Source organism: Amblyomma maculatum, chromosome 1, assembly GCF_055883805.1.
Source record: "Amblyomma maculatum isolate TAMU_Amacu chromosome 1, ASM5588380v1, whole genome shotgun sequence".
Classification (NCBI taxonomy): Eukaryota; Metazoa; Arthropoda; class Arachnida; order Ixodida; family Ixodidae; genus Amblyomma; species Amblyomma maculatum.
The window spans coordinates 9,163,040-9,307,218 of NC_139344.1; the positions used below are offsets into that span (position 1 = coordinate 9,163,040).

General features: G+C 44.9%; 4 protein-coding genes and 2 long non-coding RNA genes across 7 annotated transcripts; 3 read left to right on the top strand and 3 right to left on the bottom strand.

The window, feature by feature from the left end:
• Positions 1-3,212: 3,212 nt before the first annotated feature.
• On the bottom strand, positions 3,213-62,450 carry LOC146201614 (uncharacterized). Of its 2 annotated transcripts, XM_084587716.1 has the most exons (5): positions 62,309-62,445; positions 62,118-62,233; positions 48,073-48,342; positions 6,064-6,333; positions 3,214-3,557 (listed from the first exon to the last, which is right to left on the bottom strand). In XM_084587716.1, exons 3-5 carry the CDS (start codon positions 48,271-48,273, stop codon positions 3,372-3,374), a joined length of 657 nt encoding a protein of 218 aa, XP_084443842.1. In that variant the 5' UTR covers positions 48,274-48,342; positions 62,118-62,233; positions 62,309-62,445; the 3' UTR covers positions 3,214-3,371. The 2 variants fall into 2 exon arrangements, with proteins under 2 accessions (XP_084443841.1, XP_084443842.1); XM_084587715.1 differs by lacking the exon at positions 62,118-62,233 and having other exon boundaries at positions 3,213-3,557; positions 62,309-62,450.
• Positions 62,451-68,809: 6,359 nt separating this feature from the next.
• LOC146201615 (uncharacterized) lies at positions 68,810-69,861 on the top strand. Its single transcript, XM_084583266.1, has 3 exons — positions 68,810-69,145; positions 69,226-69,405; positions 69,488-69,861. The coding sequence occupies exons 1-3, from the start codon at positions 68,828-68,830 to the stop codon at positions 69,731-69,733; spliced, it is 744 nt and encodes a 247-aa protein (XP_084439392.1). The 5' UTR covers positions 68,810-68,827; the 3' UTR covers positions 69,734-69,861.
• Positions 69,862-85,486: 15,625 nt separating this feature from the next.
• On the bottom strand, positions 85,487-99,251 carry LOC146201616 (uncharacterized). The gene is made up of 4 exons (XR_014703575.1): positions 99,114-99,251; positions 88,488-88,673; positions 85,740-85,854; positions 85,487-85,671 (listed from the first exon to the last, which is right to left on the bottom strand). It is a non-coding gene; the product is annotated as an uncharacterized LOC146201616 (long non-coding RNA).
• A 14,254-nt stretch (positions 99,252-113,505) lies between these two features.
• Positions 113,506-115,802, top strand: LOC146201617 (uncharacterized). Its single transcript, XR_014703576.1, has 5 exons — positions 113,506-113,627; positions 113,793-113,936; positions 114,083-114,229; positions 114,370-114,503; positions 115,609-115,802. It is a non-coding gene; the product is annotated as an uncharacterized LOC146201617 (long non-coding RNA).
• A 2,224-nt stretch (positions 115,803-118,026) lies between these two features.
• LOC146201618 (uncharacterized) lies at positions 118,027-125,642 on the top strand. The gene is made up of 4 exons (XM_084598722.1): positions 118,027-118,214; positions 118,272-118,327; positions 122,302-122,487; positions 125,304-125,642. Exons 1-4 carry the CDS (start codon positions 118,027-118,029, stop codon positions 125,393-125,395), a joined length of 522 nt encoding a protein of 173 aa, XP_084454848.1. The 3' UTR covers positions 125,396-125,642.
• Positions 125,643-139,678: 14,036 nt separating this feature from the next.
• On the bottom strand, positions 139,679-140,626 carry LOC146201619 (uncharacterized). The gene is made up of 3 exons (XM_084583277.1): positions 140,395-140,626; positions 140,135-140,314; positions 139,679-140,052 (listed from the first exon to the last, which is right to left on the bottom strand). Exons 1-3 carry the CDS (start codon positions 140,593-140,595, stop codon positions 139,807-139,809), a joined length of 627 nt encoding a protein of 208 aa, XP_084439403.1. The 5' UTR covers positions 140,596-140,626; the 3' UTR covers positions 139,679-139,806.
• Between the last annotated feature and the right edge of the window lie 3,553 nt (positions 140,627-144,179).

Sequence of the window (144,179 nt, forward strand, 5' to 3'; positions counted from 1 at the left end):
CTTCTACAGTCTGGCGCAGCTGGCGTGCCCGATGCCGCGGTGCGCATGCGCAGAAGACGCCCTCGAGGGCTGGTACGTTTTCGGGGTTCATTTTCGAGCAGACGACAGGGCACCTACAGGGACCTGGCTGCAGCCTATCAAGGCACTAATTACTGTTGTGATCAAGGCAATGACGTGATGTTTGGTTTGGTTTGGTTTGTGGGGTTTAACGTCCCAAAGCAACTCAGGCTATGAGAGACGCCGTAGTGGAGGACTACGGAAATTTCGACCACCTGGGGTTCTTTAACGTGCACTGACATCGCACAGCACACGGGCTCCTTGCTTTTCGCCTCCATCGAAAAGCTGCCGCCGAGGTCGGGATTCGATCCCGCGTCCTTGGGAACAGTAGTCGAGCGCCGTAACCACTGCGCCACCCGCAATGACGTGATGCGTTTACTGCGAATGTTCAAATGGCACAAGGCATTTACAGCCAGCCGTGGAGACGTCCAGCCCAGCAACGGCCTGAGCCCGCGCCGCCGCCGGCTACAGACGAAACGATGATTGTATACGTGCGTGTTTTACTGAAAACTAATCAAACTTTAAGTATATGTACGATTACAGAGGAGTTAGAGATTACACAGTAATGAGGGTCACTTTCTCGGCTGGCCGCAGTTCCTGTAGAATTGCATAAATTTAGCGAATTCCTATTTGCACGTCGGCAACGTTGGGCCGCGTCGGCTCGCGCTCGCTACGTCGGACTATATTGGGGCCTTGAGTGCCCACATCCATGCACTCTGAATGTTGATAGCTATGCACAAATTTTGCCGCACACACACGGGTACAAAAGTCCTCACAGTGTGCACGCCTTCGCGCCGTGAGCACGTTGCACGTTCTCCCACCGTGCACACATCGCGCGTCTTCGCATCGCACATCCTAATTCGTACATCTTCGTTCGTACATCTTCGTTCGTACATCCTTGTTCGCACATTCTCGTTCGCGCATTCTCGCGCTGTGCGGGTCGATAACCACGCACAGATAACCACGCAGAGCCTCGTACAACATTTTCAGTAGGGTAGTACCAGTCACGCGCCAATATTCCCACCTTGGCACGCAAAGTGAATCTTAAACTGGAGCAAGTTGAGTTCCAAAAGATGGATTCATTTGGTTTTTCATTCACGCTTTCGTAAAATACTGAATTCATCAGCTGAGCAAGCTGATCGCTCGAGATTGTTTAGCGTTATTAAATATTTCTCACTTTTAAACCGTGCTAAGGCGTTTATCGCGGTCAGATGTATACGTTCGATGAGCACATCAGGTGTCCATTCAGTAACATCCTCACAACGGAAAAAACCTCTGAACAACAAACTGACCCTCACTGCTCTCAGTTACTGTTAAGGGGCCTTAGCTCTTATTGAGTGAAAAAAAAAAAGCGAAAATAATTATTCGCAATGCAAAAAGAGCTGTTTTCAAATGATATAGCTTTACCAAGATGGTCCTCTGCTTTATCATCTCCCTATAGATGTTCATAGTATGTTAGTTCCATCACGAAGACAAACTTTTACTAATGCCAAAAAAAAAAGCTTTTTCACATAGATTCGCTTTGTCGAAGTCACGGACGGGAAAATGGATATAAGAACAATGCGTGTCGTTGCAGATATATCGCTTCGCCATCCGTACATACAGGCAAACATTTGTGTGTCTGCCTGTGCGTACTGAGTGAAGAACCGAGTGCCTGGAGAATGCTGTGCACACAACAGCCCAGTCTCCCTTAATTAAACGCAGGCCTACAGCGAACACAGGATACGAGATAATTACCGCCCTATCGGCTGCGGCACTGTCCGCGGGCGGCCCTCTGGCGACTCTATGCCGGACCACGTTATATCGGCAGGGTGTCTATCGAATCTGCACCGCTGCGAACTTTCGTTTAGTTTATTTAACGTCCCAAAGCGACTAAGGCTATGAGACATGTCGTAGTGGAGGGCTTCGAAACTTTTGACCCCCAGCAGTAAGTCATAATCGGGGATTCTCAGGAACCTACATCTGACTTTGGCTGCGGCCATAAAATGTTGATCGATAGGAGCATGAAATCGCTGCTGTGATAGTGCCGCCAAAAATAGACGTTCATTTGCAAACAACTCAGCACATTATAAAGCTTGACTTATCTGGGTTCTTACTTTTTGCAGTGCGTCGTTCAGTGCGGCGAATACTTTTATTTAATCCACGCTGGGGGTCAAGACGAGCATGGAGGTTAGTATGTGCGCTGCGTACGCTGGCCGCATATCCTGTAATACTGGAGGCACTCAAAGCTAATCCCCAAAGTGGAATTGATGCGGTCATTCGAATCAGGAGAGCTGTTAAATTGCAAACTAAATACTTTTTCAACTAGCCGTCGATATGAAAAGTACAGGGCGCAACTGTACAGCGTCAAATATGAAGAAACGTTCGCGCTTACAGTTGCCATTTCGAGAACTATATGACTGGGTTGGACTTCTGTTATTTTTTTCACAATTAAGAATGCAACTTCCGGTATTTTTTTTTTCGAAGAGTATTGGTTGCCTCGTAAGATAAGCTGTTTATTGCCGCAGTCATGTGTGACCAAAGTCATTCGGAGCTCATTATTCGGAGCAGGTTAATTAATAATAGACACTGTTTGTGCTAAGAAGTATGTACGCAGATTGAATTGCGGTCGAGATTAAAAAAATATCGCAAGTGGGCGGATGTCTGATGACAGTCTCCGCTAGCCACTGCCAGATGCGGTCTTTACCTTCGGGCAACCAAGTGCTGGCCGCGACCTTAGCGGTGCCAGGGGAAGGCGCTAGAGAATATTAAAATAAACACAAATACATAATTGAAACTCATTGTCAGATGTTCTCGGAGTTAAAAAAAATATCATGACACGCAGGAAGCCTTTCGTGACGGGAAACAGCATCCATCGTGAACATCGTCTCGCTCGTCGTTTCCGGAACATCGTCTCACTCGTCGAATCTCTACTTTGCCTCCTCTTTCGAGGACGGTTCCCGCTCTTGTTCACTGCACGATGCCGAGGGCTCCTTCTCCGTGTTGCCCAGGCATGCTGTTTCGTCCAGCCTAAAAACCCAGCGCAGTCCTTGGCGTTGAGCGCCGAACCCCGCGGCTTGGTTTGAGCTGTTTTTTCTTGTAGGAGTTCCGCTGACAACGGATAACCGGCTCGGCTGGGATGACGAATGTGCAGCGTACCCGGATGTTTTTTTTTTTTGTTTTTTATTTCAATATATTTATGCACCATTATCATTATCATTATTTAATACCTAATCATCTTTAATCATTATTTCGCATTAGGCTTCTGTGTTATTTTCAGAAATCCGATAAGTCCGCCTGAGCCGGTGACTGGCGCCTACACTGGTGACTGGCGCCTACACCGGTGACTGGCGCCTACACCGGTAACGGGTAGAGTAGGCCGCCTTCGCCCGGCTGTTGTTTTCGGGAGCCCAGATTGGTCCCTCTGTCGGCGTTGGGGTGGTGAAAAGTCGCCTCCGCACGCAGGCCTCATCCTTCCAGACATCGTAGAGGCTCTCCTCGGCAGAAAAGTGGGCCCCATCCTGGAAATAGCCGATGAACACAAACGCAAGCGAAAGTTTACTTTTAAGAACTAGGTTGCCATCTTATCTTTGGGTTGTCGAGTCAGGTCGAGGGAGATAAGCGAGGTACCGCGTTATCTGCGTGTTGATGGCAGTAATGGAACTCGGTCGTCGCAGTAGCCAGATCATGAGACCTTTTCGTGGCGCCCAGTGTCATTGTCCTAAACAAAGTCCATACACCGGGCATAACCGAATAACTATTCAAAGCACGCATTGATAATGAGCTTGTAAGGTATCAAAGTCACACCTGAAATCACAGTACTGTGCATGCTCAACCACCAGTCACATCGTTTCGCACCGCTATTGCTATCCTAGCTAAGTTTATTTTCACTTTTGGTCGGGAGTAAATCCCTATAGCCACCTAACGCATAGCCATGGTGGTGCACTGAAAAGGGCGCTCGACTATTATGCGCAAGGATGCGGAATCGAATTCCGGCCGCAGCGGCTTCTTTTCGATGGAGGCAAAAAGCAAAGTGCCCGTGTGCTGCGAGACCTCAGGGCACGTTAAGGATCCTCGGGTGATCGAAATATCTGGAGCCTTCTACTACGGCGTCTCTCATAGCATGAGTTGCTCTGGGACATTAAACCCGAAAAACCAAAACCAAACTAATAGCCACCTAACCATATCTTGCACGTCTGAGAATAATTACCCTTTCCAGTTGAAACGGAATGTCGCAAACTAAACTCGCAGTTCTATTATCACTTCTGTTTCGATTTAAACCGAAATATCCAATTTCTATTTATGCCAGAAATCGAAGAACAATTGCAAAGTCCATGCCTTATATATCCCTAGTTTCAATCGCTATTAGTGACAGACAACGAAGATTTTATTATGCACATGTTTTAATTGTCGATCGACCTCCGATGTTACAAGTGGCCCGAGAGATACTGCCGCCTTCTTATTTGGTATAAATGTATCCCTGTTTCTCATCCTCTATATGATGAACTCTCCGTTTATTGCTCTCGCACCTCATCAGTTAATTTACTCTTGGGATTAAACCCTCAGTACAGTAGTTGTGTTTTATTATTATTACTGGTGAGCCATGACCTTGACCTTTGACCTACTTGCCACTGCCATCTCAGGATGATCACATGGGCGACCACTAATTACCCGATGGGTTGTTAGATGTGATGATACCATATCCTGTCACAAATTTGGGAAGATCTGCTGACTCGGGCTGCTCCTCTGAAATGGCAGGGTTGACAGAAATCATTATTTCGGGGCCCTTGTATGACGAGTGAGTTACGTTGTTCCTAGGCCATGTCGTCGCGTTCCTACGACCTGGTTAAAGAGGGCACGATCGTCTATGACTAGTAGCTTACGACTGAATGCTAATGTAACAAGATCGTGTGATCACTGTCTATAAAGAGGCTGTTGAGCATCTCTGCCCAAGTTGCAAATCAGTAGCCCCTCACGCCTTATAATTAATCTCGCAATGCTGCTTGACGATACCAGCTTTTGTAGGATACTTGAACAGTACCACTAATTTATTACACGTATCTTCCCAACTTACAGCACTGCAATTCACACCTGTCACGAAACACAGTCAACAGTGCGCTGACTCAGACGCTGCGTGGGGCCGCCTCCCGTCCGTGGCTCCCCATGTGAATCTTGGTGTGCATGAACTCTGCAAATAACTTAATCACTGATCTTTGAATTGTGACGCTGTTGTGTAATGCATAATCCTTATCGTACTGCTGTAAGCAACCATAATATGTGAAAGACCACCAGACATAGATATAAAGCCCTGCTCAATGATACCGCACTAAAGTGTCTGCATGACAAAGGGTAGCATACGTCTGACTCGGAATGCAAAATTCCCGAGTGTTTGATCCCACTTACTCACCCAACTCACATGAGAAGCCTTAGTTGGCTGCCTGTGCCAAATTGGCTGTGTCCCGTGGTTGCGTGACGTTGCCCAACCCTGAAAACCAATCAGTGCCTTGCGCTCTCTACTGCCAGGTACCAGTACCATGGGTTTGATTTCTCACTCACAACGCTCACGCAGAAATTTCGAGAGCACGGCAACTGTAATGCTATCGCGTTAAATCTAAACCGAATATCATGCACGATGTCTTTTGTCGACAGCGGTACAGCTCCTCGTTCAAAAATAATTATTAGAACGTATGCTAATTAGATACAGTCTTTGCGAAAAATGACAAGGCTGCAGGGCTTCTCAGATATTGACTCCGTAACATACCCAAAGAAAACGAGAGGACCCTTAACAGCGAAAACCAAGGGGCCACCTTCTCACACAAGGTGCTTATAAATTAAGGGAAGGTATAAACGCTCCAATACAGCGTATGAAACAAAACCGCGCCGCTTGGTTATTAATAGCACCGACGGCACCTGGCATGTCCTGCCTACGTGGCTAGCACATCGACAAGGCACCTATAGGTTTGTTCGATCGAACATTCCCCTTCAATTACATCGACCTAAAAATGTGTAGTCCAAAAGCGTACGCACCGTGATGGCAAACTTGGACTTTGCTTGCTGCCTGATTAGGCGGCTCATGGGGCTAGAACCTTCCGAGAAGAGTCTGCTGGCTTCCAAGTTGCCACCGGTCTCACTGACTTCAGTACGGCCACGAAAGCCAGGGGCTAATATGGCTGACTGGTCACAGCTTGTCTCACTGGCTAGGAAGCGGCCTGGAACACATGGCGCCATGCTCCAGGCTTCAGAATCGGAGATCAGCTTGAACGCTTTCTCAGGGCCAGCAATGACGACTTCTTTGCACTGCGCAAGGAGAAAAAATAAACCGACCCTACAGTTTTCCCCAACTGCGCCACTTACTGTGCACAAGGAACCCTGACATCCGGATACTCAACCCGCCGCAACAAAGTGAGCTTACAACCAAAAGTTGTTCATCACGCCTCAAAGGACGAAGCTCAAGACCAGCACTGCGGCATGAACTGACGAGGCACTCGGCTGTTGTGCCGGTGGGGTTATCATACAGTATCCCACCGTCAACAGGGTTGTGCCAAGGAGTTGGTTGCGTAGCGCTCATCACCCATTTCGTGAACGAGTGCCGCCAGCTCCCTAGACGGTAGCGATGGATCCGAGTCGGCACTAGTGAAATGAAGAAAAAGCTTTATACACTATTTACAGGCATTGACACAACGAGATCGGCTCTGCGGCAGAAAGTTGCGACGGTTTTCGCACAGCGACGGCCGGGGAGATTACGCCGCGTCCGCTTTCTGGGGCTCAGAGAGGGCGAACTGCTCCCAATGGATTCTAGTGACGAACTAACTATCGGAGTGTAAAGCACAAGCACTTGAGTCTCCGTAAACCAAGAATCCGTTGACACTGAAATGGTCTAATCCGACGGCAGCACTTTCGCAGGACCAATGGGAGAGCTTGCAGCGCTCTTGCCTCAAATATGCCGCGGAGCGGGAAGGGTTCTACTGCATGGGCCACGGCGCCGAGCTGTCTCGTTCCTCTGTTCATGTTGAAACACGCCGCTTCGCTCTCCTTGGCATGGCTCGCGTCCAGTGCACCAGTGCTTTGCAGGACAGCACCCGCATTTTGTGAAGGAGGTGTTCGCCGGAGGAGTTTGGTGCCCGGCTGAATTTCTGGGCGGCTGTTACCACGCCCAACACGGCAGAAGTTGGCAGCTTTTTATAACCCCGATCAATTTCTCGCTGGCATGACACCTCGTAAGTTCAGCGGTTTGCAGCCAAAACGTTTTATTTCGCCTTCATTTTCAGATCGTTGCAGGCAAGAAAAAATTCTTTAAAGGCACTAAGTACTGCTTATGCACGGAAATGCGAAAACATTCTCTCGCGCTACATCTGGCGTAACTTATGCTTGATGATCTCTCTCCGCATGCTCCATCCTCTCCTCCGCTTGAGCTGCGTGCCAAGAGACAGACACGCGCATGTCTAAAGGCGCCTTTGTTTGCGTCATCTGTTTTTAATTATCACGTTTGTTTTTGCGTCATGCATAGTATGCATGTACCATGCAGCGACACAAGTGTGCTCATAATAAAATGTCTGCGCCTTACAACATGTTGTTTCCGAAAGTGCTGAGTAATAATACGCGTGTTTATGACTTGTAGTCGTGACTATGTGGGGCATATTCTGTTCAGTATTTTTTCCGTTGCACACGCATCAGCGTTCAAAGCGGCAGCCACCATCGCTGCTCTCTCCTGTTCCCTTTCTCTTTTTCACCCGACGCATGCCTATCAAAGGCGAGCCTACTTCCAAAATAAACCGAGGTTTTGCTCTCTAGCCTACTTCCATAATAAACTGAGGCTTTGCTCTCTTGCTGACCGGCATGGCTTCTGTTCCTTGGCGCACCGCTGTCAGCCATGGCAACGCTACAGTGGCGACGAGGATTCACGACGCACAAGTCGTGAAAGAAGCCCAGCACCGGACTGCATCGTTGGAAGGCATGGCGCATCTCAAGCTACCAGACTTTTACGAAAGTACAGATTAGTGGGAACCATACCTTATCAACGTTGAAGCGTACTTTGAAGGAAAAGCCGTTGGAGATTCAGCAAAGAAGAGAGCATTGCTTGTGGCAGCATTAAGCATGAACACTGTCCAGATATTGGCAGGGAAAGTAGCTCCGCGCACGCCAATGCATTGACTTATGAAGAAGCAATTGCAACCTTGAACAAGTTTTACGACCCAAAAAGCCCAGCCGGGATGGCGCAGTGGTTTGGGACGTTAAACGCCAGAAAACCAAAACCAAACCAAACGACTCAAAAAGGAACGAAATCACTGAAAGTTAAATTTTGTAACCATTGCCAGGTCGAAGGGAAACCAATTTAGGCATTTCTGGAGGAAATACGGCGGATTGCGGATAAATGCAACTTTAGAAGCAGTCTGTACCGGAGGCTACGGGATCGTATTGTTTGCGGTTTAAGGTCGAGTGCACTACAGAAACAGCTCTTGTCTAAAAGGGACTTGACGCTACAAGAAGCAGAGGCAATAGTAATTGCAGCAGAGGCTGCAGAAACCGATGTAAAAACGATGAACGCCGAGGAGACGCCACTACTCAAAGTAGAGGCATGCGGAAAGACGCTGGATCGTGTTGAACAGAAGCGTTACAACACCGAATCTTGCAATAAATGCGGCAGTGAGAAACACAAATAAAACGCCTCTTCGGGGCCAAGTCTCGGTGTTACCGGTGCAGGCGGCAAGGTCATCTTGCGCGAAAGTGCCGACGTCGTGTGTCACATCCAGACAAGACGTGGGCGGCGAGAGAACTAACACTTTGGCTGTCGCAGAAGGCTCGTCGAACGATGAAACGGAGACGTCGCACATTTGGACACCAGCATCTGAAAGGAATTATTTTCAGAAGCCACCTATTCGCAGAGGTTTCTCGTGGGGGTGCATGGAATTGAGAATGGAGGTAGATAACGGGTCGTCAATTTGCGTCATCCCTCGCGAACTCAAAGAGAAGTATCGCAAGCAGTGGCCAAACCTGAAAACATCAAACGAAGTTTTCCTGCTTCGTAGGCCGCCTCCCTGCCCTAGCAGAACTTCAGTTACGCGTCCGCTACCAAGGGGCGTCCGTTGTGTGCCCTTTAACTGTGCTAGATTGTGCGGGACCGAGCCTCTATGAACGTGACTTGCTTAGTCTACTCAACAACGCAGGAGCTCCAATCTTGCAGATAGCAGCCCAAGACGTCTCGCTGGAAGACTGCAAAAGCAGCTACCGCATCTCTACAGTAGCCAAAGTAGTCAAAACCGTAATAAGATTGGCGGTAGGGAAAACCAGTCAGACGAAGCACCAGTGATGAATCACGAGGTGACGAAAGCATTAGAAACTATGAAATGGGGGAAATCAGCTGTTGATCAGATAACTACAGATTTGTTGTCACCCTGTATACGCAGTGTCTGGTGTCATCGACGGTACCGGAGCCAAGGAAGAATGCAAACATTTTCCTCATTCATAAGAAATGGGACTGACTCTAAGGACGTTAAAAATTACAGACCAATCAGCTTACTGTCTGTTACGTATAAGATATTTACTAAGGTAATCGCTAATACAATCAGGACAACCTGAGTGCAATCAAGCAAAGGATCAAGCAGGTTTTCGGAAACGTCACTCTACTATCGATCATATCCATACCATCAATCAGGTGATAGAAAAGTGTTCGGAATATAATCAGCCCTTATACATAGCATTCATTGATTACGGAAAAGCATTTGACTCAGTTGAAACACTGGCGGTGATGCAGGCATTGCGAAATCAGGGCGTAGACGAACCCTACGTGGAAGTGCTGAAAGATATATATAGTGGCTGCACAGCAACCATAGTTCTGCATAAAGTAACAAAATTCCCATAAAGAAAGGTGTTGGGCAAGGAGACACGATCTCCTCAGTACTATTCAAACCCGTTTTAAAGGAAGTATTCCGAGACTTGGAATGGAAGCAGTTAGCGATAAGGGTAGATGGAGAATACCTCAGTAATCTGCGATTTGCTGATGACATTGCCTTCGGGGGATGAACTACAACTAATGATTGATGACCTAAACAGGAAAAGTAGAATGGTAGGCTTGAAAATCAATATGCAGAAGACGAAGATAATGTTCAACAGCATCGGGAAGAAACAGCAGTTTAAGTTAGGTAGCGAAGCACGGAAACTAGTAGGTTAATATGTCTACTTAGGACAGGTAGTGACCACCGATCCGGATCATGAAAAGGAAATGAGAAGAAGATTGTGATGGAGCGCATTTGGCAAGCACTCGCAGATTATGACTAGCAGCTTACCGGTATCACTCAAGAGGAAAGTATACAACAGTTGCATCTTACCTCTACTCACCTATGGGGCTGAAACGTGGAGGCTAACCAAAAGGGTTCTACTTGAGTTGAGGACAACTCAGAGGGCTATGGAACGAAAAATGGTAGGGGTAACATTAGGAGATAGGAAGCGTGCAGAGTGGGTAAGAGAAATAACTCGAGTTAACATTCTAGTGGAAATTAAGAATCAATGGGCATGGGCAGGACATGTAGTGTGAAGAGAGGACAACCGATGGACGCTTAGGGTAACAAACTGGATTCCAAGGGAAGGAAAGCGTAGCAGGGGGCGGCAGAAAGTTAGGTGGGCGTATGAGGTTAAGAAGTTCGCAAGGGTCAAGTTAGCACAGAACCGGGTTATTTGGAGAAATATGAGAGAGGCCTTCATCCTGCAGTGGGTATAGTCAGGCTGATGATGATGATGACCAGGACATCTTTTCTACCGTTCTAGGCCTCATCAATGGGACCCCCGCTAGTCTTCACCTTAAAGAGGGATTCATTCCCAGATTTAGTAAGGCTATAGGCCCATTCCCAAGGCTTTGCGCGATAAAGTGACACAGGAGTTGGACAGGCTAGTTTCTATAGGCGTGCTGTCGCCACTGAAGCATTCCGAATGGGCAACACCAATTGTAGATGTGCTATAAGAATGGCACGGTCCGAATCTGTGGCGATTTTAAATCCACTTTGAACCCAGCTTGTGCCACCGAGCAACATCCATTGCCCGTTATTGATGACATGTTTGCCCATTTGAGCGATGGTGACTGTTCTGGCACGCTGAACCTGCAAGATGCATAAAACCAAATACCACTTGACGAAGCGGCAAAAAAAGTCTGCATCATTAACACGCACAAAGGGCTTTTCTAATTTAATAGGCTACCGTTCGGAATAGCATCTGCACCGGCAATTTTCCAGAGAAAGATGGATGAGGTGCTGGGAAGCTATCCGGCCGTACAAGCTTTTTAGACGACGTGCTTGTCTCATAAAGAAAAAACGATAACGTTAAGCGATTAAGAAGCGTCCTACAACGCTTCCGAGAACGCAGACTGAAACTTAGATACGATAAGTGCGAACTGCGCTGACCGGCTGTGTCTTATCTGGGGCCCCGAGTTCACCGAGACGGTCTTCACCCGATAGAAAAGAATGTTGAGGCAATTGTAGACGCACCAAGCCCGCGTAATGTTGTGGAACTGCGTGCATTTCTCGGAATGCCGACGTTTCACGCCAAGTTCCTGCCTACCATGTCGACTACTCCTTTCCCGTTATATCAGAGAGTTCCTGCTAGAATGCACGCTAGCGCTGGAAAGAGAAACAGGAATCCGCATTTAATGTGGCTAAACAAAGCCTTACGGCTGCCCAGGTTCTGTTGCCTTTCGATAAGAAAAAGGAATTGAAATTGGAATGTGACGCGTCCCCGATGGGTGTGGGAGCAATCCTGTTCCGCACAGTCGGTAACGTTCATAGGTGAATTGGGTTCCGTTCTAGAACATTAACACGAGCTGAACGGAACTATTCCCAACTAGAACGAGAGGCACTAACACACAATTTTGGTGTAACAAAATTTTGTGACTACCTTCTAGGGCGAGAATTCACACTGGTAACTGACCACCAGCTGCTTCTGGGCCTGCTGAGACCGGATCGTCAGATACCAGCAATGGCCGCCGCACGCATCGAGCGCTAGGCACTCTGTCTCGGGGCCTACGACTACAAGTTACAGTACACTACGGGCAAGCAGATACTCAACTCCGACGCCCTGAGCCGCCTACAACAACGAGCTCCGGAACCGGTCGGGGATGGTGAACCTCCATAATACGTCTTATAACTAGAAAGACAGGACGAAGGTTCCGTGACAACACGTGAGCTCATTGCCTGGACAGCCGCAGACGCAGTTTTGACGGAGGTTAATTGTTACGTTATGAACGGGTGGCCCAGAACCACAAACTCATTACCCCATTTCATACTGCCATTCTTTGACTGGAAGCTGGAATTGTCAGTCGCGCATGAACTAGTGTACTGGGGACATCGTGTGGTAATACCGAAAGAAGCTCGTACAAGAGTGTTGCGTCTTCTGCATGAGACTAATGAGGGATCGTCGGCTATGAAAGCAGTTGCACGTTCTCTGTTTTGGTGGCCAGGATTAGATAAGGACATTGAGGAAATATCAGCTACTTCTCTGAACTGCATCCAGAACCTGCCGATTCGAACGGCCGCTCCGCTAGTTAATTGGCCATCCACCTATGAAAAGTGGTCGCGTATTAACGTGGATTTTGCAGGTCCAATCGCAGGAAAAATTATCCTTGTAGTGGTCGACTCGCATACTATATGGAAGGAAGCCATACCACATGTGCATGCCAACACTGAAACTGCTGTTAGCTGCCTGCTTTCCATTTTTAGTCGATTCGGAGTCCCACGAACGTTAGTCTCTGACAACGGTACGCAATTTACCAGCCAGGAATTTGCTACATTTGCAAAAAAAAAATAATATAGTGCATCTAAGGTGCGCCCCCTGTCACCGTAAGGCGAATGGAGCCGCAGAAAGAGCTTTGAGAACTGTTGTTCAACTACCGCAGAACTCCGCTGAAAAGTGGAAAATCCCCTGCGGAGATGCTTTTGGGTTACCAACTACGATCCCGGCTGGACTCGTGCTTTCCGTCTACGCTTGCAGAGCCACCGCAGGGTCAAGATGCCTGGACCCTACTACCGGAGTAAAATGTTTTCCTGCGGAACTGCGGAAGGGGGACAAGTGGATATCGGGACGGCTACGACAGCATCCGGTTCCAGGATGGCCACGGTGTGAACCCCGATGAGCCTGGCCCGGCGAGATGCAGATCAAGTTCATTTGCAATGCGACTGTACATCGGATGATCACCACCTCAAAAGTCATGTGAGCGAGCAAAACCCCCTAGTTAGCTCGCCAACGACTGCAGATCATACTACTCCTAGGACCTGCATTCCCAGCGACTCAAACTCTCCGAACCAGTTCCCCGGCGTAGCTTCTCCAGGTCAGCCTACGACCGAACCAGCACAGAGAGAGGAAGCCGCAAGCCCCGAACAAGCCCTTAGGCGTTCTACGAGGCAACGCAGACCAGTGCAGCGTTTCCTATTTTACGGAGAAAGTGTGGCATATTCTGGTTCAGCATTTTTTCCGTTGCGCACGCGTCAGCGCTCGGAGCGGAAGCCACTATAGCCGCTCTATCTTCTTCCCTTTCCCTTTCAAACGTGACGCATGCCTATAAAGGGCTAGCCTACTTCGAAAATAAACCGAGGTTTTGCTATCTCGCTGACCGGCGTGGCATCTGTTCCTTGGCGCGCCGCTGGCGGCCATGGCGATACTGCACTATCAAATTGAGGCATGAATATGAGTAATGTTTGAGCAGACACCGCACCTTTTAGTACGTTAGCAAGGAAAGTGCTGAGTGATGCTGCTCTTTTCCTGGCTTGAAGTGGTGTCTTGATTATGAACATGATGTTTTTCTTTCTGGTCGTAGGACGTCATTTCGTCAATCATGACTATGCGTATACTCTAACATGTGCTTTGACATCTTACGGCGGCGTGGTGACGTTATCCGAATTTCGTTGTATGGACGGTCACTCACGTGGACGCCAGCTAATATTGCTCATGGGAGATACTTGTTTTACCCTTAAACAACTCAACGTAAAAAACATGCGACGCGAAATCATCATTTCACCACAAACTACAAACACAGGTACCAGCCTGAGCGGCAGAAAATGACTTCGCATGGCACACAAACACTTTCTGCTAAAGCAACACAAAAAGCCACAGCAAGTTTGAGTAGCTACCAACAGAAAATAATGCATCTTCTTCCTTAAACAGGAGGAAGTACCAAAACCTTCAGCCTTTCTCTATCCCTAACACTCGCCCTATGAGTACAGACGCGCTTTTCCATTGAAAAGCTAGTGAAGGCTAATATTAATATTAATGTAAATTGTCCTCTAATTTAAAATCTCCCTACAGATGTTCATTGTATCTTAGTTCAATCACGAAGACAAACTTTTACTACATGGCACACAAAAACGTGTTTTTTCACATGAATTCGCTTTGTCGAAGTCACGAACGGGAGAATTAATACACGAACCATCCGTGCTGGTGCAAATATATCGCTTCGCCATCAGCACGTACAGACAAACACTTGTGTGGCGACAAAGAACTGAGTGCCTGGAGAATACTGTACACCACTACACCCCGGTCTCCCTTAATTAAACGCGGGCCTATAGCGAACAAAGGGCACGAGAAAATTTCCGAGCTACAGGCTGCAATCGGCTGTGACGTTGTCCACGGGCGGCCCTCTGGCAGCTCTATGCCGGGCCAAGTTATATCAGCAGGGCATCTATAGAATCTGAACTGCTGCGAATTTTCGTTTAGTTTATAGCGTTTAACGTACCGAAGCGACTAATGGCTATGAGACATGTCGGAGGCCATGGGTTCCTGTCCCATGAGCGTAGTGTTGGTTTTGTTCCGCTTTCTATCTGCTTCATTATATTTAATCTAGAATACGATTACAGTATCAATTCAGGTCAACGGCACAAGTTAAAAAAACTAACTCCTATGGTTTGCATGGCTTCGCTGACTGCTAATTTATATGCCTCCTGATAGTACCTACCTGTACCAGCACTTACTGTGGTCAAGTGGCTCAGGCCACATAATTTACAGGGTACGCATAGTGCACAAGCCGAGAGATTTGTTGTGGCCAATCCTGGATTTCTTGAAGTCTAAGGTCTACAACCTTTGAAGTGCAGAGTCGATTAAGACATTTCGCTTGAAAAACGGCCACACACGCGGCCAATTCTTGCGACGTTGTTGAAAACGTAGCAGATGACTAGAGGTAGCAGAGCGAAAACACGACGATGAACACGAAAGTTACCAGGACAGCTTCGCCCTCTTCATAACGCGCAGCATCATCTGCCCATGCAATCATACCAACAAGCTAAAGCACAACTCAAGTGAAAAAATACACAGTGAAAAAATACGCACCCGATAAACTAGTCGTCTCTGTGCGCAAAAAGAGCATTCAAAGTGGCACCGCTCTCACCAACCACACGGCCTTTCCCGTCCTCGACTTTTGCAGTTTACCCCGATTCTGTCACAGCAATACAAATTTTAAGTATCGCTATAAGTTCTACTCGCAGATACACATGCAGTACTGTCATGGACGCCTCCATTTTTGTAATTACCACAAGTATCATACTGAAAAACTAGAAAATAAAATTCAAACCTCTCACCGCCACCAATTGTGTTTTGTTTTGTCTTTACCCGAATAAGTATTCCTTCTACTGAGAGGCGCCTCCCAGCATTTCCATAAACTAAGGGCGGTCGAGTCGATAATACTGGGCACAAAGAGTACGAAGAAAGCCACCGTATCCCTTTGCTGATTTTCCCGATAGAACGTGCACGTAAGGGCGGTGGACGACAAATTCAATGAAAGCACTTGTACGGTAAATCGAATCGGGACGTTGACATAAAGAAATTGTGTCGTTCTCACGAACGCATGAGACGCTAACCTGCAAAGACGAATTGCAGGCCCATCTAAAACTGGTAAGCCCAGAGCTTTCCCCTGTGACTACCTGCGCCAATTCGTGAAACCAACTCAAATAGATCCTGCAGCCGTGGATGGCCAATAGCAAGCATACATGGCAGTATTTGAACAACAGTAATGAAAAAACTAATTTAATTACTTTCACGGTAATTTGTAATGTAATGAATTACTTTTTTGGCTTGGTAGTTTAGTAATGTAATGAATTTCTTTTTGGCAGTGGTTTCGCAGCAAACATAATTCCTTTCGAAATTACTTTCACTTAAATGCACCACTACTCCTTCAATAGACAACAAAGTAGAATGCTGCAAAAGCAGGAACGACATGCGGCAAGCAGAAGCCAGCATAACAGATCGACAAAAGGAGGCAGCATGGAGCAGAACAGTGTGTCTGAGACCTCCTGTGTGGCAGGTTCACTGTGCGGCTATCTCATGCAACATTTCTCTAAGCAGCAGGAAACAAGGCTTCAAGGGAATGCCGAAACACAAATTGTGCAAGAAGAACGGAGTTGAAAACTAGTTGGAAGCGCGGCGAAGAGGCACTCCCTGTTGCGTCGGCTAAGGCACAGTGGTGCCTGGTTGCACTCGTCACCGCGGGGGGAACGAGGGTTGAGGCGGCGTAGACAGGCAGAAGGGTCCACGGCGTGAGCATTACTGAGCGCGAGGTGCCGAGGACTATACCTGGAACTACGGAAGGAATAAATAACCTAGCTTCTCCTACAAATGGTGGAGACAGCTCCGGGCCAGCTCATTTCGCGACCTTTCGACCATGCTTCTACTTTTTCTTTTTTGCGGTTGTCTTATTTTTGTAATGTCAGGTGCCGTAGGAAAGAGGGAAGGAATAGTTCTCTGGGACGGAATTTGGCGGGAAGACGAAAAAACGTGTGTGCTTCAGCACCCACCTCGGCCACCAGATGCCCACACAGATGCATGAAGCAAAAGTGCATGACTCAGGGCTGTCAATAAACGGATTTCAATCAATCATGTCTGGAGAATAAGTTTTGTTTTGTTTACTAGCTTTACTTTCGTTTTTGCATGGATAACAACTAGAAAATAATTTGAAAGTAATTGAATAACTCTGTCGAAGTGATTGTAATGTAACTTCATTACTTGTTAGGAGCAGTAATGAGTAATTTAATTACTCTTCTGAGATTTTCAGCAGAGTAATTAGTAATGTAATTTAAATCCTTTTCAGAAGTACTTTTGCCATGTTCGCAAGGTATTAGCCGCAATTCCGTACGCGTAGATATAGAATGGATATAAAAACCTTATCATTGCGATTCCTCAGCTGCAGAATCCCTTAGGCTTTTGTTACACTAAGTGGTGTACAGGTGCACCAAAACCAAAACGGACCACATTCAACCTACCTGAGTATGGCGCCGAGCTAAAAAGCTCGTATGTTAATAGGGTAAATGCTACCCAAATTTGATCACAGTGACCTTCTAGACTCAAAGTGGAGGCATTAGTGCTGCAGCATAAATCACTTGGCATTGGAAAAGCCAAGACGCGCCACCTATGGGTAGCTCAGCTGTGTCGCTGATAAGGATGATAGTGAAAAGGACAAGGAGGATGCTGTCCAGCCAGCTTGTGGGTTTGTCCTCGTCTTATATCACTGCTTCCGCCAGTCCTGCATGCAATATCGACGTCAAATGTCAGTTATATGGGATTTTATGAGGCATAAGCAACTATGGCTATGATACGCCCAACACAAGTTTAGATTATTTGATATATCAAGTACCTAGACCTATATTCATATTTGATTCAAAACAATTGCTTTTTTTAAGAAGCACAAAAGCAATAAAAAAATCGACAACTTATTGTTCGCCTAAAAGGAATGCTGGATGAAATGCAATGTGTTCTTTGTAAAATGCAGTAAAATACTTTTTCCTGAGCCCTAAAATGAAATGCGAACAGCGGAGTGCGTGCAACAGTATCCAGCTGAGGCAGTCTGCCTATCATCATCAGAGATTGGCTCGTTCTTCCGATTTGCGGCTGCTTTTCTTGCTTGAGAGAGAGAGAGACAGAGATGGTGGTTTCACAACCGGAAGAGGCTGTGACATACGTGGGTGGTGCGAGTGATATTACGGAAGCCAAGTCAAAACGCTGTATGCCTTTTGAGCTAAGAGCGCTCACTTAACCCACGCAGGCTATAGCCGCTAGACAGCGAAAACATGTTGTGTAAGCCATCATCTTTGAAGAGACTAAATGTGGCGCTCCAATTGCACAACGAGAAGACTATTGCTAAATAAATAACAGAAGCAAAACAGTCGCAAAACGGAACAAATTTCCCATCTCAAACGATGGCATTGAGACTGCCTCAGCTGACTTTTTTTTTTCCACGTGGTCCGCTGATCGCATTTCATTTGGTGCCAAAAGTGCTACCTTTTCAGCAAGCACGGAATACCTGACTGCAAGTGTGACAGTCTCTCAATGCAAGATGACATAATACACTTTCAACGTCGAAGGTTGTCGACTGAATACCTTCTAATATCCACGATTGGCCGCAAAGATTTATAGACGTTAGGTAGCCTACAACTTGCAGGGTCTCAGCCATTCATGCAGAGTAGGTTATTGTTACACACGTAGGTTGTGTCCGGACTCCGGAGGCACAGACTTTAATACATATAAAAGAAGTTATTCAAGCTTCATTTGTAGCCCACCTGTCAGGTTGCATGACAAAGTCCCTTCTGCTTGAGTCATCATTCATCTACATGACCCCCGATAGTATGGACCGGAAGAAAATAAAGACGTCCCAAACCCACATGCAATCATTATGCCATAAGCTGCGTGTTTAAAATTGGTCGGCTCGCCCCGCCGTTACCCTCACCGCAAACAACCAAACCATAAGCGCCGGAAACATAATTTGTAAACATTGACGTGGTCAAAGATTGTTTGCACCATAAACTAAAGCTTGACCAGGCACGCCTTCGTGGAACCCACTGACCTGGGAGCCTTCGTGGAAGGTACAAGAGTACCAACGCGACAGTGTTAACGATTTCCATCCGTGGATGCCGTGCGGATCTTGGTGTGTATGCACTCTGAAAAACACTTATCACTAATCCTGTAATTGTGCCCCTATTATCTCACGCATACTCCCTATCGTGCCGCTGTAAGCAACAATGTTATGTGAAAGATAATCGGACATAGATATAAAGCCCTTCTCAAGAGCCTGCATCGCAAAGGGTATATATAGCATGTGTCTGAATCGGTGTGCAAGAACCCCTGAGAGTTCTATATCCCCTCACTGCTTCTGCCAAATGGGCCGTGTCACACTGCCGCGTGACGTCACACAACCCTACGCCCCAATCAAGGCTTAGGCCCTTTCAGGTGCCACCTACCATCGCCATGCTAATGATTTATCGCTCACAACGCTGACCCAGCCCTTAACCGAATCCTCATGCGCCCCACAAACAAATATATCCCTAAAAGCTGGATACACCGGGACGCCTAGGAATAAGTGATTTATAATTTGTGATGCGCCATCAGCACACCCAGAGCTTAGAAAGATAACCGTGGAGCCTGGTCATTTCTGGAAGAAAAAAAAAAGCTCTGTCGTGATCGCAATAATGCAGAATGTGAGAGCACGTGGACAAACTTCGTTCCGCACGATCTAACAAAATCCACCCGTTCTCTCCTCTCTCACAATCATTATCACTCTTATCGTACGCGCGCCATCGGTATCGTACGCTGCCGCTTAGATGGCTCCCCCAGGGAGGCTCTCTAAGCAAAGCATCTGCACCGGTTGTCAAGACGTTCCGTTCACTTGTACAATAATTCGCTCGATCCCCTCGTTTCCTTGTTTGTCTTGCCGTTCGAGCCACCTTTGTGATCAGAGTAGTAGAGTATATTGGCATTTAGTGTTGCGACCAGTTAGCCTATCTAAAGTGAAAATTGACAGCCACGCCTGTGAAGCGCGCCAGAGGAAGCATGGAGGACGAAATGCATGAGTAACACGCCCTTTACCTTATTCCTAAAATCGCCGCCATATGAGCAGCAGTCTTGTGCAGCAATAATCTTTGGCGCCCACGCTCAACGCACGATATTTCTCTGCAAAAGCTATAAAAGTGGCACCCCGCGCATGTTCCGATATGTTAGCGGGATGGGAAAGATAAAAGTGAGGGTAAATAACTAAATCAAGGAACGAGACTGCCCACCTGTGCCTTTAGATGATGTGGAACGCAGGTCTGCCACGGTCTTCCGCATCCTGCAATACTGTGATTGAGACAATACCTCGCAGGTCTTGCATATGCAGCTGATTTATCTACAAGGCCTGTAGTGGTTGGTCTGATCAAACGCAACCCCTTCACTTGCTCGAAAAAATGTATCAATCCAGACGAGTACGCACCTCAATCGCTAGCTTGAGTTTGGCTTCCTCAGCGAACAGGCCGGTCATAGGATTCGCAATGCCCGAGGCGAGGCTCTTGCCTGCTGACTTGAATTAGGCCTCACTGGCTTCAACACCGTCTGGAACACGGCCGGCGTGTTGTTGTTGTTGAAAACTTTTATTGTCCAACAGAGAAGGACCACACCGCCTGGGCCGCTCTGTCTCACCCCCCTGTAAGGGGGAGGGGACTTAGCGGCCCAGCCGCACGGGATGGTCGCATTAGATGCTGGCCGGTTTGGTTTCGCCGGCGGCCTCTGCTGCCAGTTGGACGGCGGTGAGTTGGAGCTCAGGGTCTGAGCTTCGCAATAAGGTTTCCCAGGCTTCCCTACTGCTAATGTTTTGCGCCCTGCCTGGGGAGTAAGCGCACTCCCAAATTATATGGTCGAGGGTTCCTCTCGCCCCACACCTTTTACATTTATCGTCCTCGCAGTCCGATCGGATATGTTTATTTAGTACTGGGTTTGGGTATACTCCAGTCTGCAGGCGTCTCCACGCCATTGCCTGACCTCTATTTAACGCCTTGTTTGGTGGGGGGAAACGCCTCCGGCATTGCCTGTAGTGTTCTGTAATGTCTTGATACGAGATTAATCGCCCTTCTCTATTATGTTCTGCCTGAGCCGAGCCATCCTGTACAGCTCGGAGGTAGAGATCTCGAGCTGCACTGTGGGCCGCCTCGTTACCGCTGACAGATTCGTGCGCCGGGGTCCAGATGATGTTGATCGTCCTATCAATCACTCCTTGCGTTAAAATTTTGGTGGTGAGGGGGTTTACCCTCCCCCTACTGAAATTTTGGATTGCAGTTTTACTGTCGCTAATAATATATCTAGCTTTGGTGCCAACGCAAGCGATCGCTATCGCAGCTTCCTCCGCTATCTCGGTTTCTTTCCCTAGTATGGTAGCCGCCGTGATGAGGGTGCCTCCCCCATCTACCGCCGCTATGGTCATGTATCGACTGCGTCTGTTTCCTGCCGCATCTACGTAGGCAACTTCATTTGGGGGTTTGCTCCGATATATTGTTTCTATCGCTTCCGCCCTTTTCTGTCGCCTTTCTCTATTAAACTCAGGGTGCATGTTTTTGGGTGGGGGAGGGATTCTTAGGTGCGCCCTGATTTTCCTGTCAATGTCAACCCTTTCCTTTTGCCCCCTGTCTGTGGCTATTCCAAGGTTACTTAGCGTAGCTCTTCCCACTCGCGTCGTGCTGAGTCTTTCAAGTTGCGAGGTTTTAACCGCTTCCGTGATTTCTGAAATCGTATTGTGCAGTCCTAGGGCCAGTAGCTGCTCCGTCGATGTACATGTTGGGAGGACTAGGGCCTTTTTAACGCATTTTCTGATGAGCGCGTCTATCTTTCTCCTCTCATCTGCCTTTAGGTTCAGATATGGCGTGGCGTAGCCCACTCTGCTAATGATGAAGGCTTGTACCAATCTCAGGAGGTTTTTTTCCTTGAGGCCGCCTCCGTTACGTGAGACCCTCCTGATGAGGTTTAATGTCTGGGTCGCGTGGTTTTCTAACTTTTTAATGGTGATCGTGTTCCTTCCGTGTGTTTGTAAGTGGAGTCCCAATATTCGTATTGTCTCTACTTTTGGTATCTCCCTTCCTTCCACGTACACCTGTGGGTCAGAGGGAGGTTTATTCCTGAGTGCCTTGTCATTATACACGAAGATTTCTGATTTTTCAGGCGCACATTTAAGTCCTCTGTCCGCCGCGTACTTAGAGATGACATCTGCTGCCGCCTGCAGCGTTTCATTGATCTCTGCGTCGCTCCCTCTGTTGATCCAGAGATTGATGTCGTCCGCGTACAGGCTGTAATTTAAGTTGTAATTCCCAATTTTCCGCAATTCCTTCGGGAGCCCTCTCATGGCCATGTTGAAAAGGGTGGGTGACAGTACCGATCCCTGAGGTGTCCCCCTGTTGCCTAGCCTGATCACCCCAGATTGTATTTCCTGGAAAGTTATAACCGCCGTGCGGTCCGTTAAGAAATTTCTGACATAGCGATAAGTTTTTAGCCCTATTCCTGCCTGCTGGAGCCCTTCCAAGATGGCTTCGTGCTTGACGTTGTCGAAGGCCCTTTTTAGGTCCAGTCCCATAATGACTTTCGCATCTTTGGTTCTGGAATTAATTATGTCTTGCTGCAGCCGCAGCATGACGTCCTGTGTGCTCAGATGGGGCCTGAAGCCATACATCTCGTCTGGCCATTTCTCTTTTTCCTCCATATAATTTGAAATTCTGGTCTGAATGATGTGTTCCATTAACTTTCCTACACATGACGTGAGCGATATAGGCCGGAGATTTTCCAGTTTCGGTTGCTTCCCGGGTTTTGGGATCAGGATCACGGTAGCCTCTTTCCACAGCGGTGGGATCTCCCCTTTTTCCCAGCATTTCTGCATGTAGCTGGTAAGGGCCTCTATCGAGTTGTCATCTAAATTCCTGAGCATCTTATTCGTGACTCCATCTGGCCCTGGAGCTGACTTGGTTTTGAGTTTCGCTATCTCCGCCCTTACTTCAGCTCTCGTGATGGGCGCATCTAACTTCTCATTTGGAATTCCCTGGTAGTCGGGTAGCTCTCTAATTTCGGTGTCCCCTATGTATGTCTCGACGAGTTTCTTCATGAATATGTCATCGTCCTGCTCTTCGCATGCGTGTCTAACCTTAGCCATTTTGACTCGTGCTTGTGTTGCTGCGTTGCTGCGACCCGGTTGCGACATTCCGTTTCCAGCCCAGATGAGAGCAGACGCTGACGTGACCGTCGCCGTCACGCGACGTCAGCTCCTTCGTTTTCGGTTGCCGTAGCAACAGCTACGCGTTCCAAAATGCATATGGCGTCACGCATGTTCGTCGTCTGCCTCGGACTGGAGGAATGGGGTTCATTTGGCGTCGGCGTGCCAGCAACGATGAACGACACGCACACGACGCAAACAGCGTGCATGCAGCTGTTGATGGGTCTCACAAAGTGAGTATGTTATTTAAGCGTGTGCTTTTCGGCTCGAACCGAGTTTTTGTGTAAGCGAGATTTGAGAAATGCCAGTCTAGCTCTTACGCTGACAACATAAATACATGCGGGAATAACCAACTAGTGTGCGTTAGGACCTTTCTAAATCAATAACTCTGGTGGCAAACATTGTCCCGTTTCTGGGCAAGCCGCCGTCAAGGGGTCATCGCTCGATCGAGCGATTCACTAGACAGTCTTAAAGTGTTGTATTATAGTTAAACCGTTTTTCGCGGCGTTGTAATCAAGGCTGCTGGTATATAATGCGGGATGAACATACAATTTCGAGAAATGCACGAAACTTTGAGGCGCAGTTGTTTCAGCCTTTCGTGATGCGACTATGTGTGCAACGGAATACTGCTGCGACACTGGAGCCTCATTTAATTCATATGTGCGATCCAAATTGTGGATCAGCTGCAGTGCATTGTTGCTGAGTGTTCTATGGAGAACGCGGAGCCGTTTACTGCAAGTAATGTCATTTAAAGACAGCGACTGGAAATTACACTGTGCCCTGTATTAATTGTACCGCTGCTTGGTAGTAGCACTGAAGTAACTATGTATAACGCAAAAACATTACTACTATAGCAATTAATTTATTTCACCATATATATGATAGGAACTCCTGAGTAAAAATATTGTATAGAAATCAAAATGGTGCGTTCTAGATAATGACTGCATGTGTTGTGTGCATGTTAATTGGGCTAAATGATCGCTGTTCACTGGGGGACTCATGCTGGTTAGAAGTTTCCGAAACGGTTTCTTGTACGGAAGCCCTCCAATGAATGCATGAATTCATCCTAAATTACAGTGTGCCTTGCTCAGAACAGCTGTTACAGTCCATGGGATGGTAATGGTGTCGGTAACAATTTATCAGCCTGCTCAAGAAAATGGTGTGACACCAATGACAACAGTGACTCATTCTATTTTAGTGCTTTCAGGCATTGTACATCCCCCATTGTTCTGAACCCCAAGGCATGCTGGTAAGCTTGTTGCATAGGGCGCTCAGCTACTATAGGGCAGGGGATCTGGGTTTGATCTTGATATCAGTGCACATGAAAGAACCTCAGTTGGTTGAAATTATTCGAAGCCCTTCACTGCGGCGTGTCCCTCATAGCTTGAGTCGCTATAGGGCAATAATTAAACCCCATAACAAGGCCAGCTTGTTGCCAGCTTTATGGATATCTCACCGGAAGGTCTACTGTGGACACCTTCAGTAGGGACATTCTGCATTCAGAGTACTACACCCAAATAGCAGAGCCTAACTTAAAAACTTCTGAAGAAAATACTCTTGAGAGGCCCCTATCAGAAAAGTAAAGCTTATGTACTGTGGAAATCCTACTATACATCGTCATTTTTCTAGCATGTTGGCACTCATGGGACAAGAATGCGCAGCTGTAGTTACAAGTTGTCAAATATTATATAACGTTGGTATTGTTGCCGTAAAATTTGATCAGGCAGGAAGGCAAGTGCAGCTATACATTGTGCCTCATCACATTTGTATACCAGGTGCCTTTTTGTTATATGGTGTACAGCTCCAGCAGTGCAGGCCAGAGCAAGTGGAAGCACACTGATCGAGTGTTTTATTCAGTCTGGTTTCACCGAAGGGGGCATTTTCGAAAAGGGTGCAAGTTAGAGAATTTGTGGGCCCTGCTATGCCACACTATCAATGTGTGTGGCTGCTCAAGCTAGTGATGAAGCATACTGAACCAAGAGTGCAGGACAAATCACAAAGGTAGGAAGACTGCTATCAACCAAGTGCATATGTTTCTTGAGCATGATTAAATGCATGTGAAACGAGCAAAAACACAAATAAAACAAAATCAAGACCAAGAGCAAAACAGAAACCTGTCTTTTATGTATCAAGCTGGGCAATGTTCTGGTGAAAGAAAGGAATTGAAGGTTTGGTAATGCAAGATGCCCTTTGCATTGTCCTCAACGGCGACCTGTTTGAATAGTGTGATGTACGCTGAGGTACTACTTCAATCCATGGACTTAGAAAATTTCCTCGGTATGCATTATTACATATGAAGGCTGAGGAGGTATCATGCATTAACAAATCTTTGGTTTCTTTGTCGTGCCATGAGATTGATTATCTTTATTCATGATTGGCAAGTGTCTGGTGTCTTACTCTCTGTAGTCATCAGTTTTTTTTCTGAATTTCTTCTTTGATATGCATTTAATGTGCTCACACGGTAAATGGCTTTGGTTCATATCATTTGGCACCAGGTGCATTGCCTCAGATGCTATGGCTAAGCGAGTGACTTCGTTTAGCCTTTGCCTAACATTGACCGGCTGACAAGCAGGAATGTGTGCAGAACCGTTAATATGTCAGGATTGGCTGCGTGTTATTCTCTCGACTTGTTTTATTTCCTTCTGTGTTGTGTGCCCATTGCAATGGTAGCCTTTAGCATGAGCAGGACTTGCGATGCAACATTGCTGATGTTCACAGTGCTTAGCCAGAATTTAAAGCACACAGGAAAGTGAAGGAAGAAAGCTGTCCATCAGCAGTTGAGTGGATGCATCTCATGTCCTTATCGACAATCTGATACTCCTCATCAAGGGCTTGCAAAAAAATTTCATCGAAGTCTTGTGAGCTGCAATATTATTGTAAAGTGGTGTGAAATTATTAAAGGCTTAAATGTAAAAAAAGGCTCACTGGCCCGTATGATGGGATACCCTGGCATATCCAGTTTTGCACATCTTTTGTTGGTGTGCAGTACTAGATTTCATTTTATTAAAGGCCCTAAAAGAGATAGTAAAATTATAAAATACATATCCACAGTTACAGGAAAGCTTTTACGTCTGCTACGAAGTGATGTGAGCAAGTGATTATAGCAGCATTGTCTGGAATGCCGTTCCAGTCTGCATACAGATATTGCACAATGTTGTTGAGGAGCATGTCTGGAACCTTACTTTCCTTAGTTTGCTTGGCTTTTGCTATTTGCTTATAATATAAACTAGATGGAGATAGCACTCAAATATATCTAGACTTCCAGATTTGTTATAAGGTGGAAATCTCTGTGTTTTGCCTTTCTTCTCTCCTTCATCCTAGCCTTTTGCACTACCTCTACCACGATTCCAGACTTGGTTCAAGGACTGGCACTGGATCTTTGTCTGGGTCACTGCAGCTGACGCCTACATGGCCAACCCTCGTGCTGAGATAGTGGTGAAGAAGATGGAACATTAAGGGGCTAGTCCTGACTTGTTCCTGTCGGCTGAAGAAATCTAGTCATAGGGCACTTGTTGTCCAGTGCCAGCTCATGGCAGGTGCTAACACTGAGCTGTTAAGGAGCTGCCAAAGGCTCTTGATACTTGCAGAACACGCCTCGGTAGCCTGCCCAGTAGCTGCATGCTTAGAGGTCAGCTGGTACCAGGTAGCTTACAGTACTGGTGGATTTGGGCATATGGTATGCTGTAACTTTATTCTGAGGCATGCTTTATTTAGAGTTTCAGGCACGCAATGAAGCAGGTGCTCGAGACCTTATTTTATGGGATAATTCTCTGTGGTGTACATATGTCTCGATCAGCAGTTGATTTTGAAAATACTGCTACCAGTTATGTGTCACAAATTCGACCAGTTGTATGCTTGTGAAACATTAGGCTTATATATTTCAATGTTCTGAATGTTGCCTCAGAATAATTAATTGATGATGAATCCTGTATGGTACATACCATGGAGTCATCATCAATTATTACATTATTAGTGCGTATCTGTACTAATAATGTTTTGAATGACTGCACCTCAACCTTGCGAACATAGCCTGAATTGGTGTATCTCTAGGAATCTCTTGTTGTATTTCTAGCTCTAGGAAGAGCTAGAGCAGAGTACCTCCTTTGCTTGTTCTAATTGCTGTTTCCTTTGCATACAGTATATGCATATAACATGAATGGCATATTTGTGAGGGCGTTATGATAATCATGTATAATTAGACAACTTGTCTGACTATCCACACCTGATAATGGACTTTTTTTTGCAACGAATTTAAATCCTTAGAATCACAAACCACTGGTTAAAAATACACTATTTTTGCTAAGCGTCTTTCACAGGTGTCACACATCTTACACATGTATTGCAGTTTCACGGCTTGCTCATCATTCAACCAGAAAGAGTGAAATAAGTCTTGCATATAAGTTATGATTTCGGCGCACACATACCGAATATTGTTTTAGTAAATTTGAGAGCATACCATTTTCTTTATGTCATTTTGTGAACTTTCACTTCTCTGTTCGCTGTGGCAGTTTCTGGCCGTGAATCTACGCGGTGAATCTGGATGAGGCTGTATTATGGGCTTCATGGACGCGAGGCTCTTCCATGTGGTGTATTATAGCTGGAAGTGGCAAAAAGATAACCCGTAGCTCGTGGCAAGAATTTTCGTCACGAGCGCACAGAGGCTCGGCAGCAGTAGCAGACGACCTACTGTAGGGCGCGCCTTCTGCGGTGGGCTTGAGCGCCAATGCCTTCACAGTTTTCGCTGCCGGTATTCATATTTTTAGTTGCTTTTTACTGTAAAGATAATTAGTTGAACTTATTTGTGCTCATTTTATGCTTGAAAAGTTTCAAAAAGGTTGTGTTCAAAACAAGCAAACGTCTTGTCCATAGTGATTATCATCATCAGCTCAACTTTGTGTGTCATGGCGCTGTCCTGTGTGTGTAGCCCCGTGGTCCGTAGCTCGTGCCCACTAAGTGGTTCGACCGCGTACACATCTTCGCCACAGGTTTAATGTAAGGTAAAGTTGCTTCGGAATGTTTTGCGCATCATTAATTGAAAACTAAGGATTGGCATAAGTAAAGTGGTAACGGTGCGCCTTCAAGGAAGCACTCAGGTGAGTTCCAAGCGTTTCAGCCTCGTAGAGATCGCTGCGGTTCAGCTTTGACTAGAATCTACTTGAATATTGTAGCTACTGTAAATGATGAAATACGGTACCGGATAGAACTTTGGTGACATTGTAGGGACTGTAGGGACATTGTGTCAAACAAGCATCACTGTTCCAAGTGAAAAGAAGCACCACCTGATTTCAGCAGCCGTCTGCAGTCTTAATGCATGTACGGTTACTTCCAATATGAAAGAAAATACATTATCAGCATTCAGCAAACGAATGCCTCATATTAAAACAAGCACATTTTCTCGTGTGTTCTTTGTAATCGTGCTCTCTTATTACGGAAATAGCAGACTTTTTTTTTTTTTGTGCCTTATGATGATACCAGTGCATTTGCAGCATTTTGAGATTTGATAATTAAATTTATATAATTCATAAGCATTATATTTCTTGCCAGATGTTCACATTCTTTGCTCTAAATTTGAATATCAAATTATTTACCAAAGAAAACGGCTAGTCCTAGCCCTAACAAGCTTTTCATGTAACTGTGAAATGTGAAGGAGTAGTCTTTTCTATGCAAGCTAGAAGTGCCAATAGTTCGCTCAACGAAATTGATTTGGCCGCAGCCACCGGCATCATTAGAGAGTACAATAGGCACGATCTTTGAAATTTGTGGCTGGGCAGTCATGAAATTATTTAATCTGCAAATCATTCAGTTCAGCTATCAATGTAATGGCAGTTTAGTTAGAGCGTAGCTGTGGCCGTATAACGATTCCACTTGTCCTCGGACAGATGTGGTCCAAAATTGAACGCCTTCCAAGACAAGTTAGAGAACAAGCATGCATGGCTTAGGAGGTGATCCAAAAAATACCACTTAAAGGGCTGTTAGTGTTGACCAATGTTACCTAGTTAGTGCTTTTCCCACTAACTTTAATTTGTTTCAATCCTGTTTATCAGGCAAAAATGTTCCATTGCAGGAGGTGGGGTTTTAGTGATTTGTAAGTCCTGTTGGCTTCTTTATGGGTGGTGTTTGGTGGTCCTACAATTAATGTTTAGAACAGTCGCTGTTTCTTAAAACGATATTCATTTCTGGAGGAAAAGTTCGTTGCAAGAGCGTGGTCACTGCAATGTCAAGGTGGCGAATATTAGTTGTCCATTACGCCTTGAATTGGTTTTTGCGGCATTTCTAATGCAATAGTCTAATCTGCTTTCAAGTTTTTTGTCTGACATTACTAGAACCTGTGAAGTTTGTGCAGAAGTTTAGGAAAGGATGGCTGAAGGACGATCAAGTCTAGGTACTGGAAGTTTCAAATTCAAATTTGTGTAGTTACAGAGTCGCCAGTGCCCGTAATGGAAATAGGTACATGTGAAAAAATTGCTGCCTGTCCAACTGCAATAGATACTTTCATCAGCTGGAACAGCCATGGAAGCTGAGCTTTATTATTGCTTTAGCAATACTGTGCCAGGTTTCAGCCCATCACGTAGTCACGGGAAGGGCCACGTTTGACCTTGAGAGACCCAAGTTGGCAGCTCCTGCCAGCCCCCATATAAAGCACCGCTTTAACCAAGCCGTATGAATGTGCCTTAGTGGCTTATAGGGGTAATGTGAATGCCAGGGTCCTAGCAGGCTGATTCTGACATAACCGTCCCATGTGAAATGAGACACCCAAGTTCGCAGCTCCTGCCAGGACCACGGACACGGACTAAAAAAAAAAAAAGTCTAGAGAAGGAGGTACACTACATGCTGAACCATAAGCGCAGCCATGAAGGTATTGCTAACACAATTCAACCCTGTTTAACCAGAGCTAAACCACAGCCAATTTTTTTTTAGATGAAGTGAACTAGTACAGGGATGCTTCCAACCAAAATCCCTTCTTCGAGCAGGCCGAATTTGCTTTCTCCATGCTGATGCTGCTCTGGTCATATGTGGTCATATTGTTACGGACGACATCAAGGAAGAAGGAGCGGGCAGTGGCGCGGACAGGAGCGCTCGCGCTAGGCCCGGCAACAATTTCATTAAACGTCATCTCACTGTCATCGACCATCTCTCTGTCCTGTGTTCTCCTGTTTTCATCGGCTTGCCACATCGTAACAATATGTTCAGTACCTAAAGATTATGAAATGTAAACAGGGTGAATAGAGACGATGATTCTCATCTTAATTATTCCAGCCGGACTCTGAAGGCGAAGTGTAAACGCTGCTTAAACTGCCAACTGCTCGCAAATCTGCAAAAAATTGCAGAATACCTTATAAAACTACTGCATCAATCGACCACCTTAGAAAGCAAGATTTTCATTGCTAAAAAAATTGGGCACTTAAAGTTCAGTATTTGATCTCTTTAAGACGTGTGGTGCTAGTTAATGCTCAGTGTTGCCCTGCTTTCATGACAGGCCTAACTGCCTTAAATGAATAAATTGCATGCTTCCTGAGCAGAATAGTTAGATATCCTAATTGCTACCTAGTCTTTGCTAGTGCATATAGCTACACGAAATGCCGACTTATGTCTTGGTGCCGTGTGACGAATGTAGGCTAGAGATTCAGTCCCGCAAAGTCATACCAACTGCTTGAAAGAGTTTATTGGTCCTATGGGTGGATTGTAGTCTCACTTTTCAAGGTCATGTTGATTCAATAAATAAGTGTATCACATCGAAATGGGCATCACTTAAAATTTTTGTTGCGACTTCATGTGCAAGCCAGGCTGAATACTCGTTTTCTGATGCACATTCACAGGGTTCCTGCATTACTTTGCCGAAACATATTCTTGACTAGAAGATAACCATTCTACTGGATCTGCTGTATAGACAAATACTGAATGTGCAGAGGTTACATTTAAGAAAAAGCTTCTTAATTGCAAAGACTATTCATTGGTCAGGTTGTTTCATGAAACTACAGATATCCTAGCCACAAAAAGAACTATCCATGGCAAACTATGAAAACTGTAAATGCCTAGAAGCACGATGCTTCATTTAATTTATCGAGGGAAATAAAAAGGAAGTTTGTGAGAAATAATTACTGGAATAAAAATGCAGCTGCTTTGTTTTTTTGTGCTCGTTGCCCAGTCCATTACTTGAAATGGCTTCTACTTTGCTGCATTCAGCTTTCGCACAGCAGGTTATGACAAGTAATTTTTCCTTTAAGTTATGTGCTGTATCCTGTATTTTGTTTCTTTTGAATTCAGTGTCATGTGAAAAGACCTAATGAAGCACTCAACATTTACACTGTTCCAGTATTAATGTTTTGATTGTGTGGCTTCATGCTGGTTTCTTTTTTTTTATCTTCCTGCAGGTCATTCCCTCAGACATGTGTCAGCAGATGGTCATCTTGGTGTCCCGTGCCTGTTTGAGAGTACCGGTTGGGTTCGGTGACTGTGGAGTCTCTTTCCACGGGTAACTGTAGCGAGCGCAAGTGCAGTAAATAACATATCTTAATGCAGTAGCATCAAAGGCCCTGTTATACAGAAAATCTGGTATTGGCATTGTTAGTTAAAAATCACAGGCATGGCTCTGGCTGGTGGTAGTTGGCCGGTGACATGGTCGTGCACTGATTGGTTGTTGGTTTGTGTGACGTTATGAGGCGACATGACGCGGCTGAATTGGCAGGTGCTGCCAACTCTCGCTTTTGCCTTTGAGGTCGGAGGAACTAGCTTTCCAAGTTCCCTTGATCCCAAGTTAGGCACGCACACCCCTTAGACCACACCGGCATGCTCGTATAGCTTATTTAAAATGGGGACTTATGTCTACTTCTACTATCTGTCAAATGATGGCACACCTTCCAACCCTTCCGGTTTGCACAGTAGACTTTCGATGACACGATCATTGCTTTAAATCTTCCGACAAGTGGTTTCTGCCTGCTTAAGAAGGCTGTGTCGGTTTGGACTCGTGGCGACGTCCTTGTAGGCAGCAGTTTCGGCGGCAGCTAGCAGCGGTGCGCAGCTAAAGGGCGGCCTCTTAGCGCACTTGGCGGGGAAGGGTTATTTCTGCAGCTTTGCCCAAACATGATGCCATCTGATTCTCCTATATTGCGCTCGGCCGCGTGTCTCATGTTACTGAGCTGCGCTATGCTCGTCGATGGCATGATAGCTCTTCATTCGGAACCATCACGACCAACAACAGTTGCGGGCAGAATCGCGTATGAAGGGGCTAATAATGGTTTCACATTAAACTAAAACGGTGCGCCGATGACACCGAAAGAAAACGGCAATAGTGCCTCGCTGATCAGTTCGCGTCGACCAGCTGCGGAGGTGTAGCGAGATCACTCGGTGATGGCGTGCAGAGGTCTCTAGGACTCACCTTTCATGCATGCTGTTGCTGCTTGTGTTTTGATTAGCACTCATTGGACACTTCGTCCTGAACGTGCCGCCTCCCACCCCATCTTAGCGCAAATAAAAAATCTTCAGATTTTTGATCTCGCCAAGTTGGCAGATATGCATGGGATATTTTTCGACTCTGTGCTAATGAGTGTGCATGGGACAATAGGTGCACAAATAAGACTACTGATTAGGCAAGTAGCAGATTGAATGGACTCGAACAAATAAGAGGAGCTGGCAAATGGGAGCCATCAATCATTAATGCTGTCGCGTCATACCTTCAAAGGCCGAGCTGGAGCCCCCCCCCTTCCCCGCCTTTTTTTTTGTCAGACGAGAGTTGAGATTTGGGGTCACATGAGGCATACATAAACAGTGATGTAATAGCTGCGTGTTCATTTGCATGATAGCCACCAATCGACTGCTGAAACTGGTGGCTTGCTAGTAGAAATTGAATTATGTGTTATTTGGCAGAAAGTTCTCAATTCCATGCTTATTTTGTAGTGTCATGAATCATTGAAACAAGAAAGAATGATAGCTCGAAATTTGGTGTCAACACTTGCTTAAATTAAAATTAATAACATGAACGCCTATACAATAAAACAACCTGTATAATTAAGGCTTTCTAATGTCCCAGCTGAACCTCTTTCATATCTATGGCGCTACAAAATGAAGGAATGTCGGCAGCTGTTACTGCTTTACAATGAACTCACATAATGTGGCTGTGATTGCCGCCCACTGAGCTGTGCTGCATATAGGAGCTTGGTTGGGGAATTCAATTTTAAATTTAAGGTAAAGGTCAATGGCTCCAACCAAGTTCTTGGTTCGTTGGTTGGTTGGAGTCATTGACCTTTGCCTTAAAACTAAAATCTTGACGAATGACACTAGCACTACCTGAAGCCAGAAAAAGTAAAACTAGGCAAAGCAATCTTCATGCTTACTGTGAACAGCAAGTGCGAACATGCCGATGGAGCCGGTGGATTTAACCGGCCATTTTGCATCGATCCAGTCCGAAGGTGACAAAACGACACTTTAATAAACACTTGCCGGCATTTCCCTTCCCCCTGCTTTTTTTTTTTTTGCTCTACTTTTGTGTTGCTCTTGGATTTCATCATGGAGCATGCCATGAACCTGGATATGATAAGGATCACCTACAGATGCACATTCTGTTGGAAGAACTGCCCAGCTAGAAGAAAATTAACAAATTGTTTCATAAAATAGTTCTTCAGTTGATAGTAAATAAAGGTTTTCTTTTGTAAGACATGCTTATCGTGCTCTATTTCATCTGGTACAGTGTTCTGTGCATGACTTTTACAATGAAGTGACCTGTATTATGAATGATTTTCGAGGTCGAAACCACTTCATTACAAAGGCACTTGATTGCATTAGCATTGCATTTACCCGAATGCATGACTACAGACATTTTCAGTCCTCGCTGCTTTTAGTAACATCACATATAAATAACTTTATCTCTGCACTTTCATAAAGTTTTCAGCAAGATTTCAATAAAGTGACATCCTGGCGCGGTTGCTCCGTGGTTAAAACACTTGACTGCTGAATCAGAGGACCCAAAATTGGATCCTGGCGCTGAAGCCGCTTTTCGGTGGTGGCAATAAGCAAGGCACCCGTGTGCTGTGCGATTTCAGTGTACGGAAAAGAACCCTAGGCTGAAATTTCCGGACCCCTCAACTGTGGCGTCTCTCACAGCCAGAGTTGACATTAAACCCCATAATTGAGACTAACCAATAAAGTGATACTCATCCTGCTTGTGAATCTCACTATGAATGCTACGCATCTTTAAAAACGGTGGAACCATTCAGTCCAGACTTGAGCAGCTACTTGCAGTGTTTGTCGATCTAAAACTGCCCTTTCAATCAGCGTAGCTGGGACATGCTATTTGAAAGGGTGATTGCAGTGAGCCTTCACTTGGCACTCTCTCATGCCTGTATACTTTGTAACTGCGTATGCAGATTAGAGCGTACCATAGTAGGATGCAACTTAACAGCAGTTGCTAACTATGCTGCGACTGCTGGCGCATGTGTGAGCCATGATGATGGTGTTTTGTACAGTAGCGTATATCATACAACACATGGCACCCAAGGTGTTTTTTTTTTTTTTTTTAAAGAAAATTTTGGTGCCGGCTTGGCCCAAATTGCTCAAATTTCATAATGTGGCAGCATGGGGCAAGGCAAGCTTTGTGACTCAGTTTAGCATAGCACTCGCATCACTGCAGTCGACTTTCTAACATGTTGTGCAGGGCATTCATGATTCTTAGAAAAAGTGGCTTCAGTCCAGCTGGCATCTCCATTTATGGGAGCCTGTACGGAGTCTGCACCTTTCTACCATTTGTTGAGGATTCAGATTTACGCATTACTATGGTCTTGGTACATCTGCCAGTCTCATGTTCACTAATTTCAAATGGCTTGGAACAATATGAATTGCATTTCTTTTTTTACTGTAGTGCAGACCCCTTTTTGTTATGTTGTGCACTTGATGCATATCATTCCTTAATGACTTGGGCCATTTCCTTGAATAAATTCATGCCAATCCGTGCATTTGCTATTTTTAGTAATTACTATACTTGTGCACAGCTGGTCTCAAGGGAGAGCGGACGCTCTTTCCTGTGGTCTACTCAATCGCCGCAAAAGCAATGGGAGCGGTTCTCTTTTAATTACACTCTCCGCCGCTGTAAGTTGTGCCACCAGCTCACCGTTTGCTTTGCACCTGTTGCAGCAGCAGCGGGCGGTTTTTCCCTGGTTTCACGCTGTCATCCACTGGTTTCGTAGAATGTGCAACACTGTAGTTGCTTTAGCTGCAAGTCTCCAGTGTATTCCACATGTGAATGAAGTCCTTATAACAAAATCTGCCAGTTAACATCATCAAAAAGACGAATCATTCTTTTTCAAAAATATGATGCACATATATGATGGATACTGCTCTCTTAAATGCAGAAGATGGTGTATTAATCCATTCTTTTCAAATATTCATTCTGGGCTGACAAGTACTATAAGTAAGGTTGGTAATGCAAGGTTAGCTTGGTGGCATGTCTATGTGGTTTAACGCTGCAAAAAAACTCTGGCTATGAGAGGCACCGCAGTGGAGGTCCTGGAAATTTCAATCACTTGGTGTTCTTTAATTTGCACTGTGTTGTGTAGAAGATGGATGCCTTGACGATATTGCTTCCATTGAGATGTGGCCGCCGCTGCTGGGATCGAACCCGAGAGAAATTAAAACCGAAACTTTTCAAGCTCGCACTCTAGACATCGCCCTGTAAAAACATCTAGGACGACTACGGCCACGAAATTTCAATTTTATTGACACAGTCGTAACTTTATATTCTCTAATATGCATGCTGGCAATTGCTGTCAAAATTGACCTAATTTTCGTGGACACCACATTTTTTGCGAGTTGCGCATAGCTCATTCAAAAATAGCTCTTTCGAATAACCTGTAGAAATAGCAAATAATAATTTAGAAAATAAAGTGCCTCTGAGATGCGTCTTCTGTTTAGAACTTGAAATGCGGTTTCTCCCGTGGCGGGTGTGTTTATTTAGATATTTTATGTTCAATAAATCACTTATGCCCAAATGGAAACGCTATTGGCGCATTAAAAGCTCTCCAGCGCGGTCAGGTGCTCAGTGAGGAGACTCGCTCCGCAGGCGAGCTGCTTTTGAAGCACTGTGTAATTAATTATAATTGCAAGAACGCTAGAAGCAATCCCCTCCCCAAAACGCGCACACACGTGCACACATGCCGTCCTGCCACGGATTATACTTAAGTGAAATAATGGACAGAGCTATAAAGGAATGTTCAGTTTCTTGAAGGGGAATATAATTTTCTCCTTCCTTAAATAAGGGTCAGCTTTAAAGGAGAATGATCTTCTCTTGACCGCCGCTCTCCTTACTTCTGCAGAACAAATATTCATGGCCGATGTCGCGATCAAAAGTTGTTGCGCCAGTCGCGAGACTACATACTCTTTCAGCCGATTGATATTGTTCTGAATGTAACATATTCAGAACTTAGTGAAAAGTTCACTGCATTGCGCAGCCGCAATTTCAACTCTGAACAAATTTTTGCTCTTTAACCTCAATCTGTGAAGCGCCAGGAATGATTGTTAATGCCGCTTTTTAGCTAGCTAAATAAAACGGCATCAGTTGAGTTTCCAGGATATTATTTGAACTTCAGAAGCCAAGCAAACGCTTTGAGGATGTAATTTAACACACTGCACATGACATATAAATTTTGTGTTTGCACAAAATTTAGAGGCAGAAAGCTGTGATGACAGTAGATCAGGAGGTTCATGCGACCATGCAGTCGCACTGAGAGGAGCGCCTATGCACAGGATTTATCTGCATTTTATATCTCATAGATCACAAGTCTCACAACGCTGGCTGCGCAGTGTTTGTATGAACTATAAAGATTGAAATGTAAGGACTTGCAGGTTGCAAGTGATGCGGGTGGGGCATGGAGTGGGGGTGCGTGCTTTCCTTGCTCATGAACTGCGCTAGCTGAAGCGGAGTGGTGAGGTAGTGGAGACCCTACCGAGATGTGGAAGCAGACCCCATTGGGGAGGCCGTAAGAAGCGCGCTTTCCCTCGAGACAAGCCATGACTTGTGTTGCTACGTGGGTAACTGGCTTGGTCTAAATAGAGAGGGCAGTGTATGCACATTTTTTATCTTGATGAAAGCTTGAATAAATTTAATTTCAAAGTTAGCATTCATAGCAAAATTCTCCTACTTTGTCCTCCGTTTTGTAGTGTTTTCTTGAAGTGAAAGGGAGTGACAGCAGAATAGTGCTTCCATTGCCAGACCAGCTTTCAGTTAATGTGTTGCTTTTGTTGCCTTACACAAAAAGATGCTGTATATAAAATTTCCTAGGAGTGATTGAGGTTTTATAAAGTTCAGGTTTACGTGCCAGCCATATTGGTTTGTACACTATATATTACATCCAATGCCAATGCTGCAGGTGAGTTGGCATAGCCCTACCACAGTTTTACTGCAAGAATGAATACATAGAATGGCATGCAATATTCTTGCCATGGCAGCTATGCTGGATGCATTGAAAGCGTATCATATGTGAATGAAGAATTACAAGACTCAAAAGAAAAAGATTTAGAACAAGCAAGTCTTCTTTGTGCTGTGTATTCCTCCATTCACAATACACTAATTAGCATAGAGCAACTAGCTTTAAGCAATATTCTAGGGATCCTACAGATGGCACCTAATCATAATTGTGTCGCTAGGCCCACTGCTGGAGTCTACACAAGGAGTAACACTGACTGGGTGGGCCACTGGTTGCCGATGCAGAGACAGGCCGAAGATAAGAAAACTCATTTATTAATGTAATAGCTTACAGTCCATATGAACGGGAAAATGTGGTGTTGGCAGGAAATTTCTTGCTTGGTGGAGAGGTCAGGTCATGTATATGACCAAGTGCTGATTGGTTGGCGAGGAGTGTGATTTCACAGGACTGTGCGTCTTGATCTCCCCAGATTGGATGCAATCTGCATTAATTCACAAAAGTTCCATGCCGGTTCTAAAAGTTATGTATTTGACTCTGCCCTTTTTTATGCATTGTGCAAAGTGGTGCAGGCAAACTGTCACCGAGTCAGTGGGTACTTCGAAGAGATAACAGCAGAATCCAAGGCAGTTTGTGTGCATTAAAGGGCCACTGTCCAGGGAAGGCCCTTTTAAGAAAAGGAGCCCAGTGTTTCGATCAGGTACCGGAGATAGTCTGTGCAAAATTCTACAGCGACACGCGCGCCGCAAAGCATCGAAAATACAATTCAAAGCTCCCTCATGCTCTCCTTTGAGAAGCCAGCTTCACCGCTTCCTGCGCTGGCCCGACGGGCCCCGATAATGACGTACGTACCGGGAACGACGTCCATTGGTCCGTCTCGCTGACTGACGGGAGAAGGATGGGTGTCTACCGCTCGCAGCGCGCTTTTCCCTCGCCACGGCCAGACTGAATCCAGCGGCGCGCGCTCCCTCGACAGTTTTTTTTTTTTTTTCGCGCTCGCGGAGAGCCACGCCCCACCTCCCGCCAAACGCGGAGGAGGAAGGGGAATTTGTATTGCGGAGGCTAGACGACCTCGGGCAGGAGAGTGAAAAACCTTTGCTAGGGAACGGAAGGAGAGAGGCAGGATAGAATCGGGCGATTGCGGTGGCTGTAACTGCGTTATTAGTTACTCTTTTCAAAAACATTTTGCGGCCTTGCGTTCCAGGGGCGAAGTCTCACAGTCACCGGGGAAGAAAATATTTTCGACCGGAGGGTGGACAGTGGGCCTTTAAGGCTGTTGCTGTTCCCATCCAAAATGTGTCGCCAGTTGCCTGTCAATTAAAAAGAGTTAACTTTTAAACTCCACAACTTGGGCTTTCTGTTGGCAGGCAGTGGTGGAAGAGTGATTGTCAGACATTTTACTGGCAGGCATGGGCAGACTAACGGGCGAAGGTATAGGCTGACTAGCATTCTTAAAACCAATCGCTACTCTAAGTGGAGGTACCACTGATGCTGATGCGGAGGACACCTTGTCAAAAAGAAATGGGTCTCCGCATGTTGTATCACACACAAAAAAATAATAATAAAGCCCCTCCCGTCTGCTGCACATCTACACTGACTGGCTACATATGACCACCATAGTCATCTAGCACATGGAAAGTGTGGCAGGAAACACTTCTACTGAAAAAAGCATGACTACAGAGTAGTCTGCAATGGAACAAGTCGAGCAGATATTTACACGAGAAGGAGACTTGCGGGGAGGCTGGTGCAGATGGCACAAAACCGCACTGACAAATTGTACTTGAGTATGCTCTCAACTGGTGTAGAAAGCGCAACCTAATGGAGCCCTCTGGCCAAATTTACAGGTGTGCTGGTCGAGTCGTATGGCCAAGAACAGTGGCTGATTCATGGTCACCTTCAATGCTGTCCATGTCTACTGTAGCAGAAAAACAACTCAAAGTCGCTGTCCAGAACCTACTATAAGTGGTAAAAATTTTTGAAAGTACAGCAATGAGCATGTCAAGCTGAAATGACAGAAACCTACAGCAAGCAATGTTGCTCGAATGCTGGCGCATTCTATTCTTAAGGTGACATAAGAATCCCCATAATTTTTCGTCATGGCAGAAAATGAAGAGCTTTTATGTAGGACAGAGTACATGCTTTGTATGCTGTGCGTTGACTACGGAAGCCCTCCATTCCTTGTGGGGAACATTTCAAGATTTCAGATTATATGCACGAAGCCTTGCCCCTTCACACGCTGACAGCTTGCGCCCTTTCAGGCCACATGTAAATCAACTGCTCCGGGTAACTGGCGTCACACATTCCTTGGCTTCATTCTTGTCCAGCTGGTGACAGGTGAAGGCCTCAGTAGCTCTCCTTTGCTCAGAAGCCTAAATTTGTGGAACTGGCTCTAGGACTTTTTTTGAGAAGTTCTAATAGTTGGCCTATGCCAATTTTTGGTGTCGCAGTTTGCTAGCTTGCAGATGGGAATATGAAAAATGCAGATGTTCAACAGGCTACCTTCATATAGTGCATGTGATGCAGCAGATGCTAACATTTACCATTTTATGCGATAGCTTTAAAGGCCTCGTTACCCAGAAAATCCTGCGGTAGCATTGTGAACAAAAAATTGCGGTCATGGTGCTAGCAGGTTGTACTAGCTGGCAGCTGACATGGCCGAGCACCTATACTTCTATGGTTAGTGCAACTTAACAAGATCACTTATCAGAGAGGTGGGAGGAGCTGCCAACTCTGGTTGCTCATTTGGGGTGGGAAGGTGAATAAGAATCAACCTTCCACTGTTGGATGCCAAGTCAGGCACGCTCATACGGCTTGGTTAAAGCGGGGGTTTACATGTTGAATGATTGCTTACATCCGGTAGATGGATGAAGTGATAGTACTGTATGCTAATAAGAAAGTGATATATTAGAGGCACAGACCAAGAGACTGGTAAATAAGCGAGGACTACATGTATGCAAATTAACTGTAAGGGGAGCTGCAGACGCTATATAGTCATATGCTTAAAGAAAGAGCTTAAGTGTCCCCAGAATTTGCTATCTTCTACACAGTATCAGAAATAAATTTGTTCTAGAAAAATGCGTCATGAGACAATTCCATCTAAATTTTGCTTTTAGTTGGAAATGAATGTGTGGCTCTTTCTGGCTATGATGATGTTTCGCCAGAAGCAGAAAAAAACAAAACAAAAAAAATTACAAGGGTTCAACGCTGCTGAACCAAATATTCAGCGAAAGCATTAGCTGCGGGTGACCGAGCGTTCTTCTTCTTCTCTTTTCCTTCTTCCTCAGCCCACATATAAAGCCCCGCTTTAACCAAGCCGTATGAACGTGCCTTAGTGGCCTATAGGGGTAACGTGAATGCCAGGGTCCTAGCAGGCTGATTCTGACATAACCGTCCCATGTGAAACGAGAGACCCAAGTTGGCAGCGCCTGCCGACCGCTTGAGTTGGTAGCCCAGCTCTCACCCTAGTGTCACGTGGGTAAGACGTGGTTACCGGCCGCGCTACATTGAAGGCTCGAAACCTAGAGTAGTGTTGCTTTCACAATAAAACTCATAAATTGCATTTGAAAATTTCCTTGACACTCAATTCAAGATTATGCCACCAAACTGATGACTCCACAATCACCATATGAAAGTGAAAGGTGATGTAGCCTAGCCTCAAAGGCGTGCAAATAACTTTTTCTTCTTGTGGCCCACCTAGGCCACTGCTTTGCTAATAAAGGGCCGCAAATGGGCTTTATAGCATGATACAGATTTAAATTTGAAAGTGGGACAGTATGAGGCCCTTTCCACAGGCATTTCATCCCCCCCCCCTTTTCCAAAAAAAAAAAAGTTGTCCACTATTGTGAGGAACTCTGCACGTGAGGCAGATGCTTGAGCCACTAGGTCATCACTGTGCACCTCAGTTTGCTTACAGGAATGGCCAGCAATGGTGACAACTGTATTTCATATGTAGACATTTTTATAGCTTATAAAACCCTTGTCTAGGAGAATATGCACCCATCAATGTAGGGCTCTGAAACAAAGAACTGCTTATCTATGCTGTTGATTAAACTACTAGACAGTGCTGAGGATCAGAATTCTGAATAATCCATAAAAAGACCATTGTGTTGTATAGTCCAGAATAAGATCTCATTACTTCAGGACCTTGATCACACCATGCATCAAATTGTGTATTCTGCAGAACAGCGGACGTTCTCGTTACAGTTGCCATTTTTGTTGGCAAGTAAGTGATGATCTCATCAATACTAATTCCATTATTGAAGTCGTACCTAAGTTTGAAACTGCCACAGTCGAAAAGACAAAAATGCAGACTGCTATTAGGTGTGCAGCATCCCATGAAATATTCCAAGTTTCTTAAAGTATCCTTTTCACCTAGCTGGGTATGTGGGTTGGGCAACTACAGCTAATCCATCTTTAGTAGGAGGTAGTAGGTTTAGTGTGGTTGTGCATCGAGCGACGCCTATGCCAAGAACAAGGAACGTTGGAACAAAGTGTTAAAAAGTGCTTCACTACATGATCAGCTTCGGGCTGTCCAGGAGGCCCGCGCGGCGGCGGAGAGCTTCGGGCTCTCTGTGCCGACGTGGGAGCTGCCCTCTACACCTGGCGCCTAGCCGAGTGTCCTCCAGGACCCCTACTGTGGGAAATAAAGTGTAACCAAACCAAACCAATCTTTAGTAGGCAACATTAAGGATGGATACAGTGAGTTTAATTATAATGACAAGCCACAGCCAATACCTATCATGTTAGTGACTTTTGTTTCAAAACTTGTGCTTATATATTAAATATGTGGCAGCCGTTTACTACGCTACATACCAGGCTTTGCACGCTGTATCAAGCATACTGAACCTGTGCTTTTTCGATCCTGTAAGTACAGTTTTTATATGGACAGAACCAATGCAAGCACAAACACAAGGACAACGCTGCACTGACAACTACATTGACTAGAACCCGCATATCTTCTCCCTTCACTTCAACGGCACCAAACAGAGCTAAAGGGATGTGTGTGCGGGTTAACAACCAGGACTTCAACTCTGGATGCAAAACTTCGCACCGGACTAGGTACTCCAAGTGTATTCAGGGGATTATTTATCAGATTCCCTTGCAATATGGAAAGAAATATATTGGACAGACAGGAAAATGTATCAATGACAGGATTAGAGAACACGCTATGGCAATATCGGACAAGTCTGGCACTAATCTCGCGGTGCACTGCAAAGACTGCGTTGTTTGTAGAGACCAAAAATGTCCAGCTGACCTTCACAATGTTAAGGTTATGAAAAGGATGAAGGATAAGTTAGCAAGAGAAATTTATGAAGCATATGCAATCAGTGACTCGGGAGACCAATGTGTCAGTATGCCTTCAGTGGTATTGCTGAAGAAGGAATTACAATTTCTGCGCAAATCGGCAGGACGTTAAAGACAAGGAAGAAGTTGGCTGCAGACGTGAAGTGAAGGGAGAAGATGTGTGGGTTCTGGTCAATATAGTCGTCAGTGCAGTGTTGTCCTTGTGTTTGTGTGTGCTTTTTATGTTTTGTGTTGTTACTTGCTCTGCTGCCTTCTTCCAAGAGCAATGCAACCAGTATAACTTGAGTTGCCAAACTTCAGTGTTTCTCTGGCTCAGTAGAGGCTGCGAAGTGGCAGCCTCTAGAATTGATCTGTGAAGCTTACATTATTACAAGGGCACTTCAAAACATACCTCCACAGTTGAAATCGTCAATAGTTCAGCACGAAAACCTAGCCCTACTTTGGCATTGTGAAGTGGCATCCATGTGGGAAAGAGTGCTCTTTAAAAAATAGGCTGTGTGACATGTTGCAATAGAAACAGTATGAAGGAAATGACTACACCTTTAGATTTTTACCCCGTTGGGGTGGTGAAGTGGTTAGGGCACTCGACTACTGTGCCCAAGGATGCGGGATCACATCCCGGCCTAGGCGACCGCTTTTCAATCGAGGCGAAAAGCTAGGCGCCCGAGTGCTGTGCAATGTCAGTGAACCTTGAAGAACCCCACGCGGTCACAATTTGCAAAGTCCTCCACTACAGCGTTTCTCATAGCCTGAGCTGCTTTGGGACGTTACACCAAGATGGTCCTCTGCTTTATCATCTCCCTATAGATGTTCATAGTATGTTAGTTCCATCACGAAGACAAACTTTTACTAATGCCAAAAAAAAAGCTTTTTCACATAGATTCGCTTTGTCGAAGTCACGGACGGGAAAATGGATATAAGAACAATGCGTGTCGTTGCAGATATATCGCTTCGCCATCCGTACGTACAGGCCAACATTTGTGTGTCTGCCTGTGCGTACTGAGTGAAGAACCGAGTGCCTGGAGAATGCTGTGCACACAACAGCCCAGTCTCCCTTAATTAAACGCGGGCCTACAGCGAACACAGGATACGAGATAACTACCGCCCTATCGGCTGCGGCATTGTCCGCGAGCGGCCCTCTGGCGACTCTATGCCGGACCACGTTATATCGGCAGGGTGTCTATCGAATCTGCACCGCTGCGAACTTTCGTTTAGTTTATTTAACGTCCCAAAGCGACTAAGGCTATGAGACATGTCGTAGTGGAGGGCTTCGAAACTTTTGACCCCCAGCAGTAAGTCATAATCGGGGATTCTCAAGAACCTACATCTGACTTTGGCTGCGGCCATAAAATGTTGATCGATAGGAGCATGAAATCGCTGCTGTGATAGTGCCGCCAAAAATAGACATTCATTTGCAAACAACTCAGCACATTATAAAGCTTGACTTATCTGGGTTCTTACTTTTTGCAGTGCGTCGTTCAGTGCGGCGAATACTTTTATTTAATCCACGCTGGGGGTCAAGACGAGCATGGAGGTTAGTATGTGCGCTGCGTACGCTGGCCGCATATTCTGCAATACTGGAGGCACTCAAAGCTAATCCCCAAAGTGGAATTGATGTGGTCATTCGAATCAGGAGAGCTGTTAAATTGCAAACTAAATACTTTTTCAACTAGCCGTCGATATGAAAAGTACAGGGCGCAACTGTACAGCGTCAAATATGAAGAAACGTTCGCGCTTATAGTTGCCATTTCGAGAACTATATGACTGGGTTGGACTTCTGTTATTTTTTTCACAATTAAAAATGCAACTTCCGGTATTTTTTTTTTCGAAGAGTATTGGTTGCCTCGTAAGATAAGCTGTTTATTGCCGCAGTCATGTGTGACCAAAATCATTCGGAGCTCATTATTCGGAGCAGGTTAATTAATAATAGACACTGTTAGTGCTAAGAAGTATGTACGCAGAATGAATTGCGGTCGAGATTAAAAAAATATCGCAAGTGGGCGGATGTCTGATGACAGTCTCCGCTAGCCACTGCCAGATGCGGTCTTTACCTTCGGGCAACCAAGTGCTGGCCGCGACCTTAGCGGTGCCAGGGGAAGGCGCTAGAGAATATTAAAATAAACACAAATACATAATTGAAACTCATTGTCAGATGTTCTTGGAGTTAAAAAAAATATCACGACTCGCAGGAAGGCTTTCGTGACGGGAAACAGCATCCATCGTGAACATCGTCTCGCTCGTCGTTTCCGGAACATCGTCTCACTCGTCGAATCTCTACTTTGCCTCCTCTTTCGAAGACGGTTCCCGCTCTTGTTCACTGCACGATGCCGAGGGCTCCTTCTCCGTGTTGCCCAGGCATGCTGTTTCGTCCAGCCTAAAAACCCAGCGCAGTCCTTGGCGTTGAGCGCCGAACCCCGCGGCTTGGTTTGCGCTGTTTTTTCTTGTAGGAGTTCCGCTGACAACGGATAACCGGCTCGGCTGGGATGACGAATGTGTAGCGTACCCGGATGTTTTTTTTTGTTTTTTATTTCAATATATTTATGCACCATTATCATTATCATTATTTAATAACTAATCATCTTTAATCATTATTTCGCATTAGGCTTTTGTGTTAATTTCAGAAATCCGTAAAGTCAGCCTGAGTCGGTGACTGGCGCCTACACTGGTGACTGGCGCCTACACCGGTGACTGGCGCCTACACCGGTAACGGGTAGAGTAGGCCGCCTTCGCCCGGCTGTTGTTTTCGGGAGCCCAGATTGGTCCCTCTGTCGGCGTTGGGGTGGTGAAAAGTCGCCTCCGCACGCAGGCCTCATCCTTCCAGACATCGTAGAGGCTCTCCTCGGCAGAAAAGTGGGCCCCATCCTGGAAATAGCCGATGAACACAAACGCAAGCGAAAGTTTACTTTTAAGAACTAGGTTGCCATCTTATCTTTGGGTTGTCGAGTCAGGTCGAGGGAGATAAGCGAGGTACCGCGTTATCTGCGTGTTGATGGCAGTAATGGAACTCGGTCGTCGCAGTAGCCAGATGATGAGACCTTTCCGTGGCGCCCAGTGTCATTGTCCTAAACAAAGTCCATACACCGGGCGTAACCGAATAACCATTCAAAGCACGCAATGATAATGAGCTTGTAAGGTACCAAAGTCACACCTGAAATCACAGTACTGTGCATGCTCAACCACCAGTCACATCGTTTCGCACCGCTATTGCTATCCTAGCTAAGTTTATTTTCACTTTTGGTCGGGAGTAAATCCCTATAGCCACCTAACGCATAGCCGTGGTGGTGCACTGAAAAGGGCGCTCGATTATTATGCGCAAGGATGCGGAATCGAATTCCGGCCGCAGCGGCTTCTTTTCGATGGAGGCAAAAAGCAAAGTGCCCGTGTGCTGCGAGACCTCAGGGCACGTTAAGGATCCTCGGGTGGTCGAAATATCTGGAGCCTTCTACTACGGCGTCTCTCATAGCATGAGTTGCTCTGGGACATTAAACCCGAAAAACCAAAACCAAACTAATAGCCACCTAACCATATCTTGCACGTCTGAGAATAATTACCCTTTCCAGTTGAAACGGAATGTCGCAAACTAAACTCGCAGTTCTATTATCACTTCTGTTTCGATTTAAACCAAAATATCCAATTTCTATTTATGCCAGAAAACGAAGAACAATTGCAAAGTCCATGCCTTATATATCCCTAGTTTCAATCGCTATTAGTGACAGACAACGAAGATTTTATTATGCACATGCTTTAATTGTCGATCGACCTCCGATGTTACAAGTGGCCTGAGAGATACTGCCGCCTTCTTATTTGGTATAAATATATCCCTGTTTCTCATCCTCTATATGATGAACTCTCCGTTTATTGCTCTCGCACCTTATCAGTTATTTTACTCTTGGGATTAAACCCTCAGTACAGTAGTTGTGTTTTATTATTATTACTGGTGAGCCATGACCTTGACCTTTGACCTACTTGCCACTGCCATCTCAGGATGATCACATGGGCGACCACTAATTACCCGATGGGTTGTTAGATGTGATGATACCATATCCTGTCACAAATTTGGGAAGATCTGCTGACTCGGGCTGCTCCTCTGAAATGGCAGGGTTGACAGAAATCATTATTTCGCGGCCCTTGTATGACGAGTGAGTTACGTTGTTCCTAGGCCATGTCGTCGCGTTCCTACGACCTGGTTAAAGAGGGCACGATCGCCTATGACTAGTAGCTTACGACTGAATGCTAATGTAACAAGATCGTGTGATCACTGTCTATAAAGAGGCTGTTGAGCATCTCTGCCCAAGTTGCAAATCAGTAGCCCCTCACGCCTTATAATTAATCTCGCAATGCTGCTTGACGACACCAGCTTTTGTAGGATACTTGAACAGTACCACTAATTTATTACACGTATCTTCCCAACTTACAGCACTGCAATTCACCCCTGTCACGAAACACAGTCAACAGTGCGCTGACTCAGACGCTGCGTGGGGCCACCTCCCGTCCGTGGCTCCCCATGTGAATCTTGGTGTGCATGAACTCTGCAAATAACTTAATCACTGATCTTTGAATTGTGACGCTGTTGTGTAATGCATAATCCTTATCGTACCGCTGTAAGCAACCATAATATGTGAAAGACCACCGGACATAGATATAAAGCCCTGCTCAATGATACCGCACTAAAGTGTCTGCATGACAAAGGGAAGCATATGTCTGACTCGGAATGCAAAATTCCCGAGTGTTTGATCCCACTTACTCACCCAACTCACATGAGAAGCCTTAGTTGGCTGCCTGTGCCAAATTGGCTGTGTCCCGTGGTTGCGTGACGTTGCCCAACCCTGCAACCAATCAGTGCCTTGCGCTCTCTACTGCTAGGTACCAGTACCATGGGTTTGATTTCTCACTCACAACGCTCACGCAGAAATTTCGAGAGCACGGCAACTGTAATGCTATCGCGTTAAATCTACACCGAATATCATGCACGATGTCTTTTGTCGACAGCGGTACAGCTCCTCGTTCAAAAATAATTATTAGAACGTATGCTAATTAGATACAGTCTTTGCGAAAAATGACAAGGCTGCAGGGCTTCTCAGATATTGACTCCGTAACATACCCCAAGAAAACGAGAGGACCCTTAACAGCGAAAACCAAGGGGCCACCTTCTCACACAAGGTGCTTATAAATTAAGGGAAGGTATAAACGCTCCAATACAGCGTATGAAACAAAACCGCGCCGCTTGGTTATTAATAGCAACGACGGCACCTGGCATGTCCTGCCTACGTGGCTAGCACATCGACAAGGCACCTATAGGTTTGTTCGATCGAACATTCCCCTTCAATTACATCGACCTAAAACTGTGTAGTCCAAAAGCGTACGCACCGTGATGGCAAACTTGGACTTTGCTTGCTGCCTGATTAGGCGGCTCATGGGGCTAGAACCTTCCGAGAAGAGTCTGCTGGCTTCCAAGTTGCCACCGGTCTCACTGACTTCAGTACGGCCACGAAAGCCAGGGGCTAATATGGCTGACTGGTCACAGCTTGTCTCACTGGCTAGGAAGCGGCCTGGAACACATGGTGCCATGCTCCAGGCTTCAGAAGCGGAGATCAGCTTGAACGCTTTCTCAGGGCCAGCAATGACGACTTCTTTGCACTGCGCAAGGAGAAAAAATAGACCGACCCTACAGTTTTCCCCAACTGCGCCACTTAATGTGCACAAGGAACCCTGACATCCGGATACTCAACCCGCCGCAACAAAGTGAGCTTACAACCAAAAGTTGTTCATCACGCCTCAAAGGACGAAGCTCAAGACCGGCACTGCGGCATGAACTGACGAGGCACTCGGCTGTTGTGCCGGTGGGGTTATCATACAGTATCCCACCGTCAACAGGGTTGTGCCAAGGAGTTGGTTGCGTAGCGCTCATCACCCGTTTCGTGAACGAGTGCTGCCAGCTCCCTAGACGGTAGCGATGGATCCGAGTCGGCACTAGTGAAATGAAGAAAAAGCTTTATACACTATTTACAGGCATTGACACAACGAGATCGGCTCTGCGGCAGAAAGTTGCGACCGTTTTCGCACAGCGACGGCCGGGGAGATTACGCCGCGTCCGCTTTCTGAGGCTCAGAGAGGGCTAACTGCTCCCAATGGATTCTAGTGACGAACTAACTATCGGAGTGTCGAGCACAAGCACTTGAGTCTCCGTAAACCGAGAATCTGTTGACACTGAAATGGTCTAATCCGACGGCAGCACTTTCGCAGGACCAATGGGAGAGCTTGCAGCGCTCTTGCCTCAAATATGCCGCGGAGCGGGAAGGGTTCTACTGCATGGGCCACGGCGCCGAGCTGTCTCGTTCCTCAGTTCATGCTGAAACACGCCGCTTCGCTCTCCTTGGCATGGCTCGCGTCCAGTGCACCAGTGCTTTGCAGGACAGCACCCGCATTTTGTGAAGGAGGTGTTCGCCGGAGGAGTTTGGTGCCCGGCTGAATTTCTGGGCGGCTGTTACCACGCCCAACACGGCAGAAGTTGGCAGCTTTTTAAAAACCCCGATCAATTTCTCGCTGGCATGACACCTCGTAAGTTGAGCGGTTTGCAGCCAAAACGTTTTATTTCGCCTTCGTTTTCAGATCGTTGCAGGCAAGAAAAAATTCTTTAAAGGCACTAAGTACTGCTTATGCACGGAAATGCGTAAACATTCTCTCGCGCTACATCTGGCGTAACTTATGCTTGATGATCTCTCTCCGCACGCTCTATCCTCTCCTCCGCTTGAGCTGCGTGCCAAGAGACAGACACGCGCATGTCTAAAGGCGCCTTTGTTTGCGTCATCTGTTTTTAATTATCACGTTTGTTTTTGCGTCATGCATAGTATGCATGTACCATGCAGCGACACAAGTGTGCTCATAATAAAATGTCTGCGCCTTACAACATGTTGTTTCCGAAAGTGCTGAGTAATAATACGCGTGTTTATGACTTGTAGTCGTGACTATGTGGGGCATATTCTGTTCAGTATTTTTTCCGTTGCACACGCATCAGCGTTCAAAGCGGCAGCCACCATCGCTGCTCTCTCCTGTTCCCTTTCTCTTTTTCACCCGAAGCATGCCTATCAAAGGCGAGCCTACTTCCAAAATAAACCGAGGTTTTGCTTTCTAGCCTACTTCCATAATAAACCGAGGTTTTGCTCGCTTGCTGACCGGCATGGCTTCTGTTCCTTGGCGCACCGCTGTCAGCCATGGCGACGCTACAGTGGCGACGAGGATTCACGACGCACAAGTCGTGAAAGAAGCCCAGCACCGGACTGCATCGTTGGAACGCATGGCGCATCTCAAGCTACCAGACTTTTACGAAAGTACAGATTAGTGGGAACCATACCTTATCAACGTTGAAGCGTACTTTGAAGGAAAAGCCGTTGCAGATTCAGCAAAGAAGAGAGCATTGCTTGTGGCAGCATTAAGCATGAACACTGTCCAGATATTGGCAGGGAAAGTAGCTCCGCGCACGCCAATGCATTGACTTATGAAGAAGCAATTGCAACCTTGAACGAGTTTTACGACCCAAAAAGCCCAGCCGGGATGGCGCAGTGGTTTGGGACGTTAAACGCCAGAAAACCAAAACCAAACCAAACGACTCAAAAAGGAACGAAATCACTGAAAGTTAAATTTTGTAACCATTGCCAGGCCGAAGGGAAACCAATTTAGGCATTTCTGGAGGAAATACGGCGGATTGCGGATAAATGGAACTTTAGAAGCAGTCTGTACCGGAGGCTACAGGATCGTATTGTTTGCGGTTTAAGGTCGAGTGCACTACAGAAACAGCTCTTGTCTAAAAGAGACTTGACGCTACAAGAAGCGGAGGCAATAGTAATTGCAGCAGAGGCTGCAGAAACCGATGTAAAAACGATGAACGCCGAGGAGACGCCACTACTCAAAGTAGAGGCATGCGGAAAGACGCTGGATCGTGTTGAACAGAAGCGTTACAACACCGAATCTTGCAATAAATGCGGCAGTGAGAAACACAAAGAAAACGCCTCTTCGGGGCCAAGTCTTGGTGTTACCGGTGCGGGCGCAAGGTCATCTTGCGCGGAAGTGCCGATGTCGTGTGTCACATCCAGACAAGACGTGGGCGGCGAGAGAACTAACACTTTGGCTGTCGCAGAAGGCTCGTCGAACGATGAAACAGAGATGTCGCACAATTGGACACCAGCATCTGAAAGGAATTATTTTCAGGAGCCACCTATTCGCAGAGGTTTCTCGTGGGGGTGCATGGAATTGAGAATGGAGGTAGATAACGGGTCGTCAATTTGCGTCATCCCTCGCGAACTCAAAGAGAAGTATCGCAAGCAGTGGCCAAGCCTGAAAACATCAAACGAAGTTTTCCTGCTACGTAGGCCGCCTCCCTGTCCTAGCAGAACTTCAGTTACGCGTCCGCTACCAAGGGGCGTCCTTTGTGTGCCCTTTAACTGTGTTAGATTGTGCGGGACCGAGCCTCTATGAACGTGACTTGCTTAGTCTACTCAACAACGCAGGAGCTCCAATCTTGCAGATAGCAGCCCAAGACGTCTCGCTGGAAGACTGCAAAAGCAGCTACCGCATCTCTACAGTAGCCAAAGTAGTCAGGACCGTAATAAGGTTGGCGGTAGGGAAAACCAGTCAGACGAAGCACCAGTGACGAATCACGAGGTGACGAAAGCATTAGAAACTATGAAATGGGGGAAATCAGCTGTTGAGGATCAGATAACTACAGATTTGTTGTCACCCTGTATACGCAGTGGCTGGTGTCATCGACGGTACCGGAGCCAAGGAAGAATGCAAACATTTTCCTCATTCATAAGAAATGGGACTGACTCTAAGGACGTTAAAAATTACAGACCAATCAGCTTACTGTCTGTTACATATAAGATATTTACTAAGGTAATCGCTAATACAATCAGGACAACCTGAGTGCAATCAAGCAAAGGATCAAGCAGGTTTTCGGAAACGTCACTCCACTATCGATCATATCCATACCATCAATCAGGTGATAGAAAAGTGTTCGTAATATAATCAGCCCTTATACATAGCATTCATTGATTACGGAAAAGCATTTGACTCGGTTGAAACATTGGCGGTGATGCAGGCATTGCGAAATCAGGGCGTAGACGAACCCTACGTGAAAGTGCAGAAAGATATATATAGTGGCTGCACAGCAACCATAGTTCTGCATAAAGTAACAAAATTCCCATAAACAAAGGTGTTGGGCAAGGAGACACGATCTCCTCAGTACTATTCAAACCCGTTTTAGAGGAAGTATTCCGAGACTTGGAATGGGAGCAGTTAGCGATAAGGGTAGATGGAGAATACCTCAGTAATCTGCGATTTGCTGATGACATTGCCTTCGGGGGATGAACTACAACTAATGATTGATGACCTAAACAGGAAAAGTAGAATGGTAGGCTTGAAAATCAATATGCAGAAGACGAAGGTAATGTTCAACAGCATCGGGAAGAAACAGCAGTTTAAGTTAGGTAGCGAAGCACGGAAACTAGTAGGTTAATATGTCTGCTTAGGACAGGTAGTGACCACCGATCCGGTAGCGAAGCACGGAAACTAGTAGGTTAATATGTCTACTTGGGACAGGTAGTGACCACCGATCCGGATCATGAAAAGGAAATGAGAAGAAGATTGTGATGGAGCGCATTTGGCAAGCACTCGCAGATTATGACTAGCAGCTTACCGGTATCACTCAAGAGGAAAGTATACAACAGTTGCATCTTACCTCTACTCACCTATGGGGCTGAAATGTGGAGGCTAACCAAAAGGGTTCTACTTGAGTTGAGGACAACTCAGAGGGCTATGGAACGAAAAATGGTAGGGGTAACATTAGGAGATAGGAAGCGTGCAGAGTGGGTAAGAGAAATAACTCGAGTTAACATTCTAGTGGAAATTAAGAATAAATGGGCATGGGCAGGACATGTAGTGCGAAGAGAGGATAACCGATGGACGCTTAGGGTAACAAACTGGATTCCAAGGGAAGGAAAGCGTAGCAGGGGGCGGCAGAAAGTTAGGTGGGCGGATGAGGTTAAGAAGTTCGCAAGGGTCAAGTTAGCACAGAACCGGGTTATTTGGAGAAATATGAGAGAGGCCTTCATCCTGCAGTGGGTATAGTCAGGCTGATGATGATGATGACCAGGACATCTTTTCTACCGTTCTAGGCCTCATCAATGGGACCCCCGCTAGTCTTCACCTTAAAGAGGGATTCATTCCCAGATTTAGTAAGGCTATAGCCCCATTCCCAAGGCTTTGCGCGATAAAGTGACACAGGAGTTGGACAGCTAGTTTCTATAGGCGTGCTGTCGCCACTGAAGCATTCCGAATGGGCAACACCAATTGTAGATGTGCTATAAGAATGGCACGGTCCGAATCTGCGGCGATTTTAAATCCACTTTGAACCCAGCTTGTGCCACCGAGCAACATCCATTGCCCGTTATTGATGACATGTTTGCCCATTTGAGCGATGGTGACTGTTCTGGCACGCTGAACCTGCAAGATGCATAAAACCAAATACCACTTGACGAAGCGGCAAAAAAAGTCTGCATCATTAACACGCACAAAGGGCTTTTCTAATTTAATAGGCTACCGTTCGGAATAGCATCGGCATCGGCAATTTTCCAGAGAAAGATGGATGAGGTGCTGGGAAGCTATCCGGCCGTACAAGCTTTTTAGACGACGTGCTTGTCTCATAAAGAAAAAACGATAACGTTAAGCGATTAAGAAGCGTCCTACAACGCTTCCGAGAACGCAGACTGAAACTTAGATACGATAAGTGCGAACTGCGCTGACCGGCTGTGTCTTATCTGGGGCCCCGAGTTCACCGAGACGGTCTTCACCCGATAGAAAAGAATGTTGAGGCAATTGTAGACGCACCAAGCCCGCGTAATGTTGTGGAACTGCGTGCATTTCTCGGAATGCCGACGTTTCACGCCAAGTTCCTGCCTACCATGTCGACTACTCCTTTCCCGTTATATCAGAGATTGGAAAAGAATGCACGCTAGCGCTGGAAAGAGAAACAGGAATCCGCATTTAATGTGGCTAAACAAAGCCTTACGGCTGCCCAGGTTCTGTTGCCTTTCGATAAGAAAAAGGAATTGAAATTGGAATGTGACGCATCCCCGATGGGTGTGGGAGCAATCCTGTTCCGCACAGTCGGTAACGTTCATAGGTGAATTGGGTTCCGTTCTAGAACATTAACACGAGCTGAACGGAACTATTCCCAACTAGAACGAGAGGCACTAACACACAATTTTGGTGTAACAAAATTTTGTGACTACCTTCTAGGGCGAGAATTCACACTGGTAACTGACCACCAGCTGCTTCTGGGCCTGCTGAGACCGGATCGTCAGATACCAGCAATGGCCGCCGCACGCATCCAGCGCTAGGCACTCTGTCTCGGGGCCTACGACTACAAGTTACAGTACACTACGGGCAAGCAGATACTCAACTCCGACGCCCTGAGCCGCCTACAACAACGAGCTCCGGAACCGGTCGGGGATGGTGAACCTCCATAATACGTCTTATAACTAGAAAGACAGGACGAAGGTTCCGTGACAACACGTGAGCTCATTGCCTGGACAGCCGCAGACGCAGTTTTGACGGAGGTTAATTGTTACGTTATGAACGGGTGGTCCAGAACCACAAACTCATTACCCCATTTCATACTGCCATTCTTTGACCGGAAGCTGGAATTGTCAGTCGCGCATGAACTAGTGTACTGGGGACATCGTGTGGTAATACCGAAAGAAGCTCGTACAAGGGTGTTGCGTCTTCTGCATGAGACTAATGAGGGATCGTCGGCTATGAAAGCAGCTGCACGTTCTCTGTTTTGGTGGCCAGGATTAGATAAGGACATTGAGGAAATATCAGCTACTTCTCTGAACTGCATCCAGAACCTGCTGATTCGAACGGCCGCTCCGCTAGTTAACTGGCCATCCACCTATGAAAAGTGGTCGCGTATTAACGTGGATTTTGCAGGTCCAATCGCAGGAAAAATTATCCTTGTAGTGGTCGACTCGCATACTATAGGGAAGGAAGCCATACCACATGTGCATGCCAACACTGAAACTGCTGTTAGCTGCCTGCTTTCCATTTTTAGTCGATTCGGATTCCCACGAACATTAGTCTCTGACAACGGTACGCAATTTACCAGCCAGGAATTTGCTACATTTGCAAAAAAAAAATAATACGGTGCGCCCCCTGTCACCGTAAGTCGAATGGAGCTGCAGAAAGAGCTTTGAGAACTGTTGTTCAACTACCGCAGAACTCCGCTGAAAAGTGGAAAATCCCCTGCGGAGATGCTTTTGGGTTACCAACTACGATCCCGGCTGGACTCGTGCTTTCCGTCTACGCTTGCAGAGCCACCGCAGGGTCAAGATGCCTGGACCCTACTACCGGAGTCAAATGTTTTCCTGCGGAACTGCGGAAGGGGGACAAGTGGATATCGGGACGGCTACGACAGCATCCGGTTCCAGGATGGCCACGGTGTCAACCCCGATGAGCCTGGCCCGGCGAGATGCAGATCAAGTTCATTTGCAATGCGACTGTACATCGGATGATCACCACCTCAAAAGTCATGTGAGCGAGCAAAACCCCCTAGTTAGCTCGCCAACGACTGCAGATCATACTACTCCTAGGACCTGCATTCCCAGCGGCTCAAACTCTCCGAACCAGTTCCCCGGCGTAGCTTCTCCAGGTCAGCCTACGACCGAACCAGCACAGAGAGAGGAAGCCGCAAGCCCCGAACAAGCCCTTAGGCGTTCTACGAGGCAACGCAGACCAGTGCAGCGTTTCCTATTTTACGGAGAAAGTGTGGCATATTCTGGTTCAGCATTTTTTCCGTTGCGCACGCGTCAGCGCTCGGAGCGGAAGCCACTATAGCCGCTCTATCTTCTTCCCTTTCCCTTTCAAACGTGACGCATGCCTATAAAGGGCTAGCCTACTTCGAAAATAAACCGAGGTTTTGCTATCTCGCTGACCGGCGTGGCATCTGTTCCTTGGCGCGCCGCTGGCGGCCATGGCGATACTGCGCTATCAAATTGAGGCATGAATATGAGTAATGTTTGAGCAGACACCGCACCTTACAGTACGTTAGCAAGGAAAGTGCTGAGTGATGCTGCTCTTTTCCTGGCTTGAAGTGGTGTCTTGATTATGAACATGATGTTTTTCTTTCTGGTCGTAGGACGTCATTTCGTCAATCATGACTATGCGTATACTCTAACATGTGCTTTGACATCTTACGGCGGCGTGGTGACGTTATCCGAATTGCGTTGCATGGACGGTCACTCACGTGGACGCCAGCTAATATTGCTCATGGGAGATACTTGTTTTACCCTTAAACAACTCAACGTAAAAAACATGCGACGCGAAATCATCATTTCACCACAAACTACAAACACAGGTACCAGCCTGAGCGGCAGAAAATGACTTCGCATGGCAAACAAACACTTTCTGCTAAAGCAACACAAAAAGCCACAGCAAGTTTGAGTAGCTACCAATAGAAAATAATGCATCTTCTTCCTTAAACAGGAGGAAGTACCAAAACCTTCAGCCTTTCTCTATCCCTAACACTCGCCCTATGAGTACAGACGCGCTTTTCCATTGAAAAGCTAGTGAAGGCTAATATTAATATTAATGTAAATTGTCCTCTAATTTAAAATCTCCCTACAGATGTTCATTGTATCTTAGTTCAATCACGAAGACAAACTTTTACTACATGGCATTCAAAAACGTGTTTTTTCACATGAATTCGCTTTGTCGAAGTCACGAACGGGAGAATAAATACACGAACCATCCGTGCTGGTGCAAATATATCGCTTCGCCATCAGCACGTACAGACAAACACTTGTGCGGCGACAAAGAACTGAGTGCCTGGAGAATACTGTACACCACTACACCCCGGTCTCCCTTAATTAAACGCGGGACTATAGCAAACAAAGGGCACGAGAAAATTTCCGAGCTACAGGCTGCAATCGGCTGTGACGTGGTCCACGGGCGGCCCTCTGGCGGCTCTATGCCGGGCCAAGTTATATCAGCAGGGCATCTATAGAATCTGAACTGCTGCGAATTTTCGTTTAGTTTATAGCGTTTAACGTACCGAAGCGACTAATGGCTATGAGACATGTCGGAGGCCATGGGTTCCTGTCCCATGAGCGTAGTGTTGGTTTTGTTCCGCTTTCTATCTGCTTCATTACATTTAATCTAGAATACGATTACAGTATCAATTCAGGTCAACGGCACAAGTTAAAAAAACTAACTCCTATGGTTTGCGTGGCTTCGCTGACTGCTAATTTATATGCCTCCTGATAGTACCTACCTGTACCAGCACTTACTGTGGTCAAGTGGCTCAGGCCACATAATTTACAGGGTACGCATAGTGCACAAGCCGAGAGATTTGTTGTGGCCAATCCTGGATTTCTTGAAGTCTAAGGTCTACAACCTTTGAAGTGCAGAGTCGATTAAGACATTTCGCTTGAAAAACGGCCACACACGCGGCCAATTCTTGCGACGTTGTTGAAAACGTAGCAGATGACTAGAGGTAGCAGAGCGAAAACACGACGATGAACACAAAAGTTACCAGGACAGCTTCGCCCTCTTCATAACGCGCAGCATCATCTGCCCATGCAATCATACCAACAAGCTAAAGCACAACTCAAGTGAAAAAATACACAGTGAAAAAATACGCACCCGTGAAACTAGTCGTCTCTGTGCGCAAAAAGAGCATTCAAAGTGGCACCGCTCTCACCAACCACACGGCCTTTCCCGTCCTCAACTTTTGCAGTTTACCCCGATTCTGTCACAGCAATACAAATTTTAAGTATCGCTATAAGTTCTACTCTCAGATACACATGCAGTACTGTCATGGACGCCTCCATTTTTGTAATTACCACAAGTATCATACTGAAAAACTATAAAATAAAATTCAAACCTCTCACCGCCACCAATTGTGTTTTGTTTTGTCTTTACCCGAATAAGTATTCCTTCTACTGAGAGGCGCCTCCCAGCATTTCCATAAACTAAGGGCGGTCGAGCCGATAATACTGGGCACAAAGAGTACGAAGAAAGCCACCGTATCCCTTTGCTGATTTTCCCGATAGAACGCGCACGTAAGGGCGGTGGACGACAAACTCAATGAAAGCACTTGTACGGTAAATCGAATCGGGACGTTGGCATAAAGAAATTGTGTCGTTCTCACGAACGCATGAGACGCTAACCTGCAAAGACGAATTGCAGGCCCATCTAAAACTGGTAAGCCCAGAGCTTTCCCCTATGACTACCTGCGCCAATTCGTGAAACGAACTCAAATAGATCCTGCAGCCGTGGATGGCCAATAGCAAGCATACATGGCAGTATTTGAACTACAGTAATGAAAAAACTAATTTAATTACTTTCACGGTAATTTGTAATGTAATGAATTACTTTTTTGGCTTGGTAGTTTAGTAATGTAATGAATTTCTTTTTGGCAGTGGTTTCGCAGCAAACATAATTCCTTTCGAAATTACTTTCACTTAAATGCACCACTACTCCTTCAATAGACAACAAAGTAGAATGCTGCAAAAGCAGGAACGACATGCGGCAAGCAGAAGCCAGCGTAACAGATCGACAAAAGGAGGCAGCATGGAGCAGAACAGTGTGTCTGAGACCTCCTGTGTGGCAGGTTCACTGTGCGGCTATCTCATGCAACATTTCTCTAAGCAGCGGGAAACAAGGCTTCAAGGGAATGCCGAAACACAAATTGTGCAAGAAGAACGGAGTTGAAAACTAGTTAGAAGCGCGGCGAAGAGGCACTCCCTGTTGCGTCGGCTAAGGCACAGTGGTGCCTGGTTGCACTCGTCACCGCGGGGGGAACGAGGGTTGAGGCGGCGTAGACAGGCAGAAGGGTCCACGGCGTGAGCATTACTGAGCGCGAGGTGCCGAGGACTATACCTGGAACTACGGAAGGAATAAATAACCTAGCTTCTCCTACAAATGGCGGAGACAGCTCCGGGCCAGCTCATTTCGCGACCTTTCGACCATGCTTCTACTTTTTCTTTTTTGCGGTTGTCTTATTTTTGTAATGTCTGGTGCCGTAGGAAAGAGGGAAGGAATAGTTCTCTGGGACGGAATTTGGCGGGAAGACGAAAAAACGTGTGTGCTTCAGCACCCGCCTCGGCCACCAGATGCCCACACAGATGCATGAAGCAAAAGTGCATGACTCAGGGCTGTCAATAAACAGATTTCAATCAATCATGTCTGGAGAATAAGTTTTGTTTTGTTTACTAGCTTTACTTTCGTTTTTGCATGGATAACAATTAGAAAATAATTTGAAAGTAATTGAATAACTCTGTCGAAGTGATTGTAATGTAACTTCATTACTTGTTAGGAGCAGTAATGAGTAATTTAATTACTCTTCTGAGATTTTCAGCAGAGTAATTAGTAATGTAATTTAAATCCTTTTCAGAAGTACTTTTGCCATGTTCGCAAGGTATTAGCCGCAATTCCGTACGCGTAGATATAGAATGGATATAAAAACCTTATCATTGCGATTCCTCAGCTGCAGAATCCCTTAGGCTTTTGTTACACTAAGTGGTGTACAGGTGCACCAAAACCAAAACGGACCACATTCAACCTACCTGAGTATGGCGCCGAGCTAAAAAGCTCGTATGTTAATAGGGTAAATGCTACCCAAATTTGATCACAGTGATCTTCTAGACTCAAAGTGGAGGCATTAGTGCTGCAGCATAAATCACTTGGCATTGGAAAAGCCAAGACGCGCCACCTATGGGTGGCTCAGCTGTGTCGCTGATAAGGATGATAGTGAAAAGGACAAGGAGGATGCTGTCCAGCCAGCTTGTGGGTTTGTCCTCGTCTTATATCACTGCTTCCGCCAGTCCTGTATGCAATATCGACGTCAAATGTCAGTTATATGGGATTTTATGAGGCATAAGCAACTATGGCAATGATACGCCCAACACAAGTTTAGATTATTTGATATATCAAGTACCTAGACCTACATTCATATTTGATTCAAAACAATTGCTTTTTTTTTAAGAAGCACAAAAGCAATAAAAAAATCGACAACTTATTGTTCGCCTAAAAGGAATGCTGGATGAAATGCAATGTGTTCTTTGTAAAATGCAGTAAAATACTTTTTCCTGAGCCCTAAAATGAAATGCGAACAGCGGAGTGCGTGCAACAGTATCCAGCTGAGGCAGTCTGCCTATCATCATCAGAGATTGGCTCGTTCTTCCGATTTGCGACTGCTTTTCTTGCTTGAGAGAGAGAGAGAGACAGAGATGGTGGTTTCGCAACCGGAAGAGGCTGTGACATACGTGAGTGGTGCGAGTGATATTACGGAAGCCAAATCAAAACGCTGTATGCCTTTTGAGCTAAGAGCGCTCACTTAACCCACGCAGGCTATAGCCGCTAGACAGCGAAACCATGTTGTGCAAGCCATCATCTTTGAAGAGACTAAATGTGGCGCTCCAATTGCACAACGAGAAGACTATTGCTAAATAAATAACAGAAGCAAAACAGTCGCAAAACGGAACAAATTTCCCATCTCAAACGATGGCATTGAGACTGCCTCAGCCGACTTTTTTTTTTTCCACGTGGTCCGCTGATCGCATTTCATTTGGTGCCAAAAGTGCTACCTTTTCAGCAAGCACGGAATACCTGACTGCAAGTGTGACAGTCTCTCAATGCAAGATGACATAATACGCTTTCAACGTCGAAGGTTGTCGACTGAATACCTTCTAATATCCACGATTGGCCGCAAAGATTTATAGACGTTAGGTAGCCTACAACTTGCAGGGTCTCAGCCATTCGTGCAGAGTAGGTTATTGTTACACACGTAGGTTGTGTCCGGACTCCGGAGGCACAGACTTTAATACATATAAAAGAAGTTATTCAAGCTTCATTTGTAGCCCACCTGTCAGGTTGCATGACAAAGTCCCTTCTGCTTGAGTCATCATTCATCTACATGACCCCCGATAGTATGGACCGGAAGAAAATAAAGACGTCCCAAACCCACATGCAATCATTATGTCATAAGCTGCGTGTTTAAAATTGGTCGGCTCGCCCCGCCGTTACCCTCACCGCAAACAACCAAACCATAAGCGCCGGAAACATCATTTGTAAACATTGACGTGGTCAAAGATTGTTTGCACCATAAACTAAAGCTTGACCAGGCACGCCTTCGTGGAACCCACTGACCTGGGAGCCTTCGTGGAAGGTACAAGAGTACCAACGCGACAGTGTTAACGATTTCCATCCGTGGATGCCGTGCGGATCTTGGTGTGTATGCACTCTGAAAAACACCTATCACTAATCCTGTAATTGTGCCCCTATTATCTCACGCATACTCCCTATCGTGCCGCTGTAAGCAACAATGTTATGTGAAAGATAATCGGACATAGATATAAAGCCCTTCTCAAGAGCCTGCATCGCAAAGGGTATATATAGCATGTGTCTGAATCGGTGTGCAAGAACCCCTGAGAGTTCTATATCCCCTCGCTGCTTCTGCCAAATGGGCCGTGTCACACTGCCGCGTGACGTCACACAACCCTACGCCCCAATCAGGGCTTAGGCCCTTTCAGGTGCCACCTACCATCGCCATGCTTATGATTTATCGCTCACAACGCTGACCCAGCCCTTAACCGAATCCTCATGCGCCCCACAAACAACTATATCCCTAAAAGCTGGATACACCGGGTCGCCTAGGAATAAGTGATTTATAATTTGTGATGCGCCATCAGCACACCCAGAGCTTAGAAAGATAACCGTGGAGCCTGGTCATTTCTGGAAGAAAAAAAAAAAGCTCTGTCGTGATCGCAATAATGCAGAATGTGAGAGCACGTGGACAAACTTCGTTCCGCACGATCTAACAAAATCCACCCGTTCTCTCTTCTCTCACAATCATTATCACTCTTATCGTACGCGCGCCATCGGTATCGTACGGTGCCGCTTAGATGGCTCCCCCAGGGAGGCTCTCTAAGCAAAGCATCTGCACCGGTTGTCAAGACGTTCCGTTCACTTGTACAATAATTCGCTCGATCCCCTCGTTTCCTTGTTTGTCTTGCCGTTCGAGCCACCTTTGTGATCAGAGTAGTAGAGCATATTGGCATTTAGTGTTGCGACCAGTTAGCCTATCTAAAGTGACAATTGACAGCCACGCCTGTGAAGCGCGCCAGAGGAAGCATGGAGGACGAAATGCATGAGTAACACGCCCTTTACCTTATTCCTAAAATCGCCGCCATATGAGCAGCAGTCTTGTGCAGCAATAATCTTTGGCGCCCACGCTCAACGCACGATATTTCTCTGCAAAAGCTATAAAAGTGGCACCCCGCGCATGTTCCGATATGTTAGCGGGATGGGAAAGATAAAAGTGAGGGTAAATAACTAAATCAAGGAACGAGACTGCCCACCTGTGCCTTTAGATGATGTGGAACGCAGGTCTGCCACGGTCTTCCGCATCCCGCAATACTGTGATTGAGACAATACCTCGCAGGTCTTGCATATGCAGCTGATTTATCTACAAGGCCTGTAGTGGTTGGTCTGATCAAACGCAACCCCTTCACTTGCTCGAAAAAATGTATCAATCCAGACGAGTACGCACCTCAATCGCTAGCTTGGGTTTGGCTTCCTCAGCGAACAGGCCGGTCATAGGATTCGCAATGCCCGAGGCGAGGCTCTTGCCTGCTGACTTGAATTAGGCCTCACTGGCTTCAACACCGTCTGGAACACGGCCGGCGTTGCTGCGACCCCATAGAGAAAGAGATTGGTAAAGAGCGGACACTCCCATAGGGCCCAGCGGCCCATTTGACTGTAGTGCGCCAAGCGGCCGGCGGCAACTACTTCCGGTCTTGCTGAAAGGCGCGTGATTTGAATGCTAGCATGCACTGCGCCCTTCCCTGCCCTTTTGGCGCATTATTTTGGTTTTACACTGTCTACTAGTGTTTCTATTTATGTTCAGTATGCATAACAACATGAAAAATAATTCCCAGCTCTCTAAACTGGCCATCAATGCAGCTGCGCCACAGCCTTTGCAAAACAGTATTGCAGAAAAGACGCCAAGTGCTTTGTGAAATGAACATTTATTTTGCTGCATACAAAACACACAAGAGACGCAACAGATGTAGACGGATGCATTGACAAAACTTGGCACACATTAGGCGATGTGCGAAATACAGAAAAATAAAAATACACAAGGCGAGAAACAGTACTTAGGTAGAGACAAAAAATAGCATAACGTTGATTTCCGAATTATTGCAAATGATATGCAACAAAACAGGCATTATACATAAACTACACAATCCAAGTAGCGGCTACCTTAGCAAGGGTAACTTGTCTTGTTCAGGGCAGAGAGCAGTACTGACGCTTGGGGGAAGGCCACACCGTTCACTCGTCGCATCTGCCGTGCTTCGGCTGCAGTCCGTGGGTCCATTCGGTGCTGTTGGAAAAGAAATGAACATGATGCAGAAGGTTGCAATGAAATGTAAGGCCACTGCACCGCGCACACCTCTGTGCATGTGGGTACGTACTGAAGACTTGGTGAGCAGCAGTTATGGTCCAGAACAGAAAAGCTGCGATTCGTAAAATTGATACAAAAGCTACTCTCGCAACGTAGAGGTCAGGAAATGCAGGCTAACCGAACCTATCTGAAAATGCATTTCAACAGTGAGTGAAGTAACAGCCACTAAACTAACAATATTCCTCAAAAGCACTGAACAGCTGAAGCAATGAAGCTTGCTGCATAATAAAACATTTCTCACTTTAACGTTGTCCCGTTAAATGCACCGCGACACCACGCAAAACTAGCCGCTCGCAAAACCGCGGCCGGCGGGCACGCCATGTTGGCTTGCCCTTCATACGCTACTTTGTGAAGCGCAGACCACCGTGCTGAGCTAAACTGCCCGAAATGCCCCGCAGTTTGACAAGAATGAGACATTTCACACCTTGCGGTTGCCCTGTTAAACGCGACAACACGCAAAACTAGCCGTTCGCAAAATCGCCATGTCACGTCACCGCGGCGGTCAGCACGCCTTGTCATGCCTGTTAGCTTGCCCTTCACGCGCGACTTTGTGAAGCGCAGTCGCCGCCGTACTGAGCTAAACTGCCTGAAATACTGCACAGTTTGACAAGAAAGTCAAGAATGAAACGTTTCTCACTTTACCGTTGCTCTGCTAAACGCGACACTTAGCAAAACTAGCCGTTCGGCAAACTGCGTCACCATGGCCGCACCGGCCGGCGAACACGCCATTTTGGCGCAACGGCGTGCCTTGGTGCCTTCACATGCCACTTTGTCAAGCGTGACGGGCTAAACTGTTCGAAATGAAACTGTTTCCCGGGAACACAACATATTACACCTCGCCGTGGTTGGGAAAGGCCAGAGTTACGGCGTAACGAACTGCGCCTGAACAGCCGGCGCGCCTGTTCACGAGCTGCGAAACTCTTGGCAACGGCCGGCATGGTCAGCGTAAACTGCTTGAAATGCAGCGTAGTTAAGCAAAAAACGTTGCTCACCTTGCCGTCGTTCCGCGCAGCAGCCCACGAGGGGTCTGTGCCGCACAAGCGCGGCGAGGCACGAACACACTGCCGCTCCCTTCGACAACTTCTTGTCTGTCGTCTGCTCCGGCGGGCTACCGCTGCAGCGAGTGCCGTCGCGCGCGCGTCCGCGCATGCGCACGTTGGTGCCGCCATCCATCAATCGGCGGCAGCGCAAGAAGTCGCGCGTCATTTCCTGGGGCCAGTTTTCGCCGAGTGACCGCTCTTTACCAATCTCTTTCTCTATGGCGACCCGGTTGCGACATTCCGTTTCCAGCCCAGATGAGAGCAGACGCTGACGTGACCGTCGCCGTCACGCGACGTCAGTTCCTTCGTTTTCGGTTGCCGTAGCAACAGCTACGCGTTCCAAAATGCATATGGCGTCACGCATGTTCGTCGTCTGCCTCGGACTGGAGGAATGGGGTTCATTTGGCGTCGGCGTGCCAGCAACGATGAACGACACGCAAACGACGCAAACAGCGTGCATGCAGCTGTTGATGGGTCTCACAAAGTGAGTATGTTATTTAAGCGTGTGCTTTTCGGCTCGAACCGAGTTTTTGTGTAAGCGAGATTTGAGAAATGCCAGTCTAGCTCTTACGCTGACAACATAAATACATGCGGGAATAACCAACTAGTGTGCGTTAGGACCTTTCTAAATCAATAACTCTGGTGGCAAACATTGTCCCGTTTCTGGGCAAGCCACCGTCAAGGGGTCATCGCTCGATCGAGCGATTCACTAGACAGTCTTAAAGTGTTGTATTATAGTTAAACCGTTTTTCGCGGCGTTGTAATCAAGGCTGCTGGTATATAATGCGGGATGAACATACAATTTCGAGAAATGCACGAAACTTTGAGGCGCAGTTGTTTCAGCCTTTCGTGATGCGACTATGTGTGCAACGGAATACTGCTGCGACACTGGAGCCTCATTTAATTCATATGTGCGATCCAAATTGTGGATCAGCTGCAGTGCATTGTTGCTGAGAGTTCTATGGAGAACGCGGAGCCGTTTACTGCAAGTAATGTCATTTAAAGACAGCGACTGGAAATTACACTGTGCCCTGTATTAATTGTACCGCTGCTTGGTAGTAGCACTGAAGTAACTATGTATAACGCAAAAACATTACTACTATAGCAATTAATTTATTTCACCATATATATGATAGGAACTCCTGAGTAAAAATATTGTATAGAAATCAAAATGGTGCGTTCTAGATAATGACTGCATGTGTTGTGTGCATGTTAATTGGGCTAAATGATCGCTGTTCACTGGGGGACTCATGCTGGTTAGAAGTTTCCGAAACGGTTTCTTGTACGGAAGCCCTCCAATGAATGCATGAATTCATCCTAAATTACAGTGTGCCTTGCTCAGAACAGCTGTTACAGTCCATGGGATGGTAATGGTGTCGGTAACAATTTATCAGCCTGCTCAAGAAAATGGTGTGACACCAATGACAACAGTGACTCATTCTATTTTAGTGCTTTCAGGCATTGTACATCCCCCATTGTTCTGAACCCCAAGGCATGCTGGTAAGCTTGTTGCATAGGGCGCTCAGCTACTATAGGGCAGGGGATCTGGGTTTGATCTTGATATCAGTGCACATGAAAGAACCTCAGTTGGTTGAAATTATTCGAAGCCCTTCACTGCGGCGTGTCCCTCATAGCTTGAGTCGCTATAGGGCAATAATTAAACCCCATAACAAGGCCAACTTGTTGCCAGCTTTATGGATATCTCACCGGAAGGTCTACTGTGGACACCTTCAGTAGGGACATTCTGCATTCAGAGTACTACACCCAAATAGCAGAGCCTAACTTAAAAACTTCTGAAGAAAATACTCTTGAGAGGCCCCTATCAGAAAAGTAAAGCTTATGTACTGTGGAAATCCTACTATACATCGTCATTTTTCTAGCATGTTGGCACTCATGGGACAAGAATGCGCAGCTGTAGTTACAAGTTGTCAAATATTATATAACGTTGGTATTGTTGCCGTAAAATTTGATCAGGCAGGAAGGCAAGTGCAGCTATACATTGTGCCTCATCACATTTGTATACCAGGTGCCTTTTTGTTATATGGTGTACAGCTCCAGCAGTGCAGGCCAGAGCAAGTGGAAGCACACTGATCGAGTGTTTTATTCAGTCTGGTTTCACCGAAGGGGGCATTTTCGAAAAGGGTGCAAGTTAGAGAATTTGTGGGCCCTGCTATGCCACACTATCAATGTGTGTGGCTGCTCAAGCTAGTGATGAAGCATACTGAACCAAGAGTGCAGGACAAATCACAAAGGTAGGAAGACTGCTATCAACCAAGTGCATATGTTTCTTGAGCATGATTAAATGCATGTGAAACGAGCAAAAACACAAATAAAACAAAATCAAGACCAAGAGCAAAACAGAAACCTGTCTTTTATGTATCAAGCTGGGCAATGTTCTGGTGAAAGAAAGGAATTGAAGGTTTGGTAATGCAAGATGCCCTTTGCATTGTCCTCAACGGCGACCTGTTTGAACAGTGTGATGTACGCTGAGGTACTACTTCAATCCATGGACATGGTAGAAGAACAAATGGTAGCGTAACTCCCATAGAAGCCTGCGTGTCGACTCTGAGCGAGGCTTTAGTTTCCCAGTGCCCCCTGCGAACTGTGAGGCACAACAAACACGTGACGTTGCTTGTGACGTCACAGTAACGTACTTTTGGCGGGGAATTTGATTGTCTTTTTACTTATGAACGAAAAACAAGGCCAACAACGACGGAGGCAGAACGATGCTCGGATAAGGCAGAAAAATAGACACCGTAACTGTTCAGCCAACTTTACTTGACATGGATTTCTACTGTCAAGTTTTACGTTAACTGAAATGTTACGGCATCTTTAACCACCTTATCATAGCATCGTTCTGCCTCCGTCGTCGTTAGCCTAGTCTTTCGTCGCGCGTCATGTAAAAGCATTCTGGGGCTTATTTCTTCGGGCACGTTTGTGAACAAAGGCCTTCAAGTGAATTCGGCAAGCACATGGATAGAACCACATGGCTTGAGGCATTTCACTAAGGGCATAAATGAGTGAAGCTGTGCTGCATAGAAAGCCAGGCTTTATTAATTCACGATTACTTACATAGGCGCTTCACGACAATGAAATCTTTTAAGTGTAGGAAAGCGACCACCGCTCAGTCGTCACGGTCTTCATGAAATCCTCGTGATAAAATGACCTGAGCGTAGGTCTCTAAACGAGACGCGGTGAGATTATGAAAGGGTAAAAGTTCTTGCTAACAAACAAAGTACATATCAGTGTCAAAGAACAAAAAACAAACGAACGGAATAACTAACGCTAGCGCTAGAACGCCAACCTGTAAGAGCTTAGGTAAGCAATTCAAATTGGGATTGCTAGTATTTAGAAGTTAATGCGTCTGAGAAGTGAAAATATCTACGATATAGCTTCGCTCCAATAAATCTCGCCCTGTTCATGATTCCCATATTTTACTCGCGCTTCATTTGCCACTGAAAGGAGTCAATGTGAGGTTACAAATTTACAACTTAAGCATTTAACATGTTCATGAGAAAGATCCCATTGACAATAGGAACATCACTGTAATAACAGCTAAAGCACGTTCAGCGAACGTTGGTGCGGTAATACGACGCAGTAAGCAAAACACGCAGCAAAGGGAGCGGAACGGAAGGCTCTGAGCAATGCGACACGCGTCTTGGGGGCAATAAAATCTCACCTTCACCACTCAATTAAAACATGCAGCGATACGCCGCTTATGCAGACGTGTATCCGTAAAACAAGCCACCACTTTTGCGACGTGCCTGGGAGGCCGAGCCGCCGAGCTGTGACGCAGCATTGTCCCATCGTCCGGAAATGCGCACATGCAGCGGCAATCAGTTTCTCATCGAGCACAGACAGTCTTCGCCTTGCTGTAAAGCTCTACCACAACCAGCAGAATGAAATACTGACTGTTTGTTACAGATAACCCACTCTGTACGCAGCACGCAACGATGAACGCTGAACCGGGGCCGACGACGCACCCATTCCGCGGATGAAAAAAGCTTTGGTCTGAGCCACATCTGAGCTTTGGGCAACTACGCAGCGGATAATAAGTGGCCGAGAGAGGCCGCTAGAAACAAGTTAAAATATTCTTAAAAATGTGACACGTTTTTTCTTACGCAAGAAACAAAAACTGCATTCATTCCTGAGCGCGAATATTATGTTTACTTTCTAGTTCTTTAGAGTTCTGGCAGATCTTATTTTCTGTGCGCTGGTAATTTGCCTCACAGTTCGCAGGAGCCCTCATCATCGAGTTGATGCCGCTGGCAGTAGGCAGCTGCACGCGTTTTCTTCCAAGTTGCGCGACCAGTTGTACATTGACCTTGCCATGGACTTAGAAAATTTCCTAGCAACGCCGGCCGTGTTCCAGAGAAGCGTTTGCGGGTAGATCGGCTGGAAACGCTGATTGGTGGACACGCAGCGGCCTGGCGTGACGTTTTTCGCGTCACGCTCGATGCTTAACCGGATGTGACGTCAATGAAAACTGGGTTTGCTTGTTTTTTTCGTCTCTAACCCATCTAGGGAATCCCTAGGTACCGGCCGCTCCGGCGGCGCGCGCGATATGCCGGCATTCGGTTCGTGGTTCTCGCTGCGGCGCGTATTCGGCTCGTGGGTCTCGTTGCGGCGCGTAATTCCTATGATGGCGGTCCTGCGTGGTGTCATAATCGGCGATAGCCAAATGAAATTCTTGTGCAGGTCTCGCCTGCGGCTTTCGCCGCATGTTGAGACGTGCACTTTCAGTTTTGGCGGTTATGATGCCACCTCACTGTCATTTAAGGTCGCGCAGATGCGTTTGCACGCCGATTTTGTTATTTTGTATGTAGGGGGCAATGACCTCGCTAATGGTCATGGCCCGCGGGAAATCGCCGCCAACATCAAGGTACGTATAAATTACGTAAAATCGTCTCACAATTTGCTTTAAAAGTGCTGTGCCGTTCATCTTGCCCCACGTGCTTCCAGGACCTCGTGCGGCAGCTGCAGCAGCACGTCGCACGGATGGTGTTGGTTTTTAAAATACTGCCGCGGTATTTCAAAAACGAGAGCGAAGCGCTGCATGAAAACGCCCGTCGTCGGCAGCTGAACCGGCGCCTGACTGCTGCGCTGCGGCGCATGCCTGACGTGCGCATTCTGAACCCTGAGGTAAGAATGCTTTGTTTTCTCGTTTGTTACTCATTTATCAAATTGTTGAGTTCATAACGCAACTTTTTCGACACTCTTGCAGCACCGTTTCCTGGATGCTGCGAAGCGGCCGAGGCGTTGTCTGTACGCGGCCGACAGTTACCACGTGGCAAGGGGTCGCGGCATCGATCAGCTCTCGAAGATCATCGTCGCGGCCCTGGTCAAAGTGTACGGCTCCGACATCGCTGCAGCGTCAAGGGCAGAACCAGGAGCGGTGTACGTTGTCCACCACTGTCGGCGATGCAGGGCGAAGGGCCACGAGACGGGAGAGTGCAGCTCGTTTTGCTGACCACGCTGCCATGCAAGCCACCGATGGAACGCTGCGCATACAAACGGCCCTTTTCAGGGCCACCCCATTGTTTCCTGGCAGACCGCAGGCTTGCAGTCCCGTGATCCAGTTCCCTCTCTTTAGATATGTTGCACATCGTTGTACTTAAAGCGTAGCTGCCGCAGCGAAATTATATATTTCGTATAGCATGCGCATAATACTGCTGTACCGCTTATAGCTGCTTCCCTCGTGCATTATTTAAGACCCTAGGACAGGAATCACAAAACACGTGTAAGAGTAGCTGCCGGAGCGAACACTAGGCCTGTGCTCGGCCACAAAGCGTCGCGCTAGGCCTCTTTTTTTTTCTTTTTTTTTCCTTTACGAGGAATTCGTCGAGTGACAGTAAGTAAAGTTATACATTTCATATGACATGCGCATAATACTGCTGTACTGCTTATAGCTGCTTCCCTCGTGCATTATTTTAAGTCCCTGAGGACAGGAATCGCAAAACACGTGTAAGCGTAGCTGCTGCAGCGAACGCTAGGCCTTATTGCAACAGGGCTGCGCTCATTACGGCTTTGTTACGTCGTTTTTTTTTTTTAATGTGAGCACCATTTGCTATAACAACGGCACAATCGTCTGAAATATGGATTCTGTACAGCCTAAATAATTGCCGCTTACCTCGTGGGACATCTTCTGCAGCATCATGCCGCCCGCGTCTTTCATTTCAACGCTGCTCCGACGATCACATGTATAGGCCTCGCGACAGGAGTATTGTGCACACAGTGCGGTTTTCTGCCGTGTTTGTTTTTTTTTTCTCTCATAAATCCCATGCATATTTCGAAGCATCTCGTCGCGGTGCTGTGTACAACACCGCGACATGTGCATAATACAGCAGTATTATGCACATGTTGTATGAAATATATAACTTTACTTACCGTCACTCGACGAATTCATCTTAAAGGGAGAGATAAAAAAAAAAGAGGCCTAGCGTTCGCTCCGGCATGTACTCTTACACGTGTTTTGCGATTTCTGCCCTGGGATCTTAAAATAATGCACTAGGGAAGCTGCTATAAGTGGTACAGCAGTATTATGCACATGTTGTATGAAATATATAACTTTACTTACCGTCACTCGACGAATTCCTCTTAAAGGGAGAGAAAAAAAAAGAGGCCTAGCGTTCGCTCCGGCAGCTACTCTACACGTGTTTTGCGATTCCTGTCCTCAGGGACTTAAAATAATGCACGAGGGAAGCAGCTATAAGCGGTACAGCAGTATTATGCACATGTTGTATGAAATATATAACTTTACTTACTGTCACTCTTAAAGGGAGAGATAAAAAAAAAAAAGAGGCCTAGCGCGATACTTTATGGCCCAGCACGTCGAAGCGACGACGCTGTACGTGTAGTAAATATGCTGCCTACATTTCCCATACTGTCGAAACGATTTTCGGACAGCACTGCGACGAGATGCTTCGAAATATGCATGCATCTATAAGAAAAAAAAAATGGAAATGTCCGCGACGATCACATAGGCCTCGCGACAGGAATATTTCAGTATAGTTAGTGCGGTTTTGGTCTGTCTTCTTTTTTTTGATGACTGCAGGACATTTCGAGGGTCAGCGACGTGGTTATCACTGTCTGCTGGCCAAGAATATCCCTTCGACAACACCGGAAAAGTACGCGCGTGTCTTCCCGTGGACGGCGCCATTTTTTTTTATTTTTTTTCAAATAAATGTATTCGATGTACAAGGCCTCACTATGCAAGGTTCAATTGTGCAGTGTGCTTTTGTATTGTAACCGTGCATAAAGTGAAGGGATGCCGTGTTTGAGTTCACTCTTGTTAGCCAGCTGCATTTAATAAAATGTTTCCATTTTTCAGGATTTTAAATGCACAAATATTGATTGTCACAATAAATCTTTCAGTAGGTATCTATAATTTTTGGTACCTCCTGTATAGTGTGTTTATTTTTTTTTTATTACGTAAGCAATACTATGCCAGGTTTCAGCCTGTCACATAAACCCGGCCTGACAGTCAAGCTGTCGGGTAAACTCGGTCGATAGCCACGCCGCACCGCAGAAGACAAAAGAAAGAACAAAAAGAGAAGCTACGTCGGCTTTGTTTATATGCAACCTACTGGGTTAAACTAACAGTAAACCCCAGGTAATTTTTCTTTTTCTTACCCAACTCAACGTCGGCTACTGCTCCGTTCTAAATGGCTCCGGAGTGCACCCAGGGAAGTTGTTGGATGCAACATTATTTATCCCTGGAGACTGTCCAATATGCTGATAAATAAAGAACTGAATAAGATTGAAATCAATTGACTCCAATTTGGACTTTGAAATTTGTCGCACAATTTCTAATTGCAAATTTTATTTGAAAGTCTAATTTTTAGGTTTTTATTTTTCCCAGGAATTAAAGCACAGCTAAGGAGTATACTCTGCAATCTATAGCTTGCTTCAGTTCCATAGCAAGTGCACACACACACAGATGATGCGATGTAATTCTAATTTGAAAAGAAAATTGAGTACAAAAAAATTTGGGGTGGCTAAGTAAGCAGTCTGTTTTAGGCTACAGGTCCACTAAACTATAGCTTGACATATATGCCATGTTATGAATGCAAAACGTGTTGCCATGAAGGAAACACGCAAGACATTAGGTTTGTTTCAATAAATAAATATTGGACATACAAAAACATATGGCCGAACTCAAATGAACCATATGTTGCATTAGAACTAACACAAACTTAATACAAGACATGAACCTTATGGATCTCAATTGACAGCAAACATACACTAACATTTACAAAAACATACAATGCCATTTCTTTTCATGCAACTGACACCACAGTTGTCATCTTATACAAATATATCTTTAAAGCATTCTGCAAACCATCGTTGCCTTATGACAGAATAACCTGTTACAAATTACAGTAGAGCCTCGACACATTCCTCGTTCATACGTCCAGAGTTGCAGGAAGTAAATATCTCCCATACAGCTGCACTGTTCCTTTCCTGTTTAATATGTATGTTCCAGATAACACAATTTCCAGATATTAAATTCTAAATTAAAAAAAAATATATGATCAAATGGCTCGTTTAAGCATTCAAATGTGCATGTTTCAACATAGGGCTGAGCCCAGGAGCAGAATGCATGAACTGAAAGCAGCAGCACCCACCCATTGTGGTATCTTCTTCGCAGTGCCTTGATGGAAGGGTGAGGCTAACAATTAAGCGAAGGTCATTCACGCAAAGACATGACTTGCAGAGAAGGCAAAAATTGAAAAACCAGTACATTTTTTTTTGCAGTGCATGGGACAAATCATTTGTGAAGAACTATGCGCTTGCATTTCATGAGCAGGCTGGACCCAGAGAATGCAGCGACAGTCAGCCACCCCCATAGTGTATTGATACAAGGGGATAAAGCAACGAGAAACAAGGAAGCAATCTTGGCTTTCCATTGTCCTCAACACATAAAGTGTGTTACTAAACCTCATCTGCAATGAGTGCAACACAACTGTAAGCTGAGTTGTGAGGACTAAACCAGAAGCCTTTCACATATATCTTATGCCAAGAGATGACAATCTATGCTTCTTCAGATGAAATGTTTTCCCAAATAAAATGTTTCTACCTGCATTTTTGAAGACAAAGTATCAACAATGTTGTACATGTGTTCATGCACAGTGACACACGCACAATTAATACACTATTACTCTGACAACAGTGAAGTCAGACAAATACCGCTAGTTTTAGTTAATAGTTACTGATATTTTTTATCAATCTGAATGACTGTAACCTTTCTTGGAGCACTGACTTTACTAAGCTTTTCAAGCTTGCTCTGCAGCTAAGTTTCCTACCTCTAAAACTTATTTCAGCATCTCTGCGGCAATAAAATTTGCCTAAAATTTTCTAGCGCCACAAATTTTCCCCTCTTTAGCTGCTATTTTGAACAGTGTAACATTGCTATTGTATATCCCCATGATGCAAAATATAAAGTACACATGTTCATCATGCATGCATCTTTGAAGGCTTTACAATTGTTATTTCAGCCGCTGATCAGCATGCATTCTTTACTCGTGATATATCCACTGCATATTCTTCATTTATCACTACAGCTGAATGAAAAGTTATGTGTACTTATTTTTTCAGTCACAAAAGAAGTTATTTCAATTTCTTTCGTTAAGCATATGCATTAACCTAGCTGTACCACATTCTGTGATCCGGTGAAAATTTATATAAATTCAGCAGGAAACTGACAGGTCGTTTTTCTGTCATCTCACTATAAAAATGTTCAAATCATCTCTCAGTTTAGTGTTGTCTCCACCAGTGAGTAAAAAAGAATGAACCTATTTTACCCTCACAGTTCCTGAGGAAAAGCTTTTCAATTCATGTTTTCTTGCATTTTAAGTGCTTTATTTATTTGCTTGGAACAGTAACTGCTTATATATGCTCTCTCTTACACTTGTTGCAGTGACTTACCGTCATGAAAGTACTATGCATTGTGGCAGTTACATTTTCTTGCTCCGTTTTTTACCAATTGTTGAATGACCTAGCATGTCCACTTCTAGCTAGCACTTTTGACTCTTCTTCATACAATTACATGCAGCTTGTATCAGCTTGTATCACCTATCACTTCATCCTCAAGGCATTCCGATCAGCCTCCTCTAGTCATGTTTGTGTAATGACAATTCCTGCAAAGTGAAATATATACATAGGCATGCGCATGGAGGGCGGCTGTCTTCCCGAATTGTCTCAAGGGCACTAAGTCAGCCCGTACTTTTACTTTGTTGCACTTGTGCCATCATTTCTAAACGTGCACAGTTATGGTCATGCAGGTTTTCGAAGGTAAATACTGGCAGCCACCTGTGATGTTGTTTTGCACAAACTGCAAAACCAGGGGCAGAATGAACCATTGTGAGAAGCACATCGTCATGTCATTTTCAATTTTGCATTCATGGCGAAGCTTGATTTCTTTTTATAGTGCACAACATTTTGTACTGAAATAAAACAAAACAAGTGCACTGAAAAACCCATAAGACAAAGAAAACGACAGGACAATTAACTCTTGCAAGGACATTATTGCAGGCTAGTTGATGCATCCCCTTCATGGATCACTGCCTTGTCGTGGCGGAGGGGCTTGCGAAACTCGATGAAGTCGTGAGCTCTGCTGTGTAGGGCCACCCAAGATAGACAAGTTACGGCAGAGAGTTCTGACAAAATGTGATGCACTGGAGAAGGTAATGGCAACCCACTCCAATATTTCCTGCCAAGAAAGCCCTATGACCAGTCACAATAGCATTAATGATATGGCGCCGGAAGATGAGCCCCCCAGGTTGGAAGGCGTCCCACATGTTACTGGGGGGGGGGGGGGGGGGGGAAGGCGTCCCACATGTTAAAGGGCGATTCCTAGTAGCTCCAGGGCGAATGAAACGGCTGGGCTAAAGCCAAAAGGACGCTCAGTTGTGGATGTGTCGGGAAGCGACCGGAAGGTCCGATGTTGCAAGGACATATATCACATAGCAACATGGAATGTAAGATCTATGACACAAGGTAAACTGGATATCGTCAAGCGAGAAATGGACAGATTGAACATTGATATCTTGGGTATCAGCAAGCTCAAGTGGACCAGAATGGGAGAATTTAATTCCAGCGACCATTATGTCTTTTATAGTGGGCACGAATCCAGGAGAAGGAATGGGGTCGCTCTCATAGTCAACAGAAGAATGGGCGAAGCAGCGCTAGGGTACAACCCCAAAAATGACCGAATGATTTCACTTCGGATCCAAGGTCAACCTTTCAAGTTACAGTTATCCAAGTCTACGCACCAACCACTACTGCTGAAGAAGCTGACGTTGAGAAATTTTATGCTGACCTGCAATGTCTTTTAGACCGCACTCCCTCATCAGACGTCCTTTTTCTTAATGGAGACTGGAATGCTAAGGTGGGGAGTGAAGAAATATCCGGAATTACAGGCAAGTTTGGTCTCGATGAGGCAAATGAAGCTGGGCAGAGGCTAGTAGAGTTTTGTCAAGAAAATAACCTGACCATAGCGAATACTCATTTTCAACAGCACAAGAGGCGCCTGTACACATAGACTTCACCGGATGGTCTGTACAGGAATCAGATTGATTATATTCTTTGCCGGCAGAGATGGAGAAGCGCTATACAGTTGAATCCCGCCACAACGAATACCGCCACAACAAAATTTCCGCGACAACGAATAATTTTTTATTCCCCGCGAGTATCCTATAAGAACTAATGGCCTAAATTTCTCTGCACAACGAACCATTTTTGCAGAGCGTTTCCGCTTCAACGAAATTTTCGCGTTCAAAATCGAAACCGAAACTAGTTTTATTGGCGAGAAGTCCAAGTCAAATCCAAAGCCACATTAAGCATGAAATCACGTGATTGCAGTTCCGCCATTTTGGCTTTGTGTCGTGGTCGCGTTGTTCACTCGCTGCCTTTCTCTTCGACAACGACGAGTTTTCATCCGCAGGACACGATGGCAACGCAAGTGAAAAAACGCAAAACTCTTTCCCTTGAGCAAAAAGCTCAAATAATCGCCCAAGCAGAAAGCGGAAGGAAGAAAGCGGTAATTGCTGAAGACTTCGGAATTCCTGCAAGTTCGCTGTCAACGATTCTAGGCAATAAGGACAGCGTGAGAATGGCACTTGCTTCAGGCACATCCTCGAAGCACAAAAAGGTGACGCGGCCCCTCCATGAAGAGTTGGACAAAGCAGTGCACGCGTGGTTTGTGGAAGCACGAGCCAGCAACGTCCCCCTTTCCGGAAGCATCGTCCAGCAGAAAGCCTTGAACTATGCATGCCTACTTGGCATTGATAATTTTAAAGCCAGCATTGGCTGGCTAAACCGTTTCAAGGCCCGCCATAACATCGTTGGAAAAGTGTTGTGCGGCGAGTCAATGTCAGCAGACGTGGACGGAGCAGCTGCTTGGAAGGCGAGTAACATGGCCGGAATTTTAAGCAACTTCGCGCCTGCAGACATCTACAACGCCGACGAGACCGGGCTATTCTACGAGATGTTGCCGGCTAGGACGCTCGACTTCAAGGGGCAGCGCTGTCACGGCGGCAAACACAGCAAAAAACGCATCACAGTGCTGCTTTGCACAAACATGGATGGCTCGGACAAGCGTCCGCCGTTAGTCATAGGCAAAAGTGCCAAGCCGCGCTGTTTTAAGGGAACTCGTAGCCTACCTGTGCAGTACAAGGCGAACAACAAGACATGGATGACCCGCGCTATTTTCACCGAGTGGATGATGGCATTCGACCGCGACATGAAGCGGCAGGGCCGTAAAGTTTGCTTGCTTTTGGACAATTGTTCAGCGCATCACTCCGACGAAGTCAAGCTCACTAACACGGAGCTGAGGTTTTTCCCTCCCAGTTGCACGTCTGTCTTACAGCCTCTCGATCAGGGCGTGATTCTTAGCCTGAAGCGCGCTTACCGCGGGAGGTTAATTCAGCGGCTGCTTTTTAACACTGAAACCGGCCGAGACACGAAGGTGGACTTGTACGTGGCACTGCAGATTATGTCTGCTGCCTGGAGCACACTGGGACGCTCAGTAATTGTGAACTGTTTCAGGCACGCCGGATTTGCCGAAGGTCGACCCGTACACTCTGCTGGCCTAACACCAGGCGTTACAGACGACGACGAAGAGGCGTCACCGGCTCCGGGGATCGCGGCCGCCTGGAAAACGCTGGGAGAAATAGGAACCGTGCCGCCTAATCTCGAGCTCGACGAATACATCGGCGCTGACGCTTGTGTTGTTGTTCACGAAGATGTGAGTGATGAGCAGATCATAAAAGCTGCCCGGAATGATAAGGGCTCTTCCGATGAAGAAGACGACGACGTACAGGAAGCGCCGGCTGCGGCAACCGCCGTACAGGTGATGGACGCTTTTGATGTCATCAGGAATTTCGTTGCTGTCCGAGACGACGATGTTGCAATGGGTTTGCTGACCGAGTGCGAAAATCGCGTGACGGCGTTGCTCGCCGTGAAGCGTAAGCAAACCAAGCTTACAGATTTTTGGCATTAAACGCCTTTGCTGCTGCTTGGGCAATTCTTTCTGCGTTTCACGTCAAATTTTTGCGATAACGAAGTTCCGCGAGAACGAATTTTTTTTCGTGCACCGTGAATTTCGTTATAGCGGGATTCAACTGTACAAGCAGTAAAAGCAAGGCCTGGGACCGATTGTGGCACCGATCATCAGCTTCTTGTTGCCAAATTTAAGCTTCGATTGAGGCAAACGCAGAGAACTAAAAGGCCTTTCAGGTATGATCTGGATCAAATATTCTGTTAAAGTGAGGAATCGATTTCAAGAATTAGATCTAGAAAACAGAGAGCCTGAAGAGATGTGGACTGATGTGCGTGATATAATGCAAGAAGTTGTTACTAAGGTAGTTCCAAAGCAAAAGAAATGCAAGAAAGAAAACTGGTTATCTGAAGAGGATTTGCAAATAGCTGAGGAAAGGAGGATGGCAAAAGGTATGGGGGAAAGAGAAAGATACAAGGTTCTCAATGCGGATTTTCAGAAAATAGCAAGGAGAGATAAGAATGCCATCCTGAACATACAGTGCCAAGCAGTTGAGGACAACAGCCAATTAAGGAACACAAGAGCTCTGTATAAGACAATCAAAGATATCAAAGGAAGCTTCTGTGCTAAGCTGGGCGTGATAAAGAACAAACGAGGCAGGGACCTCACGGAAGCCTCAGAGATAAAGAAGAGGTGGCAGGAATACACAGAACTGTACAAGAAGGACCCGGATGTGCAAACCCAACATAAGACGGCTGTGATTACTGATCTCGAGCCGGGCATCCTGAAGAGAGAAGTTGAATGGGCCTTATCCAGCCTTGCTAAGAACAAAGCTAGCGGAATTGATGGCATTCCAGCTGAGTTGCATCAAAACCTCAACCATGACGACGCTGTTAACAATCTGTATACATTATGTCAGCAAATTTGGACAACCCTGCAGTGGCCACAGGATTGGAGGAGGTCAGTTTACATCCCTATTCTAAAGAAAGGCAGTGCCAAAGATTGTTCCAACTACCGCACGATCGCGCTTATTTCGCATGCTAGCAAGGTGATGTTGAAAATCCTCCTAGGTAGGCTGTAGCAGTATGTGGATCGGGAGCTTCCGGACGTCCAAGCTGGGTTTCAAGGGCAGAGGAACTAGAGACCAGATTGCCAACCTTCGCTGGATCATGGAAAAAGCAAGAGAGTTCCAAAAACCCATCTACTTCTGCTTTATTGATTATGCGAAAGCGTTTGACTGCGTAGATCACAGCAGATTGTGGCAAACTCTCCAAGAGATGGTAGTTCAAAATCGCCTCATCTATCTCCTCAGGAACCTGTATGAAGGGCAAGAGGCCACAGTCATAGCATGGTCTTACTGATTGGTTTCCGATTGAGAAAGGAGTGAGACAAGGCTGCATACTGTCTCCCTGCCTATTTAACCTATATGCCGAGTGCATCGTGAGGAAAGCTGGTCTGGACGAGTCTTCAGCTGGAGTGAAGATTGCTGGGAAACGTATCAACAACCTTAGATATGCGGATGATACCACTTTAATGGCAGTAAGTGAAGTGGAACTCAAGAGACTTCTGATGCGCATACAAGAAGAGAGTGAGAAGTTTGGACTTAAACTGGACATTAAAAAGACAAAGATCATAGCGTCTTGCCCCATCAAGCCCTGGAGCATCAAGGGACAAGAAGTGGAAGATGTGACAGATTTTCTCTTCTTGGGCTCCAAGATAACCCCGGAAGGAGACTGCAGCCATGAAATTAGGAGACGCCTACTTCTGGGAAAGAGCCATGGCTAGCCTTGACCACCTAGTAAGGAGCAGAGACATTAGTCTGCCAACCAAGATCCGTATAACTCGTGCTATGGTATTTCCAGTTGTGATGTATGGATGCGAGAGTTGGACTGTGAAGAAGGCTGACCGCCGAAAATTGACGCGTTTGAATTGTGGTGCTGGCGGAGAATCTTGAGAGTTCCTTGGACGGCCAGAAGATCAAATCAGTCGATATTGTCGACCATAAACACTGACTGCTCATTGGAGGGTCAAATTCTAAAGTTAAATCTCAGCTACTTTGGTCATCTGATGAGAAGAGGGGAGTCGCTGGAGAAAGATTTGATGTTGGGAAAGGTTGAGGGTCACCAGAGAAGGGGTAGGCAGCGAACGCGATGGTTAGATGGCATCCTCGGGGCGTTGCAGATGAAGTTATGTTATGTTAGGAAGATAGTGAGAGACCAGAAAGCGTGGCGTGATATGGTCCATAGGGTCACGAAGAGTCGGACATGACTGAACGACTGAACTGAAGTTGATGCATTTCTTAAAGTATGCTTTATGACAAGTATGAGTAGACAGGACAAGGCGCTTGGTGGGACACAGGTTTTTCGACCAGGTGCAGCGCCTTTCAAGTGCGGGCTACCAGCCTTCACTGATGGCATCGGTCACTGAAGATAAGCTGAAAAACAGCTATCAAGCCTGATCAATTGGATCAAAGTAAAGTTACGGTTATTCCATATATACATGGGTTCGCGCACAATCGGTTGCGAGGGCTGGCATAAAAGTGGCTTGTTCTGCACCAGATAAACTCTCAGGATATGCAGGAGGGTTAATTGCACAGGACAAGTCTGTCGCTTGTAAAATGCATCACCAGCAGCGCTTCGTGAAGTGTTCCAGGAGCGCAGTGTATTCAGTACCACTCACCCGTGGTAAACGATATGTTGGCCAGACAGGGAGATACCTTAATGAGAGGCTGAGGGAGTATACCAAAAAAATGTTATAGACAAATCAGGCAGCAAAATGACTTAACACATTCGGAAAAGCCGTAACTGCACTCCCGAGATGAGAAACACCACAGTGTTGCACAGGTGCAGGACTCAACTATGCCGAGAGATTATAGAAGCAGATGAGATTGAAAAATTTGATTGTGTGTTCGGATAATGTGTGTGTTCGACTGGGCTTTCAAAAAGGAATTAAACTTTCTTGCTCAGCAATAGGCCAAGCTTCTTTGATACAGGTCTCCTTGTGAGCAGTAATTGTCCGTGTGTGCTTGCTTTCATTTCGTTCATAAGAGCAAATACAGTAGTTAAGCAAGTGGTCTTTCAATAAAACCTGAGTTGTTAGAGCGCCTTCTCCAGTCTACTCTGTTCCTTTTGTCCCGCACTTAAAACATATACTGTAAACAATTAACTCTCATGGGAGTTATTTCTTGTCCCTTTATTCTCTTCCTTCTGTATATCTGTTTTTCCCTTGTTTTTCCCTTAAGCAGTATATATGTGCAATATGCATATCTAGCCCAGATATAAGTTTTGTCAATATTTTATTAATGTTGAAATTCCATTGCATCGAAACAGATGTCTTATAGCCATCGTTTGCCTTTGCGAGGTGTTTTGGTCGTAATAGCTAGGGATGGGGGGGGGGGGACTTCCTTTAATTCATAACCCTGCACGCGCACGTATGTGTATACATCTGTGAAATATCTCATTTTAAAGATCAGTATCAGATAAAAATATAACTGATCCAGGGACATAAAAAATTAAGTGGGAAGAATTGGTGGGAAGAATAGTTCCTTAATTAAACCTGTTGAACCAGTAAGGATTTTCTTACAAATAGGGTTTGTATGCATGCATGCTCAGTGCAGCAATTATTATTAATGATTATACTGTTTCTTTGCACCTCATTAGAAATAATATAGCTGTCCCCCCCCCCCTTTTTTTTTTCTTTCATTCACTGTATAATGCAGTGCTCCTCGATCTCTTAATTGAGACCGAGGGGAGGTCAATGTGGTGTGAACTGCAACCACAGTTCCGAGAGCAGGTCGCGGAATCGGGCATGACGAAATAATTACAAAACTTGGAAAAGAACGGATACCCAAAAAAGCTTATTGAATGTGTGTCCAGACATCAGATCGACAAGCATTTGCAACCGATGCCTACACAAAATGCAACGTCATCATCTCGACCAAAAGGCATGCTTTTGTACATTCTGGGCATAATTAGGCAAAGGCATGGGTCTTCAAGAAGCAAATGTGCATACTGGCCACATGCCATCCAGTAAACTGCGAGGGGCTCTTTTGAATTTTAAAGAGGCTTTGCCCCATTCAAAGATGCCAGGTATCATACATAAGATACCATGTGATGATCATCTTAGACTCTGTCTACATAGAGGAGATGAGAAATTTGACAAGTGTGATAAAAGAGCCCCGATGCCACTAGAAACCTGACAGCATACCAAATGCTTTGGTAGAATACATACAGAAATAAGGGCATGAAACTGCTTGGGATGACATGATAATCATTGCTACCAATAGAAGTCTATCAGCACAACTGTGCTCGCAATCTCTGATACAGTCAATGCCAAACACAGAACAAAGGGGAATCTTCATCGTGCTTATGCAAAATCATTATGTTGACCTGTCAAAGCTACTTAAAGGTTTAGACGGCCGGTTCTTGAATGAGAATTGTAGGGTTTCCAAATTTTATACTGTTTTTTGAATTGGTTAGTGGTCTGAGACACATTCTACCATGTTCGGCTGTTGAAACATGAGCCAAAATAGTGACGAAAAAAATATTACATCACAAATTTCTTAGCAGTCTGAAAGGAATACCATGAAATGGTTGATGTACAGTGGACTCTCTTTCGGACAGACCTTAATGGGCTATGTAATAACAAAGTTTAGAAACCAACAGCAGCTATAAGAACATTTTTTAATACCAGCAGAGTACCTGTAATATATTATAAAGCATATCTACACACTGGTAATAACAGCAGACAGCATTAGTTGTGAAAGCCTTTTCTGACCTTCCTTCCACTCAAGCACAAATATGCCACCATACACTCCCGTAAGTACATCTCCATGACTAGGTCTAAGCTGTATACGCAATGCGTCATGGAGTCATCTCTACATGAGGCACTGCTTCTCTTTATTTTTTTGCAAAGGTGCATGGAAGACATCAGGGAGTGCCCTTCTTGCACAGAATCACTGTATACAAATATTTTTTATTGCTTACTTCCACCTTGCCAGTGGCAATAGGGATGTCAAATTCCTGGAAAATTTAAAGGCTGAGAAAAACCATATTGAAAAATTTGGAAAAATATTGAATATTTTCATTCATGAAGAAATGCATATACTTGCATTAAAACAGCAAACAGTCTTTTCTCCTAGCAGTTTGTTGCTCATGAAAATGTTGCGCCACATTTAGATGGTTATAAAAGACATAAATGACACCTCTGATGGTTCTAGAAGATTATCCTGTCTTATTTAATTTACAGCTTCCACTACTGCAATGAGAAGAAGTGGTCAAAGTTTGGCTTTGTGCATACCAAGGGCAGGAGCAGGTTCATGGGATAGAGTGCAGAAGCTGTGTTCATTCATTCTAACGTAAAGCTTAAAGCATCTAGTTTGAGAGCGGCACCAGAAATGAGAGCAGCAGTGATTCGGAGTATTGCGGGTAGACGAAGTCCTGGGTTTGTTTCCGTGCCTCTTTTCCCTAGTGCGTTTTTTTCACCTCATACATTTTCGCTTGTGATTAGCTTTTTTTAATGAAATCTTATGTGTAGTTCAATCTACGTCTTCTTTTTTTTTTGCAGTAAATCATGTGGCAATAAGGTCTGACAATGTTTCTGTGGTTTTTTTTTCTTCCTGGTATTCTCGTCATTTTACATTCCTGTGAGTTATCTTGTACTGTTTGAGGTTTATCTCATTTCCCTTATGTCAAACGCATGATCAAATCTACAGGCAACTATTGTGTATGTTCCTCCTGTGTTCCGATGTATGCTTACTCTTGCTAGTGCTTTTATGTTTTTAAGGGAACGCTAAGGTGCAGTTGAAAGATTACCCCATTTGTCCCTAAATAAGCCATGCGGAATAATAAGTATCGACCACACTTCTACATTGTAAGCAATATTCTAATCATTTAATCAGAACGGTGCCTTTTTTTCATTGTGTAATCATGGTACATTAAAGTTGACCACAATTTTCAGTAGTACAAGAAGCCATATGTAACAAATAAAATTCTGCCCTGTTTCTTTACAGTCAATACAAAACAGAAACCTGAAATGTCAGTTCTGTACATTTTCCTGTGATGTTTCTTAGTTTAAATTTCACCACAATTTTTACTAAATCATTGACATGGCAAGGCACTCTAGTATCGACGATGTTTTTGTGTTCGCTTCTTCCTAGATTGTTCTAATCTGTTCATTTTGAGTTTTTTTTTTCTTCCATTCAAATTCGATCATGTCTTTAAACTGGTTGGGACACCAAATTTTAAGGCTATACCAACATATTACGGGTTTCTACCTTATGTAAGGTCATGCAAGGCCAAGTTCTGGGCGCAACAAACTTTTATCATATATTTTATTCATCTCCAATGAGCTGTTAAATCTTTCTCCCAACTGAGACTCATCGTTAGCACCATAATTAATGACACATGAAACACAGAAGGGTATCAGTGAATGCTAGTGACATCACATCTTAGTAACGTGACAGACTATCAACGGCTCAACGATGCTCGACATCTGCATGAAACTACGACCTGACTAGCTTCTCTTCGCACTTCATTTGAAATACAAATAAGCGAAACGAGACTACATTTCATTATGTTAATGCTTTGACACTCAGCTAGTGGAAGTGGGAAAAACAAAAATGCAGCATTTCAGCATACTAAATTTTTCCAGTAGATTAGGCATTGATCACGAAGCTTCTCAGGCAAGCCTAAATTGTGCAAGCAAACCTAAATAACAGCAAAAAAATATTTTTCTGCACCCTTTCCAGTGTTCTTTTGTATTTAGAAGCAGCCATCTATTAGTACAAATTTTAAAGCTTTTTTTAAGGGCATCATACTTAAAGCTTTTGTTTGTTTTAGCGAGCCCTCTCATCTTTATTGACAATGTGTGGGGTAGCTGTGATTCAGTCACTGGAAAAGTTTGTCTTCACTGAAACATGCATGCAGCACCTAGTTTCAATGGAATTTTGTTTCTGCACAGTCCTATTAGGGAAACCAAACAAATGGTCCCACATCGCTCACCTTATCCTAGAATTTGTTGCATTCTGCGGCCTCTAATTAAATATTGAAGTTAGAATACAAATACCTATTACACTTTCAGTGGTGATCTAACACTCATTTGTATAAGTTTGAAATGTTCTTCTTCAATGTCATAATGAAGAGTTGTGCTGCCATTATGAATGTGCCTTATACCTATTCACTTAGCAAAATGCTGTCTTGTTTCTGCACATATTGCTTGAACTTCATTTAGCAATAGTTCTTCAGTAAGATAGTGCAATTAAGTTAACAAATATTCATATTTCATCATTTCTGTTTGCCACTATTGCAGCTTTTCTTCTAGTCTTGAACGAGTATGCAACATCTGGCGAGAGAGGCACCAGCCAAGATCACAAGAACATGATAAAAACTGGTTTGGACAAACAGCTGCTAGACACAGACAAGTGTTACGTGTTAAGTTAATTTTGCAAATTTGTGTGCTTACATAACTATATCTAATTCACTGTGCAACCAATACCCTTGGCTATTACAACAGTATTTTGCTGCCATTCATACAAGTGCTGAAGAATGTGGTTCAGCAATGTCTGATGCCTGAAACATGTCATTATTAGGAGAAATGATTGTGATTCATTGCAGTGGTGTGAACACATATCACCACCAAGTGTTGTAGTTTTCTTTGTGTTCAGTGCACTGCAGGCAGTGTTGCTTATATATCGAAATCCCTGGAAGCATGCATGTAGAAACAAGTGAGAAGACAACACTTTTGCAAGATCAAAATCAATAAATATTTTTATTGAAGTGCTAGGACAAGCAAATTCCAACATGAGGTGCAGGATGCGAATTACAACCAGATATCCCCATTAACTGAATGGATTCTTGAATGCAATTGTGAAAGGCAGCAATGGTGTCCATGTCTCTTTGCCTGTTTGTCCTCTGAAATGCATTACAGTGGGATTAATTAGCATGGAAAGTTCTGTTTATTTCGGTATGCATACATTTACCTGTCTTGTGATAGTGCACAATGCTGTCAGCCAGAAAATTTGTCTAGAACATGTTTGTATGCAAGCTCCACTCTAACAGCAATTTTTTAATTGCCAGTAGCATGCAGCCATGGACCTGGGTGAAAATAAAACATACAAGTGAGAAACATGACAAGGCATTCAGGTAAAAGCTCTGTTGGTCCGTGGGTGCAAGCACCACTCTTACGAAGCACCATGGCATTATAAAACACCTCGTGTCTGAGCACTCCTTCCTTTGATTGAAGCAATTCTGTTTTTTGTTAGCTCATAGCTCAGGTGCTTGGTTAGAGCCTCCCTATCCGCCACCTGGGAGACGCGCTCTCTAGCAGTCAGGCTCTGCCGAGAGAAAAAATGTTGTCTGGCTCTGCCAGATGCAGCGCACGATGTGCGAGATGCTGCGCTGAAAGAAAAAGTATACTTACCTGCAGCACACATGACCAGCGTGTTAGTGGTGCACAATGATGGGCTGGAAGGAAAAGTACTTACCTGCAGCATATATGGCCAGCTTGGAGGTGTTTCTCGCGCTCTAACGCACACACCAACCAACTGGTACCATACAGCTGCAAACTTCACCTACAGCTAGGTAAGATCATACAGGAAGCACAAGGACCTTTACAAATGTAGTGGCGGTGATTTCGGCAGAGATGAAAGGCTCAGTCAGTCTAAGGCAGTGCTCTTCTCAGAAGTAGGAATTCACACTTATTCCAAGTTCGTGCTAGTTTTCTGGGTTAAAAAAAATGTAATTTGAAGTTAAATTTTCATGCTTGCTTGTGCATTTCCTGCTTCACATTATCTTCATAGATCTGTGCAGAAGAGTGGCATAGGGGTTCCATTCCACTTTTCAAAGATATTCATGTCCTGAAGATGTAATTATAAGAGTATCTTCGGTGGTGCTGTCGAGGATTTGCCTTTTGATACTCTCTTTCTGAAGCTCAGTTGGCTTAGAAAAACCTAAGCTGGACAACCTAGGTTTCTTAGTAGTATGAAACCTCAGTTGATGCCCAGCTTTCTTGTTGGCTGGCTCCCTTGAGTTGTGGGACTTTTGTTGCTTGTTAGTTTCTTCGTAGATCTTCAGCACAGGGTCCAAAAGCTTGCACGCTTTGTTGTGCACTTCTTGAGAAATTTCTTCTTTCACTGTATATTCCTTGATTACTTGCATCTTGGCCACAACCAACTCTGAGTTTGCCACGCTTGTTGAGGCTTCTGCTGCCTGAACACTTTCCAAGATGTGGAAAGCCTCACTTATCTTCGAAGTTGACAACACTCCTAGAGCAGTTTCAGGGATTTTCACAGCTGCTATTTCTGGTGTGCTAGCTATGACCACACCATGAATGTGTTTGCAAACTATTATGGACATCAGATGATCATAGCAAGTGCATGCATAGCTATGCACACACACCATGCACACACTGCATGCAAGAGGGCAGCAAGCACCATCTTTCACCTTTGAGACTTTGTATGCGAGGCCTTTTGTGGACTGGGATTGCACAGTCCATGTTCGATCTTCATTCCTCTCTATAGATGCTGGGCTTGCCATGGCAGTTCGATGGCTCTTCTCAATTCGACTCATCTTGCAGGTTCTCTTTTCTTTTGTGATGTGGCCTATCCTCTTCATAAGAAAATGGTATGTCATGTCCATCAGTGCCGAGATGAGCTTGTCGACACGGTGATTCTTCTTGCCTTCCAGAAAATTATGCTTTAAAGTCCTGTGCATTCTTTCAAGATGCATGTTTGTATTGATCCCGAGGCCAGTTTGAAAACTGTAGGCCCACATTTCTGGGCGGTAAGCATAGTTTGCTTTAAAATACTGCATGAACTCCTGCAGCCTGGGGTCGTTGTTGGCCAAAAATGGCTCAAGAAGCTCAGTCAACTCATTCTTGTCAAGGAATTCTAGCAGTGTGCGAACTGTCCGGTAAATCTCAGCTCCAAGTTCTCTTCCTTTGACTTTCTCCATAATCCTTCGCCTCCAGTTTTTGTCCACATGCCATGAGCAGAGCAGTCGGTGCTGAGGTGGACCCATGACAGTTGACCAAGCCTTGAAGAACTCAGATGCATCATCTGACATAAAAATCTTAGTTGATAATGCTCCTGTGGAAGACTTCACAGATTCAAAGAAGGCTGTTAAAGTTTTTTCATTTACTGTGCTGGAGATAAAGTATGCCATAGGCAGTCCTGCTCCAAATTCATCCAGCACCAGAACAGTCACTAATTCAAACTGGTATCCTGTTGTTCCATGTGTGGAATCAACACAGACTGTTCCTGAGCCCAAAACCTTCAGAAGGTCTTCCTGTGGCTCCGTCATTAGAGCAAGAGCAAAATCCTTCGTGCTGAACGTATTTGTTGAGTCAACAGCCCCCTGCTCCTTGTACAAGCGAACAACAGGTCGGTTCTTGTTCCTCGTGATTTGCACCCATGTGCTAACACTGACAGCATCACTGTCATGACATCTTTCAGGCACATTGAGATTATACTGCCGTTTGATGTTGTGTAAGGTTAAGCGATCGGTCAAATGAAGAGGAGTCAGCTTGACTGTTATTGATGCCCTTATTTTCTTCATTATAGTCTTCATGGGCACTCCTTTTGAAAGGTCACTTGCAATGATTGCTCTTTCCTGGGTGGTCATGGTGAGGTGTGCAATATCTGCATCATGCCCATAATGTGTCCTTTGGTACATCACCTTGACTTCATTCTTTTCTCTAGTAACAATCATAAAAGAAAGGCATGTCTTACCACTCTTGCAGCTTCCCTGGCTCTTCATTGCCCGTACCTTGTTCCCTCGGCTTGGCCTAGCCACTCCTGACCTGTGGCATTTATAGTACACCCTTGTACTTCCACCAGCGAGCCTTTTTTCGCCTTGAGGTGCTATGAATTTGCAGTCCTCATTCACCTCCTCTCTCGTTTTCCATTCCTGGAACTCTGTAAATTAAAAAAAAAAAATCAGGGCTCTGTATCACTGACAAAGTAATTTCTACACTCATCAAGCATGACTGTTTGAAAAACGTTTGTCACAACACATACTATTACTTACAGTATAATGTAGTCCACATTCCTAAAACTGCATGTGTGGAATAGTTTTTTTTTTCCAGTATTGCTGAGTATCTTGCAATGTTCAGGGAAATTCTACCATGAAGGTTTAGTTGTTGCAACTAATTATTCTGCATATTTATCAATCTTGGGCTGTAAAATATTCTGTTCAAACTACCAGACTATAATTCGGCTAAAATGCCAACCACAAAGGTAGCTTTGCTAGTCCACATTTTTCCCCACAGTATTTTAACATTGGGATTTGCCCGCATTTTTTTCAAGTGGCAGAAACCGCAGTCGACTGTGGAAGAACCTTTTTATCTGTAAAATTGCAGATTCACAGGACCAATTAAATTTGACTGTTGTGCCGCTGGCTGGACCCATAAATACTAGAGAACACTGCACCAGACAGATGCGAATTTGTGTACTGAACATTGTGACAGTTATAGTACCGAGTGCTGCCACACCTGAGGACCATTAATTATTACAGCATATACATATAGCCCCCTTATTTTTTTCACAAACGCAGAACATTCACCTTTGTGAGGACTTTTGACCTGGGATTCGTATTTATATTATGTATATATATATATAGAAAAGAATTGAAGGGGAACTGAGAACCGAGGGGCTCGCTATATATAATTGAAAGGAGAGAATAGTCTACGAGCCCAATGAGAACATTTGGACATATATTTTTTTAATGTTTTGTTGTTGGTATTGAAAATGTTCCCCTTGGACTCATAGACTGTTCGCTCCTTTGAATTATATACATATACATTATATATATACCGGGTGTCCCAGCTAACTTGAACCAAGGGTTACAAAATAATATATTTGAGGTAGGTCAGTGAAACCAGTTGCATACAACTACCAACCTGCTTACGCACTACAGGCAATTTTTTGTTTTGCAATTAGTTAATTGGCTAATTATGTTAATTTTTCTAATTTTATAAATATTCACCTTAGACCAACAATGTGAATTGGAAAGTTGTAGAGCACCTTCAGAAACCCCCATTCCAATAATTGTGATAAAGAAAGTCTCACGTGTATCTTTTTTTCCGGGCTCAAAAGAAAGCCCGCGAAATACGAATAATACCACGTGACTAGCGCATTTGAGCGCAGCGATCGTGGTGCTCTCAGTCGGGGTTTGAGCGAACGAAATCAGCTGCGGCCGTGACCCGATGGTCCCGTTGCAGCGGCAGGCAGAAATGTTGGCGATGGTTGGAGCGAGCTCGAGCTCGCCCGTCGTCACCGCGATCTTGGCCAGGCCTGTGCAACACAGTAGCCTACATCACGACGGGCGGATGACTATAGGCAACCTGCAGTGGCCAAGCGGCGCTAGTGGAGCGCAGCGTTCAGCGCCGCCAACGGCGGCGCCGAGTAATCTGAGTAGGCCGGCGCGGTCGGGTTGCGTTCGCGTTGTACGGCTGGAAGCATCTCGGCTCTCATTTTCTGCGGTTTTAAGGCAATCGAATGTCTTCAGAGCTACTTCCGAAAACTATAATACTGACGAAAGGACACCGCCTGTTCGAGAATGCTCGTGTTTAAAACGTAAACTGTGTCGACGTCACCGCGAAGTGCGCGCCGCTCGCGACGGAACACCCGCGCGCACAGCTTTGAATTTCGCGTGTGTAGACTGAATTTTTTTAACGAACTTTATTCCCTCAGGGCACCAGTCGGATATGTGATGATGAATTAAGAAATAATTAAATGAATGAAAAATGTAGTAAACGTAGCTTTTCATTTACCTATTGCGTTCACACCTCAACATTGAAAGTGCAGAGAGAACCTGAGAAGAGATTGATCGCCGTTTCTTCTTTTTTTTTTTTTGTTCTTGCTGTTTGATTACAGCAGCATAATAATTTCCTCGCGGTTTTGCTTTACAGTTTAATACCATGACGAACACTTTTGTTCGTGGTGCACCTTTCGACAGTGCCGCGGAAGTTACAGGAGGCATGGTGCAGTACGTACCCGCTACGGATGTCGTGGCGATTGCAAGCACTGTGCGGTTGTAGCGTGCGTCATCACCGAAAACTCTGCGTGCCGGGGGCGGGGATTAGGGGGCCTCCTACACCGTTGAGAAAATAAAGCTCTTAACAACAACTGGCATGCATTTGTACCTCCGTACCTCAATCTTGGGGAAAGCCGGCGGGTAATGCTGGCACTCAACGGCAAAGCTTTCGTAAAGGAGGTCGTTAAGAGTTAGAAGTTTTTACTGTTGCTACTAATGATGAAATAGTCTATCGTCTGGGACAAGAGACTCTTGAGTAGCTTGAGCAATCGGTGAAAGAAATATTTGGCGCGGAACGATAGAACGAAGTTCCTTCCTCAGCATACACAGTATCACGGGGCTCTACACTCCGCCACTTCAACTTTTTCAGCACCTTAAGAAATAATTTACAGATAAATATGCTTATTGAAATCTGTAATTGGAAGTTTTTATGATATTTTGGCTTTGTGGTTCCGAATAGACACCGCATTAGAAATCCGGTTCACAGATCCACGAACATTTTTTTTTTTTTCGCCTCCGTTGAAATGCGGCTGGAATACAATGCTGCGGCTGCGCGCCTTTGCTTTTCTGGACGTATGCTACTCGATCTTGCACATCATATACCAGTACACGCCACATTTTACAGCGCGGAGCACGTACTGAGTAGTGTGCCCCAACCAGCGTGCGACTCCCCGAGTCAGAAGTTTATACCGTTTCCTCCGCTCACGGGCAATCGTCGTATTTTAGCTTCTTGGCGTCTGTACGCCAATGGCCCCATAACAAAACGAATTTCAGCTACATTACTCTCTCGCAGCCAATATCTCCTTCTCTCATCATTCTCCCCAGGTTCTCCCAGCAAGCGGTACGCTTAGGTTTCCTTCGTGATTGTGGCAGTCTTTCTCGCCGCCCTTGCGCTTATTTTTATTCTTGTTCATACCCGTAGTAGTCGAAGCATCGCGCGAGACCACTGAAGTCACTAAATGAGTAAATCATACTCACTGGGATAACAAAACGCGAACGCAGAAGGAACACAGCGGCCGCAACATATACGGCGTCTGCTTCTGCGCCGCCTCAGTATTAGCTCCCGTCGGTCGCCAGGTGGCGCCACATGTCTCAGCGAACTCCATTGCAGGTTGCCTATAAAGAACCGGCAAATGAAGGTGCAGCGCTAATTTTAGTCGAGTCACATGTCATCTCGCCCCTTTACCCAAACCAAGCCTGCATGCGCAGATTCAGTGGCTGATACCTTATCGCTCATCCGTTTGCCGTAAAGTTCGCTGATTGGAGAGAAGGAGGGTTTGTTAGAACGAAGTGTCTAAAGGTACGTCCGACGTATCCATTCGATTCTCGTAAAGACACGGCGGACGTCGATATACAGGCTCATGGCTATATGCACGTCAAACGCGGCCACATTCCGCTTGCTACGCGTGAATGGATCTCATCCTCTATGATATCAGCTAGCCGCGACTCTCGATGAGGTGCTACGAAGAGTGCATTCGTTCTAACATAGATCACGGTCTTCACTTAGGGTTGTGTACGGCAAACATCGCTGTCAAGCACATAGCTGCAGGCGATATGCTACGTACTGCACCAGCTGGTGTCGAGATACGCACATTCACGAGCAGCTTTCGCTTTGCACTAAACTATCACCTCGATCTGCCCGTAATGCGAGCGAGCTATTCCTAGCATTTACGCTGTCTTAGGTCCTGCATCGACCTCCGAAGATCTAGCGCCGGCACAACACACACACACCTCGCCGTGCAGCTGAACATTCGGCAGTCCAAAGTATGTATGTGAAATGGCATTATGCTCGTTCCTCACATGCAGACCGAGGAAACAGGATGTTTTTAGCTAAATTCTCCGTTTAAATTCTACCTCAGAGCCGTGGCAGAAGACATGCCGAATCTACTAGAGGCCTGCACATCGACTCGTCGAGGCGAAGACCTACTGCACCGCACCGCAAGAGTGCACAACCGGAAAGCCGGAAGCGTGAATGATCCGAATTCCCTGTGAACAGCAATGTTCTTTGGTATATAGGGGAAGACTAGACTAAAGTGCTTAGGCTGCATCTTTTTCTTGTCGTTGAAGTTTGCGTACATATAGTTTAAACCCCCGCATGCTCGAGGTTAGCGTGACCCGACTGAACGGCCGCGCAGCTTTGAAACGATCGGGATCGATATGCATGCATCGCCGGACTTAGGTACGCGGTAGAAAATGTGCGCTGCACATTTCGTTGAAGAAGCTGAGTCTTGGAATTTTGCAGAGTGTGCCATGCAAGTAATCGTTGCTACAACCACGCATCCATGTTCCCACGGCTGGCCTATTCCGAGGCGCATAAATGTTCAACCGTGGACGTATCAATGATCGAAGAGAGGACAGATTTTCACAATATTGGGCGCGAAATCGATAACTACCAGTGCTCAGTGTTAGAGAAATTCTGCCTTGATCATGCGCAATTCAGTGTTTCAGGTGTGGTCAGTAGCTATATAAGTTTGAACAGTTCGCCTTTCAAGTCAGCGGCGCCAGCGATGGATCGGCGGAGCGATTTTCCACGCTACATCGCTGTCTTGCTAGAAAGCCTATCTAGGCGGCGTTTGACATTCACCTGCTTTTTGTTGGCCCCGTAATTGACAGCAACGCCTTCAGAAACGCGTTAAAGGTTCAAAAATGTATTCTCTTCAACAATTTCACTCCAGGCTGTCAAAGCAGGCGGACGTTGATAAAACAGTTGAGCACTCCAGTCTTTAGAAATCTGTACAATCACCTTCAGTTTGTAAAATTATTGGAATAGGTCACTTTCCGATCGCTGGGACATAGGCCCTCATGACAGCGCTGTCACGTGAATAAGGACCACACCAGGCCGAAAGCTTGTCTCATATATAACATAGCTAACCAAGGTATACCTTACAGCATTGTGTTGATTTTTATGGTGCCTAAGCGACTAAAGCTGCCATGCACCAAGAACAAGGTGTAATGTATGTATTTTGTGTGTAATGACTAAAATGTTCTTTAGGATGTAGCTTGTTTAGGAACATTTTAGGAAACCAAAAATGCAGGAAATTTGCATGTCTCTCCTAGGATCATGCGGGGATGGAAAGTGATCTGTTGCAAATTGTACAAAATGTTTCCTCTTTTCTCGACTCTGGCGCACGTGTAAGATATGGTTTATTGTTAGTTCATCTCCACACTCCTTGCATATTGGTTTGTCCTCTTTCATAAGTATGAAGCTGTGTGTGAGGTTTGGGTATGTGTTTTGTGAAGATGACCTAAAATGTCCTCCATGTTGTGTTTTTGATTACTGCATGATTTCCATTCCTTAATGACAGGTTTGACAAGTATAGTTTGTAGTTTATTTCAATGTTTCAAAAATCCTGCCATTTCACTCTCACTTTTCTTTGTACAAGCTTCTTGGTATCTTCATGCAGCATATTCACCCTCTGTAATTTAGCATTGCGTCAAGGTAACCTGGTTATTTCTTTTCATCACCTTTCAAGACTACTGTCCCGATTACATAAAGTTTCTGACGACAGGAACTCCTTGGAAGTCATAGAAATAAATGAGATCCACAATCATGAGCTATCTAGGGTATGCATATACATGTCCATCGCTCAGTGGAATGGCGTCAGTACGCTGTTAGAACAGGTCTTGGGATAACAACAACCATTGTCTGAGGTGGTCCTTTAATGGGCATTGAAATGCTATGTAACTACAGGTACTGATAGAACTCTTGATCATGTTATGTGATGATGCGATCCTTGCATGAATATAGGTATACATTTCAGAATCTGCAGTGCACCACTTGACCATTTGCCACCAGTTTGTGTGAAAATGTATTTTTCATGCATGTTAACCAGTATTTAACAGATGACCCCTGTGCACAAGCCAAAAGTGCCACGAGCCAAATGTCACGAGGCCACACGACATGGCAGGAGCTGTTAAGCCAAGCTTACAAAGTTATATTTTAAATATTTCAGCTTCAATTAAGAAAGGTTGAGGCTTACAGAGGTCTATGCCAGGTTGTCTATCACCTAACAGGGCAGCCTACGACCGTATGCTAATGAGTATATCTGAGATAACAGAGACATGAATTAAGGAATTAGTAATAATGTTTGTAGCAAAGGGCATGTAAATTAACGAGAATCCACAGTGGGATCTGCAGACAAGAACCATTAACGCTGGCACACCATACCCTTACAGGTGGAGATTAGGAGTCTCCCTAATTTTTTATCTGCTCAAAGCTTGTCATTTCCTTCGTTCTTCCAGATGAGGAAGATGTGAAAATGATAGCATCCAAAATGCCAGAGACCATCGTTAACAAGGATGCTGATCCCAACAGCGTAAAAAGGAATTTCAGAAAAGATGGGTGACTAATAATACTGGCAACAGTTGAAACTAAGTGGAAAGGCATGAAATTGAAATGCGACATATGCAGAGATATGTTGCGAGACGACCAGTCTGTGGTGTGCGACATCTGTCTCCGTTAGTTTCATCAAGTGATTGGCCAAAGCAGATGGGGCTTGTGGTTTTGTGATAAGTGCAGCGTAGTAGCATAGATGCAACCTTGCCCATTAATAATTCGAGTGGATTAAGTGCATTGTTTTGTTTTGTTCATGGTTTCCATGAAAACATTATGAGAAATTTTTTCCTAGAGAATGTTTGCTGAAATGTGAATATAATGTGCAATAAAACTAGTGTTTTCTTGCTGTTTACTTTTCCTTGTATACATTAGTTCTGTGAAGAAAACCACAGGCTAGAAAGAAATGTATGTGGCATGCATTTTGATACTGGCCCCGTTGTGCTGGCTCAGTAGTTAGAGTGCTTGGCTGCTGAACCCAAAGATGCAGATTTGGTTCCAGCCACAGCAGGTGCATTTCAATAGAGGCGAAACAATAGGCCGTCATGCACTGTGCGGTGTCAGTGCATGTAAAAGAACCCCAGATGGTCGAAATTATACCGGAGCCCTCAACTATTGTGTTCCTCATAGCCATAGTTATTTTGGGATGCTAAACCAGATATATATCACATCATACTCTGAGTAAGATGCTATTCATGGTCAGTTAATCATACACTAAATGATCAATTTTTTTCTGCATGGTACAGCAGCTGTTGTACAATTTTACTTTAGCCTTCATGAAGAATATCGCACTGGCTCCACATGGCCTTCTGTTGACCCTTGATATGCGTCACAATCACACACCCGAGTATGTATTTGTCTAAAGGCACCTATGCATGCAAGGAGGGGACCGTTACTTTCCACTTGTCAGAACTGAAATGCATGATCCACATCATTTCTGTAATTCAACTGCTTGCTATTTGAACTGTCCAGCATTGATGTAAGTTTCAAAGAACTGCAGTTAGCAAATTAATCTAAGCAGCAAACTATGCCAAGAACTGCTTCGGTTTCATCTTTAGCAACTGTTTGGGAACTAAAATTAGCCAAATGTTGTAAAACATAGATGAGAGGTTACAAAATCTAAAAAACAATGCAGCCTACCTGTGGCATGTAGGGTTTCACATCCTAAAGTGACATATGTAGCTATGAAGAATACCGTAGTGGAGAGCTCCAGACTAATTTGACTGCCCGGGCTTTGTACTTTGCATTGACACCTTGCAGAAAACAGAAGCATTTGCATTTCACCTACACCAAAGTGCGACTGCCATCACTGGTATTAAACATCACGACCTTGGGGCAAGTAGCCTAACGGGCCACTAAGATGTCGCAGCGTGTACGTACATGCTATACATGTCAACCTTTCTAGCATTAAAGCTGTCACATGCATGGCAGATATTCATGTTCAGCTTTGGACTGACAAGTTTAAAAGTGTACTATTTGTGTTTGTCTAGCATGAAAAACAAAGGAAACTAAGGAAAAAGGAAAAAAAAAGAACATAATATGTTGAAAAAGCACTAGTCATTAACACATAAAGCATATTCGTTCCTTTATTAATGATAAAGTGGCCTTCAACAATAGTACAAAGCCTGAACATTTAGAAAGGTGCTGTGCCAGGCAGCTATTTTACAGAAACCTGAACCATTTCACCTGTAGTAATGCGCATCCCGGCGGTGTGGATTGGGCACTTACTTTTCGGTCCACTCCAACATGCGAAAACTGCATCATGTGCATTCCCATTTTCCGAGTTTTGAGCTCTGTAGTACAGGCTAACAAATTGTCGATTTCTTATTTTTGTCTGATTGTTGCACAGCGCGTGTAAATAAATTACCACTGCACCTAATAAACACTGACATGCACGAGCAACATCGCCGATCATAAACGGACACAGTGATGTCCGTCCGGACATCGGCGCACTCATCACAGCACTCTTCGTAGTCTCACACAGCACTCTAGTAGGACGTAATCCGTAATCACAGCATCTCACGGTAAGCACAAACCACACCTCCAGTTGTACAACAAACACGAATGACGCGATGCTTGGGCTAGAGACACGCCGGCGGTGCCCAGCTTTTTCAGCGCCGCTTGTACTACGTAGAACTTGCAGCACCAAACCTCAATGCGAGCAGAAAGCGATGCGTTACGTGACGCATCTCATCACAGATGGAAGTGAGGAAACTTTGAAGAATCAAAACTACATAATTACATAACGACCGTCGTAGACGTTAATCCACATAATAACGAGGACCAAATGAGCGGGCGTGCGGGCCGCGGGCTGGCCGTCAACACCGCGATTACATGCGCTTGCGCTCTGGTCGTGCTTGCCACCCTGCCGCGGTCTAACTGACGTAAACCTATCATCATGCCATCACGTAGTATATCACCCATTCTAGGCACTATTCTTGCCACTGTACTATTCTTTGTAATTTCACATTTCACGCATGCAGTATGTAGTACATACTTCTTGCACCTCGCACGTACACCTCATACCAACTTCGATTTGGCTACATATGGCTACCATGTTGTTGCTACAACTACAACCACATTTGGGGATCTCGGATCCGTCCGGCTTTCCCGACGGATCCCAAGGCCCACATCGGAGAAACATGCGTTGGGTCCGTCGGAAGAACCCTACCGATGGGGTCCGTCCGCCGTACCTCTGAAAATTATTTATCGGATCCGTCGGACGGATCCCGAAGAAAAACGCACCGGGTCCGTCGGACGTACCTTTAAGACCATTGATCGGGTCCGTCCGACGTACCTTTAGCCACAGCCTTGTTAGAATCCCGGTGCTGTCGGCTCGCCGATCTCGGTGCTACTTGCACCATCACTTGGGCCGGCTGTCGGACGCAGGCGAAGAAGCCATCGCAGGCCTATCGGCCTGCCGCTTTAACGGGGCAAAGGAAACACGGCCGCAGCTAATTCCGTTCGCTCAAACCACGACTGAGAGCACCACAATCGCGGCGCACAAATGCACTAGTCACGTGGTATTATTTGTATTTCGCGGGCTTTCTTTTGAGCCCAGAAAAAAAGATACACGGGAGACTTTCTTTATCGCAATTAATGGAATGGGGGTTTCTGAAGGTGCTCTACAAGTTTCCAATTCACATGTTTGGTCTAAAGTCGATATTTATTAAATTAGAAAAATTAACATAATTAGCTAATTAAGTAATTGCAAAACAAAAAATCGCCTGTAGTGCGCAAGGAGGCTGGCAGTTGAATGCAATTGGTTTCACTGACTTACCTCAAATGTATTATTTTGTATCCCTTGGTTCAAGTTAGTTGGGACACCCGGTATATGGTTGAAATACATGCTTGATCTAAATAGTTGCTTACATATATGGCTTACACCAATGCGTTTCTCAAATGGAGGTGGGTGTGCGAAACCCACGCCCACGATAAAAGAAATGAAAGGTCGCGCGATAGCTCTCCGGCTTTTGCTCTGGTTAGAGTGAACTAGTTCACTCTACTCTGGTCTTGCGGGGTCCACGTAGGTTCAATGTCAATGTTAACTTCTCTAAGCGCAAGAGCGCGCGCGAAAGAAGGAGATAGGGATCGAGAGATGATCGTGCGATTGTTGGTACCGGCACCACTGAAACTAGCTGATAGACGGGCCTGCAATGCGGGGCGAGCGGCATGATATGTGGAGGAGTCGAATCCCTTATTGTAGCCGCGCGCTGGCATCAAATGCGCGTTGTTTAACCGATCGATTCAATCCCAATTACACAACGTGCTTCTAGTACGCAAAAGATCGCAGCACGAATACAAGATTCGCCCTGCCCTCTACCTTATAGTCTCAATACCGGTCGCAATTGATTAAGGTTCCGCACCACCTTTCCACATGGCTGAAAACCGGTGCACTAAACAAAACCGGCAATTTCACTGAAGTGTCGATCGAAAAGCGTAGACCATTGTTCTAAGTTTCTTGATATAATTTAACATCTGTGCTTGCCTTAGTTTTCCGGAATCGGCGAAAATTGGCAGTCTGCTACAGCAGAATTTTTCACCGTGGCGAGCGGAGAACTTGATTCGACAGGCTGCTCCACCTGACGAACTACGAGACCAGCCCCCAAACTGTATTGCGTCATAGTTCGCCAGGTAGCGCAGCCTGTAAAATCGGCTGCTTCGGTTGAAGAATCGAGTAAAACAGCGCTAGGGGAGACGAAACACGTGAACGACAGACAGATACCCAAGCATCCTTGGCCGACCATTTACGTGTGGCCGACGTTCGGAAAATGGTCGGGAGCCTACTTAGTCGGCTAGTAAACCACGGCAAGCGGTCGGCCCGGAGGTAGCCGCTAGCCATTTCGGCAAGTAGTTCGCAGCGGGCTTTGGCCCGACTTTTTGGCCGGACTAAATGCCGGGCACGGCGCCAGGTTAATGGCAAGAGTGCGGCAATGCGTCGGCCCGACTGTTGAGGCGGTACATTGAAAAAAGGTTATGAAGAGCATGACTGCTACTTTTTTTTTTAAATTTGCCTGTTACTCGGCTTTGGTTTTTCGCGATGTTATGTAATTTGCGCTTAGTATGGAACAAAATGATACATGCTATTTATTGTAAATGTTTTGTTACATTAATTAATGCTATCCCAGACGGCCACTGACGTCCGACGGACAGCCGAACTCGGCCGCAACTCGGCGGCCGATTTCGGACGTCCGCCGGAATTCCGGCGTACGTACGAAAGCGGATGGTCGAATCCGTTCGCCCAGCGGACAGCCGCCGTACGTCCGCCACTGGATTTGCTTTTACACAGCTATGATATAGTTTGTAGTCGTCGTGCTCGTCTGAACTGCGTATAAATCAGTAATACCGTCAAGTCTGCATTATATGATGCCAGAGCGAATCGATGCGATAGAAAGCGTTTCCATTAAACAGTTTTTTTTTTATTTTCCGCGTGTTTCATCGTTGAATTCTTCCATCAAAATTTTTGATTAAAAGTTAAATGACCATTAAACATTTTTCTATCATGATGCTTCGGTGAAATTTTAATCAGTGGCTGAATAGACGCAGCAAGCAGCAAGCTCAAAAAGAACGAAACCGAACCTATCCTAAAAAAAATCTGAAATGAGCCAATCCAATCCACCTGACAAGTTGAAGTTTAGTCATGGAAGATGGCTTCACGTTTCCGTGTTCTGCATTTTCTGCGCAGTTACAAATACCTACGGCTGTAATGCACTGCTAGCATTGTTTTTGCTGTGGCTTTGTGCGGCTGGCACACTTTGTTCACCCGCCGATTCCAAAGTAAGTATTTCACCGAACTTTTGTTTCTTTAGTGGAACTTTTCGATGCACCGATAGTGGTGAGCTTTTGGGTAAGGAAACAGCTCTGTACAGCAGCCGAACGGTCGAGTGTTTTAGGCGAGACTGACAGGATGGCTCCGCGCCGACTAACTAAAGTGCAGCCTCAAGTCTGAGGGCCATCTTTCTCGGCATTACTGGATGCTGCGCCAGTAAGCCGCGCAACTTCTCTGTCTCTGATAAAGGAGTGCCTGCCCGAGCTTTAAAGGAGTTAATTTGTTAACCATGCGCAACGTGCTGAGTTGTAAAAACTATACGAGAAAACTTTTGCACTCCTCGAGCCTATCGTGCGACATGTTTTTTTTCTTTTTCTTTTTTTTTAATGGACAGCCGCTTATCTTTCTCTCTCGAGCTTTACGGCAACTACAGTTTCTAGAAGGAACGGCTGTAGCTACTAAATAACTAAAGGTTTAGTACTCTCCTTCAGCTTTGACGAACCAGGACAGCACCTTGCGCATGTTGGTTATGCATGTGGGACCGAACCGCGCAGAACAACCGGACAAGGAGATGAGAGAAAAAAAAAAAAGTCAGCACTTCTTTTTCTTGACCCGTTGTTCTGCGCTGTTCTGGGACGAATTTGGCATACCGCCGCCGCGATACAGTTGGGCTGTGAGCTCTGGTACCTGCAACGCCTTCTTTTATGCAAAACAGGCATACTGGGAGGCCATGCAAGCCGCGGGCTAAAAAAAAAAAAAAAGAAAAAAAAACCGAGTTGAGCAAAAGTGAGATGAAAACAAAATTGTTGCTTTGTCCTTACAGATATTCAAAGGCTCCTACTTCACTGCATTATTGACAGCGAGATAATGCCAAAGCTACACTAGAGCCATGCAGCACCTTATAGTGCATGATACTGAGCTTATGTCTCGCACTGAAAGCTCTTACCATGTTCTTAGATTATCATATTAAAGTAGCTTTAAACCCATGCTTGTTAATACAGTGATAGCCATAAATTGAATCTAGGGCATCATGCTCACATACAAGGCTTCTGATAACTGCTGGTCACATGATGTGGGCTATAGCAGAAACCTGTACCTGGTCATCTTACAAGCATTTGCGCAATTGATGCTTTTAATGTGTTGTAAAAGTTTTTGTGTTCTGTTTCTGTATGGGAATGCTTTCCTTATTGAAGGCTAACATTTGGCTTGCTACAGCAAAACCTCTACCTAGTCATCCTAAAAACAGCTCCGCAGTTGGTGCTTTTAGTGTGTTGTAAAAGTATTTGTGTTCTGCTTCTGTATGGCAATGCTTTTCTCGTTGAAGACTAGCATGAGGCTTCCAAAAAATTTTCAGATGCCATTTGCTGTAGCCGATTTCGTAGGCCAACAGGAAGCAGCATTTTGAACATGGAAAACTGTCATCCACGGGGGAAAAACAGCAACATCTCTTTGCATTCTCATTTCTTTGGTATGGCTAAAAGTGAGTATTGTATCATTATCTATATTATTAATATTGAATCATGATTGTCAGTGTTGAAGTTGTTTGAGCGTGATGATTTTAAACATACAGGACATCCCTTCGACATTAAGGTTTTAGCTTGTTTACATGTAGGATGTAGAACTGGTTTCAACAAACTTTATGCAGCAAATTCTTTTTACATTGTCCACCATGTTACTTTTTGTCATTGTCCATTGAAGTAAATGACCAGTATTTTACGTTTACACAGTCGTCCACTCTTAGCTTGAATGGGAATGTGTGGCATGCAGTTTGCAAAATAGCAATGCATCCGTCACAGCCATGCATCAAGGCTAAGTGGCTTGTGCGTAGAGGGACCAGCCGCTCCAGCTTCACGTCACCTGCCTCTTTGCTCCGGTGTGCAGACATGCATTGAGGCAAAGTGGTTTATGTGTAGAGAAACCAGGAGCTTCTTTGTCACATCTGGCTGTTTGTTACGGTGTGCAGATGCGCATCGAGGCAAAATGGCTGATGTGTAGAGGGACCAGGAGCTGCTGCTTAACGTCGTTCGCCTCTTTACTACAGTGCACAGCCGTGCATTGATGCTAAGTGGCTTGTGCATGGAGGGCCCAGGAGCTGCAGCTTCACGTCTGCCTCTTCGCTCAGGTACGCAGGTGCGTATTGAGGCAAGATGGCTTATGCATAGAGGGACCAGGAGCTGCTGTGTGGTGTAGTCTGTATATTTGCTATGGTGCGTATCGAAGTACAATGGGGGGGCTCATGTGTAAAGGTACCATGAGCTGCTGCGTTATGTCGTCTGCCTCTTTACTATGGTGCGCAAGCATGCATCAAGGCAAAGTGGCTTATGCATAGAAGGACCAGGAGCTGTTGCTTCACATCTGCTATGATGCGCAGCTGCATATTGTGGGTGGTGGTGGAAAACATTGCCATCAGATACAAATACAGGAGGTTACTCACTAGCTGACCCTGAGGGGGCCTGACCTGACAAAAACAAGGGGTCCCTAGTTTGGGACCCCAGTGGTGGTAGAGGGACTAGAACTGGTACTTCACGCTGTCTGCCTCTTCGCTACGGTGTGCAGCTGCGATGAATGCAGTGGCATCTCAAAAAGTGCATGCCACGCACTCGCATGTTCAGCCTGAGTGGACGACTGTGTACCTGCTATAGCTTTGTTATTCATAGAATAAACCTAGGCCAAGTTGGATAGCTCACCTCATATGTGGTCAGCAAAGAAAAGCCACTCCAGAAAATCTGATGCATTTACTGTCATAGGATTCTTATTCATATACATGCTACTGACAAGTCAGATTCTTCACCCTCAGAAATGCCAGAAAAATAACCAAGGGTGCGTCTGTAATAGTCTAGCTTGCTCTTTCTCTGCATTGCTGTGGGTGGGACAGGTGTGAATCTTTGATTTTAAGCTTGCAACAAGTATGTTATTGTAGTTTAAAGGCAAAACGGTACTAATAATCGTAGCCCCCCGTGGCCTTTATCCCCTTTTAATAGTGTTGCTAGACACCGAATTATTAGTTTACTCTGCACTGTTTCTGTCTAGTTAATGTGCGGAGATGTACAGCCTCGTCCACTTCTAGCTATAACATGCTCACCGCCTTCAAAACGCTGTTGCGTTCGAACCGGCCACACAATAAAGCTAAGTGGCAGGCCATGTGAAGCAGCACATCCGGGTCCCTGTGTGTGTGCACCGATTTGCATCGATATGTGGCTGTTTCGTACGTAATGTTGATTTGAAAGCAGTGTCTGTGTTATAGCTAGAAGTGGACGACCCTGTACATATATTTATATGACTTGGAGTTGTCGACTTTGCACTTAGAAACATTGTAGCGTTATCTGATGTGTTGCTTTCATTTCTTTAATGATTTCTGTAAGGGATCGGTGGGTATACTAGGCACCTTTATTAGTCTGCTCTTTTTGGGTCACCTGTTCACTGCCCAGCTGCGGCCGTCTCCCACTTGCCCTCGGACAGGAGGCAGAGAGACGTGCACAGAGAGGCAGCTACAGCAGCTACAGTGCTTAACGGAAACGTAGGCAGAGAGGGAAAGAAGTTCCCTCTTCCGAGGACTTTGCTGTCGCACTTGAAGACGCGGGGACAAGCAGTTTGTTCTCGTTGCTGTGTCATGTAGGGGGCTCATTTTTATTTCAGGAGCTTTACGAACAGTATACAACTAAGGGGTCCTTAGTACTAAGCGTACTAAGGGGTCCTTAGTACTCTGACTGGACCCATCACCCGGAGGTAGCACAGCTTTGAAACGAGCACCTCTTTTGGAAGAACTGCTTATCGTTCAAAGAAAAAACACTGTCAGGTTGAAGGGTGTAAGGCCCTCTTCCTTGTTGGGGAGCCCATAAAAGTGACAATTATTCAGTGCAGGCGCGCTGAGTGGGGTCTCGTTGAGGATTCCAACCCTGGATGTCAACAATGGTAGGAGATGGCGGCGTTGAAAAAGGGCAAGTGTGTAACAGTGACGGTATGATGCGGAGCGGGAGGATGTGGGTTGGCTCTTCTGATGTGGTCCGCAATGGTGCTGACTCAGACGCCAATAATTGCAATAATTGCCCTGTAAAAGGAGCCGCCAAGGATGCAAGCTTTGGGCAATGGTTGCGCACGTGGGACACCGTTTTGATGGGTTCTATTTATTTTTTCTCTTTTTTTTTCCTAGGGGAGAGAGTTTGGCATGTGACCTAGTGAGCCAATCATTTCGAGGTCCATTCTCTAAATTCCGTTTGTTGTGAAACGAATTTGTTGTCCCTTTTGCATTGCTTGTATTAGGGAGAGGATGAAGAACTTATGAAAGTGGAAAGACATGCCAAAACGTTTGTTAGCCAGTCATGTGTGAGTTCGTTGTCGTTGGGGATGAGAAATGTGGGCGGTGTCCCGAAGTTAATGAAACGGCCCTGCGGCCTGGAGAACTCGTTCTGAGCTAGATTTTGATCTCTTTCCTCTTCGGCATAGATCATGGTCATTGTTTCACCTGTTGTAAATACATACATTCATGTACAAAATTTTCAGTTCATCTTCCTCTCCGTGTGCAAGTTGTTGTGGCCAGATGCAGTAAATTCGCTATTTTCATTTCTATATAACGTGCCTTTCTGAAGATGGTGAGCTCTTTTGTCCAATTCTGTAAGAAAGCAGCAAAGCGCTCCCAAATCTTCCACAAAACTGTGTGATATCTTTAATACTAACTGCAGCTCGGTGTCACTCAAAACATGTAGTTGAGGTAGATTTCTTCCCCCCCCCCCCCTCTTTTTGTTCGTTCAAATGAGGACCAGCGGACACTAACTCTTGCTTTTGTAATGCCCTAGGCCCCGCCTTAAGGCAGTACTCCAATGTCAATACCATCTTTATAGCTATGGCTGTCCAACAGCACTAATGTCTTTTATATACTTCTTTTACTAATCTCTTACCCAAGTGGTGGCTTATACTACGGGGGCGAAAGTCTCTGGACAGTATGTCTGGAGATTTTGGACTAGAATCGCGATGTAAACGAATTGTGACCTTATTTCTCTTGCACACATGAAAGAACTAACGTTCAACTTTCACATCGACAAGTATGGTCCGAGTTTCCTGGTCGATGTAAAAGTTATGTGCTTTGATTGCAGTTTGTGTAGTCCACACACTTGTCCCCGATATTACATAGGGGCAAATTAGGTGCCTTTACAGGGGCAGTTTCTTTGGCGCCCACTACCTTCGCCATAAAAAAGCTACAGTGTTGCTTGTGAACAGCTGGCTGCATTTATAAATACTATTATTTTTTTTGTATAATTTGTTGTGCGTAGTTGAGAAATCCATGACATACATGCACAGCTGGTTGCCAGAATTATGCAACCATATTTCAGTAACTAACATCCATGCTGCATGCTGCCGGTAATACATCAGGAGCTTGTGGTTGTTAGCTTTTTGTGTTTTGTGTAACTATAAGCCTTGCTATTGTAATGTCACATATAGTGCTGTGGGTAAACAAATAACTTTACTTTTAACTCTTGTAGAAGCATGAACACTGCGCAGTCACTGCGGCGGGCTATGCTTCCACATTGGGCTTTAGCCACATGTCAAATGTCTATCTTTATTCTGCTGCAGCAGCTTGCATGTTATCAGATAAGTTACTTCGTCGCAGCTGCTCTAAGGAGACGCTTTCTAGACGCTTGTAGCCTAGATGTTGATGTCGATATACCCCCGACACGCCCAAGGAATGTCTTCGGTAGAGGGTACATGGAAACCAGTGAAATGTGCAGTTTACAGAACAAAAAGGTAACAATTTTAAATGATGTTATTATTGATCACTTCTTTTCAGAGCAGGAACAATGACTTTAGAAATCTGCCTGTTAAACCGCTCAAAATGCAGGTTTCTGCCGCCAATGCGTACCTGTGTAATACTGCAATGCTCTGGCTGTGCTTTATGTTCATATACAGCATCCTTTATGCTTAGTTTCTATGCATGTGCACTCCATGTCTTGGGCATTGCTGAGGGCGCATAGCAGCAAGCATAACATGCCATGTTTGGTCAGAGTGGCATGTTCAAAAAGACGACATAAAAACATTAAAATACTGAATGCCAGGTTCTGGTCAAACTATGTTTGTATCTTTTGTTATTCTGCATGGGTTTTGCTGCAGTTATATGACCTTTCTATATAGTATGTGACAGTTCTGAATGGAGATGCATGCGTACAGTGCCATCTGGAAAAAGCAATTGAGAGAAACTGGCAGTTGCCCTTGGAGATGTGTAATCAAAGTTCAGCACAGATAGCTTGAATTTCATTTTCCCTTCTATTGCAGGAGGAGCCCAGCCTGCTCTTTCCATCTTAGGCCTGAAAGACCAGCAACAGCTGATCGAGCAAATGCACAGGATAGTAACTGCTCCTGGAATCCCGGCCTGCGGAGGCCGCCCACAGAGAACTTGATCATCTCCTCGTTAATTCCGAAATATTAGGTTTCAATAAATACCTTTTCCTTCACCACCTCCCCAAGGCAAGAGCTGTCACGGCCAAGGATAATTAAAAAAAATTATTCAAGTAGATTCTTAATACTCCAGTTGGCCTGCATTTTACCATGCCATTCCTTAACATCAATATTTTTTTAGTGTAGACTATTTATGCATGCAGTTTTTGCAATAAAGCAAAAAAAAAAATGCTTTTTTTACAACCTCTCATGCTGGTATGCCTATGCACTTAGCATGTTTTCAGGAATGGTGCATTTGTGTGAAGCTCAGCTAGCATATGTGCCTCTTTGATGGAAGTTATAATTGCACACTACTGTTCAGTGCGTGAAAGTAAAGCAGACAACAGAAAACTTGAACCTGTTGCATATTCTGTTGTCTGCTTTACTCTCACGACAAAGGCATTGAGCACTAGTATGTGACTGAAATTTCCATGGCACATGCTTGCTGAGCTTTACACAAATGTTATTGGCAAGTTTTTACACCAATAGCGGGCCCTGCAAGCATGTTCCGGGAAACGTCCGAATGTCCGCCTCCGGCTGCCCGTCGGACGTCCGTGGGACGCGATCCGGATCCACGAACGACAGTCCGACGGACGTCCGCTGTACGTATATCGAACATAACCGGACTTCCGTCGGATGTCCGAAGGTCCGAAAACGGACGTCCGTCGGTCGACCGTCGGACGTCTATGGCCGTCTGGGATTGTTTGTTTAACTTGTCGCTCACATTTTTAGTGAACCTTATAGCTGTTAGTAAAATTATTTACCGAGTTCTGATAAACAGCACGCCACAAGGTGACCGCGATTTCATGTGTAGATCATGTCATTATACATTATACTGTTTGCTTATTACGAAGCGCAGCTGTAGGTGATGTAACATCAGTTATATTTTTGGCGCACAAGCTCCCGTACACCCCATTTAGCCCGTATCACTCACTGAAATTCGCTATATGGCAGCTGGGCACTTGAGTAGACGCAACTTCGCATTGTAAGGGAGGAGAAGGCTATTGTGTAAAATAAAAGAAGCGGACAGAAGAGAAAAAGCACACGGGGGGCAGAAATTATGCGTAGGGCACTGGCAAGCCTTGGCCGCGGCGAACGCTCCAGCAGGCAAGCAGAGACAAATTCTAAAAACACTACTTCGCAGCAGGAGAAGAGAAATGCGTACACGGAGGGAGACTCGGACGAAACAAAACCGACCTCACGCTCGGACGTTTCGAAGGAAGGGCGGAAAAGAGGGGGAAAATGGGAAGGGCGGGGCAACTGTGTCACCCCCGCAGCTCGAAAGTTGGTGGCGAGCGTTCCTGACTGGGCGAGAGAAGAAATGTATACACGCCGACTTTGAAGAGAGCATGCAGTTTTGTGGTATTTGTATACTATTTTTGAAGGAGCTCTTTTCGAACGAAGTTGTCTTACGATCAAATACATGAAGAAAAAAAAACGAAGGAAAATGATTATTGTCCAGGTTATTAATCGCATACTGTTTTTCTCAAAACAGTCTGGTACAGCTAAGAGCCGCGAGAAAACAGGCCAGCGTCCTTGTCATTTGGTTTTGTTTCTTTGCGTGTGGCCCATTCATCCTCTTTTACGACCTGCCGGGGTGGGACGGGCGGCTCTTTTCATTTTTTTTTTTTTCGGAAGTCGGAGGGGCGCATTTTCGCAGCGAGCGGTCCGATTCTACACCGGAAACTAACCCCCTCTCCTCCCCCGCTTCTTGTCAACAGTTCTTGGAAGACTCGGCAGCTTGTGCTCGTGGGTGCGTGCGTGCTTTCAAGTTCGTTGCAGAAGTGTAGAGCGCGACCAAGAGACGATCTCGAGCGCGCGAGGACGCTGTACGTGCGAACGAAATGTTGGAAATGCAAGCGCGTTTTCCAAAGTTGCGCGTTATTAGTTAAAATTACAAGACAGTCAACTTTGTTACCTTCAATAACTAGGCGCTGGACAACCAGACCTCTTTTTCATTCGCATTTATATATTGTCAGGACAAGTGACTGTAATAGTTTTCAACCGCTGTATCCTTTCAGTAACTCCGCCAAGCCATCCTGAAGTAACGCGCTCCTCCGGCGCGTTTGGACAAAAAAAAATCGAAGATGCTCCGCTTTTTCTGTTTTTCTGTTTGTTTGTTTTTTCCTTTTTTCTTTTTGCTCAATAATGGGAGTGTGGTTTCATAGGAACGATACAGTTGATTTTTATTTATTTTATTAGTATTTCGCTTTTGTTTTACAGATTGTTTTGAATTATGGCTTCTATATTTTCTTGCTTGTTACTGTCCCCTCCTGGTCCGCGAGAGACATATTTTCTCAACGCATCCTGCATATCAATATGAGTTTGAGACCCCTATGTTATACAGAGTGATTGAAAATTAATAATATTTATTGAGAGCTACACGAGGTACGCGCAATAAAAGAAGCTAATTGAAAAGAATTCTTTCCTGAAGCAGCTGCCGCAATTTCGGGTTTTTGTTGTGGCTTCAGACTAATAATATGGAGAACTTTTAGTTTAAAGGCGTGAACATGTATCGGAAGGGATTAAAGCGAATTATCTGTCGTACGTACTAAGCCGAGAGATCGCTTGTAGAATAGCCCTGCATGTGGAAGGAATGCTGCATAGGTCCAGAAACTTAAGACTTCTGCTTGAAAAGTACCGGGATAAGAGAGTAGAAACGATCATGACGTCATAGGCGTGAACTTCAACCATTTACTTAGCAGGGAACCAAAGAAATCTTATTGATAAACATGGAAATAGCAAAGCACACTGGGACAATAAATAATGTTTCAGTAAAACAGCAAACAGTACCGAACATATAAGGTAGCGGCAAGAAATATATAATGCAGTGAGTTTCTGGTCACACGTTGTATATCAATAATGCGCAGCTGCAACAGGACTCCCTCGGGAGCTCTGACCACCTAACAAATTTCCAGACAGTCGATTGCTCGATCCTTTGTGCTCACACATATACGCGTGAGCCGCAGGCTTGCGTCTTTCAAGACAAGAACCGAGTTCAAATCACTTCGATGTACAAGTGACCTTCCTGAGTTTGATGTGCCGCGTCAACAACCTCCGGATAAAGCTTTGCTCTCCAAGAGCTAACAGATGGCTATATCTAGGTGAGACGCACTAGCATGGGGAACAGTAGACAACGGGGTCACCGAAAGAATACGATCGACCGCGTTCCTATTCTGCCAAATGATCAATCCCACGGACTTCACTACACGTTGTTCGAACGCTTCGCGCGGCCTTCCACTGTGCGACGAAAAAGCTCACGGCGCTAGGCAGCGGAATGTCCAAGCTGCGACACAGTCCTTAAGGACACGTGTGTGAGACTCGACCTGACCAAAGTTGATACAGTGCAGATCAATATGCCAGCTGTAAAGCCTGTTTAATTTGGTGGGGATCGAATACGCCACACTCAGTGCGCCACCGAAAGTCTCTTACAGCATGCGGGAGATTGGGTGCAACAGGCGTCTCCCACTTCGCATACCTTTGGCACATATGTGTAGGGGCGCAGAATAGCAGAGCGCTTCGCAGAGATTAGATACTGCTATGGCTATCCATGCTCCGTCTACGAACATCTCCTCTAACTATGCGAACACGTGCGCCTGCTTCCCCTGACCATGCACTACAAACATCTGCCTTCTACTTCCAAGCCAGTATAAAAGTTAAGGCCGCCCAACGTAACCTATGTGATCCACTAACTCGGATACCCAATAGCGCACAACAAAGGGCATAATGAAGACAAGGCGGAACCCAAATAGGCGCCACCACCTAGCTATAGTGAAAATATAATCAAAGTAGATTGACTTTGCAAGAGGAATACACAAGAAAACACGTACTAAGCCATGCAGGGTCGTATCATTGGGAGGCTGGATCAATAAACAATCAAGGAACACAGATGTGGGAAAGTTGGCACCTGTGTGCACTAGGCTTTATCAGAAGTTTCGCGCATACGTTAATTAGCTATAACTTTAGGATGAACAAGATGTCCGAGATTATTGAGTTAATAGTCTATCCCGACACCGGCACGAAGCCGTGTGTGACGCATGCACGTACGCACGCACGCACTTACGCACGTCTGCAGTCGCACAGAGTAAATTGTTCCACGACCTTACACAGTGGTACGATGGAATAGTTAATAATAATTGAAAGAAGGAAATAAAAATTAGGGGGACGCTCAAGCTTCCCCTTAACGTTTGACGGGATACAACGCCTTCTCATTCTTCTCTCTATCTCTCTATTTCGGTGGACAACCGCAGTTAATTGCAAATTGGTTATAGGAAAGTAAAGGCGCAGCATCTGTCACAGATCCCGGTGGGAACCTGGACCGCATCTGCATATTTACTACCACATTCCGAATATTTCAGACAAAACTCGACGATACTCAAGCGAAAACCGGGTTAGCGAGGTGGCTTTTGGACCAAATGAGCTGTAACGCTTCGCATATATATGCTGCACTCTCGATAGACGAAACTCGGGTATATTGCCGACATGAGGATAAATGGAACAGCTTGGGACAAATATTTGCCCGCCTCAGTTAAAACACGGGGATTAGGAAAGCTTTATTCCTTATATATCAATATGCCGAGGCCGACTGTGTTTATCCAGAACACAAATGTGGTCCTGATAGTTTTCAAATAAAAATGAAAGGCAAGCAAAGAGCCGATCGCCCGGACGATTCGCCTGTCGAACGTAACTTCCTGCGAACACAAGCATTGTGCAAAAAGTAACATTTGGTTCTTTTGAGAAAATTCAAAGGGATTGCGTTTTGAGAATCCCGCGCAACATGACGAGGATCGATCGGTTCCTGCACCAGTGGCGGTCTACATTGTTAAATTCTTCAACGTCAGCCTCACACGCAGAAATATGGTATGAAATGCCAGAATATATATAAAGTTCCTCGAATCCTCTTTTCCCCAGCCGCGTATTCACTGCTGCTATAATATATCATTAAATAACATTGTCCATATCAAAGTAAAGTCTCCTGCAATACCACAGGTTTCCCCTCTACATTCCATGAGGCAGTCGGCTTAGCAGGAGAAAAGTGGAAAATTCGTATCATTGAAACAGCTATTTTTATGCAACATTGAGTTATACCGCGTGCATGATATATATTGACACTATATCATTTGAGCCTGCTGATAGAAATATACATTGCGCAACAGGAGGTGAAATTAACTGTTATTTATACATATTTTGAAATAACGCTTTAACCGCGCGCTAATTGAGCCGCGGCGGGTATGGTACACTCTGTGGTTGATCGCGAGTTGTCATGAACTTATGCTTGAATTTGTGAACTGGTAGGCGCTGATTGTCTGTTTGAAGCATACTTAGTATTAAGTGCCTAAGATTTGCGCGGTAACTGCTATGAACCTACGAATGAAATTGTCCATTTTTTTTTATGGTTAAATGGTAACCTCTGAATTTAAACAACCTCATCATAAAGTTAACCTATAACATAACTCTAAGCAAACCCACGGTAAACCGAAGAGATCACGTGCCTTTAAGGTTTATATGTTAACCGTCAATTACTTTTGCCAGTGCCCTCGAAACCTATCAATCCTAAACGCCCTTAAATTCGTTTCGCAGCCTCCGTGAGTTTACATTTCGTACGGGGTCAAGAAAAGAGGCGGTGAGCTTTTATGAGCTTTCATCCGGATCCGGTGCACTTCGCCCTGCGACCTTCTACTGATTTTCATGCATCCCTAGAACAAATGGACAAAATATATTTTTGTCAGAAACTTGCAGCAGTTACTATGTGATTCAATCGTTATTTACCAGCTTGAGCTCGAAGTCACGGGCTTTAGTCGAGCTGCAGAAGCCGCATTATGATGGAAACCAAACGCGAAAACGGAAATGTGGTTTGCGATTAATATGACAGCCCGAGGGACTCTAAATAACCCACGTACTGCTTTGGGAAGTATAAATCCGCATGGACTATGTAATCTCTGCAAAAGCACTCATAATATACAGTGTTCTGCAACTTAACCGTCTTGGAAAAGTTTCCAAGACGGTTCCGATAAAGTTACTGAACACTATATACGTAGCCAGGTCTTGCTATTTTGGCTAAATGAAGCTGCAGGTGTTCTACTGCCCCACACTTGGTTTATGTGGAAGATATTCGGTTAAAAGAACATTACATACATTCACTCCAAGCCATATTTTTTTCATGCAAAGGACTACAGCCGCTGGTATCAAGACGGGGGTTCTACAGAAGCCGTAGAAAAAAGAAAAGAAAAGAAAAGAAACTACCTCGACGCTTCTTGAACGACGAGGGAGGGGGGGGGGGGGAGGGGGAGTACGTGAAAAAGAAAGAAAACTGCTTCTCGCTGCGCGGGACCCGCTGCCCCCCATCGGCCCATCTCTTTTCCTTGCGGCAAAGCGGAAAGAACCACGGGGAGGCGAAAGGCATCGAGGCACCCTACCGCGGGGGGCGACAGGAATGCCGAAGCAGAGAGAGATAGCGCGAAAAAAAAAAAAAAAAGAATTGCATGCACCGCACACAGGGAGATTCTCGCTGCTTTTTGCAGCTTCTCTCCCCCCCTCCTCCCTTCTTGAGGTCACATGTCCAAATGGCGGGAAAACACATCCCGCGCGAGCTAAGATGCGCGGCCGCGGCGTCACTCAGTCGACGGCCAGCCTCCGTGTGGGCGCGATGCGTACTGCCTAATCTTATCGTCCGCTTTTATTTCACGCAAATTCAATCTGTCTCAACCTCCTGGTGCAGTCAGCGTTTGAAAAGAACAGCCCATATATGCAGCTGATGATTGCAGCCGCTTGTACAGATTCTTCGTGCCGAAGTTCACCAAAACATGCGTAAGTACATGATCTTTCGGTCTTGATCAGAGGAGCTTTTTGCTAGATTCGATATTATACTGAACATAATAATGTATTGTTTTGGAGCATATGTTCGTCTTGTTATATACCCCTTGCATCTTTCTTCATATATATATATAATTGGTGTGGGCGCTGATCGCGCAGGAAGACTTGCTGAGCCGTTTGGAAACAAGGCTGCGGCTGGCTGCGGTGGCAGAATTGGCTCATTTTGCAGTCTGGGTCCTTCGGTATCTCCTGCCCCAAAATGCTCGCCTTTTAACATGGAGGGACACTCACTATACCGATCAGGTAAGTCCAATTAGCACATATTTTGTTCGATACGACAATATACTGCAACTGTTTCTGGAGCGCGTATATATATGCGCATCTTGTTACTACGTGCATTTTTTTTTTTTTTATAATCGATGTGTGCGCATTTCGCTCTGATTGCGCAGGAAGACGTGCTGAGCCGACTTGGAAACGATGCTGTGGCGGTGGAATTAGCTCTTTTCGCTGCAGTCCGAGGTCCGATCTCCTCTGCCCCAAAACGCCCGTCTTTCACTTCATATCGAAGTGCATGCACTGACATGTATACCCATCAGGTAAGTCAAATTAGCGCTGATTTTCTTCTATACGATAATGAACTGCAACTAATTATGTATTGTTTTGAGACTTATGCGCATCTTGTTACTGTAAATGCATATTTTGTAATTGGTATGCGCGCCTTGCGCTGATCGTGCAGGGAGGCGATATCAGCTGATCTGGAAACTGGCTGCGACAGTGGAAGCTCGTTTCGCCGAAGCCCGAAGTCCTTGGTCTCCTCTACACTAAAACGCTGGCCTTTCACTTCTTTATGGCGGTGCACTTGCAGGACAGGTATTAGCGCTGATTTTGTTTGAAAAATTCGATTATCCGACTCACATCGATGGGACGCATGCAACCCAGTTAAATGTCAAATGCTATCACTGATATAAATATTGCAGCACCCCTCGCCATAGGAGCGATCAGAAGCTGTACAAGCATCATCGCTGCTGCCAAGCAAGCTCGTGCCAGGACTGAGTACAATGTTTATGCCGTGTTTATTATTATTATTATTTTTTTTTTGCTGCTGTAATGATGTCTATACGTGAAAATTGATGATTGAGTGATGCGGTATGCTGGCAAGGTAAGTGAGCCAGTGCGTTCATTTTGTGGATTTTGGAATTATATATGTGATGCACACAGATCTGAGCCGTTTCACATTGATTTTGCTCTGTGCGCTTGCTTTCTGGGCAAGCAGTTGTATTTTCATCGTGCGGATTATTTCCTGGTGCTTACATGCTCATGAGGTGTTCAGCTAACCTGTTTCAAGCTTTAAAAATTTACAACGGGTTCTATAAGCTTCTAAGAGTTGGGCTGTCTAAATAGCCGAATTTTTAAAATAATGCTCGGTTGTTAAATAACGAAAATAAATCAGATGACTTATCGTTAAATATCCGGTCGCTTTTGCTGTAAAAGTTCCATCTAGTTTGAGAAAATTAAGCTGTATTCTACGGAATAAACTTATTGTAGGTTTCATGTAAATATCGCGGAAACTGTTTGTTCAGCCGCGTTGGAATCCCTCATACGCGCTCTATGACAAGCGCGGACACTTGGTTTTGCTAGAATTATTAAATTGCAGCATTAGCATTCAAGAACGCGCTTCGGGAGGATAAGGTTTGACTGCGCTACGGTTTCAAATTGCAACATCATGACTCCAGCAAAACGAAGTGATCGCGCCTTTCTCGCGGATTCACGGATCCTGATTACCTATTGCGGCTTTGCGCTAATGCGTTTTCAGTAGGGTCGCATGAAGTCAAGCGCATAAAATATATTGATGTGATAGTGCAGTTGGTGGCAGTGAGCAGACATTATTTTTTCTACCTTTCACCCTATATTTGCCTGCAATGTAAAAGTCTAGGCGAAAAGGAAATATTTCATTAAAACACTTGTCTTCGTACAGCTGACCAAGATGGAACCTGCCGCAGATCCGACCAGTCGCAGACATCAAGTGATCGACAGGCTGCCAAAAGAAGGAGACCAAGCCTCAAGCCCATCTTCCATATGTGGCACACGCGCAGTCATATATCCACGCTTATTAAAAAGCAAATCGCGAGCTTTTTCTGAACGCTGTTGACAAATAAATTTTTCACCAAATACTGCAGCTTTTGTTTCTTCATGGCATCAGAAAAGCTACTGCTTTTCTTGATGCATTTGTATGTGCTACCCCGTTATATATGCATGGCCCACGATATATTAAATGCATGGCATGATACCTGCACGAGGGGCGATGCCGGCCACTAACCGGCGTCGGGAAGCAACCGGCCGACGTATGGTCTTTCGTCAGCAAAATGCTAGGGCAGACGAGCGGCCGACCATTCAGTAACGCTGGCAGACGGCAGGCACACGTGCGGCAGGTGGTCGGTCACGTCGGGCCAAAAGGTTGGGCCGTAGTCGATTGCCTAAAATCGGCCAACGTTAGGTCAGTGTCAATCCCCGACGCCGGCCCTCATTCGGGTGCCGAAGGTCGGCCGGCCACTTTTTGGTCGGCGAGAAAGGTCGGCCCTATCTTTTGCCACACACTTTTTTTTGCTTGGGTACATGCTCTGTCGTTCACGTGTTTCGTCTCTCCTAGCGCTTTACTCGATTCTTAAGCATGTACCAACCAGACCGTATTTGCCCTCTTCTGCTTCGGTTTATTGTCTTCACTAAGCTTTTGCCGCAAATGATAGGTTTTTCTCGATTTCGGAAAATGCAGCATGCATAGTAAAGTGAAATTAGTAATGTAAAAACGTAGCCTTTCAAAAGGTACCTGTGGTCAGCGGCTGAGCCGAAATAACGCATTTTGTTTCCCAACTCGTATAAATATACGTATATGATGGGGTTGAATTCCAAGCTTCTCGAAGCGTCTGACATGGCAACAAGCGAACAAAAAATAAATGAAAATAAATAAATAAAGAAAAATATCAAATAATCGAAATTATGCTTCCTATACAAAACCGACCACAAATACAGGCAAGAACAGTGCAGCGCGGACATGAACACTATATGTACACAGCTATATAATAAAAACGAGACATGAGAATTAATCAAGCTCTCAGAAAAACGGTCTATTGCGAATATATGGAAGTATTCACGCCTCCTAAAGAACAAGAACTAAAAAAAAAAAAATATGAGACGCGGCAATACAGTCCAGTCTGACATTAGTCTAACATTTATATATCTAAAAATGATCGAGTGCATCTTAAATACAGCTTCCAGAAAACGCCTCATCAAGCTAAACGAATCGCAGAATTCCTGCGAAATTTTGAAAGGCAGCGGATTATATACACAGCGCATATCGCCGAGAACATGGAAAAAATAAATTATGCTTACATGTATTGCGCATGCGAATTCGCCTGTACCAAAAGTTCAAGCCGCGAATGCTCACATCGCAAAACCGAATATATATATATATATATATATATATATATATATATATATATATATATATATATATATATATATATATATATATATATATATATATATGGAATCACACATGTGCTGATCGAAGAACGAGACAGAAAAAAAAAATAAAAACGAAGTATGTATATAATTACTTACCTTTGTCGTTCGCGAAGGACAGTTGCCGATGTTCGGCTGGGAACTGGTGTACGTCGCTATAATGACGAGTCAAGTTTTCCAGCGTCGAGAGCCCGCAGTTGCACTCATCACACTTCAGGACAGCTCCTTCTGCCTCCAACTTGTGAACATTTCTCTTATGCTGTAACATGTTCTTGCGCGCAGTGAAGACTTTGTTGCAGATGTCACAGCGCCGATCATGTAGCTGACGATCATCGTGATTGGAATCACGGTCAGCGTGCCGAGGATCGCTTTCACCCTGGTTGGAAATCCCTGCAGCCATTCCGACAGGAGCGCACGCTTCTTTTAACCTCCCGCGCGCGCTCTCAAAAGCACGGGGAATCCAGGGACTCTAGAGACAATCTGGAGAAAACACGTGTGTCCCCAACAAAACATGACGTCACAAAATAACACGTAACTTGTGACGTCACACGTGACGTCACATTTTTTGACCAATCAGCGTTTCCAGCCGAGTCACCCCTAAACGCTTGTTGTTCCAGACGGTGTTGAACAAGCGTTTAGGGGTAAATCGGCTGGAAACGCTGATTGGTCAAAAAATGTGACGTCACGCATGACGTCACGTGTGACGTCACAAGTCACGTGTTATTTTGTGACGTCATGTTTTGTTGGGGACACACGTGTTTTCCCCAGATTGTCTCTAGAGTCCCTGGATTCCCCGTGCTTTTGAGAGCGCGCGCGGGAGGTTAAAAGAAGCGTGCATCTCGCTGCGCGCTTCACTCTGCCCGCTCCTGTCGGAATGGCTGCAGGGATTTCCAACCAGGGTGAAAGCGATCCTCGGCACGCTGAACGTGATTCCAATCACGATGATCGTCAGCTACATGATCGGCGCTGTGACATCTGCAACAAAGTCTTCACTGCGCGCAAGAACATGTTACAGCATAAGAGAAATGTTCACAAGTTGGAGGCAGAAGGAGCTGTCCTGAAGTGAGATGAGTGCAACTGCGGGCTCTCGACGCTGGAAAACTTGACTCGTCATTATAGCGACGTACACCAGTTCCCAGCCGAACATCGGCAACTGTCCTTCGCGAACGACAAAGGTAAGTAATTATATACATACTTCGTTTTTATTTTTTTTTCTGTCTCGTTCTTCGATCAGCACATGTGTGATTCCATATATATATATATATATATATATATATATATATATATATATATATATATATATATATATATATATATTCGGTTTTGCGATGTGAGCATTCGCGGCTTGAACTTTTGGTACAGGCGAATTCGCATGCGCAATACATGTAAGCATAATTTATTTTTTCCATGTTCTCGGCGATATGCGCTGTGTATATAATCCGCTGCCTTTCAAAATTTCGCAGGGCATTCTGCGATTCGTTTAGCTTGATGAGGCGTTTTCTGGAAGCTGTATTTAAGATGTACTCGATCATTTTTAGATATATAAATGTTAGACTAATGTCAGACTGGACTGTATTGCCGCGTCTCATTTTTTTTTTTTTAGTTCTTGTTCTTTAGGAGGCGTGAATACTTCCATATATTCGCAATAGACCGTTTTTCTGAGAGCTTGATTAATTCTCATGTCTCGTTTTTATTATATAGCTGTGTACATATAGTGTTCATGTCCGCGCTGCACTGTTCTTGCCTGTATTTGTGGTCGGTTTTGTATAGGAAGCATAATTTCGATTATTTGATATTTTTCTTTATTTATTTATTTTCATTTATTTTTTGTTCGCTTGTTGCCATGTCAGACGCTTCGAGAAGCTTGGAATTCAACCCCATCATATACGTATATTTATACGAGTTGGGAAACAAAATGCGTTATTTCGGCTCAGCCGCTGACCACAGGTACCTTTTGAAAGGCTACGTTTTTACATTACTAATTTCACTTTACTATGCATGCTGCATTTTCCGAAATCGAGAAAAACCTATCATTTGCGGCAAAAGCTTAGTGAAGACAATAAACCGAAGCAGAAGAGGGCAAATACGGTCTGGTTGGTACATGCTTAAGAATCGAGTAAAGCGCTAGGAGAGACGAAACACGTGAACGACAGAGCATGTATCTGTCTGTCGTTCACGTGTTTCGTCTCCCCTAGCGCTGTTTTACTCGATTCTTCAACCGAAGCAGCCGATTTTACAGGCTGCGCTACCTGGCGAACTATGACGCAATACAGTTTGGGGGCTGGTCTCGTAGTTCGTCAGGTGGAGCAGCCTGTCGAATCAAGTTCTCCGCTCGCCACGGTGAAAAATTCTGCTGTAGCAGACTGCCAATTTTCGCCGATTCCGGAAAACTAAGGCAAGCACAGATGTTAAATTATATCAAGAAACTTAGAACAATGGTCTACGCTTTTCGATCGGCACTTCAGTGAAATTGCCGGTTTTGTTTAGTGCACCGGTTTTCAGCCATGTGGAAAGGTGGTGCGGAACCTTAATCAATTGCGACCGGTATTGAGACTATGAGGTAGAGGGCAGGGCGAATCTTGTATTCGTGCTGCGATCTTTTGCGTACTAGAAGCACGTTGTGTAATTGGGATTGAATCGATCGGTTAAACAACGCGCATTTGATGCCAGCGCGCGGCTACAATAAGGGATTCGACTCCTCCACATATCATGCCGCTCGCCACGCATTGCAGGCCCGTCTATCAGCTAGTTTCAGTGGTGCCGGTATCAACAATCGCACGATCATCTCTCGATCCCTATCTCCTTCTTTCGCGCGCGCTCTTGCGCTTAGAGAAGTTAACATTGACATTGAACCTACGTGGACCCCGCAAGACCAGAGTAGAGTGAACTAGTTCACTCTAACCAGAGCAAAAGCCGGAGAGCTATCGCGCGACCTTTCATTTCTTTTATCGTGGGCGTGGGTTTCGCACACCCACCTCCATTTGAGAAACGCATTGGTGTAAGCCATATATGTAAGCAACTATTTAGATCAAGCATGTATTTCAACCATATACCGGGTGTCCCAACTAACTTGAACCAAGGGATACAAAATAATACATTTGAGGTAAGTCAGTGAAACCAATTGCATTCAACTGCCAGCCTCCTTGCGCACTACAGGCGATTTTTTGTTTTGCAATTACTTAATTAGCTAATTATGTTAATTTTTCTAATTTAATAAATATCGACTTTAGACCAAACATGTGAATTGGAAACTTGTAGAGCACCTTCAGAAACCCCCATTCCATTAATTGCGATAAAGAAAGTCTGACGTGTATCTTTTTTTCTGGGCTCAAAAGAAAGCCCGCGAAATACAAATAATACCACGTGACTAGTGCATTTGTGCGCCGCGATTGTGGTGCTCTCAGTCGTGGTTTGAGCGAACGAAATTAGCTGCGGCCGTGTTTCCTTTGCCCCGTTAAAGCGGCAGGCCGATAGGCCTGCGATGGCTTCTTCGCCTGCGTCCGACAGCCGGCCCAAGTGATGGTGCAAGTAGCACCGAGATCGGCGAGCCGACAGCACCGGGATTCTAACAAACCCTCCTTCTCTCCAATCAGCGAACTTTACGGCAAACGGATGAGCGATAAGGTATCAGCCACTGAATCTGCGCATGCAGGCTTGGTTTGGGTAAAGGGGCGAGATGACATGTGACTCGACTAAAATTAGCGCTGCACCTTCATTTGCCGGTTCTTTATAGTCATCCGCCCGTCGTGATGTAGGCTACTGTGTTGCACAGGCCTGGCCAAGATCGCGGTGACGACGGGCGAGCTCGAGCTCGCTCCAACCATCGCCAACATTTCTGCCTGCCGCTGCAACGGGACCATCGGGTCACGGCCGCAGCTGATTTCGTTCGCTCAAACCCCGACTGAGAGCACCACGATCGCTGCGCTCAAATGCGCTAGTCACGTGGTATTATTCGTATTTCGCGGGCTTTCTTTTGAGCCCGGAAAAAAAGATACACGTGAGACTTTCTTTATCACAATTATTGGAATGGGGGTTTCTGAAGGTGCTCTACAACTTTCCAATTCACATTGTTGGTCTAAGGTGAATATTTATAAAATTAGAAAAATTAACATAATTAGCCAATTAACTAATTGCAAAACAAAAAATTGCCTGTAGTGCGTAAGCAGGTTGGTAGTTGTATGCAACTGGTTTCACTGACCTACCTCAAATATATTATTTTGTAACCCTTGGTTCAAGTTAGCTGGGACACCCGGTATATATATAATGTATATGTATATAATTCAAAGGAGCGAACAGTCTATGAGTCCAAGGGGAACATTTTCAATACCAACAACAAAACATTAAAAAAATATATGTCCAAATGTTCTCATTGGGCTCGTAGACTATTCTCTCCTTTCAATTATATATAGCGAGCCCCTCGGTTCTCAGTTCCCCTTCAATTCTTTTCTATATATATATACATAATATAAATACGAATCCCAGGTCAAAAGTCCTCACAAAGGTGAATGTTCTGCGTTTGTGAAAAAAATAAGGGGGCTATATGTATATGCTGTAATAATTAATGGTCCTCAGGTGTGGCAGCACTCGGTACTATAACTGTCACAATGTTCAGTACACAAATTCGCATCTGTCTGGTGCAGTGTTCTCTAGTATTTATGGGTCCAGCCAGCGGCACAACAGTCAAATTTAATTGGTCCTGTGAATCTGCAATTTTACAGATAAAAAGGTTCTTCCACAGTCGACTGCGGTTTCTGCCACTTGAAAAAAATGTGGGCAAATCCCAATGTTAAAATACTGTGGGGAAAAATGTGGACTAGCAAAGCTACCTTTGTGGTTGGCATTTTAGCCGAATTATAGTCTGGTAGTTTGAACAGAATATTTTACAGCCCAAGATTGATAAATATGCAGAATAATTAGTTGCAACAACTAAACCTTCATGGTAGACTTTCCCTGAACATTGCAAGATACTCAGCAATACTGGAAAAAAAAAACTATTCCACACATGCAGTTTTAGGAATGTGGACTACATTATACTGTAAGTAATAGTATGTGTTGTGCACAACGTTTTTCAAACAGTCATGCTTGATGAGTGTAGAAATTACTTTGTCAGTGATACAGAGCCCTGATTTTTTTTTTTTTCAATTTACAGAGTTCCAGGAATGGAAAACGAGAGAGGAGGTGAGTGAGGACTGCAAATTCATAGCACCTCAAGGCGAAAAAAGGCTCGCTGGTGGAAGTACAAGGGTGTACTATAAATGCCACAGGTCAGGAGTGGCTAGGCCAAGCCGAGGGAACAAGGTACGGGCAATGAAGAGCCAGGGAAGCTGCAAGAGTGGTAAGACATGCCTTTCTTTTATGATTGTTACTAGAGAAAAGAATGAAGTCAAGGTGATGTACCAAAGGACACATTATGGGCATGATGCAGATATTGCACACCTCACCATGACCACCCAGGAAAGAGCAATCATTGCAAGTGACCTTTCAAAAGGAGTGCCCATGAAGACTATAATGAAGAAAATAAGGGCATCAATAACAGTCAAGCTGACTCCTCTTCATTTGACCGATCGCTTAACCTTACACAACATCAAACGGCAGTATAATCTCAATGTGCCTGAAAGATGTCATGACAGTGATGCTGTCAGTGTTAGCACATGGGTGCAAATCACGAGGAACAAGAACCGACCTGTTGTTCGCTTGTACAAGGAGCAGGGGGCTGTTGACTCAACAAATACGTTCAGCACGAAGGATTTTGCTCTTGCTCTAATGACGGAGCCACAGGAAGACCTTCTGAAGGTTTTGGGCTCAGGAACAGTCTGTGTTGATTCCACACATGGAACAACAGGATACCAGTTTGAATTAGTGACTGTTCTGGTGCTGGATGAATTTGGAGCAGGACTGCCTATGGCATACTTTATCTCCAGCACAGTAAATGAAAAAACTTTAACAGCCTTCTTTGAATCTGTGAAGTCTTCCACAGGAGCATTATCAACTAAGATTTTTATGTCAGATGATGCATCTGAGTTCTTCAAGGCTTGGTCAACTGTCATGGGTCCACCTCAGCACCGACTGCTCTGCTCATGGCATGTGGACAAAAACTGGAGGCGAAGGATTATGGAGAAAGTCAAAGGAAGAGAACTTGGAGCTGAGATTTACCGGACAGTTCGCACACTGCTAGAATCCCTTGACAAGAATGAGTTGACTGAGCTTCTTGAGCCATTTTTGGCCAACAACGACCCCAGGCTGCAGGAGTTCATGCAGTATTTTAAAGCAAACTATGCTTACCGCCCAGAAATGTGGGCCTACAGTTTTCAAACTGGCCTCGGGATCAATACAAACATGCATCTTGAAAGAATGCACAGGACTTTAAAGCATAATTTTCTGGAAGGCAAGAAGAATCACCGTGTCGACAAGCTCATCTCGGCACTGATGGACATGACATACCATTTTCTTATGAAGAGGATAGGCCACATCACAAAAGAAAAGAGAACCTGCAAGATGAGTCGAATTGAGAAGAGCCATCGAACTGCCATGGCAAGCCCAGCATCTATAGAGAGGAATGAAGATCGAACATGGACTGTGCAATCCCAGTCCACAAAAGGCCTCGCATACAAAGTCTCAAAGGTGAAAGATGGTGCTTGCTGCCCTCTTGCATGCAGTGTGTGCATGGTGTGTGTGCATAGCTATGCATGCACTTGCTATGATCATCTGATGTCCATAATAGTTTGCAAACACATTCATGGTGTGGTCATAGCTAGCACACCAGAAATAGCAGCTGTGAAAATCCCTGAAACTGCTCTAGGAGTGTTGTCAACTTCGAAGATAAGTGAGGCTTTCCACATCTTGGAAAGTGTTCAGGCAGCAGAGGCCTCAACAAGCGTGGCAAACTCAGAGTTGGTTGTGGCCAAGATGCAAGTAATCAAGGAATATACAGTGAAAGAAGAAATTTCTCAAGAAGTGCACAACAAAGCGTGCAAGCTTTTGGACCCTGTGCTGAAGATCTACGAAGAAACTAACAAGCAACAAAAGTCCCACAACTCAAGGGAGCCAGCCAACAAGAAAGCTGGGCATCAACTGAGGTTTCATACTACTAAGAAACCTAGGTTGTCCAGCTTAGGTTTTTCTAAGCCAACTGAGCTTCAGAAAGAGAGTATCAAAAGGCAAATCCTCGACAGCACCACCGAAGATACTCTTATAATTACATCTTCAGGACATGAATATCTTTGAAAAGTGGAATGGAACCCCTATGCCACTCTTCTGCACAGATCTATGAAGATAATGTGAAGCAGGAAATGCACAAGCAAGCATGAAAATTTAACTTCAAATTACATTTTTTTTAACCCAGAAAACTAGCACGAACTTGGAATAAGTGTGAATTCCTACTTCTGAGAAGAGCACTGCCTTAGACTGACTGAGCCTTTCATCTCTGCCGAAATCACCGCCACTACATTTGTAAAGGTCCTTGTGCTTCCTGTATGATCTTACCTAGCTGTAGGTGAAGTTTGCAGCTGTATGGTACCAGTTGGTTGGTGTGTGCGTTAGAGCGCGAGAAACACCTCCAAGCTGGCCATATATGCTGCAGGTAAGTACTTTTCCTTCCAGCCCATCATTGTGCACCACTAACACGCTGGTCATGTGTGCTGCAGGTAAGTATACTTTTTCTTTCAGCGCAGCATCTCGCACATCGTGCGCTACATCTGGCAGAGCCAGACAACATTTTTTCTCTCGGCAGAGCCTGACTGCTAGAGAGCGCGTCTCCCAGGTGGCGGATAGGGAGGCTCTAACCAAGCACCTGAGCTATGAGCTAACAAAAAACAGAATTGCTTCAATCAAAGGAAGGAGTGCTCAGACACGAGGTGTTTTATAATGCCATGGTGCTTCGTAAGAGTGGTGCTTGCACCCACGGACCAACAGAGCTTTTACCTGAATGCCTTGTCATGTTTCTCACTTGTATGTTTTATTTTCACCCAGGTCCATGGCTGCATGCTACTGGCAATTAAAAAATTGCTGTTAGAGTGGAGCTTGCATACAAACATGTTCTAGACAAATTTTCTGGCTGACAGCATTGTGCACTATCACAAGACAGGTAAATGTATGCATACCGAAATAAACAGAACTTTCCATGCTAATTAATCCCACTGTAATGCATTTCAGAGGACAAACAGGCAAAGAGACATGGACACCATTGCTGCCTTTCACAATTGCATTCAAGAATCCATTCAGTTAATGGGGATATCTGGTTGTAATTCGCATCCTGCACCTCATGTTGGAATTTGCTTGTCCTAGCACTTCAATAAAAATATTTATTGATTTTGATCTTGCAAAAGTGTTGTCTTCTCACTTGTTTCTACATGCATGCTTCCAGGGATTTCGATATATAAGCAACACTGCCTGCAGTGCACTGAACACAAAGAAAACTACAACACTTGGTGGTGATATGTGTTCACACCACTGCAATGAATCACAATCATTTATCCTAATAATGACATGTTTCAGGCATCAGACATTGCTGAACCACATTCTTCAGCACTTGTATGAATGGCAGCAAAACACTGTTGTAATAGCCAAGGGTATTGGTTGCACAGTGAATTAGATATAGTTATGTAAGCACACAAATTTGCAAAATTAACTTAACACGTAACACTTGTCTGTGTCTAGCAGCTGTTTGTCCAAACCAGTTTTTATCATGTTCTTGTGATCTTGGCTGGTGCCTCTCTCGCCAGATGTTGCATACTCGTTCAAGACTAGAAGAAAAGCTGCAATAGTGGCAAACAGAAATGATGAAATATGAATATTTGTTAACCTAATTGCACTATCTTACTGAAGAACTATTGCTAAATGAAGTTCAAGCAATATGTGCAGAAACAAGACAGCATTTTGCTAAGTGAATAGGTATAAGGCACATTCATAATGGCAGCACAACTCTTCATTATGACATTGAAGAAGAACATTTCAAACTTATATAAATAAGTGTTAGATCACCACTGAAAGTGTAATAGGTATTTGTATTCTAACTTCAATATTTAATTAGAGGCCGCAGAATGCAACAAATTCTAGGATAAGGTGAGCGATGTGGGACCATTTGTTTGGTTTCCCTAATAGGACTGTGCAGAAACAAAATTCCATTGAAACTAGGTGCTGCATGCATGTTTCAGTGAAGACAAACTTTTCCAGTGACTGAATCACAGCTACCCCACACATTGTCAATAGAGATGAGAGGGCTCGCTAAAACAAACAAAAGCTTTAAGTATGATGCCCTTAAAAGAAGCTTTAAAATTTGTACTAATAGATGGCTGCTTCTAAATACAAAAGAACACTGGAAAGGGTGCAGAAAAATATTTTTTTGCTGTTATTTAGGTTTGCTTGCACAATTTAGGCTTGCCTGAGAAGCTTCGTGATCAATGCCTAATCTACTGGAAAAATTTAGTATGCTGAAATGCTGCATTTTTGTTTTTCCCACTTCCACTAGCTGAGTGTCAAAGCATTAACATAATGAAATGTAGTCTCGTTTCGCTTATTTGTATTTCAAATGAAGTGCGAAGAGAAGCTAGTCAGGTCGTAGTTTCATGCAGATGTCGAGCATCGTTGAGCCGTTGATAGTCTGTCACGTTACTAAGATGTGATGTCACTAGCATTCACTGATACCCTTCTGTGTTTCATGTGTCATTAATTATGGTGCTAACGATGAGTCTCAGTTGGGAGAAAGATTTAACAGCTCATTGGAGATGAATAAAATATATGATAAAAGTTTGTTGCGCCCAGAACTTGGCCTTGCATGACCTTACATAAGGCAGAAACCCGTAATATGTTGGTATAGCCTTAAAATTTGGTGTCCCAACCAGTTTAAAGACATGATCGAATTTGAATGGAAGAAAAAAAAAAAAACTCAAAATGAACAGATTAGAACAATCTAGGAAGAAGCGAACACAAAAACATCGTCGATACTAGAGTGCCTTGCCATGTCAATGATTTAGTAAAAATTGTGGTGAAATTTAAACTAAGAAACATCACAGGAAAATGTACAGAACTGACATTTCAGGTTTCTGTTTTGTATTGACTGTAAAGAAACAGGGCAGAATTTTATTTGTTACATATGGCTTCTTGTACTACTGAAAATTGTGGTCAACTTTAATGTACCATGATTACACAATGAAAAAAAGGCACCGTTCTGATTAAATGATTAGAATATTGCTTACAATGTAGAAGTGTGGTCGATACTTATTATTCCGCATGGCTTATTTAGGGACAAATGGGGTAATATTTCAACTGCACCTTAGCGTTCCCTTAAAAACATAAAAGCACTAGCAAGAGTAAGCATATATTGGAACACAGGAGGAACATACACAATAGTTGCCTGTAGATTTGATCATGCGTTTGACATAAGGGAAATGAGATAAACCTCAAACAGTACAAGATAACTCACAGGAATGTAAAATGACGAGAATACCAGGAAGAAAAAAAAAACACAGAAACGTTGTCAGACCTTATTGCCACATGATTTACTGCAAAAAAAAGAAGACGTAGATTGAACTACACATAAGATTTCATTAAAAAAAGCTAATCACAAGCGAAAATGTATGAGGTGAAAAAAATGCACTAGGGAAAAGAGGCACGGAAACAAACCCAGGACTTCGTCTACCCGCAATACTCCGAATCACTGCTGCTCTCATTTCTGGTGCCGCTCTCAAACTAGATGCTTTAAGCTTTACGTTAGAATGAATGAACACAGCTTCTGCACTCTATCCCATGAACCTGCTCCTGCCCTTGGTATGCACAAAGCCAAACTTTGACCACTTCTTCTCATTGCAGTAGTGGAAGCTGTAAATTAAATAAGACAGGATAATCTTCTAGAACCATCAGAGGTGTCATTTATGTCTTTTATAACCATCTAAATGTGGCGCAACATTTTCATGAGCAACAAACTGCTAGGAGAAAAGACTGTTTGCTGTTTTAATGCAAGTATATGCATTTCTTCATGAATGAAAATATTCAATATTTTTCCAAATTTTTCAATATGGTTTTTCTCAGCCTTTAAATTTTCCAGGAATTTGACATCCCTATTGCCACTGGCAAGGTGGAAGTAAGCAATAAAAAATATTTGTATACAGTGATTCTGTGCAAGAAGGGCACTCCCTGATGTCTTCCATGCACCTTTGCAAAAAAATAAAGAGAAGCAGTGCCTCATGTAGAGATGACTCCATGACGCATTGCGTATACAGCTTAGACCTAGTCATGGAGATGTACTTACGGGAGTGTATGGTGGCATATTTGTGCTTGAGTGGAAGGAAGGTCAGAAAAGGCTTTCACAACTAATGCTGTCTGCTGTTATTACCAGTGTGTAGATATGCTTTATAATATATTACAGGTACTCTGCTGGTATTAAAAAATGTTCTTATAGCTGCTGTTGGTTTCTAAACTTTGTTATTACATAGCCCATTAAGGTCTGTCCGAAAGAGAGTCCACTGTACATCAACCATTTCATGGTATTCCTTTCAGACTGCTAAGAAATTTGTGATGTAATATTTTTTTCGTCACTATTTTGGCTCATGTTTCAACAGCCGAACATGGTAGAATGTGTCTCAGACCACTAACCAATTCAAAAAACAGTATAAAATTTGGAAACCCTACAATTCTCATTCAAGAACCGGCCGTCTAAACCTTTAAGTAGCTTTGACAGGTCAACATAATGATTTTGCATAAGCACGATGAAGATTCCCCTTTGTTCTGTGTTTGGCATTGACTGTATCAGAGATTGCGAGCACAGTTGTGCTGATAGACTTCTATTGGTAGCAATGATTATCATGTCATCCCAAGCAGTTTCATGCCCTTATTTCTGTATGTATTCTACCAAAGCATTTGGTATGCTGTCAGGTTTCTAGTGGCATCGGGGCTCTTTTATCACACTTGTCAAATTTCTCATCTCCTCTATGTAGACAGAGTCTAAGATGATCATCACATGGTATCTTATGTATGATACCTGGCATCTTTGAATGGGGCAAAGCCTCTTTAAAATTCAAAAGAGCCCCTCGCAGTTTACTGGATGGCATGTGGCCAGTATGCACATTTGCTTCTTGAAGACCCATGCCTTTGCCTAATTATGCCCAGAATGTACAAAAGCATGCCTTTTGGTCGAGATGATGACGTTGCATTTTGTGTAGGCATCGGTTGCAAATGCTTGTCGATCTGATGTCTGGACACACATTCAATAAGCTTTTTTGGGTATCCGTTCTTTTCCAAGTTTTGTAATTATTTCGTCATGCCCGATTCCGCGACCTGCTCTCGGAACTGTGGTTGCAGTTCACACCACATTGACCTCCCCTCGGTCTCAATTAAGAGATCGAGGAGCACTGCATTATACAGTGAATGAAAGAAAAAAAAAAGGGGGGGGGGACAGCTATATTATTTCTAATGAGGTGCAAAGAAACAGTATAATCATTAATAATAATTGCTGCACTGAGCATGCATGCATACAAACCCTATTTGTAAGAAAATCCTTACTGGTTCAACAGGTTTAATTAAGGAACTATTCTTCCCACCAATTCTTCCCACTTAATTTTTTATGTCCCTGGATCAGTTATATTTTTATCTGATACTGATCTTTAAAATGAGATATTTCACAGATGTATACACATACGTGCGCGTGCAGGGTTATGAATTAAAGGAAGTCCCCCCCCCCCCATCCCTAGCTATTACGACCAAAACACCTCGCAAAGGCAAACGATGGCTATAAGACATCTGTTTCGATGCAATGGAATTTCAACATTAATAAAATATTGACAAAACTTATATCTGGGCTAGATATGCATATTGCACATATATACTGCTTAAGGGAAAAACAAGGGAAAAACAGATATACAGAAGGAAGAGAATAAAGGGACAAGAAATAACTCCCATGAGAGTTAATTGTTTACAGTATATGTTTTAAGTGCGGGACAAAAGGAACAGAGTAGACTGGAGAAGGCGCTCTAACAACTCAGGTTTTATTGAAAGACCACTTGCTTAACTACTGTATTTGCTCTTATGAACGAAATGAAAGCAAGCACACACGGACAATTACTGCTCACAAGGAGACCTGTATCAAAGAAGCTTGGCCTATTGCTGAGCAAGAAAGTTTAATTCCTTTTTGAAAGCCCAGTCGAACACACACATTATCCGAACACACAATCAAATTTTTCAATCTCATCTGCTTCTATAATCTCCCGGCATAGTTGAGTCCTGCACCTGTGCAACACTGTGGTGTTTCTCATCTCGGGAGTGCAGTTACGGCTTTTCCGAATGTGTTAAGTCATTTTGCTGCCTGATTTGTCTATAACATTTTTTTTGGTATACTCCCTCAGCCTCTCATTAAGGTATCTCCCTGTCTGGCCAACATATCGTTAACCACGGGTGAGTGGTACTGAATACACTGCGCTCCTGGAACACTTCACGAAGCGCTGCTGGTGATGCATTTTATAAGCGACAGACTTGTCCTGTGCGATTAACCCTCCTGCATATCCTGAGAGTTTATCTGGTGCAGAACAAGCCACTTTTATGCCAGCCCTCGCAACCGATTGTGCGCGAACCCATGTATATATGGAATAACCGTAACTTTACTTTGATCCAATTGATCAGGCTTGAAGCTGTTTTTCAGCTTATCTTCAGTGACCGATGCCATCAGTGAAGGCTGGTAGCCCGCACTTGAAAGGCGCTGCACCTGGTCGAAAAACCTGTGTCCCACCAAGCGCCTTGTCCTGTCTACTCATACTTGTCATAAAGCATACTTTAAGAAATGCATCAACTTCAGTTCAGTCGTTCAGTCATGTCCGACTCTTCGTGACCCTATGGACCATATCACGCCACGCTTTCTGGTCTCTCACTATCTTCCTAACATAACATAACTTCATCTGCAACGCCCCGAGGATGCCATCTAACCATCGCGTTCGCTGCCTACCCCTTCTCTGGTGACCCTCAACCTTTCCCAACATCAAATCTTTCTCCAGCGACTCCCCTCTTCTCATCAGATGACCAAAGTAGCTGAGATTTAACTTTAGAATTTGACCCTCCAATGAGCAGTCAGTGTTTATGGTCGACAATATCGACTGATTTGATCTTCTGGCCGTCCAAGGAACTCTCAAGATTCTCCGCCAGCACCACAATTCAAACGCGTCAATTTTCGGCGGTCAGCCTTCTTCACAGTCCAACTCTCGCATCCATACATCACAACTGGAAATACCATAGCACGAGTTATACGGATCTTGGTTGGCAGACTAATGTCTCTGCTCCTTACTAGGTGGTCAAGGCTAGCCATGGCTCTTTCCCAGAAGTAGGCGTCTCCTAATTTCATGGCTGCAGTCTCCTTCCGGGGTTATCTTGGAGCCCAAGAAGAGAAAATCTGTCACATCTTCCACTTCTTGTCCCTTGATGCTCCAGGGCTTGATGGGGCAAGACGCTATGATCTTTGTCTTTTTAATGTCCAGTTTAAGTCCAAACTTCTCACTCTCTTCTTGTATGCGCATCAGAAGTCTCTTGAGTTCCACTTCACTTACTGCCATTAAAGTGGTATCATCCGCATATCTAGGGTTGTTGATACGTTTCCCAGCAATCTTCACTCCAGCTGAAGACTCGTCCAGACCAGCTTTCCTCATGATGCACTCGGCATATAGGTTAAATAGGCAGGGAGACAGTATGCAGCCTTGTCTCACTCCTTTCTCAATCGGAAACCAATCAGTAAGACCATGCTATGACTGTGGCCTCTTGCCCTTCATACAGGTTCCTGAGGAGATAGATGAGGCGATTTTGAACTACCATCTCTTGGAGAGTTTGCCACAATCTGCTGTGATCTACGCAGTCAAACGCTTTCGCATAATCAATAAAGCAGAAGTAGATGGGTTTTTGGAACTCTCTTGCTTTTTCCATGATCCAGCGAAGGTTGGCAATCTGGTCTCTAGTTCCTCTGCCCTTGAAACCCAGCTTGGACGTCCGGAAGCTCCCGATCCACATACTGCTACAGCCTACCTAGGAGGATTTTCAACATCACCTTGCTAGCATGCGAAATAAGCGCGATCGTGCGGTAGTTGGAACAATCTTTGGCACTGCCTTTCTTTAGAATAGGGATGTAAACTGACCTCCTCCAATCCTGTGGCCACTGCAGGGTTGTCCAAATTTGCTGACATAATGTATACAGATTGTTAACAGCGTCGTCATGGTTGAGGTTTTGATGCAACTTAGCTGGAATGCCATCAATTCCGCTAGCTTTGTTCTTAGCAAGGCTGGATAAGGCCCATTCAACTTCTCTCTTCAGGATGCCCGGCTCGAGATCAGTAATCACAGCCGTCTTATGTTGGGTTTGCACATCCGGGTCCTTCTTGTACAGTTCTGTGTATTCCTGCCACCTCTTCTTTATCTCTGAGGCTTCCGTGAGGTCCCTGCCTCGTTTGTTCTTTATCACGCCCAGCTTAGCACAGAAGCTTCCTTTGATATCTTTGATTGTCTTATACAGAGCTCTTGTGTTCCTTAATTGGCTGTTGTCCTCAACTGCTTGGCACTGTATGTTCAGGATGGCATTCTTATCTCTCCTTGCTATTTTCTGAAAATCCGCATTGAGAACCTTGTATCTTTCTCTTTCCCCCATACCTTTTGCCATCCTCCTTTCCTCAGCTATTTGCAAATCCTCTTCAGATAACCAGTTTTCTTTCTTGCATTTCTTTTGCTTTGGAACTACCTTAGCAACAACTTCTTGCATTATATCACGCACATCAGTCCACATCTCTTCAGGCTCTCTGTTTTCTAGATCTAATTCTTGAAATCGATTCCTCACTTTAACAGCATATTTGATCCAGATCATACCTGAAAGGCCTTTTAGTTTTCTGCGTTTGCCTCAATCGAAGCTTAAATTTGGCAACAAGAAGCTGATGATAGGTGCCACAATCGGTCCCAGGCCTTGCTTTTACTGCTTGTATAGCGCTTCTCCATCTCTGCCGGCAAAGAATATAATCAATCTGATTCCTGTACAGACCATCCGGTGAAGTCTATGTGTACAGGCGCCTCTTGTGCTGTTGAAAATGAGTATTCGCTATGGTCAGGTTATTTTCTTGACAAAACTCTACTAGCCTCTGCCCAGCTTCATTTGCCTCATCGAGACCAAACTTGCCTGTAATTCCGGATATTTCTTCACTCCCCACCTTAGCATTCCAGTCTCCATTAAGAAAAAGGACGTCTGATGAGGTAACTGCGGTCTAAAAGACATTGCAGGTCAGCATAAAATTTCTCAACGTCAGCTTCTTCAGCAGTAGTGGTTGGTGCCTAGACTTGGATAACTGTAACTTGAAAGGTTGACCTTGGATCCGAAGTGAAATCATTCGGTCGTTTTTGGGGTTGTACCCTAGCACTGCTTCGCCCATTCTTCTGTTGACTATGAGAGCGACCCCATTCCTTCTCCTGGATTCGTGCCCACTATAAAAGACATAATGGTCGCTGGAATTAAATTCTCCCATTCTGGTCCACTTGAGCTTGCTGATACCCAAGATATCAATGTTCAATTTGTCCATTTCTCGCTTGACGATATCCAGTTTACCTTGCGTCATAGATCTTACATTCCATGTTGCTATGTGATATATGTCCTTGCAACATCGGACCTTCCGGTCGCTTCCCGACACATCCACAACTGAGCGTCCTTTTGGCTTTAGCCCAGCCGTTTCATTCGCCCTGGAGCTACTAGGAATCGCCCTTTAACATGTGGGACGCCTTCGCCCCCCCCCCCCAGTAACATGTGGGACGCCTTCCAACCTGGGGGGCTCATCTTCCGGCGCCATATCATTAATGCTATTGTGACTGGTCATAGGGCTTTCTTGGCAGGAAATATTGGAGTGGGTTGCCATTACCTTCTCCAGTGCATCACATTTTGTCAGAACTCTCTGCCGTAACTTGTCTATCTTGGGTGGCCCTACACAGCAGAGCTCACGACTTCATCGAGTTTCGCAAGCCCCTCCGCCACGACAAGGCAGTGATCCATGAAGGGGATGCATCAACTAGCCTGCAATAATGTCCTTGCAAGAGTTAATTGTCCTGTCGTTTTCTTTGTCTTATGGGTTTTTCAGTGCACTTGTTTTGTTTTATTTCAGTACTAAATGTTGTGCACTATAAAAAGAAATCAAGCTTCGCCATGAATGCAAAATTGAAAATGACATGACGATGTGCTTCTCACAATGGTTCATTCTGCCCCTGGTTTTGCAGTTTGTGCAAAACAACATCACAGGTGGCTGCCAGTATTTACCTTCGAAAACCTGCATGACCATAACTGTGCACGTTTAGAAATGATGGCACAAGTGCAACAAAGTAAAAGTACGGGCTGACTTAGTGCCCCTGAGACAATTCGGGAAGACAGCCGCCCTCCATGCGCATGCCTATGTATATATTTCACTTTGCAGGAATTGTCATTACACAAACATGACTAGAGGAGGCTGATCGGAATGCCTTGAGGATGAAGTGATAGGTGATACAAGCTGGTACAAGCTGCATGTAATTGTATGAAGAAGAGTCAAAAGTGCTAGCTAGAAGTGGACATGCTAGGTCATTCAACAATTGGTAAAAAACGGAGCAAGAAAATGTAACTGCCACAATGCATAGTACTTTCATGACAGTAAGTCACTGCAACAAGTGTAAGAGAGAGCATATATAAGCAGTTACTGTTCCAAGCAAATAAATAAAGCACTTAAAATGCAAGAAAACATGAATTGAAAAGCTTTTCCTCAGGAACTGTGAGGGTAAAATAGGTTCATTCTTTTTTACTCACTGGTGGAGAGAACACTAAACTGAGAGATGATTTGAACATTTTTATAGTGAGATGACAGAAAAACGACCTGTCAGTTTCCTGCTGAATTTATATAAATTTTCACCGGATCACAGAATGTGGTACAGCTAGGTTAATGCATATGCTTAACGAAAGAAATTGAAATAACTTCTTTTGTGACTGAAAAAATAAGTACACATAACTTTTCATTCAGCTGTAGTGATAAATGAAGAATATGCAGTGGATATATCACGAGTAAAGAATGCATGCTGATCAGCGGCTGAAATAACAATTGTAAAGCCTTCAAAGATGCATGCATGATGAACATGTGTACTTTATATTTTGCATCATGGGGATATACAATAGCAATGTTACACTGTTCAAAATAGCAGCTAAAGAGGGGAAAATTTGTGGCGCTAGAAAATTTTAGGCAAATTTTATTGCCGCAGAGATGCTGAAATAAGTTTTAGAGGTAGGAAACTTAGCTGCAGAGCAAGCTTGAAAAGCTTAGTAAAGTCAGTGCTCCAAGAAAGGTTACAGTCATTCAGATTGATAAAAAATATCAGTAACTATTAACTAAAACTAGCGGTATTTGTCTGACTTCACTGTTGTCAGAGTAATAGTGTATTAATTGTGCGTGTGTCACTGTGCATGAACACATGTACAACATTGTTGATACTTTGTCTTCAAAAATGCAGGTAGAAACATTTTATTTGGGAAAACATTTCATCTGAAGAAGCATAGATTGTCATCTCTTGGCATAAGATATATGTGAAAGGCTTCTGGTTTAGTCCTCACAACTCAGCTTACAGTTGTGTTGCACTCATTGCAGATGAGGTTTAGTAACACACTTTATGTGTTGAGGACAATGGAAAGCCAAGATTGCTTCCTTGTTTCTCGTTGCTTTATCCCCTTGTATCAATACACTATGGGGGTGGCTGACTGTCGCTGCATTCTCTGGGTCCAGCCTGCTCATGAAATGCAAGCGCATAGTTCTTCACAAATGATTTGTCCCATGCACTGCAAAAAAAAAATGTACTGGTTTTTCAATTTTTGCCTTCTCTGCAAGTCATGTCTTTGCGTGAATGACCTTCGCTTAATTGTTAGCCTCACCCTTCCATCAAGGCACTGCGAAGAAGATACCACAATGGGTGGGTGCTGCTGCTTTCAGTTCATGCATTCTGCTCCTGGGCTCAGCCCTATGTTGAAACATGCACATTTGAATGCTTAAACGAGCCATTTGATCATATATTTTTTTTTAATTTAGAATTTAATATCTGGAAATTGTGTTATCTGGAACATACATATTAAACAGGAAAGGAACAGTGCAGCTGTATGGGAGATATTTACTTCCTGCAACTCTGGACGTATGAACGAGGAATGTGTCGAGGCTCTACTGTAATTTGTAACAGGTTATTCTGTCATAAGGCAACGATGGTTTGCAGAATGCTTTAAAGATATATTTGTATAAGATGACAACTGTGGTGTCAGTTGCATGAAAAGAAATGGCATTGTATGTTTTTGTAAATGTTAGTGTATGTTTGCTGTCAATTGAGATCCATAAGGTTCATGTCTTGTATTAAGTTTGTGTTAGTTCTAATGCAACATATGGTTCATTTGAGTTCGGCCATATGTTTTTGTATGTCCAATATTTATTTATTGAAACAAACCTAATGTCTTGCGCGTTTCCTTCATGGCAACACGTTTTGCATTCATAACATGGCATATATGTCAAGCTATAGTTTAGTGGACCTGTAGCCTAAAACAGACTGCTTACTTAGCCACCCCAAATTTTTTTGTACTCAATTTTCTTTTCAAATTAGAATTACATCGCATCATCTGTGTGTGTGTGCACTTGCTATGGAACTGAAGCAAGCTATAGATTGCAGAGTATACTCCTTAGCTGTGCTTTAATTCCTGGGAAAAATAAAAACCTAAAAATTAGACTTTCAAATAAAATTTGCAATTAGAAATTGTGCGAAAAATTTCAAAGTCCAAATTGGAGTCAATTGATTTCAATCTTATTCAGTTCTTTATTTATCAGCATATTGGACAGTCTCCAGGGATAAATAATGTTGCATCCAACAACTTCCCTGGGTGCACTCCGGAGCCATTTAGAAGGGAGCAGTAGCCGACGTTGAGTTGGGTAAGAAAAAGAAAAATTACCTGGGGTTTACTGTTAGTTAAACCCAGTAGGTTGCATATAAACAAAGCCGACGTAGCTTCTCTTTTTGTTCTTTCTTTTGTCTTCTGCGGTGCGGCGTGGCTATCGACCGAGTTTACCCGACAGCTTGACTGTCAGGCCGGGTTTATGTGGCAGGCTGAAACCTGGCGTAGTATTGCTTACGTAATAAAAAAAAAAATAATCACACTATACAGGAGGTACCAAAAATTATAGATACCTACTGAAAGATTTATTGTGACAATCAATATTTGTGCATTTAAAATCCTGAAAAATGGAAACATTTTATTAAATGCAGCTGGCTAACAAGAGTGAACTCAAACACGGCATCCCTTCACTTTATGCACGGTTACAATACAAAAGCACACTGCACAATTGAACCTTGCATAGTGAGGCCTTGTACATCGAATACATTTATTTGAAAAAAAAAATAAAGAAAAATGGCGCCGTCCACGGGAAGACACGCGCGTACTTTTCCGGTGTTGTCGAAGGGATATTCTTGGCCAGCAGACAGTGATAACCACGTCGCTGACCCTCGAAATGTCCTGCAGTTATCAAAAAAAAAGAAGACAGACCAAAACCGCACTAACTATATTGAAATATTCCTGTCGCGAGGCCTATGTGATCGTCGCGGACATTTCCATTTTTTTTCTTATAGATGCATGCATATTTCGAAGCATCTCGTCGCAGTGCTGTCCGAAAATCGTTTCGACAGCATGGGAAATGTAGGCAGCATATTTACTACACGTACAGCGTCGTCGCTTCGACGTGCTGGGCCATAAAGTATCGCGCTAGGCCTCTTTTTTTTTTTTTATCTCTCCCTTTAAGAGTGACAGTAAGTAAAGTTATATATTTCATACAACATGTGCATAATACTGCTGTACCGCTTATAGCTGCTTCCCTCGTGCATTATTTTAAGTCCCTGAGGACAGGAATCGCAAAACACGTGTAGAGTAGCTGCCGGAGCGAACGCTAGGCCTCTTTTTTTTTTTCTCTCCCTTTAAGAGGAATTCGTCGAGTGACGGGTAAGTAAAGTTATATATTTCATACAACATGTGCATAATACTGCTGTACCACTTATAGCAGCTTCCCTAGTGCATTATTTTAAGATCCCAGGGCAGAAATCGCAAAACACGTGTAAGAGTACATGCCGGAGCGAACGCTAGGCCTCTTTTTTTTTTATCTCTCCCTTTAAGATGAATTCGTCGAGTGACGGTAAGTAAAGTTATATATTTCATACAACATGTGCATAATACTGCTGTACCACTTATAGCAGCTTCCCTAGTGCATTATTTTAAGATCCCAGGGCAGAAATCGCAAAACACGTGTAAGAGTACATGCCGGAGCGAACGCTAGGCCTCTTTTTTTTTTTTTTTATCTCTCCCTTTAAGATGAATTCGTCGAGTGACGGTAAGTAAAGTTATATATTTCATACAACATGTGCATAATACTGCTGTACCACTTATAGCAGCTTCCCTAGTGCATTATTTTAAGATCCCAGGGCAGAAATCGCAAAACACGTGTAAGAGTACATGCCGGAGCGAACGCTAGGCCTCTTTTTTTTTTATCTCTCCCTTTAAGATGAATTCGTCGAGTGACGGTAAGTAAAGTTATATATTTCATACAACATGTGCATAATACTGCTGTACCACTTATAGCAGCTTCCCTAGTGCATTATTTTAAGATCCCAGGGCAGAAATCGCAAAACACGTGTAAGAGTACATGCCGGAGCGAACGCTAGGCCTCTTTTTTTTTTCTCTCTCCCTTTAAGAGGAATTCGTCGAGTGACGGTAAGTAAAGTTATATATTTCATACAACATGTGCATAATACTGCTGTATTATGCACATGTCGCGGTGCTGTACACAGCACCGCGACGAGATGCTTCGAAATATGCATGGGATTTATGAGAGAAAAAAAAAACAAACACGGCAGAAAACCGCACTGTGTGCACAATACTCCTGTCGCGAAGCCTATACATGTGATCGTCGGAGCAGCGTTGAAATGAAAGACGCGGGCGGCATGATGCTGCAGAAGATGTCCCACGAGGTAAGCGGCAATTATTTAGGCTGTACAGAATCCATATTTCAGACGATTGTGCCGTTGTTATAGCAAATGGTGCTCACATTAAAAAAAAAAAACGACGTAACAAAGCCGTAATGAGCGCAGCCCTGTTGCAATAAGGCCTAGCGTTCGCTGCGGCAGCTACGCTTACACGTGTTTTGCGATTCCTGTCCTCAGGGACTTAAAATAATGCACGAGGGAAGCAGCTATAAGCAGTACAGCAGTATTATGCGCATGTCATATGAAATGTATAACTTTACTTACTGTCACTCGACGAATTCCTCGTAAAGGGAAAAAAAAAAGAAAAAAAAGAGGCCTAGCGCGACGCTTTGTGGCCGAGCACAGGCCTAGTGTTCGCTCCGGCAGCTACTCTTACACGTGTTTTGTGATTCCTGTCCTAGGGTCTTAAATAATGCACGAGGGAAGCAGCTATAAGCGGTACAGCAGTATTATGCGCATGCTATACGAAATATATAATTTCGCTGCGGCAGCTACGCTTTAAGTACAACGATGTGCAACATATCTAAAGAGAGGGAACTGGATCACGGGACTGCAAGCCTGCGGTCTGCCAGGAAACAATGGGGTGGCCCTGAAAAGGGCCGTTTGTATGCGCAGCGTTCCATCGGTGGCTTGCATGGCAGCGTGGTCAGCAAAACGAGCTGCACTCTCCCGTCTCGTGGCCCTTCGCCCTGCATCGCCGACAGTGGTGGACAACGTACACCGCTCCTGGTTCTGCCCTTGACGCTGCAGCGATGTCGGAGCCGTACACTTTGACCAGGGCCGCGACGATGATCTTCGAGAGCTGATCGATGCCGCGACCCCTTGCCACGTGGTAACTGTCGGCCGCGTACAGACAACGCCTCGGCCGCTTCGCAGCATCCAGGAAACGGTGCTGCAAGAGTGTCGAAAAAGTTGCGTTATGAACTCAACAATTTGATAAATGAGTAACAAACGAGAAAACAAAGCATTCTTACCTCAGGGTTCAGAATGCGCACGTCAGGCATGCGCCGCAGCGCAGCAGTCAGGCGCCGGTTCAGCTGCCGACGACGGGCGTTTTCATGCAGCGCTTCGCTCTCGTTTTTGAAATACCGCGGCAGTATTTTAAAAACCAACACCATCCGTGCGACGTGCTGCTGCAGCTGCCGCACGAGGTCCTGGAAGCACGTGGGGCAAGATGAACGGCACAGCACTTTTAAAGCAAATTGTGAGACGATTTTACGTAATTTATACGTACCTTGATGTTGGCGGCGATTTCCCGCGGGCCATGACCATTAGCGAGGTCATTGCCCCCTACATACAAAATAACAAAATCGGCGTGCAAACGCATCTGCGCGACCTTAAATGACAGTGAGGTGGCATCATAACCGCCAAAACTGAAAGTGCACGTCTCAACATGCGGCGAAAGCCGCAGGCGAGACCTGCACAAGAATTTCATTTGGCTATCGCCGATTATGACACCACGCAGGACCGCCATCATAGGAATTACGCGCTGCAACGAGACCCACGAGCCGAATACGCGCCGCAGCGAGAACCACGAACCGAATGCCGGCATATCGCGCGCGCCGCCGGAGCGGCCGGTACCTAGGGATTCCCTAGATGGGTTAGAGACGAAAAAAACAAGCAAACCCAGTTTTCATTGACGTCACATCCGGTTAAGCATTGAGCGTGACGCGAAAAACGTCACGCCAGGCCGCTGCGTGTCCACCAATCAGCGTTTCCAGCCGATCTACCCGCAAACGCTTCTCTGGAACACGGCCGGCGTTGCTGCGACCCGGTTGCGACATTCCGTTTCCAGCCCAGATGAGAGCAGACGCTGACGTGACCGTCGCCGTCACGCGACGTCAGTTCCTTCGTTTTCGGTTGCCGTAGCAACAGCTACGCGTTCCAAAATGCATATGGCGTCACGCATGTTCGTCGTCTGCCTCGGACTGGAGGAATGGGGTTCATTTGGCGTCGGCGTGCCAGCAACGATGAACGACACGCACACGACGCAAACAGCGTGCATGCAGCTGTTGATGGGTCTCACAAAGTGAGTATGTTATTTAAGCGTGTGCTTTTCGGCTCGAACCGAGTTTTTGTGTAAGCGAGATTTGAGAAATGCCAGTCTAGCTCTTACGCTGACAACATAAATACATGCGGGAATAACCAACTAGTGTGCGTTAGGACCTTTCTAAATCAATAACTCTGGTGGCAAACATTGTCCCGTTTCTGGGCAAGCCGCCGTCAAGGGGTCATCGCTCGATCGAGCGATTCACTAGACAGTCTTAAAGTGTTGTATTATAGTTAAACCGTTTTTCGCGGCGTTGTAATCAAGGCTGCTGGTATATAATGCGGGATGAACATACAATTTCGAGAAATGCACGAAACTTTGAGGCGCAGTTGTTTCAGCCTTTCGTGATGCGACTATGTGTGCAACGGAATACTGCTGCGACACTGGAGCCTCATTTAATTCATATGTGCGATCCAAATTGTGGATCAGCTGCAGTGCATTGTTGCTGAGTGTTCTATGGAGAACGCGGAGCCGTTTACTGCAAGTAATGTCATTTAAAGACAGCGACTGGAAATTACACTGTGCCCTGTATTAATTGTACCGCTGCTTGGTAGTAGCACTGAAGTAACTATGTATAACGCAAAAACATTACTACTATAGCAATTAATTTATTTCACCATATATATGATAGGAACTCCTGAGTAAAAATATTGTATAGAAATCAAAATGGTGCGTTCTAGATAATGACTGCATGTGTTGTGTGCATGTTAATTGGGCTAAATGATCGCTGTTCACTGGGGGACTCATGCTGGTTAGAAGTTTCCGAAACGGTTTCTTGTACGGAAGCCCTCCAATGAATGCATGAATTCATCCTAAATTACAGTGTGCCTTGCTCAGAACAGCTGTTACAGTCCATGGGATGGTAATGGTGTCGGTAACAATTTATCAGCCTGCTCAAGAAAATGGTGTGGCACCAATGACAACAGTCACTCATTCTATTTTAGTGCTTTCAGGCATTGTACATCCCCCATTGTTCTGAACCCCAAGGCATGCTGGTAAGCTTGTTGCATAGGGCGCTCAGCTACTATAGGGCAGGGGATCTGGGTTTGATCTTGATATCAGTGCACATGAAAGAACTTCAGTTGGTTGAAATTATTCGAAGCCCTTCACTGCGGCGTGTCCCTCATAGCTTGAGTCGCTATAGGGCAATAATTAAACCCCATAACAAGGCCAACTTGTTGCCAGCTTTATGGATATCTCACCGGAAGGTCTACTGTGGACACCTTCAGTAGGGACATTCTGCATTCAGAGTACTACACCCAAATAGCAGAGCCTAACTTAAAAACTTCTGAAGAAAATACTCTTGAGAGGCCCCTATCAGAAAAGTAAAGCTTATGTACTGTGGAAATCCTACTATACATCGTCATTTTTCTAGCATGTTGGCACTCATGGGACAAGAATGCGCAGCTGTAGTTACAAGTTGTCAAATATTATATAACGTTGGTATTGTTGCCGTAAAATTTGATCAGGCAGGAAGGCAAGTGGAGCTATACATTGTGCCTCATCACATTTGTATACCAGGTGCCTTTTTGTTATATGGTGTACAGCTCCAGCAGTGCAGGCCAGAGCAAGTGGAAGCACACTGATCGAGTGTATTATTCAGTCTGGTTTCACCGAAGGGGGCATTTTCGAAAAGGGTGCAAGTTAGAGAATTTGTGGGCCCTGCTATGCCACACTATCAATGTGTGTGGCTGCTCAAGCTAGTGATGAAGCATACTGAACCAAGAGTGCAGGACAAATCACAAAGGTAGGAAGACTGCTATCAACCAAGTGCATATGTTTCTTGAGCATGATTAAATGCATGTGAAACGAGCAAAAACACAAATAAAACAAAATCAAGACCAAGAGCAAAACAGAAACCTGTCTTTTATGTATCAAGCTGGGCAATGTTCTGGTGAAAGAAAGGAATTGAAGGTTTGGTAATGCAAGATGCCCTTTGCATTGTCCTCAACGGCGACCTGTTTGAACAGTGTGATGTACGCTGAGGTACTACTTCAATCCATGGACTTAGAAAATTTCCTAGGTATGCATTATTACATATGAAGGCTGAGGAGGTATCATGCATTAACAAATCTTTGGTTTCTTTGTCGTGCCATGAGATTGATTATCTTTATTCATGATTGGCAAGTGTCTGGTGTCTTACTCTCGGTAGTCATCAGTTTTTTTTCTGAATTTCTTCTTTGATATGCATTTAATGTGCTCACACGGTAAATTGCTTTGGTTCATATCATTTGGCACCAGGTGCATTGCCTCAGATGCTATGGCTAAGCGAGTGACTTCGTTTAGCCTTTGCCTAACATTGACCGGCTGACAAGCAGGAATGTGTGCAGAACCGTTAACATGTCAGGATTGGCTGCGTGTTATTCTCTCGACTTGTTTTATTTCCTTCTGTGTTGTGTGCCCATTGCAATGGTAGCCTTTAGCATGAGCAGGACTTGCGATGCAACATTGCTGATGTTCACAGTGCTTAGCCAGAATTTAAAGCACACAGGAAAGTGAAGGAAGAAAGCTGTCCATCAGCAGTTGAGTGGATGCATCTCATGTCCTTATCGACAATCTGATACTCTTCATCAAGGGCTTGCAAAAAAATTTCATCGAAGTCTTGAGAGCTGCAATATTATTGTAAAGTGGTGTGAAATTATTAAAGGCTTAAATGTAAAAAAAGGCTCACTGGCCCGTATGATGGGATACCCTGGCATATCCAGTTTTGCACATCTTTTGTTGGTGTGCAGTACTAGATTTCATTTCATTAAAGGCCCTAAAAGAGATAGTAAAATTATAAAATACATATCCACAGTTACAGGAAAGCTTTTACGTCTGCAACGAAGTGATGTGAGCAATTGATTATAGCAGCATTGTCTGGAATGCCGTTCCAGTCTGCATACAGATATTGCACAATATTGTTGAGGAGCATGTCTGGAACCTTACTTTCCTTAGTTTGCTTGGCTTTTGCTATTTGCTTATAATAT

Coding starts and splice junctions, on each gene's coding strand:
- LOC146201618 (XM_084598722.1), top strand. CDS start 118,027: ATGGCTGCAGGGATTTCCAACCAGGGTGAAAGCGATCCTCGGCACGCT. Junction 118,215..118,271: donor GCAGAAGGAGCTGTCCTGAA/GTGAGATGAGTG, acceptor TCGTCATTATAG/CGACGTACACCAGTTCCCAG. Junction 118,328..122,301: donor GTCCTTCGCGAACGACAAAG/GTAAGTAATTAT, acceptor TTCAATTTACAG/AGTTCCAGGAATGGAAAACG.
- LOC146201614 (XM_084587715.1), bottom strand. CDS start 62,356: ATGACCGGCCTGTTCGCTGAGGAAGCCAAACCCAAGCTAGCGATTGAG. Junction 6,334..48,072: donor AGTCCAAGTTTGCCATCACG/GTGCGTACGCTT, acceptor CTCCTTGCGCAG/TGCAAAGAAGTCGTCATTGC. Junction 3,558..6,063: donor AGTCCAAGTTTGCCATCACG/GTGCGTACGCTT, acceptor GGCTATTTCCAG/GATGGGGCCCACTTTTCTGC.
- LOC146201615 (XM_084583266.1), top strand. CDS start 68,828: ATGCCGGCATTCGGTTCGTGGTTCTCGCTGCGGCGCGTATTCGGCTCG. Junction 69,146..69,225: donor AAATCGCCGCCAACATCAAG/GTACGTATAAAT, acceptor ACGTGCTTCCAG/GACCTCGTGCGGCAGCTGCA. Junction 69,406..69,487: donor TGCGCATTCTGAACCCTGAG/GTAAGAATGCTT, acceptor ACACTCTTGCAG/CACCGTTTCCTGGATGCTGC.
- LOC146201619 (XM_084583277.1), bottom strand. CDS start 140,595: ATGAAATTCTTGTGCAGGTCTCGCCTGCGGCTTTCGCCGCATGTTGAG. Junction 140,315..140,394: donor AAATCGCCGCCAACATCAAG/GTACGTATAAAT, acceptor ACGTGCTTCCAG/GACCTCGTGCGGCAGCTGCA. Junction 140,053..140,134: donor TGCGCATTCTGAACCCTGAG/GTAAGAATGCTT, acceptor ACACTCTTGCAG/CACCGTTTCCTGGATGCTGC.